The sequence below is a fragment of the Arachis ipaensis genome, chromosome B2, assembly GCF_059453495.1.
Source record: "Arachis ipaensis isolate K30076 ecotype BB chromosome B2, ASM5945349v1, whole genome shotgun sequence".
NCBI classification, from domain to species: domain Eukaryota; kingdom Viridiplantae; phylum Streptophyta; class Magnoliopsida; order Fabales; family Fabaceae; genus Arachis; species Arachis ipaensis.
The window spans coordinates 64,847,347-64,991,525 of NC_142437.1; the positions used below are offsets into that span (position 1 = coordinate 64,847,347).

The window sequence follows — 144,179 nt, forward strand, 5'->3', positions numbered from 1 at the left end:
CTTGTTCTTTTGTTTTTAGAACATTTTTCATTTAAGAAAGGTGATGGATTCATAGGACATTCATAGCTTTAAGGCATAGTTACTAGATACTAGTGATCATGTAGTAAAGACACGAACATAAATAAAACATAAGGCTCAAAAACCGAAAAACAGAAAAATTAAGAACAAGGAGATTAAGGGACGGGTCCACCTTAGTGAGGGTAGCATCTTCTTCCTCTTGAAGAACCAATGGTGTTCTTGAGCTCCTCTATGTCTCTTCCTTGCCTTTGTTGCTCCTCCCTCATAGCTCTTTGATCTTCTCTAATCTCATGGAGAATGATGGAGTGCTCTTGGTATTCCATCCTTAGTTGTCCCATGTTGGAACTTAATTCTCCTAGGGAGGTGTTGATTTACTCCCAATAGTTTTGTGGAGGAAAGTGCATCCCTTGAGGCAACTCAGAGATTTTATGATGAGGAATTTCCTCATGCTCTTGTTGAGGTCCATGAGTGGGCTCTCTTGTTTGCTCCATCATTTTCTTAGTGATGGGCTTGTCCTCATCAATGAAGATGTCTCCCTCTATGTCAATTCCAGCCGAATTGCAGAGGTGGCAAATGAGGTGAGGAAAGGCTAACCTTGCCAAAGTGGAGGACTTGTCAGCCACCTTGTAGAGTTCTTGAGGTATAATCTCATGAACTTCCACTTCCTCCCCAATCATGATACTATGGATCATGATGGCCCGGTCTACAGTAACTTCAGACCGGTTGCTAGTAGAAATAATTGAGCGTTGGATGAACTCCAACCATCCTCTAGCTACAGGCTTAAGGTCCGGTCTTCTCAATTGAACCGGCTTGCCTCTTGAGTCAACTTTCCATTGAGCTCCTTCCACACATATGTCCATGAGGACTTGGTCCAACCTTTGATCAAAGTTGACCCTTCCAGTGTAGGGGCGTGCGTTTTCTTGCATCATTGGCAAGTTGAACGCCAACCTTACATTTTTCGGACTGAAATCTAATTATTTCCCCCGAACCATTGTGAGCCAATTCTTTGGGTTTGGGTTCATACTTTGATCATGGTTCCTAGTGATCCATGCATTTGCATAGAACTCTTGAACCATTAAGATTTTGACTTGTTGAATAGGATTAGAGAGAACTTCACACTCTCTTCTTCTAATCTCTTGTCGGATCTCCAGATACTCGCTCTTTTTTAGCTTAAAAGGGACCTCAGGGATCACCTTTTTCTTGGCCACAACTTCATAGAAGTAGTCTTGATGGACCTTTGAGATGAATCTCTCCATCTCCCATGACTCAGAGGTGGAAGCAATTGCCTTCCCTTTCCTCTTTCTTGAGGTTTCTCTGGCCTTAGGTGCCATTAATGGTTATGGAAAAACAAAAAGCAATGCTTTTACCACACCAAACTTAAAAGGTTTGCTCGTCCTCGAGCAAAAGAAGAAAGAAAGTTGTAGAAGAATAAGAAAATGGAGGAGATGGAGGGAGAAGGTGTATTCGGCCAAGGGGGAGAAGTAGTGGTTGTAATGTGTGAAGATGGAGTAGTGTTGAGGAGTTTATATAGGGGTGGGGGAAAGGTAGGTTTTGGCCATTAGGGTTGGGTTTGGGAGGGAAAAAAATTTGAATTTGGAGGTAGTGGGGTTTTTGGGGAAGAGTGGATGGATGTGAGTGGTGAAGGGTATTTGGGGAAGAGATATGGAGGTTATTGGTGAAGGGTATTTGGGAAAGAGTGTTATGAAAAGGTGTGAAGAGGAGAGAAGATGAGGTGGGGTAGGTGGGGATCCTGTAGGGTCCACAGATCCTGAGGGGTCAAGGACTTAGCATCCCTACTCCATTTAGGCGTGCAAAACGCTCTTAGAATGCATGTCTGGCATTAAACGCCAGCTTGCTGCTTGTTTCTGGCATTTAACGCCAGTTTTTCTCCCATTCTTGGCGTTAAACGCCAATTCCATGCTCTGTTCTGGCGTTAAACGCCAGTCTGGTGCCTGTTTCTGGCGTTAAACGCCCAGAATGGTGCCAGACTGGGCGTTTAACACCCATTCTGCTACTCTTACTGGCGTTTAAACGCCAGTAAGCTCTTCCTCCAGGGTGAGCTATTTTTCATGTTATTTTTCATTCTGTTTTTGATTTTTCAGTTGTTTTTGTGACTTCCCATGATCATCAACCTAAAGAAAACATAAAATAGCAATGGAAAATAAATAGATATACTTAAATAACGTTGGGTTGCCTCCCAATAAGCGCTTCTTTAATGTCAATAGCTTGACAGTGAGCTCTCATGGAGCCTCACAGATAATCAGAGCAATGTTGGGGCCTCTCAACACCAAACTTAGAGTTTGGTTGTGGCCTCCCAACACCAAACTTAGAGTTTGAATGTGGGGGGTTTTGTTTGACTCTGTATTGAGAGAAGCTTTTCATGCTTCCTCTCCATGGTTACAGAAGGAGACCCTTGAGTCTTAAATCCAAGGTGGTCCTCGTTCAACTGAAGGACCAATTCTCCTCTGTCAACATCAATCATAGCTTTTGCTGTGGCTAGGAAGGATCTGCCAAGGATGATGGATTCATCCTCATCCTTCCCAGTGTCTATGATTATGAAATCAGCAGGGATGTAAAGGCCTTCAACCTTTACTAGCACGTCCTCTATTAGTCTATAAGCCTGTTTCATTGACTTGTCCACCATCTCTAATGAGATTCTTGCAGCTTGTACCTCAAAGATTCTCAGTTTCTCCATTACAGAGAGGGGCATGAGGTTTATACCTAACCCCAGGTCACATAGAGCCTTCTCAAAGGTCATGGTGCCTATGGTACAAGGTATGAAGAATTTTTCGAGATCCAGTTTCTTCTGAGGCAATGTCTGCCTCATTAGTGCACTCAGTTCATTGGTGAACAAGGGGGGTTCATCCTCCCAAGTCTCATTACCAAATAAACTGGCATTCAACTTCATGATGGCTCCTAGATATTTAGCAACCTGCTCTTCAATGATGTCTTCATCCTCTTCAGAGGAAGAATATTCATCAGAGCTCATGAATGGCAGAAGAAAGTTCAATGGAATCTCTATGGTCTCTGTATGAGCCTCAGATTCCTTTGGTTTCTCAAAGGGAAACTCTTTTCTGTCCAGAGGACGTCCTATGAGGCTTTTCTCACTAGGACTCACGTCCTCCTCACTCTCTCCAGATTCGGCCATGTTGATCATGGTTATGGCCTTGCACTCTCTCTTAGGATTTTTTTCTGTATTGCTTGGGAGAGTACTGGGAGGAGTTTCAGTAATCTTCTTACTCAGCTGACCCACCTGTGCCTCCAATTTTCTAATGGAGGACCGTGCCTCATTCATGAAACTTAGTGTGGTCTTGGATAGATCCGAGACTATGGTTGCCAGGCCAGAATGGCTCTGTTCAAAATTCTCTGTCTGTTGCTGAGAAGATGATGGAAAAAGCTTGCTATTGCTAAACCTATTTCTTCCACCATTATTATTGAAGCCTTGTTGGGGCTTCTGTTGGTCCTTCCATGAGAAATTTGGATGATTTCTCCATGAAGGATTATAGGTGTTTCCATAGGGTTCTCCCATGTAATTCACCTCTGCTATTGCAGGGTTCTCAAGATCATAAGCTTCTTCTTCAGAAGATGCTTCTTTAGTACTGTTGGATGCAGCTTGCAATCCATTCAGACTCTGAGAAATCATATTGACTTGCTGAGTCAATATTTTATTCTGAGCCAATATGGCATTCAGAGTATCAATTTCAAGAACTCCCTTCTTCTGAGGCGTCCCATTGTTCACAGAATTCCTCTCAGAGGTGTACATGAACTGGTTATTTGCAACTATTTCAATGAGTTTTTGAGCTTCTGTAGGGGTTTTCACATGAAAAGATCCTCCTGCAGAATGGTCCAATGACATTTTTGACAACTCAGACAGACCATCATAGAATATACTTATGATGCTCCATTTTGGAAGCATGTCAGTAGGATATCTTTTGATCAGTTGCTTGTATCTTTCCCAAGCTTCATAGAGGGATTCTCCTTCCTTCTGTCTGAAGGTTTGGATTTCCACTCTAAGCTTGCTCATCTTTTGAGGTGGAAAGAATTTCGCCAGGAAAGCACTGACTAGCTTATCCCAAGAGTTCAGGCTATCCTTAGGTTGTGAATCTAACCATGTTCTAGCTTTTCCTCTCACAGCAAAAAGGAAAAGCATAAGCCTGTAGACCTCGGGATCAACTTCATTGGTCTTGACAGTGTCACAGATTTGCAAGAATTCAGCCAAAAACTAATGAGGATCTTCCATTGGAAGTCTATGAAACTTGCAATTCTGCTGCATTAGAGAAACTAATTGAGGCTTAAGCTCAAAGTTGTTTGCTCCAATTACAGGAATTGAGATGCTTCTTCCATAGAAGTTAGAAGAGGGTGCAATAAAGTCACCAAGCATCTTCCTTGCATCTCCACCATTGTTGTTGGGTTCGGCCATGTCTCCTTCTTTTTCGAAAATTTCAGTTAGGTCCTCTCCAGAGAGTTGTACTTTAGCTTCCCTTAGCTTCCTCTTTAGAGTCCTTTCAGGTTCAGGATCTACTTCAACAAGAATGTTCTTATCCCTGTTCCTGCTCATATGAAAAAGAAGAAAATAGAGAAAATATGGAATCCTCTATGTTACAGTACAGAGATTCAATTATGTGAGTAGAAGAAGAGAAGAATAGAAGAAAGAGAAGAGAGAGATTCGAACACAGAGAAGAAGTTTGGGTTCAAATTTTGAGTGGGAGAGGAGTGTTAGTAGATAAATAAATAACAGAAGGAGATAAGAGAGGGGGAAGAATTCGAAAATTAAATAAAATAAAATAAAAATATTTTTGTTTTTATTTTAAAATGTTAATTAAAATTCGAAAATAAAAAAGAGAAGAAATAAAATTAAAATTAAAATGTTAAAATAATTATTTAATTAAAACGAATTTTGAAAAATAAATGATTTTCGAAAATAAGAGAGAGAAAAGTAGTTAGGTGGTTTTGAAAAAGATAAGAATTTTAAAAATAAAAAAAAAGTTAAGTAGTTAATTGAAAAAGATTTGAAAATCAAATTTTGAAAAGATAATAAGTTAGAAAAGATTTTGAAATCAAATTTTGAAAAAGATATGATTGAAATTTATTTTGAAAAAGATTTGGAAAAGAAATTTAAAAAGATTTGATTTTGAAAATTAAAGTTGATTACTTGACTAACAAGAACTAAAAGATAAGATTTTTAAATTGAAAATTTGACTTGACTCATAAGAAACAACTAAATTTTAAAATTTTTTGAATAAGTCAACTCAAATTTTCGAAATTTATGAACAAAATAAGGAAAATATATTTTTTTATTTTTTTTACTTTTTAATGAGGAGAGAGAAAAAAGGAAAGATATCATTTTTATGTTTTTCTCTTTTTCTATTAAACAACAAAAATGAAACACACATAAAAATTTAAGATCAAAATAAAAATGCATGCAAGAACACTTTGAATGTCAAGATGAACACCAAGAACACTTTGAAGGTCAAGATGAATATCAAGAACATGTTTTTGAAAATTTTTAAGAAAAGAAACACATGCAAGACTGACGTTAAGATTTTTGCCAGTAAAGAATGTGATAAAAACAGTCGCGTTGTAGATATAGTCTCTAAACCGACAAAAATCCCTTCGTACAAACGTTTTGGGTGTCACAAGTAACAAACCCCTTTAGAAATTGTTAACCGAGTATTCAAACCTCGGGTCGTCTTCTCAAGGAACTGCGAGGCAGTATGTTCTTATTATTGGCTATAAAGGTTGTAATCGGGGTTTAGAAAATGAGAAGCAAGTAATTTAAATGACAAGTAAAGTAAATGGCAATTAAAATAAATAAATACTGTAAAGCAGACTTTTGGCAAGGTAAGAGAAGTCGGAGGTCCAACGTAGTTATCTCTCTCAACTATAATAAAAGTTGAATCTAAACTCCACTTGATCAACCTGTACTAGGGCAAGGGAAAGTCAAGGGACTAATTAAATTGACCTTTGAATCCTATTTATTTCCTAAGAAAAGGTAGGGATTACTTAAGTTCAGCTCAATTAGCAAGATAACGATTATCAATTATGTTGAGTTTAATAATTGTTGAGTTACTGAATTCTTAACCAGAACCAAAAGGGAAAAAAGTAAAATTGCTGGAATAATAAAAATATCCTTAGATGGGAAGCAATGGTAACTTAAATCAAAGAGAACAATCATAAACTGAAAATACCTCAATTATCATTAATTCAAAGAACAATCTGTGACATGGAATAATTCATAAATCAAATTATAATAATCAATTCAAATGTTGGAATAAATAAATAAAAGTAAAACTAAAATAAAAGAACATTAAACCTGGGATCCAGAGTTACTCTTAAAACAAGAAGAAATCCTAAATCCTAAAAGAGAGAGAGAAGATCTCCCTCTCAACTAAATCTAAATCATTGAAAAGTAAAATATGCGAGCTCCCTTTGAATGGGTGCATTCCCACACTTTATAGCCTCTGGTCTATGCTGTCTGTACTTGGATCTGGGCTAAAAAGGGCTTCAGAATTCGCTGGGGGCGTATTCTGTAAATTCTGGTGCGTGGCCTCTGTCACGCGTTCGCGTAGGTCATGCGGTCGCGTCATTTGGAGCTTTTCCTCGCCACGCGGTCAGGTCAGTCATGCGACCGCGTCATATGCGTTCTGCTTAGGTCGCGCGGTCGCGTCAGTCATGCGGCCACGTCGCTGCTGATTCATGCTTGGCACGCGATCACGTCATCCATGCGATCGCGTGGATACTAGTTTCCTTAAAGCTCCGTTTTGCTTTCTCCTTCCATTTTATATGTTTCCTTTTCCGTCCTTTAAGTCATTCTGCCTTAGAAAATCTGAAACTACTCAACACACTAATCACGGCATCGAATGGAAATAAAGGTAATTAAATTAATTAATTTTAAAGCTTAGGAAACATGTTTTTCATTTACATCACATAATAAGGAAGGGAAAGTAAAATCATGTAATTAATGTGAATAAGTGGGTGAAGGATTGTATAAATCACTCAAATTAAGCACAAAAGAACTCATAAAATATGGGTTTATCAACCTCCCCACACTTAAACACTAGCATGTCCTCATGCTAAATCCAAGGTAAATAATTAAGGTTAAAGTGATGGAATGTCATGCAATGCAACCTAATTTAAATGCAACTACCTAAATGAATGATGCATCATGCAACTCTAATTTATTTACTCATATATAAAGCTTACATGTAGCCAAGTTAATTCACATTCTCAAGGAGTTGTGTATATATATATATAGCCAACTCTTAAATAATAAAGAAATTTAGCAAATGAGATGGAAAAGAAAACATTGTACAAACTTGCAAAACAATTAGTAAATATAAGCACAGATATATGTTGATGAGTTATAGAACCCTCACTGGATTTTGTGTTTACTCTCTAGTCACTCAGTGTTTATTGGGTTTATTCACTCTATTTTTCTTTTTATTCTTAATTTCTATAGCTTTGTTCTTCATCTAACCAATCAACAATTATAGAATATAGTCATACCAAAAAGTCATGAGGTCTTTAATTGAGGTTGTAATGGGGTCAAGGTAAGGGTAAGGATTTTATGTATAGGGTCAAGTGAGCTAATAAGTGAATCCTTAATTAGACTAAGATCTCACCTAACATACATATTTAGTAAAACAAAAATTTCTTTACCTATTTTTCCATATTATCCCACTTATTGTTACATACTCATGTTTCACTTTTTGCTTTTTCTATTCCATGTGCATTGCTTTTATTTTGCATTGGGGAATTTCTTTCGTATCCCCTTTTAATAAATGCTGAAAAATAACCCTTTCTTTCTCTTTTTTTTTTAGGGCACATGGCAATTAAAGCACTTTGATTTTCTCATGAACATGCTTCCCAAATTTATTTTATTTCTTTTAACTTCTCTACCTTTTTGTTTCTATCATCCATGTTCCCAAAAGGTTTCCCACATTTAACTCTATTCATGATTTTCTATCTTAAGCTAACCAAGGATTCACTTGGGATTTTCTTTTGTTTTTCTGCTTAAGGCTAGTAATTTGGCTAAATAGAATAAAGGGGTTTTAAAAGGCTCAAGGGGGCTAACAAGGGTGATGTAAAAGGTAGGCTAATTTGGGGTGAGTGAGCTAAAATCAAATGATGGCCTCAATTATTCTCTTGGTATGTATCTATTCTATATTCTATAATTGGACATATAGATTAAAGCAAAGAAAAGAACATCAGAATAAAAAGAAATGAAACACACAGAAATGAAATTATGGTTTGAATGAAACTATACAATTTAAGCTCAAGACTCACAGGCTGTGTGTTCTCTAACTCAAGCATCATATATCATTTATATATTGTATGCAGGTTTAGTTAAAAATTCCCATTATTATCATAAAAAAATTATTTAGGGTGGCTTTTAAAGTTTTAATGTTCCTCCTTGATGAAATTTTGTCAGCTTAACTACATCATGTAATGCTATATATAAGGTTTGTGGATTTAAATCTGATATGTTCAATTTCCTAGCTTACTTCCTTTTTATATTTTTCAATTTAAACTATACTATCTTATGCTAAAAAGGGTAAACTATACTAATTAATCCACTAATAAATCAGAATTGCAAACTAAACTAAATAACTAAAATAAACTAAATGGCTAAAATATGAACTAAAGATGCAAAATGCAGAGAATAGAGTAAAAATACATAAAAGCAATGTATAAGTACTCAGAAAATAACAGTAAAAGGAAAAATACAAAAAAATATCCAAAATAAAAGAAAAAGTATGTAGTGGTTCACCAAAATAAACGCCAGAGATGGCAACCTCCCCACACTTAAAAGGAAGCATCGTCCCCGATGCTCAATCAAGTCGGGTGTGAAGGAGTGTCATCACTGGGAGGGATGGTAGCTGGAGTCTTAGTGGTGGTGGGCTAAGGGTCTGGCTGCTGTGGAGGAGGTGCTGATTGGATCGGGATCTCAAGATCCGCAGCCTCAATCTGATGTGGGACCGCTGCCTGTGGTGCGGCAGGTGCTGCCTCCTGGGGATGGGTCTCTGCCTCGGGTGCATCCGCCTCCTCCTCAGATGCCTCGGATGGTGTGTCGGGCTCGGAGGGGATGTCGCCAGATCATATCATCAGCTTTAGGTGCTCATAGCGCCGCTTGTTGCGACGCTCCATCTGGTCAAGTCGTCGGAACAAGCGGTGCACCAGATGATAGACGGGCTCTGTGGCAGGTGGAGGTGCAGTGGTGGTAGCAGGGGTAGGTGGTGCAGCAGTGGAGGAAGAGGGTCCAGCAGACGGTGGGGCTGACTCATCAGTAGCAGTGAATGGTGGTGGTCTGTGGCCCAAGGCTAAGAAGTTCCGGCTGTGCGGAATGATCTTCCTGCAATCCGCCGCTGGTGGTCTCTCATCGGCAGCCTCCCATGGCACGTCAGCTCGACGGCCAAGCTGAGTAACTAGATATGAAAAGGGGAGGGTGCCTCGGACGTGGACCCTGGCCATATAGTGCCGAATGAAACGTGGCAGATAAAGGTCCTTACCCTCTAGCACACACCAAAGGAGGGTGATCATAGCAGCCGGGATCTCCGTCTCGTGAGTACTCGGCATCACATAATTACTCAAGATCTGATGCCATAGCCGAGCCTCATCGTTTAAGTATGCTCTCTTGATCCCTCTAGGCATGGTAGTGTCCTGACCCATCTCCCAAGGGACTGTCGGGTCGAGAGCTATCCGTGCCTTTACAGCATCCCAATCAAACTGCATCTGACGCATGTCCTCCTCAGCCTTTGAATAACCATCAGGCTGATCGGACTTGGCTGGGAGCCGGAGAATGTCCTCTAAGGCCTCTTCAGTGACCAGAATTTGTTTTCCTCTCAGGTTCATTGCATCTAGGGTAGTGAGATAGTAGTTGCAGTAGAATTCCCATACCCAAGATGAATTGACCTCTGTCAGTGTTCTTTCTAGAAAGAACCAGCCCCTTTTCTTGATTTGCTCAGTGGTGTACTGCTGGAGGGCTTCTGGAATCTTCAGAGTTCGTTCCAGATATAGATTTCTGGAGTTTGCAAAAGCTGGGTACTTCAGCTCACAGTACCGGTTTGCAAATTTTATAGGATCATTCGCAGGGAGCAACTGGTCAGCATTTTCCTGCTATGTGAAGTTCTTCTCCCGCCATGAAGAATCGTGCATTAGAGCAATGATGGACTGGGAGGAATCTCCTCTCTTGCGCTTGCCAGTAGCCTTGCCTTTTCCTTTCCTTTGTGAGGCAGACATCCTGAAAAATAGAAAATTAGGATATGTATAAAAATAGGAAAGTAATTAGGCGATTAAACAAAGGAAACTCAAAGCGGCAAAGGAGAAGTAAAATAAGGAAAATGAGTATATGAAATATGATTGAATTTATGTTAAATGGAAAAATAATCAATATGCCATGGTTAGAAAGTTAGAGGAAAGTGAAAATAATCAGAAAAGAGATTAAAAGGGTTAATATGGTTAGAATAAAAAGAAATTAGTAAATTAAAATTAGTGAGTGAGTAAAGTGCGGGTTAAGGTAAGTGGCACAGAAAAATTTCATATAACAAGGATTCATAGGGAAGAATAGAAGTACTCATAATCGAACAAGGAAAACAGGGTGATGCTGATTCGAATAGAAATAAAGAAAGCAAAAATTTGAATCAGTGAATCACAAATGCAGTTTATGAACCAGGAAATTAAAGAGGATAAGAATTTCTGCCATAGCATTCATGAAATGGTTTGAGTAAAGTAGAGTAAAACAGAGTTCAGAAATGCCAAACCAAAACATGAATGAAAAAAAATTTTTAAAAAAATTTGGGCAGCATTTCGGCTAAAATTGGATTATCCCGGAAAATAAACAGCAATAATAGCAGTTCATATGAAATAAAAACTAGCTGCAGTTACCAGTAATGAATAGAAACAGGAAAATTTAGAGTAACAAGCAGCAATTGCAAGAAATCACAACATATGAACGAGGTCACAGGAACAGCAAAATTGCAGTTATGATAAAACATAAACAGGAACAGTGCAAGTAAACAGACCTAGATCCACTAACCAGAGCCTAAGCTACCTAACAACCTAAAAATCTACTACAGCATGCATATCTATCTATCCTAATGATGAACAGAAATGGAAAAAAGTACAGAAAAAACGACGAACGGATAAAAGGGGGTTGCGTTTTGCGGAACCTGGTAGGCGGGAGGGGTGGAACGGGGAAGAAGGTGGCTGCGGCGGCGTCCGGCTTGGTGGCGGGGCACGGTGTCGCGGTGGCGGTTGATGGGGGCAGTGGCGGCGAGGGTTTTGGGTTAGTGATAGAAGAAGGGGGGTGCGGGTGGGTGGCGGAGAGATGGGGGAAATCGCGGCTGGGTGGCCGGCGGTGGAGGGGGCTGTGGTCGCGGAGACAGTGGTGGAGAGGGGAGGAGAGGGGAAGAAGGGAGAAGAAGGGAGGGGAGGGGGTTGCGGCGGTGGCGTCCGGGGTGGCGGCGAAGTCTGGGTGGCCGACGGTGGCGGCTGGGTGGTGCTGGGTGGTGGTTGGAGGGAGAGGGAGCAGAGAGGGAGGAAAGGGTTGGGGGTGGGGGGCTTCGCGACTGATAGGGTTCGCGGGCTGGGGGTTATATTTTCGAATCCACGCGGCCGTGTGGGGCACGCAGTCGCGTGGTTCGGACGAAAATGGGAGTGACGCGATCGCATGGGGTGCGCAATCGCATGAGAGGGGGGAAAAGAAGGGTGACGCGATCGCGTGGGTCACGCGATCGCGTCGCTGGAATTTGTGCTAAACGCACGACTCCAGCGCCGTTTTAGCGCAACTCTCTGTCTCCTTTTGGGGTGATGTGCAATCCATGCGACGCGATCGCGTCACTCACGCGGTCGCGTGGGATTGGTATTGTGCAAGTGACGCGATCGCATGGGGCATGCGATCGCGTGGACCAATTTGTGCGAAACGCACAAGGGCCGCACGATTCCAGCCCAACTTTCTGTTCGTTGGATCCTTACGCCGATATATATATCACGCGGCCGCGGGGGTCACGCGGCCGCGTGGGTCACGCGGCTGCGGGGGTCACGCGGCCGCGTGGGTCACGCGGTCGCGCGGGTGGTGTTTTTCGCAATATGACGCGATCGCATGGGGCATGCGGTCGCGTCGTGCACCCCTTTTTTTTATATGCATGAAAAATACAGAATGCAATGATTAACATGAATGCTATGCATGATTCTAGGTTTAATAAATTAAAATGAAAAAGGAAAAATGAAAGCATTTAACAAGAAATAAATTGAAAAAGAAGCGACCATACCATAGTGGGTTGTCTCCCACCTAGCACTTTTAGTTAAAGTCCTTAAGTTGGACATTGGAGGAGTATCCTGTTATGGTGGCTTATGTTTAAATTCGTCCAAAAATTTTCACCAGTGCTTGGAATGCCAATAGCCTCCGGGGTCCCAAACTAGGCATGCAAAGCTTTCGAACAGCTTTAAACAGATTTTCAGGCTCCCGGGACTACGAATGTCAGGATAGAGTCCAGGATTCCAAGCCTTGCTTTTAAATCCGCCTCCGTCTTGATCTACATGTCTCCATTCGGGTGGGTTAAAAAGTAGAATCTCACCTTGGTGAACAAACGTTTTCCGTGATCCATGTGATTGAGCATGATACCAATCCGTGTACTTCGAAGTGAAGCATGGAACCTTATTGAACCTTGTGCACCAGCTCTGAGTACGAGCCATTTCCCTCTTACTCTTAAAGCCGCAGAGAGCTCTAAGCTGACCATCTGTTTCAAGCAAACCATATTCAAGTGAATAAGTAAAGTTATAAGTTAAGGATTGTACCCACTTGAAGCTTGTATTAGGTGGTAATGGCCTTGGGATAGGTGTTTTTGGTGGTTCTGCAAGTTCTATTTCCTTGTGCTCTTCTGTGAATTCCTCCACTTCTTTGCAAAGATCTTCAATTGTATCTGTGTCCTGGTCAAAGTTTTCTATGTCTTCCTCATCACTTGAGTCATAGATTGGAGGTTGAGAGAAATCTACCTCTGCATCATCTTCATATTCACTTGGGGAAGATTCTTCGATCTCAGAGAATTCACTTGCGGATGCGAGTTCATCACCAAGAAAGCTAGACTTATGACTATCATCATCAAGGGAATTTGCTTCTTGGATTATTCCGTCTGATTCTTCGTAAACGACTTGCCTTGGATATTGTACAGTATCCTCCTTAGCATCAACTGTAGCATCTTGGATGGAGTTTTCCTCAATTCTGGATTTCCATGGAAGTTCAGCGTCTCCTAGATCTTCAACCAACTCATCTTCTTGAACAAAGACAGCTTCTTCTAATTGTTCTAGTACAAATTCATTCTCTGTCTTGTCTACTGGAGTTTCTGGCATCTCCTTTATGCTACGCTCTTCATTGGGCTGTCCACATGGAGCTGTGGTTGATCCTTGTATATTTGAGCGCCTAGAAGCCCATTGAATCATCGCTTGCTCCAGTTGTTTAATGGTTGTTTGAAATTTAATTACTGTTTCCCTTAGGCGATCCTCTGCTTCTTGGGTTACTGGACTTGGACATGATACAAAGGAAAGTGGTGGTGATTGGGAGCGATTTGATTGGTATTGGGGTAAGGAAGGATCATATGGTGGCGAATGGTAAAGAGAAGCTTGTGAGTGTGGTGGTTCGAGGTTATGTTGAAAGGATGGTTTATATGCACGGGGTGGGGCTTGTTGGTAGTTACAAGGTTGTCCATCATGTCTTTCAGCTGGGTATGCACTGTAGAATGGTCTTTGTCCAGGATATCTCGGAGGGTGTTGCTGCCAAAAGGGTTGATTAGATCCTCTTGGTTCCATCCATCCTTGATTGGTCTGACCTTGGTACACATTCCTGCTGTAACTTCTATTTCCCTTAGCAACATTAGAACCAAACTCAAAGCGAGAGGGGTGAGAGTTCATAGTAGCAAATAAAGATAAAAAGGAAAAACAAAAATAAATAAGCAAGCAAAAGAAAAATATTTACAATAACCAATAATAAGGCACACGTTAGCAGTTCCCCGGCAACGGCGCCATTTTGACGTTAAGATTTTTGCCAGTAAAGAATGTCATAAAAACAGTCGCGTTGTAGATATAGTCTCTAAACCGACAAAAATCCCTTCGTACAAACGTTTTGGGTGTCACAAGTAACAAACCCCTTTAGAAATTGTTAACCGAGTATTCAAACCTCGGGTCGTCTTCTCAAGGAACTGCGAGGCAGTATGTTCTTATTATTGGCTATAAAGGTTGTAATCGAGGTTTAGAAGATGAGAAGCAAGTAATTTAAATGACAAGTAAAGTAAATGGCAATTAAAATAAATAAATACTGTAAAGCAGACTTTTGGCAAGGTAAGAGAAGTCGGAGGTCCAACGTAGTTATCTCTCTCAACTATAATGAAAGTTGAATCTAAACTCCACTTGATCAACCTGTACTAGGGCAAGGGAAAGTCAAAGGACTAATTAAATTGACCTTTGAATCCTATTTATTTCCTAAGAAAAGGTAGGGATTACTTAAGTTCAGCTCAATTAGCAAGATAACAATTATCAATTATGTTGAGTTTAATAATTGTTGAGTTACTGAATTCTTAACCAGAACCAAAAGGGGAAAAAGTAAAATTGCTGGAATAATAAAAATATCCTTAGATGGGAAGCAATGGTAACTTAAATCAAAGAGAACAATCATAAACTGAAAATACCTCAATTATCATTAATTCAAAGAACAATCTGTGACATGGAATAATTCATAAATCAAATTATAATAATCAATTCAAATGTTGGAATAAATAAATAAAAGTAAAACTAAAATAAAAGAACATTAAACCTGGGATCCAGAGTTACTCTTAAAACAAGAAGAAATCCTAAATCCTAAAAGAGAGAGAAGATCTCCCTCTCAACTAAATCTAAATCATTGAAAAGTAAAATATGCGAGCTCCCTTTGAATGGGTGTATTCCCACACTTTATAGCCTCTGGTCTATGTTGTCTGTACTTGGATCTGGGCCAAAAAGGGCTTCAGAATTCGCTGGGGGTGTATTCTGTAAATTCTGGTGCGTGGCCTCTGTCACGCGTCCGCGTGGGTCACGCGGTCGCGTCATTTGGAGCTTTTCCTTGCCACGCGGTCACGTCAGTCATGCGACCGCGTCATATGCGTTCTGCTTAGGTCGCGCGGTCGCGTCAGTCATGCGGCCGCGTCGCTGCTGATTCATGCTTGGCACGCGATCGCGTCATCCATGCGATCGCGTGGATACCAGTTTCCTTAAAGCTCCGTTTTGCTTTCTCCTTCCATTTTATATGTTTCCTTTTCCGTCCTTTAAGTCATTCTGCCTTAGAAAATCTGAAACTACTCAACACACTAATCACGGCATCGAATGGAAATAAAGGTAATTAAATTAATTAATTTTAAAGCTTAGGAAACATGTTTTTCATTTACATCACATAATAAGGAAGGGAAAGTAAAATCATGTAATTAATGTGAATAAGTGGGTGAAGGATTGTATAAATCACTCAAATTAAGCACAAAAGAACTCATGAAATATGGGTTTATCAAAGACACCAAACTTAGAAATTTTCAATAATTAGACACTAACAAATTGAAAATGCATATGAAAAACAAGAAAAGACACAAAGCAAGAAAAATTAAAGATCAAACAAAGAAAATCCTCAAGAACAACTTGAAGATCATGAAGAACACCATGCATGAGTTTTTCAAAAATTTAGAGAAAAGTTAAAAAGATGCAATTGACACCAAAATTAAAATTTGACACAAGACTCAAACAAAAACCCAAAATTTTTGGTTTTTTTAATGATTTTATTAAATTTTTTTTGGTATTTTTCGAAAATATTTTGGGAAAAAGAAAAATAAGGATTTCAAAATTTTTAATAAGAATTCCAGGAATCATGCAACGTTAGTCTAAAACTCCGGTCCAGGAATTAGATATGGCTTACTAGCCAGCCAAGCTCTCAATGAAAGCTTCGGTCCAAAACACCAGACATGGCCAATGGCCAGCCAAGCTTTAGCATATAAATAAGGCATACAATAGCTGAATTGATGAGAATCAAAAAGCTCTTGTGATGATGAGTTGAAACCTCGGTCCAAAAGATTATACGTGGCTTCACAGCCAGCCAGACTTCAACAGATCATCATGAAACTCTAGAATTCATTCTTAAAAATTTTGAAGCCATAGAATAATTTTTTTTGAATTATTTTTCGAAAATAAAAGGCTTAAAAATAAAATGAAATTACCTAATCTGAGCAACAAGATGAACCGTCAGTTGTCTAAACTTAAACAATCCCCGGCAACGGCGCCAAAAACTTGGTGCACGAAATTGTGATCTCTGGCAATGGCGTCAAAAAACTCAATACGCCCGTTCATAATCTCAATTCTTTTGTCACAACTTCGCACAACTAACCAGCAAGTGCACTGGGTCGTCCAAGTAATAAACCTTACGTGAGTAAGGGTCGATCCCACGGAGATTGTCGGCTTGAAGTAGGCTATGGTCATCTTGCAAATCTTAGTCAGGCAGATTCAAATGGTTATGTGATTTTGCTAATTAAAATATAAATAAAATATAAAATAGGATAGAGATACTTATGTAATTCATTGGTAGGAATTTCAGATAAGTGTATAGAGATACTTATTGCTTCTGAACCTCTGCTTTCCTATTGCTCTCATCCAACCATTCATACTCCTTTCCATGGCAAGCTGTATGTTGGGCATCACCGTTGTCAATGGCTACTTCCCGTCCTCTCAGTGAAAATGGTCCAAATGCACTGTCACCGCACGGCTAATCATCTGTCGGTTCTCACTCATGTTAGAATGGGATCCATTGATCCTTTTGCGTCTGTCACTATGCCCAGCACTCGCGAGTTTGAAGCTCGTCACACTCATCCCATCCCAGATCCTACTCGGAATACCACAGATAAGGTTTAGACTTTTCAAATCTCAAGAGTGACCGCCAATTGATTCTAGCTTATACCACGAAGACTCTGGTCTGGAGGCTAAGAGATATACGCTCAATCTAAGGTAGAACGGAGGTGGTTGTCTGACACGCGTTCATAGGTTGAGAATAGTGATGAGTGTCACGGATCATCACATTCATCATGTTGAAGTGCAAGCGAGTATCTTGGAATAAGAATAAGCTTGAATTGAATAGAAAAACAATAGTACTTTGCATTAATACTCGAAGAACAGCAGAGCTCCACATCTTAATCTATGGGATGTAGAAACTCCACCGTTGAAAATACATAAGTGAAAGTGGTCCAGGCATGGCCGTGAGGCCAGCCTCCAAACGTGATCAATGATCAAAAGTGATACAAAGATAGTCTCGAAATTGATCCAAAGATATGAAATAAATCACTAAAAATAGTTTTTATACTAAACTAGTAGCTAGGGTTACAGAAAATGAGTAATTGGTGCAGAAATCCACTTCCGGGCCCACTTGGTGTGTGCTTGGGTTGAGCATTGAAGCTTTCATGTGTAGAGGCTTCTTTTGGAGTTAAACGCCAGGTTGTAGCCTGTTTCTGGCGTTTAACTCTGAATTGCAACCTGTTTTTGGCGTTTAACTCCAGAATAGGGCAAGAAATTGGCGTTTGAAACGCCAGTTTGCGTCGTCAAAACTCGGGCAAAGTATGGATTATTATATATTGCTGGAAAGCCCGGGATGTCTACTTTCCAACGCAATTGAAAGCGCACGATTTGGATTTCTGTAGCTTTAGAAAATCCATTTCGAGTGCAGGGAGGTCAGAATCCAACAGCATCTGCAGTCCTTCTTCAGCCTCTGAATCAGATTTTTGCTCAAGTCCCTCAATTTCAGCCAGAAAATACCTGAAATCATAGAAAAACACACAGACTCATAGTAAAGTCCAGAAATATGATTTTTATTTAAAAACTAATAAAAATATACTAAAAACTAACTAAATCATACTAAAAATATACTAAAAACAATGCCAAAAAGCGTATAAATTATCCGCTCATCACTTCTGTAGGGTTTTCTTCAGATGAAGAGATCCACTAGCAAAGTGGTCCAATGACATCTTGGACAGTTCAGACAGACCATCATAGAATATACATAAGATCCTCCATTCTGAAAGCATGTCAGAAGGACACCTTCTGATCAATTGCTTGTATCTTTTCCAAGCTTCATAGAGGGACTCACCTTCCTTCTGTCTGAAGGTTTAGACTTCCACTTTAAGCTTGCTCATCTTTTGAGGTGCAAAGAATTTGGCCAAGAAAGCATTGACCAACTTTTTCCAAGAGTTCAGGCTTTCTTTAGGTTGTGAGTCCAATCATATCATAGCTTTGTCTCTTACAGCAAAGTGGAAAAGCATAAGTCTGTAGACCTCAGGATTAACTCCATTGGTCTTAACAATGTCACGGATTTGCAAGAATTCAGCTAAGAACTGATGAGGATCTTCCAAGGGAAGTCCATGAAACTTGCAATTCTGCTGCATTAGAGAAACTAATTGAGGCTTAAGCTCAAAGTTGTTTGCTCCAATTGCAGGAATTGAGATGCTTCTTCCATAGAAGTCGGAAGTTGGTGCAGTAAAGTCACCAAGCATCTTCCTTGCATCTCCACCATTGTTGTTGGGTTCGGCTGCCATGTCTGCTTCTTTTTCGAAATTTTCTGTAAGGTCCTCTCCGGAGTGTTGTACTTTAGCTTCTCTTAGCTTCCTCTTTAGAGTCCTTTCAGGTTTAGGATCAGCTTCAACAAGAATGTCCTTATCCTTGTTCCTACTCATATGAAAAAGAAGAGAACAAAGAGAGAATGGGAATCCTCTATGTCACAGTATAGAGATTCCTTTATATGAGTATAAGAATAGAAGAATATGGGAATGAGAAGAGAGAGGAGATAAGTAATTCGAACAGAGAGGAGAGAGAAGGGTTCGAATTATGAGTAGAAGAGAAGTAGTGTTAGCAATTAAATAAATAAATAGAAAGAGATGAGAGGGAGAGTATTCGAATTTTAAGAAGAGGGAAAAGAAAATATTTTTATTTTTATTTAATTAATTAAGTTAGAATTCGAAATTTAAGAAAAGAAATAAAAGCAAATTGAAAACTAAATACATTAATTAATTAAAAAGATTTTTGAAAAATTTGTTAGTTAGTTTTTGAAATTAATGAGAGAGAAAAGTAGTTAGGTAGTTTTGAAAAAGATAAGAAATAGTAAACTTTTTTAAAATTAAAACAAACAAGTCAAGTAGTTAGTTGAAAAAGATTTGAAAATAAATTTTGAAAAGATAAGAATTTAGAAAAAAATTTTGAAATTAAAATTTTAAAAAGATATGATTGAAATTTATTTTGAAAAATAATTGAAGAACAAAATTAAAAAGATTTGATTTTTAAAATTAAAGTTGATGACTTGACTAACAAGAAACTAAAAGATATGATTCTAGAATTTAAAGATTGAACCTTTCTTAACAGGAAAGTAACAAACTTGAAATTTTTTAATCAAAACATTAATTGTTAGTAAAGTTTTCGAAAATGTGAAATAAAATAAGAAAAAGATTTTGTAAAATTTTAAGAATGAAATTTGAAAATCATAAAAAATGAAAAAGTATTGATTTTGAGAGAGATTTGAAAAGATAACGTTTTTAATTTGAAATTTTGACTTGACTAACAAGAAACAACTAAATTTTAAAAATTTTTGACCAAGTCAACTCAAAATTTTGAAAATTATGAGAAGAATAAGAAAAAGATTTTTTTTTTTACTTTTGAATTTTTAATAAGGAGAGAGAAAAACAACAAAATGAAACAAAACATAAAAATTTAAGATCAAAACAAATAATGTATGCAAGAATACTTTGAATGTCAAGATGAATACCAAGAACACTTTGAAGATCATGATGAACATCAAGAACATGTTTTTGAAAATTTTTAAGAAAAGAAAGACATGCAAGACACCAAACTTAAGAACTTTTGTACTAGGGACACTAAAAATTTGAAAATGCATATGAAAAACAAGAAAAGACACAAAACAAGAAAATGTAAAGATCAAACAAAGAAAATCATCAAGAACAACTTGAAGATCATGAAGGACATAATGCATGAATTTTCGAAAGTTTTAAGAAAATTAAAAAATTGCAATTGACACCAAACTTAAAATTTGACACAAGACTCAAACAAGAAATACAAAAAATTTTTGGTTTTTTATGATTTTATTAATTTTTTTTTATTTTTTTCGAAATTATTTTGGAAAAAGAAAATAAAAAAATTCAAAATTTTTAATAAGAATTCCAGGATTCATGCAATGTTAGTCTAAAGTTTCGGTCCAAAAGAATTAGACATGACCAAATGGCATGCCAAGCTTTAGTACAGAATTATAAATGAGAATCCAAAGGCTCCTCCAATAGCTGCAATAAATTCTGAAGAACATTTTTTTTTTCGAAAACTTTTTTTTGAAATATTTTTAAAAACTTTTTGAAAAGAAAATAAAGGTTGAAACAAGAAAGAAGGTTACCTAATCTAAGCAACAAGATGAACCGTCAGTTGTCCAAACTCGAACAATCAATGGCAACAGCGCCAAAAACTTGGTGCACGAAATTGTGATCACACTTTTCACAACTCCGCACAACTAACCAGCAAGTGCACTGGGTCGTCCAAGTAATACCTTACGTGAGTAAGGGTCGATCCCACGGAGATTGCCAGCTTGAAGCAAGCTATGGTCATCTTGTAAATCTTAGTCAAGCGGATTCAATTAGTTATGAGTTTTGATAATTAAAAGACAAATAAAACGTAAATTAAAATAAAGATACTTATGTAATTCATTGGTGGGAATTTCGGATAAGTGTTTGGAGATGCTTTGTTGCCTCTGAACCTCTATTTTTCTATTGTCTTCATCCAATCATGCGTGCTCCCTTCCATGGCAAGCTGTATGATCCTCTTAGTGAAAATGGTCCAAGTACGGTTTCTGCACGGTTAATCAACTGTCGAATTTCTCGTCTCGGATGAAAAATACCAGGTACAGCTACCGCACGGCTAATCAACATTCGTGAGTTTGAAGCTCGTCACAGTCATCCCGTCCCAGATCCTACTCGGAATACCACAGACAAGGTTTAGACTTTCTGGATCTCAGGAATGCTGCCAATTGGTTCTAGCCTCTACCACGAAGGTTCTAATCTCACAGACTTGGTCCGTGGATTAGAAACCCAAGAGATTATACTCCGGCTGTCGTTCAATGACTACGTTGAACATCATGTAGACCACTTGTGGTTGTCAGGCACGCGGATCTTGGCTAAGCGAGTAACGAAGATAGTGGGTGATTGTCACGGGTCATCCCTTCATTCTGACTTAACTGAATTAAGTACAAGAGTATATCTTGGAGAAGAAGTAGGCATGAATTGAAAGAGAAACAACAGTACTTGCATTAATTCATGAAGAACACCAGAGCTCCACACCTTAATCTATGAGGTGTAGAAACTCCACCGTATGAAATACATAAGAGAAAAAGGTCTAGGCATGGCTGAATGGCCAGCCTCCCAAATGTAACATAAAAGTCCAAAGTTGATAAAAAGATGTTAAAGATACGAATACAATAGTTAAAAGTTCTATTTATACTAAAACTAGTTACTAAGGATTATAGAAAATAAGTAACTAAGTGCAGATAGTGCAGAAATCCACTTCCGGGGCCCACTTGGTGTGTGCTTGGGCTGAGCATTGAGCTTTACACGTGCATAGGCCTTTTCTAGAGTTAAACGCCAGCTTGGATGCCAGTTTGGGCGTTTAACTCCAGTTCTGGTGCCAGTTCTGGCGTTTTACGCTAGAAAAGGGTCTTTGGCTGGCGTTGAACGCCAGTTTGGGCCATCAAATCTCGAGCAAAGTATGGACTATTATATATTTCTAAAAAGCCCAAGATGTCTACTTTCCAATGCAATTAAGAGCGCGCCAATTGGGCTTCTGTACCTCCAGAAAATCCACTTCGTGTGCAGGAGGGTCAGAATCCAACAACATCTGTAGTCCTTTCTCAGCCTCTGAATCAGACTTTTGCTCAGGTCCCTCAATTTCAGCCAGAAAATACCTGAAATTATAGAAAAATACACAAACTCATAGTAAAATCCAGAAATGTGAATTTTGCATAAAAACTAATAAAAATATAATAAAAAGTAACTAAAACATGCTAAAAACTATGTAAAAACAATGCCAAAAAGCGTATAAATTATCCGCTCATCACTCCACCATGTCTGCCTCTGCCTCTTGCTCTTCCCTGTCCGCTACCTCTCCCTCTCCCAGTAGAAAGTCGCAACTCTGGGAGGTGACCATCTTCAGGCTGATGTAACTCTGGAGCAGGTGGATGGTACAGAGGCAGGTCCTCCGGCACTACCCGCGCCAACACTAGCTGTTGGTCGCCCTGACCAAACAACTCCGTGTGTGCCCACTGAAGGTACCACATCATATAGGGTAGTGAAGGACGCAGGTCTATATGATGATGGATATGCAGACGATGGTCGGCCCGATGATCCCATAAATCATGCCATCCCCCCAGCAACTGCGGGAACAACTCACCGCGTCCAAATCGACCATCCATATCGTGCATGCTGTCGATGTCTAATGGCCTGGTTGGGATGTGCTGCAAGCCACCGAACTGCCGCACGGCTTGGTCCACCTGATGCCACTCAACAATGGCAAAGCAGAGCAGCAGACAGACAACAGCCGCCGTGTGGTTAGCCTCAGCAATTGCATGCGGAACTAGACCCTTCAACTGCGGGTCTGCATATGGTGTCCACTCAACCTGTTTCCAAGACACAAGTTGGTGTTATTATTGAATTTTCATATGCAAAAAACATAACATAAATTGAACTGGGTATGCATAAATATTTATGACTTACGGCGAGCATGCCAATGCCGTTCAGGACACGCCAATAATGCCTAAGGCGACCCTCACCTCTGGTGTTGTCCGGTCTGTACTGAACCCACCTACAATTCTGAGGCAGAGGTAACATCATAACTCAGTTATATTATATTAAATACTTAATTTAGTAAATAAACAAAGGACTATTGCAGAAAATAAAAAAAATTATACCTCTCAACAAGCGGAAACCGACGGGCATCAAATCCATTCGGACGTAGCAGGGGAATACGGTGGTAGGCCCATGACAATAGCAGACTAACGCAACCACCCAGGTTGTGTGCACCATGCTCCGTGGTGCGGCACATCTGGCGGTACATCCAAGCCAATACAGCCGATCCCCATGACAACCTCCCACATGCATCGAGGTCCTCCAGCAGGGGGAGCCACCTAATGTGCACCCGAGAGTCAGATGCATCTGGGAATAGAATACCCCCTATCAGCTGCATAATGTAGCCTTTCGTGTACCTCAGGAGGCGCTCCTCAGTGGCGTCCTGCTCCAGCTCTCTGCAGACAGTGTTCAGGAACCAAGTCAGCTTGACAGTCCACTTTGTCTGTGACTGTCGGTCCTCTGCACCAGGCACAACACCCAGTAACTACTGACAAAAGTCCTCAATAGTCCGTCCCTGGTGGTTCTGCTCCCAACTATCTATGCACCCGCTCACAGGATCACCATCGATCCTGAGTCCCAGCTGATAAGCCACATCCTGTAGCGTGATGGTCATCTCCCTGCATGCTAGATGAAAGGTGTCGGACTCAGGCCTCTACCTTTCTATCAATGCCGAGATGAGTGGCCAGTCATGCTCGAACTCAACCATGCAGGCCACAAACTCAAACCCGGCTTGTCTGAGATATGGCCTAATCGCCTCCGGTGGCCTCGTCATCAAATTCTGCCTGGTGCGTAAGATCCGAGGCACCTACCAAACGAAACATAATATTAAAAACAAAACAAAAAAACAGCGTCAACTCTAAATAGCACAAGTTCACTGTTTTAAAATTAAAGACAGATAAATGACAAGGATATCATCATACTAATAAACCCCATTTTTAGGGTTTATCTTGTGCTTAATTTAGGGGATTTTATGACCTTTTACCCCACATTTATTCAATGAAATAGCATGGATTCATGATTGTCTCCTAATTTGTGCTTAAGTGTGAAAACATGCTTTTTAGGCCCTTAATTGCTAATTTTGATTCACCTTTGATTCCACTAAATGCCTTGATATGTTTGTTAGTGAATTCAGATTGGAAAGGCTAAGAATGGATCAAAGAGGTGGAGAGAAAAAGCATGCAAGTGGAGAACTCATGAAGAAACAAGGATTTGGGATGCTGAGATCGACGCGCACGCGTGAAACGATGAGGTCGCATGGCGACGCGTACGCATACATGACGCGTACTCGTGGATAGAAATTCATCAAGCGACGTGTACGTGTGACCCACGCGCACGTGTCGGAGCTCGCACGTGACCCACTTAAAGTGAATCCGCTCGGGGCGATTTCTGGGCTTCCCAGGCACAAATCCAGCTCATCTCTGATGCTATTTAACCCAAGGATTGAAGATGAATCAACACACATTAGACATTATATCACATTAGTTTAATTTAGTTTAGTTTTGGAGGGAAAGTTAGTTTCTAGAGAGAGAAGCTCTCTCTTCTCTCTAGAATTAGGATTAGGTTTAGGTTAATTCCTTAGATCTAGATCTACTTCTTCTCTTGCTTCAATTTTCCTTTTGCTTTATGAATTCTTATGTAGATCTCTATTTCTCTTTCAATGCAATTTATGATTTTCATGTCTTTTCATGTTGATTTGGTTTTCTATTATTGATCTCTTGCCATTGTAGTTAGATCTCTCTTTAATTCTTGCAATTCATGTTGTTTACCTTTATTGCCTTCTATGTGTTTGTTGAAATGCCTCTTTTAGTTATAAGTTAGATTTTGTTCCTCTTAGCCTAGGTAGAGTAATTGGTGACTCTTGAGTTATCAAACTCCTTTGTTGATTGATAATTAGAAGTTGCTAATTAACTTGAATGCCACTAAAGCTAGTCTTTCATTATGATTAGGCTAGGACTTCTGGAATCAAGTTAATTCATTCACTTGACTTTCCTTCATAGTTAGAGGTTAACTAAGTGGGAGCAATGGACAATTCTCATCACAATTAAGGAGGATAATGAGGATAGGACTTCTAATTCTCATACCTTGCCAAGAGCTTCCTTAAATGTTAGTTTATTTCTTTTGCCATTTATATTTCTTGTTTCTTATCTCAAAAACCCCAAAAGATACTTCATAGCCAATAATTGAACACTTCATTGCAATTCCTAGGGAGAACGACCCAAGGTTTGAATACTTCGGTTATTTTTATAGGGGTTTGTACTTGTGACAACCAAATGTTTGATGTGAGGAATTGTTTGTTGGTTTAGAACTATGCTTACAACGAGATTTCTTTAAGAAATTCTTGACCAACGACAATTTCTCATTCATCAAATTGGCGCCGTTGCCGGGAAGTTGCAATGGTGTTATGTTATTGGTTATTGTATATATGTGAATATTGTGAATAGCTTGATTTTTGGATTGCTTGTTAGTTTTTGCTAGTTTTAGGACTTTGTTTCATTATTTCTTATTAGCTTTTGTTTCTATTTTCTCTTGCTACTATGAATTCTCACCTTGGCTATGAGTTTGGTTCTAACTATATTGTAGAAAATGGAAGCTTCAATGAGAACGTGCATCAAGGATGGGACAATCAAAGGTGGGAGGAGCCATATGCATATGATCAATCCTATTGGAAACAACCCCCACCAATGCACTATGAAGAAGAGCCATTCTATGATGTATATCAATCTAATGGTTATGGTGAATCTCCTTGTGACTTTCAAGAACCACCACCATATGCCTATGAGCTATATCCTCAACATAGCCCTCAACTATAGTCACAAGCCCTTTTCCACCAAACACTTCCATATGATCCTAACCCATATACACCATACCAACCACCTTTCGAGCCATATGAGCCACATATAGAACCACCACCATTCCAACCTCAATACTTCCAAGAATCGCCTCTTCTATACCATGACCAAGATGAGCCACCTCCAATGTAAACAAATTTTCAACCTCAAGATGAATTCTATCTCCTACCACAACCCTCCATGGAAGAATATCAATGTCTATCTCTCAAGGAAACCATGGATCGGCTTCAAGCAACCGTCCGTCAAAAGTTAGATGCATGGGACTCATACCACATGTCCATGGATGATTGCGAGAGAGCAATCGAAGAGGGTAGTTTGAAGGAGATTGTAGAATCTCAACTTGAGAATAATAGATTGGAGTGTGTTGAGCAACAAGAAAAATAAATGGAGAACATGTAACCACCACATCCTTACTATGATGAACCACCTTCCTATTATGAACCCTTCCTCTAAGATAATGAGCTCTCTCATCCACCCCAACCTCCAATAGATGACATCCTTGGTGTTCTTCTTCAAAGGCAAGATGAGATGAAAAGGGATGCACAACAATTCACGGCCGCCTTGGACGAGGTGGTAAATCGGTTAGCATCCCAATGCTTGGGAACCCAAAGTACTCCCATGGCTACATGTGAAGAATCCAAGGAAGAGCATAGCATGAAGGAGAGATTGAAAACTCCGGTGGGAATGAGGGAAGTTGCTTTGTGTTGGAACAATTGGAGGAAGCTATAATTGTTGAAGAAAAGGAAGAAGTGGTTGAAGACTTAGGAGATGCGGAACCTCATGGGAACCTAGAGTTGAAGAAAATCCCTCCAAGATGATTGAATTAGATGCTAAGGGGGAATGTGCACAACCTCCAAGGCATATTCCATATGAATAATTGGACGGGATAGAGCAAGAATTGAGTTCCCTTGGTGATGAAGATCAAGCATCAAGTCTTAGTGATGAAGAATCCTTTGAGCATGAAGAACCTTCTCCCGGTGAGATTGAAAGTGTTGTGGAGGTAAACTTATCTCATCCTCCCAATTATGATTTGAGTAAGAGAAAATGCTTAGATAAAATTGTTGAACAAAGGATTACATTTGAGGAATCTTGTGAAGAGGTGGAAGTCCTTAGAAGAAGAAGGACGGGAATTGGATACGCTTTGTCAAGATCCTTGGAAGCCTCTTTACCTAGGTTGTCATCTGCTCCTTCACTTGAGTGGGTAAAATTCATCTTTATTAGCTTTATTGTCCCACTTGAGTATGGCTTGCTTGAAACGGATGGTCAACTTAGGATGCTTTGCGGGATGAAGCGTAAGAGAAAGATGTTTCGTGGTTGGCGTTGTAAATCAAGGCTCATTATGGTTGATACATCAAAAATGAAATATAAAGGTTGGAATAGTGCTCAACTAGATGGGTCTAGGAGGATTGTTGTGCACTTCATTGAGAATTCATCTTGCTTGCCACCCGGATGGACTAATAATGATCAACTTCAAGACGGGTGTCAAAATAAAGTATGGGATCCTGGATCGCACAAGGAGAATCAAATTTGGGAGCCCATGATTTGTGAAGAATTCCATCAAAGCTTGAAGGCATTAATTTTGAAGAATGGAGCTTATTGGAGATTCAAGCATTGGTGGATGTTCAAGGATAGCTTCAAGCACAAGCCACCTTGATGAGGAGCTCCCTATAAGTCCAACTTAAGGACAATAAACAAAAGTGCTAGGTGGGAGACACCCCACCATGGTAAAATCTTTTCATTTTCTCTTTTGTACATATTAGTAGAATTAGTTTAAATTTCATGTTTGATTAGTTTGTTGAGTTTATTTGGTAGTTTAGTATGTTGAATAAGGTTTTAAGGTGTTTTGGTAGCTGTTTGGAGGTTTGGAATGCTTGGCTTGGTGCAAAAACATGAAAAATTTTGAAAAACAGAGCATCAACCCACGCGCATGCGTCACCCACGCGTACGCGTGGATGCAAAAATTTCACCTCCAAGCCATTTTCCCGAGAGTTGTGCCTGCATCGCGCGAACATTGTGCCTGAGGCACAAAGTCAACCCACGCGTGTGCGTACCTCACATGTACGCGTCGTCTCTCTGGTTTGCTATGCACTCGTACGTGTAACCCACGCGTACGCGTCGCGTCCATTTCACCTCAATCCACGTGCACGCATGACAGACGCGTACGCGTGGATGCCCTTCCTTCACTAAACTTATTTTTTCATCCTCTTCTCATTCCTTTCCTTCTTCTTTCTTCTTCCCTTCTCCTATCCCTCATCTAACACTTCCAAACACCATTTGTAACCACTTCTTTTAGTTAGTTAGTTAACTAGTTGTTTAATTAGTTAAATTTTCATTTTATTTTCTCTTTTTTATACTAAGTGTTAGATTATTAATCTTGTTTACTGTTCATTGCTGCTAATCATTGATAAGATGTTATTTTAATATCATTGTTGTTTATCATCTTTGTTGGACTCCTTGATTAAGGTTATATTTTGCTACTTGATTTTGAGTTCTTCATGCTTAATTTTGTAAATACCAAGTGAATGAGAATTGCCCTCAAGCACTCTAAGTCTTTTTTTGAATTACATGATTTGGCCACCATGTGATTTGAATTCTTTTCTTTGATTAGGCAATTTCTTGATATTTGATGTTGTGCATTTACCTTAATGCATTGTGCTTCTTGATCATATGCATCCATATGTTATATATTTGGCTTGAATGCTTTCATGCTTCTTTATTGCCTGCTTGGTTGTTTTAGCCTACAAGTTTAGAGTATTTCAAGCACACTAGAATGAGTGAAGTGTATGCTTCTTTGTGTAAATTGTGGCAAGGCTTTTTATGCTAGTGTGCGTGTGTTCTAAACCGCGCAATTTAAGACCCACACACTTATTTTCCATTAATATCACATTAATTCACTCGCCCCATTCTAGTGATTTACCTCATTCCAACAATTTACACTTCCTTGCTTTTGTATTCTCTTATCTTATGGTGTTATATTTTGTTTTTCATGACTCTTGCACCACAAGCAAAAATGGAAGCGGAAGAAAGAACACGCAGCAACCGGTTGATCCACCAGCTGGAAGTGGCAATTCGAAGAGTCGCCGTACCCCCTTGCTCATCTTTGAGTGCATCGAGGACGGTGCAAACTTTTAAGTGTGGAGAGGTCGTCCGACCAGTCGGCGTTTTTGGGTGACAAGTTTCTATTCCCAACACTTTTGCATTTCATTTTTAGGTCTTTTAGAATTTTTAGTTTTATTTTCTAAATTTTGCATATGTATACATAATAAGTTTAGTCAAAATAATAAAATTTTTCAAGAAAATTATCTATAGGGCATTGACATTCCAATTGATTTGAGTGAAAACTTTTCATTGAACTTGCTTGAATTATATATATATTGGAACATGTTTTGAGCTAAGAACACATAACCTTGTGAGATTTGAGCCTTAATTGCGTGGTTACATCTTATAACCACTTATTTTCCTTCTTGTGTGCATTGTTCTCTTTCTATGATTGTAATCTTTGATTTGTTTGATTCTATATGTCCATTATTCCATGTATACATGCATTTACAAGATTGAGGACATCATTTCATTAGCTCACTCACCCAAATAGCCTACCTTTTATCTTCCATTGTTAGCCAATTTGAGCCTATGATTAACCCACTTGTTCATAATTTTAGCACATTACAAGCCTTAAAGCGAAAAATAATAAATGTCCTTAATTTGGATCTTTGATTAGCTTACGCTAGTATGTGTGTGTCATTCAAGTGTGGGAAAACATGGGACATTAGTTGAGAGAAAAGGGTGTTTTTGTTTTGTATTTCTATATTTGGGAATTAGGTACATACTCATGTGTTAATTAAATGTAAAACCATATGCATTGATGCTCTTGTATATATTTTAGTTTGAAAAAAAAAAAGAAAAAAATGAATGATAAAGAAAAAGAAAATATATATATATATATATATATATATATATATATATATATGAAAAACAAAAGAAAAGAAAAAAATAGAAAGAAAAGAGAAAGAAAAAAAGAAAGAAATAAAAAGGGGACAAAATGCCCCAAAGTGAAGCAATAACAATCAATGCATATGAGTTGTGATCAAGAAAAGAATGCATGAGTCTGTGAAAAGTGAAGAATGGGTAGTTAGGTTAGCTTTGAAATTGTATAGGATGTCATAGGTTAGGTAGGAAGTCTAAGCTTATCAAGGATTCAAATTTCAAGTCCACTTGACCAAATATGCATCCTACTTTGACCCTAGCCCCATTACAACCTATGAAAAGACCTTATGATAATTGTATGCATGCACGAAATATTTGTTGATTGTTAGAAGAAGAACAAATCTTGGAAAGCATGATTAGGGGAGAATTGAGAGAATCAACCCTAAACACTTGAGTGACTAGAGCGGATACACATCCGGTGAGGGTTCGATTGCTCAATTACATGTTTTCACCTATGATCATCTCTTCTTGCAAGTTTATAAAAATATTTAATAACTCAATTCAATTGTGGATTAGATTTGCTATTGCCTTAGCTCTTGTGCCTATATAAGTTCTCTTGGGAATTGATTTATTTTGACTAAGTAGTTGCATTCATTTAGATAGTTGCATATGGATAGGTTGCATTCAGTAGTTGTTACATTGAATAAATGTTGATACCCTTTGTTTCCTTCTTGATTTAGCATGAGGACATGCTATGGTTTAAGTGTGGGGAGGTTGATAAACTCCATTTTTAAGGTTTATCTTGTGTTTAATTTAGGGGATTTTATGACCTTTTACCCACATTTATTTAATGAAATAGCATGTTTCATGATTGTCTCCTAATTTGTGCTTAAGTGTGAAAACATGTCTTTTAGGCCCTTAATTGCTAATTTTGATTCACCTTTGATTCCACTAGATACCTTGATATGTTTGTTAGTGAATTCAGATTGGAAAGGCTAGGAATGGATCAAAGGGGTGGAGAGGAAAAGCATGCAAGTGGAGAACTCATGAAGAAACAAGAATTTGGGATGCTAATATCGACGCGCACGTGCAGCAGACGCGCACGCGTGAAATGATGAGGTCGCATGGCGACGCATACGCGTACATGACGCGTACGCGTGGATAGCAATTCGTCAAGCGACGCGCATGTGTGACCCACGCGCACGCGTCGGAGCTTGCACGTGACCCACTTAAAGTGAATCCGCTGGGGGCGATTTATGGGCTTCCTAATCCCAAATCCAGCTCATCTCTGATGCTATTCAACCCAAGGATTGAAGGGGAATCAACACACATTAGACATTACATCACATTATTTTAGTTTAGTTTAGTTTTGGAGGAAAAGTTAGTTTCTAGAGAGAGAAGCTCTCTCTTCTCTCTAGAATTAGGATTAGGTTTAGGTTAATTCCTTAGATCTAGATCTACTTCTTCTCTTGCTTCAATTTTTATTTTGCTTTATGAATTCTTATGTAGATCTCTATTTCTCTTTCAATGCAATTTATGATTTCCATGTCTTTTCATGTTGATTTGGTTTTCTATTATTAATCTCTTGCCATTGTAGTTAGATCTCTCTTTAATTCTTGCAATTCATGTTGTTTACCTTTATTGCCTTCTATGTGTTTGTTGAAATGCCGCTTTTAGTTATGAGTTAGATTTTGTTCCTCTTGGCCTAGGTAGAGTAATTGGTGACTCTTGAGTTATCAAACTCCTTTGTTGATTGATAATTAGAAGTTTCTAATTAACTTGAATGCCACTAAAGCTAGTCTTTCATTATGATTAGGCTAGGACTTGTGGAATCAAGTTAATTCATCCACTTGACTTTCCTTCATAGTTAGAGGTTAACTAAGTGGGAGTAATGGACAATTCTCATCACAATTGAGGAGGATAATGAGGATAGGACTTCTAATTCTCATACCTTGCTAAGAGCTTCCTTAATTGTTAGCTTATTTCTTTTGCAATTTATATTTCTTATTTATTATCTCAAAAACCCCAAAAGTTACTTCATAGCTAATAATTGAACACTTCATTGCAATTCCTAGGGAGAACGACCCGAGGTTTGAATACTTCGGTTATTTTTATAGGGGTTTGTACTTGTGACAACCAAATGTTTGATGTGAGAAATTTTTTGTTGGTTTAGAACTATGCTTACACCGAGATTTCTTTAAGAAATTCTTTACCAACGACAATTTCTCATTCATCACATACCACTCGATCAAGTCTGCTAGCAATGTGTGTAAAAGCCACACTTAATCAACCAGTTAATTAAGTGATTATATTGTCCAAATTAGATTCTGAAAAGTTATAGCGAGAATTTGAGGATTTAAATGTGATTTTTGGACTCAGTAGGTCTTTCCGAGTCAGAAAATGTATTTTCTGCAAAAAACTGTGAAAAACTGTGAATCGGCAGTTGAACCGGTTCAAGTTTGCCCGATGCTATGCGAGAAAAAGTGGAAACAGTCAAAAACTTTAGAAAAATATTAGAAGTTGAAAACTGGGCGTTAATTTTAAAGGTTTGGCCCGAAGTTAGGCCAAACGGGCTAAAAATGCTAACGGGTTGGACCGGGTTCATGTTGGGCCCAAGCTCAACATATAAAAGGTTCATTTAGTTAACCAAACCAGCCACAACACCATTAAACACACATACATCAGAAATTGGAAGGGGAGAAGAGGAAGAAGCTATTCATATATCTCTTCTTTTCGCGATATCTCGAGCTACGGTACTCCAATTTGCGTGCCGTCAGCGGTTACGTGTTCCTTGTGAAGAGCTCTACAAAACTCATATAAGAAACTGGTATGGAAAGCTCGAAATACTCTCAGTTCTTCTCTCCAAAATTTCGAGTTTTTAGGGCTTTGGGTTAAATGAGTTTTTATGATTTTGGATGTTTAGGTTTGCTCTAATCCTTGCTTAGCATTTGATTTTTGCTATCAAATCTGTTGAAAAAGGTAAAAGACATTAAACCCTTGTGATTTTATGTTTAAATGAAACCCTAGGTTGATTTGTGATGGTTTATGCATATATAGTTTGATTATTGTGACTTGGGAAGCTATTGGAACTTATTTGTGCTTATTGGAGTGGAATTGAAAGCTTGGATTGTGGTTGGGAGCTTGATTGTGCTAAATTAGAATTTTTGGTTCATATAGGAAATCGGCAAAGTTTTGGTTTCCTCTATGTAGTATATAATATTCATGGACACTTAGGCAAGTGACCCATAGGATAGGTTTGAATTTAAATGGATGTTGAGTTGTTAAATGATGGTATGTGGTGATTTATGATGAATTAATGATTGTTGAGTTTGATTATGATGAATGATGATAATATGATAATGATGATTGATTGTGTAAATTGAAAAGGCATGGTGATGATATAGGTGATGTTGAAATTGATGATTTGGTAGTGTGGTTGTAAAAATGTGATATATTGATGTTGATGTTGAAGATGATGAGATGTGAATGGAAATATGGTAAGTTTGGTGTAATGTGATATAAAGGGTGATATTTAGTAAAAATTAGAGTTTGGGATGGTTTGGTATTGTTTTGGTTGGTTTGAGATATGAAAGTTGGAAAATTTGGTAATTTGGGAACATTTGGTAAAAGTGAATTTTTGGTGAACTTTGTCTGATCATAACTTTTGCCTCGGTTTTCAAAATCTGATGAAACTTATCTAGAATTAAAGATCTTTGCAAATCCCTTTAATCGATATAAAGTTTGTGAAATTTAGAATTTTGTAGAGGAAGTTATGATCATTCAAAGATGGTGTTGAAAATCTGAAATTCTGCAAAGTTGCAGAATTTCAGGATTTCTGATATGTGCGCACGCACAGCCTTGTGCGCACGCACAACCCTACGAAAATCTTATTCTGTGCGGACGCACAGACCTGTGCGTACGCACAGGCAGGAAAGGGCTCTCTGCTTGCAGCGTTAGCACAACTTGTGCGCGCGCACATCAATGAAGAATTGCGACCTGTGCGTACGCACAGCCCTGTGCGCACGCACAAGTTGGGAAGGGTCGTCTGTTGGGGACGCTAGCACACCCTGTGCGAGTGAACAGACTTTACAAATTTTAGTACCTGTGCACACGCACACCCCTGTGCGTGCGCACACTTTCAAAATCTTCCTGGGCATCGCACACCCCGGTGCATATGCACACGCCCTGTTTCTCAAATTTTTCTTTGTTTTCAACTATTCTACCTTCCCAACAAGGTTGTAAGCTTCTCTAACACCATTTTTGGTCTCTTGGGCCTAGTTTTGGATACTTAACACATGGGAAAGAATTTAATGGCTTTAAATGATATTATTTGAAAAACTTAGAAGATGGAGGCCTAGGTTTCGGGTGTACTGGAGATGGTTTGATGTTATGTGACGAATGATTGATGTATGAGATGAGAATTGAGGAATTGTTGAGTTCAAAATGGAAATGTGAATTGACAGTAGTTGAGATGAGTCGAAGACTCGAAAGGGTGATGAGGAATCACTGTTATATTGAAAATGTTTTTTGAAAAACCACTGAACTACTATTTTATATTGAGATTATGAGACACTATGCGCTCGGCAGGGACATGTGGTTGGATCCCGCCTGTCGAGCTAGCGGCGGCAGCGTAAGGGCGGTGGTTCGTCCCGCTTGCGCTGAGATGCGAGGTCAGTGGCAAGAGTATCCCGCTCGCATCCCTTCGGATCAATAGAGTGTGCAGGCGCAAAATCCTGGACAGTGATCCGAGCACTATATCTCGGGGGTTCCATTGATGATTCCGAAGGGCGACATCTCTATGGAGATGTGTCGGGTTGGCAGTTGAACTGATAATGTGATATCACAGCCAGTAGGACAGATATTCATCATATGCATTTTCTATCTGTTTGTATGGTTTGACTACTTGTAATAGTTTGCCTAATTGTATAACATGCCTATCTGCTGTTTGAATTAATTGCCTTACATGCCAATACTTGTGTTTTACTTGCATTGTATATTATCTGTGTTTTCTATTAGGATTGAGGAGGTTCGGAAGGAGGTGGTGATGGAATCGCATGGAAGATCGGTTGGTGAAGGCTGTGGGACAGCAGTGTTTGATTAGAATAGAAATTCCTTAAGATAGAATACCCTGTTTAGTTATGCTAAGGTTTATATAATTATGCTTATCTGTTATAGTATGCCTTAAGAATGAATCTTGTGATGGATATGAAGTCTAGGATTGCCTTCGGCGTCCCGGGGTCTTATATCCTACATCACTGGGCACTGTTACCATACTGAGAACCTCCGATTCTCATATCATATTTATGTTGTGTTTTTCAAATGCAGGTCGCAACCCACCTCAGTGAGTTGTCTAGTTGGTGACAGAAGTGGAGGATCCGGATATTTTTTTGAATCTTTTTGACTTATTTTGTATATGTCTCTCACTTTTGTATTTTGTTTTGCCTAGAGGCTTGCATTTGAGAGGACAAAACTTGTATAAACTGTTTTTACTGTTTGGATTCATATATGGGTTGTATATGACTAGTCGGCTCAAACTTCGCCAGCCGTGGCTAGTTTCTTATGATATTATATACTTATCTTTTATTACCTTATACCTGTTTCTTGTGCCTTAAGTTAGACGTTTCGTTAGTACGTTTTGCGCTTTTGAAATCCTATTTTTGAGCTATATCCTTCATCGGCCTTCTAGATTATATTATTCTTTCTATATATATTATATGTATGAGTTTAGAACTGTCGTAATCTCTGATTAACCTTGCTTTACGATGCGAGGTAAAACTTAGGCTAATTAGGGTGTTACAATGTGCTCAGCCTGATCTAATCTGTACAGGATCCCCTCATATCCCAATAACTGCTGCTCCATCTAACCACAACGAATTTAAACAAAATAACATGTACTTATCAGCATTTGTTTTACAATAACAGAATTTGTAAGCAAACGTATTTGATAAATATTACTTATCTACCTCACTTTCCCTAGGCAAACATACCCTATTGCTCACTTAATCCCACATTCTAACTTAATTTTATTAAGATTTGACTAACAACGTAAACCAATTTTTCTTACTAAACTAACTAAGAAATAGACTACCAGCTTATACTAATTCACATGTTAAAAACATTCAACAACCACCAAATAACATGAAATAAGTAAACAGTAACTCTAACTATAACTAGCATGCAACCACTAACTAAGAAATAATAGGTAACTCTAACTAATCTGAGAAAAATAACTCAAACTAACATTTTAATTACTAACCTTAAACTGCTGATGCTGTTAATAACGAATTTCTCGAATGCCAGAATACAGAAAGTTCCAACAGAATAAAAATTGGGAGAAGATTTGGAAAGAAAATGACAGGGAAAAGAAAAGGACAGGGGACAATGGTCCCACTTCGAATTTATAATACACCGAATTTTACATAGAGTTCGCTGAGGATGCGGCGAACTCTATAATATATATAGAGTTCACTGGGGGTACGGCGAACTTGTCCTAATTACTAAAAAAAAAAACAGACATTCCTGTAAATAAAGATCAATACTGGGTTTTCAAAAAATAATTATTTTTAATAATTTATATAGAAAAAAAATCCTAGCAGATACCTAATGTCTAGACAGCAACACAGACATGCAGCTGAAGGACGTAAAACCATACCATTTTCTTTATGTGAAGAAACTACTTTATTTCATCACCAGAACATAATCCTTATTGTGAAAAATAAACATTATATCTAACATGTTTATGTCATAAAATTTTATTCAAATAATTTATAAGATACAAAAGTTTTAATCTATCACTATATTTTTATAGAGATTTTGTAGTTATATATGGAGACTTGAATCATTATTAAGAATATTCTAACTCTAGAAATAGTGGCGGCTGGGCAGAAACGTTCAGGGACGGTGGCTGCGTAGAAACGTGCGGAGACCGTCTCCCTCTTCCGAAAATGACGGACCGCTAACATAGCATTCAGTCACTATAAAATGGTATTAATGCTATCCAATTTTCCAACAGAACAAATTCAGAAGCTACTTAAAGTGTTCACTATAATTAAGTATTCCGTCGCTACATTGTACAATAAAACTTTAGTTTTCCCTGCATTTCAATATTTCAATATGGCGAACAAACTGAGCGCTGTTATTATCATGGGGTTTGCCATCTTTAGCCTTGTTTCGGTGACATCCGCTTTTTCGGGAACAGCAACTTACTATACAGTTTACACTCGTGAGTATTTTTATTTTTCTTATTAAAAAAGGGGCATAAATCCTACTTGGAAAAATATCATGAAATGTACTATTTTATCTAAGCCATTGTGTCAATTTTTTTATTTATTTCTGAATCAATTTTTTATTTAGAATTTAAAATACTTATTATCTTGACTAATTTCACGTTTAATAAATGAAAGAGTATTGAATTAATTAATGCATATATTAATTCACTATACAATGGATCGTATATATAAGACTGATTCATAAACAATATCCTTTTTGTGTAAACTCTTGAAATGGCGCTTTGTATTTGTATTCTTTTAGCAACTGCTTTCTAATTAAGAAAAATATTATATTAAAAAAATTAAGAAAAACTACCAAATACTTGACCAAAAAACATTTCCCTCCCTTTTTTATTAATAAAATTTGAATAATTTTAGAAAATTTAATTTTAATGCACTAATAATATAATTTTACACTTATAATTGCATATATTCATTTTTTTGAATTATTATTCATGTGGTCAATTTAAATAATATTACTTTTGATGATGTGTACGTAATTAAATATATATATAAATTTTTTTTATTAATATTATATTAAAATTAAATTCTAATTTTGGATTGGTAAAAGATATTCTTATTATTTGTGTAAGTACTAACAAGATAAGATAGGCGACTTAACAAGCCTGTTAGTTCCCTTTAAACCACTTAATAAGTAACCGACGTGACGACGTCTATGTTACTTAACTATCTCATGCTTAACAAGCCTGTTAGTGCAGCTTTATTTCTTTTCTTCTCAATAAAGAAGTTAAACGAATAAAAAAAATTAATCAAAATAAAAATATTAAAATAATATACCTTTATATTATTTTCTTAATTTAACTTATTTAATAAAACATATCAAATAAGTTAGTTTTACCTATGTATTACATATTAAATATTAATCTAATTTTTTCTACGTTTCTTTTTCGATTCTTATTTTTTAAATATTCTTTTTTATACATTAAAGAGGAACATTAGAAAGTTATTTCTTTTTTTTCGTCAATGTCAATTAAATTTATAAAAATTATTTTATTATTTTAAATTTTAGATCTTAAATAATAAATTTTTAATTTTAAACTCTAAATTATAAATTTTAAAATAAAATTAATTATTATTAACTAACTAAAAGTTAGTTTTATATATTTTCTCTATATTAAATTTTTTTCTGTATTTTTGGAATTTGAACCTTTTATGTAAGGCCACACTAGTTAGATAGGAGACCAAAGTTTTCCTTTTGGGGCCTTAGAGCCCCTTTGTTAACCAAAAAAAAAAAGTTTTTCTTTTGGATATGTATATATAACATGAAGATAATGATGTGCTCTGATATGCTACTTGGAAAATCATCAGCATCCGCATGCTACGGGTACGAGGACGAAGGAACGATGATTGCAGCTGCAAGCGAGGGAATATACAACAATGGAGGTGCATGTGGCAAAATGTATAAGATCACATGCACAGGTGCGACCAACGCCGGCGTCACTCAACCGTGCACCGGCGCCAGTGTTACCGTCAAGGTTGTCGATCTTTGTCCCTCTCCAGGCTGCCAGGGAACATTTGATCTCTCTCAAGAAGCTTTCTCTCAGATAGCTAACACCAATGCTGGAAAAGTTTATATTGACTATACCCCGTAAGTCCATTTCATCATTTCAATTTCTAACTGCTTGTATTAGCTAGCTTTATTCTTGTCTTGTTTTTTGGGGACTACTTAATTTTAAGGAAATAAAATTGCACAAAAAATTGTAATTAAATTTTGGATAAAGTATATTTTTTATTTTTAAATTTTTTAAAAATTTTAAAAATACTTTAACGTTTAATTTATTTTATTTTTTTTAACGATTTAAATATATTTTAATTATATTTAAAAGTTAACACCGTTAATAAGGATGCTGACATGATAATTATAGAATTTAGAGTTTAAAATTTTTTATATTTTACGATCTTATGATGTGAATTTATCGAATGTTTCTATTTTATTTTATTATTTTTCCTTTTTAAAAATATATTTTAATAGGGATAATATAAATAACGCTCTTATTATAAATTTTTACCGTCTGAATTAGTTTAGTCTACTAGAAATGTGAAATAATAATAATAAATATAGCAAGGATTAGTCATAATATATAATGAGATTATTTTTCTTAATAAATATATCATTGGATTCAAGTTTAATAATAAAAAAATTTTCCTACAACATTTTCAGACTGAGACAACATTTAAAAAATATTGTCTAAAAATTGATAAAAAATTACTTTTAATCTATAACAACACTTTTAAACTTAAAGCAACATTTTTGGACCCTTTACAGATACAATCGTTGTCTTAGATCAAAGCAACGTTTTTTTCCTTCAAAAGCAATGCTTTTGTAAGCAACTCTTTGAAAACGTTGTCTATTCTAAAGCAAAAACAACGCTTTTGGTCAGACCATAATGCAACACTTATTAAGCGTTGTCGTTTTTAATAATTTTACAATTAGTAGAAATCGTTGCCTATTCTATTAGTATAGCAACCCTAAGCAATGTTGCATATTACATTGAACTCTGGCATCACTTTATTAGAAGCACTGCCACTTCTTGTATTACTAAGGCATTAATTTAAAGGCGTTGGCTCTTCTTTAAAACCGTTTTCTCTTGTGATAGTACTAGGTACATTTTGCCACTATTTATTAGCTATGTACAATAATTTAAGCATTTCATTAAAATTTGATGCAATAAAATTAAAAATATGATAGAAGAAACAAAATCTCAACTTATTCTACTTGAATATATATTATTAAGTTAAAATATATTATTATAACTCTTTAATTCACATAACAAAATATGGCAAATTAATTAAATAAAAGACCCTTAACAAAATACATATACTTAAAAGGGAAAAAAAAGCTAAATACGATGAGCATCTTTGGAACCATTTTCATCCTTAGAACCATTCTCCTGAGGATCTTTATCAAATTGATCCTGAATAAGTTTTACCTTATGACCCAAACTTTCTTTCCAATTGATGAGAGATCATAGCACAGTTCTAATGTTTTGTTAGCACTTGAAGGCTTTAGGATCATCATCAACTTCACTTTCTTACTCTTCTCTTTCAACACATCATATCTTTCTACATCATCTTACCGTTCGTCTTTCCACCAGTTGTTTATGCCCATTGATTCTTATTTTTGTAAAGAAACCTACAGAAGAAGATAGTTTACTGAGATGCTAACACAATCATCAACCTAGTACATGTTCTCATGCATTGTGATCACTGTTATTTGAACCAATATAGAATAGGCACTACCACTGAATACAAAACATTTTTCATTAGAAGTACAAGATCAGTAAGAAAATTGAAAGTGGTTCCTTTCATTTTTTTTTCCCAAATAAGTTCAAACTCACTGTAACCCATATGATAGTGAGAAATAATAACTCACACACAGTATAGAGTGGAGCACTAGGATACATCAATCGCCAAAATAACAATAAAAAAAAGCACTTAATATTACAATAACTTCCACACAGAGCTAGAGTTAGAACAATGAATATTCTTAATTAACTACCTTATTTTTTTACATTTGCACAAAAAAATTTCATCAACTAACTAGAAAATGTTACCTGTGTCCCAAATAGTAAGCTTCACTCTTTTGCCATCAATTGTAAAATGTTTAATCTTGAAGTCCATATCTGTCTCAATAATTTAATAAATAAATATTAAAAATTACACTGCACAATTTCTTTTTTAGTGAAGCCAAAAACTAAGTGAAAATCTTCAAAGCTAGCTGTATATATATCACCAAATTCCAACAAACTACTATCACATATAAGTAACTATGAACAAATTAAAGGTAATCAACCAACATAATTTCTAATTACTATAATGATATTAGCCTAGTGAACTCGATATAAAGTTGATGAGAGTTGGCTACTAAATTTGCATACCTTGTTACTTGTTAGGCCTATTTTGCTTCAATGAAGAGTCCAGCCAACGCTCAGGCCGTTCAATCTCATTAAAATTTAAGTTATCAATTCTTCTCCGAGGAGATTTCTAGATACATGAAATTAGAATATAATTAAGTAAGAACGGACAGAACTTATTTAGTCAGTTACAATCTTATTTACAACCCAAGCAAATTACATACTACATCTTCAAATCAATTTCATGCCAAGCAAGTTAAACTTCAAATCAATCCTTATTCGATTAATGTTTATAGGAATATGATTCAAGCAAAATAAAGAATTAACTACAATAACAATTAATTATAGGGAAGCCACCTGTGGGGATTAGATTTGCAATTTTCCACACAATCGAAAAGAATCTGTAATCCCAATTCATTGGCAATTTACAAGTATGGTTCATTATACACTGTCCCTTCTTCTTCTTGTCAAATTTAGTCAACAAGTCATCAAAATCTTCTACTCCATCATATAATCATAATCATCAATGCCTACGGAAACACAAAGAAAGCATCACGAACTTTGGGAATGAGGCAGAGTCATCATTGCAAATAGAAAAGGAAAAAAAAAGAGGCAGAATTGTCAGTACCTTCAAAAGAGTGACCGATTGTGATGGCCGTATAGATGAATGTGAAAAGAGAGGAACACAATTTTTGCCATCTCCAGACCAAAGCATTAAGAAGAAAACAACGGAGTTTTTAATAGTATGAACTCTTTAACTAGCTTATATGTGACAAAAATAAGGGACAAAAAAGAAAAATAGAAAATCAGCAACTCAGGGTGGAGAACTATCTTTAGAGTCTATCTAGAGGAAATTAGAAAAATAGAATAACTGAGTACCTTCGGCTTCACATGAATAATTCACATGTTGTCCTATAAGGAAAGTGCTTAGGAAGCTTAATATTCAAAATCAGCACTACACATATACTTTATATATTTATATCTACAGAGTACATAGAATGAAAACAAGTTAATACTCAAAATCAGCACCGCACACACTAAAACAATAAATTTACACAACAATGTTCAATTTTAAATTCTACAGAGAGATTTCAGTCTAAATACACAGTCTCAGAGTTTAATCTGAAAATGTTGTCTCAGTCTTTTGGAGCAGCTAGATTTTTTAGCCAAAAGACAAGAAGGAATAGTCAACATAAATTCTAAGGAAGCTTAATATTTAAAATAAAATAAAAAATAGTTTCATTTATTTTGCCTAAAAATTCTTCTCCCTCAAAATCTCAACCTGCACTAGAGCTGAAATTCTGAATTAGCAAAATCAATAGGTCTATTGTTATTTGACACACAAAAATGAGAACACACTAGAGCTTGCATGGCTTGTTAGTGGTATTATACTACCTTGCTATGCTACTATGTGCTTTGATCTCCCAATTTCTCAAGTAGCAATCATCATTTCTGCCAAGAGAAACCCAACGTCTTGACAATACAAGAAGCCATAAAGCAAAATTATAAGCTTAGATTTTAACAGCAATTGGTAACAACAAAGTGATCAACATAAATGCAATCAATTAATGGCAATGGCGGCGCCATGGCATTATGGCATGGTGGATTTTGGCCTCGCCACCATAAGGAGGTCGCCGCGTTGTGGTTTCCACGGCGGGTGAAAAGGCGGCCGCAATTGCGGTGGCGCCATGGCAGAACGCCATACATATGGCGGAAATATCGGGTTTTTACATATTTTAAAAAAAAAATTCTGAGGGTAATTGGGTAAATTACGAAATCCTAAGTGATACCACTAATCCTAATTATTCAAAAACTCCCTCTCTGTTCTCTGCGCCTCTTCTTCATGTGAAAACTCCTCTCCCTCTCTGCTCTTTGTGCATCTTGTCGCCACCAATTGTCACTGCCGCCCGTCGCTAGGCGCCACTAATTGTCGCTGCCTGTCGCCGTTGGTCGTTGCCGCCCTCATCACCACAGTCGTTCCTTACTGCTGCTGCGAACCACCGTTCCACTTTCTCTGGTTCGTAGTTTCTTGCATATTATTTTTTTTCGTTCAGTTCACTATCTCTTTTCTTCCCTGAACCCTAATAAACCTCTCTTCATCCAAATATTTTTTCCATTCAGTTCACTATGTCTATTTCCAGACAAGTCCCTGATTCTAACCCCCTTGCCCCTGCCCCTGCCCCTGATTCTAATGAGACAATGGCTTTGGTTTTTTTTTTAAGTTTTTAGTTTTTATGTTCTATGTCTTATGTTTGTTTGCTAAATTTGCTACTATATTTGATCACTTTTGTTGTATTAATTGGATGTCTTATGACTAAAAAAATGATTATATAGATTAGATTTTATAGTTTATTATATTTGCAATTTTTTTTGCATGTTTTTTGTACACATATAAGCATTTTTAGGTAATCCGCCATTACCACCATTTCTTGCAATGCCATCCGCCATAATTTTTTGGCGAATTTTGGCTCACCTCCATGAGCCGCCATCTGCAATAAAAAACTATGATTATAGATATAAAAGCACACATGTAAAAGAACATGCCACATCAACCACTTTTATTTTATTTCAGTAGTGAGTATAAACAAAAGGTTGTAAGCTTATTATGCTAATTAATCTTTTTTCAATATATTAATACCACTACTCCACTCTTATTACTATCCATCACACTTCATTCTTCGTCATACCACTTTTTAACCATTACATTCGCTTGAAATCTGATTTCCAAACTAAAAACTATATTATTATGTTGGTGACAAGAGTAGATTCATCACTACCTAACTCACACTCATCCTAATTAATTCCTTAGCTAACTTACTGAAAGTGGAAAAACAACCTAAGAAAGAAAGTAAGCTTTAATTATGTTTACAACTTAGCTATTTAAGAATGAATAAATTTTAACATTAAATTTGGTGTTAATAGTGTACCTCTATTATCTAAAAATCAACTAAGGCATAGTATGCATCAACTGTAAATCAGTCCTCATAGGATCATAGCATCAACATGCAGGACATGATATCACAGCTAATTCTGAAGAAATAGTAAGGATACATGCTCACAAGTTTAAAATTAATGCGCATAGCAACAAGTTTAACTAAAAATTAGGATTCAAAACACAAAATGGTGCTAAAGTAAAACAAAAAGAGAACGGTAGAATCATCAGTACCTGCAGAAGAACGCCAGAAACGAGAATGTCACCAAAAACATGAGCAGTGATAATCGAATAGTGACCGGCGGTGATGAACGCGAGTAAAGAGGATCGAAGCTCAACAAGAAGAGGAGCAGAGGATCGAAGCTCAACAAGAAGAGGATCGAAGCTCATTCGCGAGCAGAGAAGATCAAAGCTCATTCGCGAGCAGAGATTGAGATCGAAGCTCAATAAAGGAACGCACGTCATCATCGAATGGATTGAAGAACCAGAGAAAAACGAAACATTTGGATTGGATTAGGGTTATGGATGTTAGGGTTGGGGTTTTGTTAGGAAGGAGAGACTCTTCTTTCTTCTTCTCCCCTTTTTCTCTCCACAATAATTAGTCTTGCCATTTGGGTTATTTTTGTTTTTTAAGAAATTAAAAATTTTAGACAATACTTGAAAGGCTCAAGAATTTGAATATGGTTTGCAAGGTGGTGTTTTGGTTGTTTATGGAGGAAAAATGTGTTTTACGTCTAGGTGGATGTCTGTGGTCCAAGGCCAACACGCAGGGGGTGTGGTGCCTACTACACGTGGAGGGCATGAAGATGACGGGGAAGCATGTGGTTGGACGAAGAGAGAATCACGCAGGGGGCGTGATGACGTCAGCACGCTGGGGGCGTGATGACGTGGCTGAAGATGGTTGGCTGGCTGGAGCAGCACGTGGGGGGGCGTGCTGACTCAACAAGTGGGGGGCGTGCTGACGTGTTTGTATCATGTGGGGGACGTGATGAGTCAGCACGCGGGGCGTTTTGACACGTGGCAAGCTGTGATTGGCTGAGACAATCAGCACGTGGGGGCGTGGTGAAAGCTCTCCTCTATATAAGGCAGTGCTCGGGTTCATTTTCATTCTGAGTAAGAGTGTATGAGTGTTCTTTGGGTGTGTTTGAAGCGTAATGGAGGGTACCGCAAACTTGGTTGTGTATCGCGACGGTGAGATAATACGTAATACTCATGAGGGAGTGAGGTTTGTGTGTCAGAATCCGTTTTCGTTTGTGGTTCCATGCACCATGATGTTAATGGAGCTTCAGAATGGTCTCTGTCAAAGCATGGAGAACAGTACGTTAATGAGAGTGAGCAGAATTCTGTACCAGAATCTGGTTGTAGTTTTTGGTGGTCTAATACAGTTTGATACCATGCCAATCACAGACGAAGTGAGTATGCAGAATATGTTTCAAATTCACCGGCAGACTCAGATGCGACAGCCACAGATTGAGCTGTATGTTGAGTTTGAAACCGTAGAGGCGGAAGGGACTCAAAATGATTTAGAGGTGGCAGATGATAGAGCTGCAGTGTACGAGGGAATGAATAGTGACAGTGAAGAGGACTTCGAAGCCACTTATGAAGCCGGAGACGAAGATGAGGATGGTGATGTTGGAGTTGAGACAGCAGCGGAGAATGTAGTGGTTCATCCCTCGATTAGTCAACCGATGAACGTGCCACCTTTTATGCGTGAGGTGGATCTCGACGCCATGCATGCACCGAAGTTTCCGGAATATTCAAACATAGGTGCGTGATGACTAAATAATACGTTGTTGTTAATTTATGCATTGGATTGATTAGTAAACGATGATTTCTACTTTCTGTAGGCGTTGCTAATCCTAAGGACGGAGAGTTCCGGATTGGAATGGAATACAGTTCTAGAAAGACGGTCGTGGCATGGCAGCAATTAGAAGTTACACTATCGCTAGAGGAGTTGACTACGACGTGTATGAGTCTGAGCCACAGACGTTCTATGCAAAATGCAAGATGTATGAGCGTGGGTGCGACTGGCTTATCCGAGCCAGCTTGATAAGGAAAAAAGGTTGTTGGGAGATACGCAGATACAACGGTAGGCACACGTGCTCAATAGGAGTGATTTAACAGGATCATTCGAAGTTGGACTCGGATACAATTGCTGAGGCTATAAAGCCATTGGTCAAGACTGACCCGTCCATCAAGGCGATATTTTTTTCTTCGTGCGTAAAAAATATATATTTTTCTAATATTTAATAACAATGCATATCTAATATTTATTTATTTATTATTCTAACATTTATTTATTAAAATTTTGAATATTATGCAACATACAAATTTATTTACAGATTATATATTTATTTTACTATATTATTTTTATATTTTATGGTAGAAAAAATATATTTTATTATAGAATTTTTATTATATCATATAATATACATTTTATTATAGTATTTTTATAACATAACATTAATCTAAAATTAACAGAAAAATAAAATTATATTTTAATATGTTAAATAATAAAAAAAAATAACAGAAATTTAACACACAATAAAAATATAAATTACCAACTTACATAAATTGGATGATCCAAATAATTTACAATATGTTCTTTCGGAGCACAATAATTACGAACCATTTTTTAAAATAAATACAAACTATTTTTTTTCTTCTATTTCCCAATCTTTCTCTTTTTTCTACGGCAACCTCCTTCCCCTCTTTGTTGATCCGGAAATCACCCTGGTAGTGAAACACACTTCTTTCTTCTACTCTCCCTAACACCTCTACTCTCCCTATCACAACACACTACTACTGCTTGTATAAATGACTAGGGGAAGGCTGAGACTCTTTATAAAGAGCTTGCTTGCTGTTTATCGGGGAGGAAGACTATTCCCTGCATGGCAGCAGTCAACACCCCTCCGGTGATGCAGAGCATTGAAACTCCGCGATGCCACGTCCTCCACGCCCCCCCTCCCCCGCGTGGTGCTTGACTCCCTCCATCGCCCGGTAAATCATCCCACTCCCCTATAACCTGCAAAAATACCAACACATTTTTCATAACAAAAATAATTTCCGTACTTAAAAAGTAAAGGTTAACTAATTTAAAAATAACTCTTAAAAAGAGTAGTATATTACTTTTATAATAATTATTTTTACATATTTGATAGAGCAATACTTGATAAGTGTTTTTTAATAGTAGTATATTATTTTTATAATAGTGTTTTTTAATTTATCAACGGTATCATTTATAGTGTGCTGATTAAAAATTTGTTGTTATAATTGTATTTTATTGTTGCTCATATAAAAGGTTGCCTGTATATATTAGGCTATTTGTTTTTAAGTGTTATCTTGAATATATATTGTAATAGCCAAAAAATATTACGGTGTTTGTTTACCAAATCTTTCGTCCTAAATCTTTTATACATATATAATAGACATACTAACCTAGGTACTAACTTTTCTCTTTTATTATTTATTTTTTCGGAATAATGATTTGTCTGCTACATTGTTTTTTCAGGGTTTGAAGCTCGGAGAAGAGAATAGCCTATCTTTAGCTGGAGAATAAATAAAGACGAAATAAAGATAAATCAGAATATGTGAAAAAAACAAATCATATGTAAGAATAATGTATTGCACTATTGCTTGGAATGGAAAATGGAACTTTTTCCATGAACCCCTAATAATTGTATCGATAATTGATAAAGTACATTGATACTTTAGCAATAAATAATTTGAATATCCACTTCAGTTAATTTTGCATTTAAAATTTTTGAAGTAGCTATTTTTCTTTAAAAATATTTAAGAGATAATAGAAATTAGTCCAAAGTAATCCAAATTTATTTTATTTCATATTCATTAACACTAAAATAAATGAATAATATTAAATGTAATAAATATAAAATTATATGTAACCATCTCATCACTACTAAAATATCATGCTTTCGGTTATGCCATTCTAAAAATTAGAATATTACAGTAACTCGTTTATATATAATTATAATATGTATAAGACTCTTTAAATAAAACGAAACTTAAAATAGAAGGTTTTTTTTTTCAAGGATCATACAAAAATTCAACCACATTATATAAAATTAAGTTAAATTATAATTAATAAATTAGTTATAAACAAAGAAGGTTAAGAAATTAGAATTTATATTTTAGGAAGAAAAAATAATTATGATACGAATTAAAACACTTATTCTAAAAATTTTGACCCAAAATTAGGACAAAAGGCTAAAAAAATGAAATTGGGCTACACCGAGCCCAAACTCACATATATAAATCCACACAGCTTTATTTTAGCATCATTCTTTTCCATTTGTATATGAGACACGGATTGAAGAGAAAAGAGAAAAAAAAGAAAAAAAAATCCTAGCCCCATTATCTTTATTTGGACATAACTTTTATTCTGGAGTTTCGATTGACGAGCCGTTTATAGTCACGCATTTATCTCGGATTCCTCTCCAATTCTATATAAGTATTGTGCTAAGAAATCTTGAATTTCTTGTCCATTTTTCTATTTCCTTTCAATTCGCACTTTTGGGTTGAGTTGTTGAGGAATTTCAGTTTTTCAATGTTTAGAGAAGGTTCAACCCTGAGTTTTGATGGAGTTTTAGCCTAAGAATACGTGAGATACGGTTTAAAACCTCAAACCCTTCAGTATCCACGATTTTAAGTAGTGCTCCTATATGAATGTTGAGTTATTATTGTGATTAGATTGTGTGGATTATCTTGGCTCGTTTGGAATTGGCTTTGGCATTGATTTACTGCGGAGTTAAGTTGTGGATCGAAGTGGTAAAAATCAGTGGAGATTGGTATTGCCAGAGAAGAGTTTTCTGGAGGTTGAAACCGCCACCAATGAAGGTATGGGTCTTAATTTCGGATAGGCACCATGTAACGCTATGTGAAAACCTAGGTTAATTGTCCCTAGGATAGGATTTGATTGAAATTAGGGATGACGAAATTCCCCGAGACGCCGAGATCCCTGCGGGGACTGCCCGGAACGGGGATCCGATTGTGGGGAATTTTTTCTGCGGGGATGGGGATCGGGGACAAAATTCTCCCGAAGCAGGTGCGAGGACCCGAGCAAGGATCCCCGCCCCGTCCCCGCTATTCCCCGAAATTTATGAATTCCTTGAATTATCCTTAATAGTTTATTTCTCATATATATTTTTTAGTCATTTCTCACACACACATATATATAGAAACCCAAAACTCCTAATCTTTATTTGCATAACCCTTCTTCAATTTAGAGATCCCTAAGGCTGTCCATACTCCATCCAACCTCTCTGCAGCCACCCCTTCGTCACCCTTCTCACCGCATCGTCACACCTCACCGTGCCATCACCCTTACCGCGTCGTAATTTCTATTTACGGAGTTCCTTTTCGTAACTCTGTCGTCGTGTCCATTCTCTTCTCTGTTGCCGCGTCTCCCACCTCGTCCACTGCTTTGTCCTTTGGCTCATCGTTGTGTTCCCCCATTGCATTATTTCGAAAGAAGTCACCATTGTGTCATTTAGACTTTTTGTATAAAATCTTGCAGTTTTTGTATAAGATAGATACTTATAGCTCTATTCATATGGAAATTAATAATTAGTTAGAACTATTATGTAGATGGGGAATGGGGTTCCCGCCCCATGAGGAATGGGGTCCCCACGGGGAATGGGACTCTGTGGAGAATGGGGATGGGGAACAATATTCCCCCACGGCGGAAAATGGGGGCGGGGATGAGGAGCAAATCTAAGGGCGGAGATGGGGAGCAGGGAGGCATCCCCCGCCCTGCCCCATTGACATCCCTAATTGAAATTGATTGTTGTTGTGATTAGTTAAATTCATTGTGATGGTTTAAATTATTGCCTGTTGAGGCGTTGGTATGGAAATTGGTTCAGAGGCTGTGATAAAGAGAGAAAATCTTCTACTTGGTAAGTTGAGGTAAGTGATAGTGTGGTTATGTTATGATTGATGAATTGATGATGTTGAGTTGGATAATTGATCTAATTTGGTGTGAATTGTTGCTATGTTGTAATTGGTTGAAGTAATGATTAAATTTAGTTTGGTTGTGAATGTTAGATATGAGAGTGTTATGTATTATTGTTGAGAAAGGATATATATGATGTGATGTGTTAAATGAGTTATAATTAGGTTGATTAAGTTTGGAATGGATAGGAGTTGATAAGTGAGTGTTTGAAGTGTTTAGAAATGGTATTAAAGTGAATTGTTGATTTGAATCATGAGGAGTTGGTTATATGATGAATTATCAATTTGATTATTGATATAAAACTTATGAAGTTAGACTGATTATGTTGAAACTTACTTGATTGGGTGTTTGAATTGATACAAGATGATGAATGAGTGTTGAGATGCACAGAAGTAGTTTTGGAATGGGTTGAAAATGGATTGAATTGAGTTTTGGTAAAAATTGGCTATTTGGTGAAATTGGTAAAAACAGAATTTTGACCAACTTTAGTGTGCTATAACTTGGTGCTCGAAGTTTGGATTTATGTAAAACTTATCTTAAATCGAAACTAGTTAAAAGATGAGTGAACTACCAACCTAGCCCCTATCCATTTTTCAGAATGACAACGCGATCCCTTAAAATAAAAACGATCCACTTCAGTCCTTATCTTCTACTTCCGTGACACAATGCGGTCTCTGTGGGTTTTTCTTCGTCAACTCTGAATGAAAAATGCTGACTTGTCAAGTTCAAAAATGAACAGGAGCCTAATTGTCTCCAAATTCAAATTGATTAGAGATTTATTTGTCATATTCTTTAAATAATATCTTTTTTAAATTTTTTATACATTTTATTAATATTTTTTTCAATAAATTATTAAATAATTATGGTATAATAAGTACAAACTAATTAATAAATTATTTAAATTTAAAAAATCATTTATTATGAAACTAAATAAATAATTCTCAAATATAATTTGTAAATATATATAAATAATAAATATTAAAATTTGACTAATACATTAATCATAATATTCCTATGATATATTATTAGTATTATGATCTAGATAATTTTCATAATAAAATAAAAACTAATAAACATATTATTTGATACATAGTAAAATTTTTTTAATAATAACAAATTTAATTTTTTTTATCTCTTTAAACTAAATTAATAATTCTATTTGATATCTTTGCACTAAAATACACTATGAATAGGCTATTAATACTAAATAAAATAAAACATAATATATATATATATATATATATATATATATATATATATATATATATTATCGAGACCATTTGTAAACTCAGCAAACTCAAAGCATCAATAATATTATTAATCTATTAATAATATTTTGAGTAAAATATATGTAAATTTAATTAAATTTTATTATACATAAAATTTTAGTTAATCTACATTATTCTTATAGTGATAAATCTTCATTAATTTGTACCTTATGAGAATATGTATTATTAATATATTAATAAGAAAAATTTTAATAGCATTGGTGATAGGTGGAAGGGTAGAGAATTTTGTAAGAAGAAATGAAGTTATATGCTTTTTCTTATATTTTTGTGCTCATAGTAATTGTTACGGTGGGTAACCGGAGATTAATGGGCTGGACGGTGTTGGTTGGCCCAAACGTGTGAAGGAGATAACTTTCGGATGGATCAACAACTCGGTGCCCTATGTCCGACTTGTGCGTGTGGAGGAATGGGGGGTGGTACCTGCAAAGACACTCCGATGCCTAAGTTAGCAAGGGTGTGAACAGGTTTAGAGAGTATTGGGACTTAAAGATACCTGAGGAGTGTCAGTGTATTTATAGTGGTGAACCAATAACCACCGTTGGAGTAGTGCCACTTTTTTAGGGTGTTAACCGTCCCTTTATCTTAGGGAAGTTAAGATATGGCTCGTGAAGTGGTTAGAGAGATTCTAGGGGCAGTTACTCATTCAAATGAGTGCTTATCTGCCAATTAATCCTCGTTCCCGACTTCTTTAGAGCAAGTCGTGACTAGTTCCGACTTCGTAGCGGCTAATCTGGTGAAAGGTGAGGCCAACCCTTTGGGTTGGGCCTTTTTATTTGGATCCTGGGCCTTATTCGTTGGGCCAGGGTATGAACAGTGCCCCTACTCGAGCCCAATTTCTCTTTAAGATTTGGGTTCGAGTATACTACTCGGGGTTGTAACCGACTTGTTGGGGGACCGACGTGATGTTCCGAAACCGACGTGACTTTTGTGACCTTTTGGTTCTGACAATTACGTCTAATCAAGCGTCGTGTCCGTTAGGGATGTGCATAGGGATTGATGGTCTTGGTAACGGTGCAATTTCATTAATGACTGCCCCGTTTTTACCATTGTGCCCCTAACGTACTTATAAATACTTTCCCTCTCTTTCATTGTTTCGTTTCTGCGATTTTTCAAATTTTCCCTTCATTTGTTCGTGCTTCATTGTTGCATCTTCGAAGGCTTTTCGTTTCCTTCAACCTTCATTTTCGGATAAAGGTTAGTGCCTTTTTATTTGTATGCCCTCATTTTGTAGATAGGTTGGTTTGTAGACTTCAGTTCCGTACTTCCTCCTTTAGGGACCGTGTTTTTTATTTTTCTTTTCTTTTTTCCCTTGTAGGTTTTTTGCTACCTTTTTAAGAAAAAGAAATGGCTTCCATAGATATCCTTTCTCAATGGGTTGATGTCACGGTCCTAGGGGAGGAACCCTCGGTCGATACTGAGTTTATTACCAACCTTCGCACTCATCACAGAATTTGTACTTCTGAGGATGGCGAGCCAAAATATGAATTGGTAGTCCCGGGTCCTGAAGACCGGGTTTGCTTTGGAAGAGTCAATGAGGCGGCCCCTCATTTTTTCTTTATGTATGAGTGCATGATCACCCGTTTGGGTGTTTTTCTTCCTTTTTCAAGCTTTGAGATATCTGTTTTGCATCACTGCCGAGATGCCCCTACCCAGCTTCACCCCAACTCTTGGGATTTTTTGAAAATTTATCAATTTATCAGCCAGGCTCTGGAGTTTCCAACTTCTTTAAAGATTTTTTTCTATCTTTTTCATATGACCAAACCCTTTAGTGGGCTAAACAATAAGCAACAGTGGGTGTCCTTCCGAGCCATACAAGGTCGGAGGGTTTTTACCCTTTTTGACGAGTCCTTCCATGACTTCAAAAATTATTTTTTCAAAGTACAAGCTGTAGAGGGTCACCACCCCTTTTTCCTGGATGATAATTCTTCTCCTCGCTTTCCTCTATACTGGCTGGAGGCCTCCCCCTGCGAGAAATATGGTCTGGATGACCTGGATGAAGTAGAAGCAGCCATTGTGGGGTTCCTCCGAGAAGTGTGGGGGAGGGCCCCATATTTGGACACAAAAAAGTTTCTCCAGGGGTCTCCGACCTTTGTCCAGGCACAGCTAGGTAGCTTTTATTTGTTTGTTAGATTTCCGACTTGTCTGACTGACTTTTCTGACTTGTCTGATCTATATGTTATTGTCCTTTCAGAGATGGCAAAGGCAAACGCCCAGGAGTCTTATCAAAGGGTCCAGGAGGCTAAAGCAAGATCTCGCGCCAGGACTGGTGGCGCCAGGGCGGTTGTCTCCCCTCCTCCTCCTCCTCAGAACGTTGGGACTCCCTCTCAACCCATTGTGATTTCTTCTCAGCCACCCCCCTCTGCTCGACCTTCTCCTGAGCCAGAGAATAAGAAGCGCAAGACCTTAGAGTCTAGCTCTTCTGGTGAGGTGAAGGCGGATGCTCTTGCATTCGTCCGAAAGAACATCTATCCCTATGCTCGTATAAGCATGGATGATGCTTCTGTTCGGCGCCACCTTACCACTCTGGTTGAGGAGAGCCTCAAGGCGGCGGGGGTTTGTGGCAAACTCTTAGATATCTTTGAGAAGGCTCCTCTTAGCTCTTTGGGGATGACCTCGAGGGTCGAAGAGCTGGAAGGAAGGCTTCTCATATATCAGGAGCATGAGGGGAAGTTGAAGGAGGAAGTCGCCAAGCTGAGGGAGGAGAGGGATAACCTCCGAGAGAGGGAGAGGAAGTTGCAAGCCCAATGCAACATGGAGGTCGGTTTGAGGAAGACAGCACAGGATAGCTATCAAAGTTTGTTTAATGATCTTGTGTCTGTGAAAAATGATCTGCTGAATTCTCGGAAGGCATACGCCGAGTTGGAGGACTCTATTGCTGATGGCGCTGAGGAGTCTTGGACAATCTTTAAGGAGCAGGTCGGAGTCATTGCTCCTGACTTGGACCTCTCTCCTTTAGATCCCGATAAGGTTGTAATTGATGGTGCCATTGTGGATCCCCCTGTCCCCGAGGTTATTTCCGAGTCAGATTTGAAGACTCGGGGGCAAAGGATTATGGAGTCTCCTCCTCGCCCTAAGGATGCCCCGAGTTCCTCCACAGTTCCTCTGACTTCCTCTTCGTCTCCTATGGATGCCTTTCTTCCTGGTCCTGGTGCTCCTCCTGGCTCTAGTGGTGGTGATCCGTCTACTCTCCTTCCTAAAAAATAATTTTGTTGGCTATATGGGGGCCCGGCCTGTGGGTCCCCTTTTTTTTTTTTTTACTCTTTATTTTATTATGGTGGTGCGTGAACAATTTTTTGGCCTTTTAAGGCCGTAAACAAAACACTTTTTACTACCCTTTTTTAATAAGGGTTTAAGTTAAAAAATAAATACCCTTTTTTGGATAAGGGTTCAAGTTACCTTATGCGTGCATGTTTTCTGATTTCGAATTTCCCTTTGATCTTTTCTGAAAAAACCTTTTCTTTGGCTTTGTCTGCCTTTCTGAACCTTTTTATTTTAAGGATCTTTAGGACAGCCTTTTAATCTTTTTTTTGGGTTTTTTCCTATCTCTCTTTGGTTATTCCTAGTACTCAATTTCGTTTCATTGAGTTTTTATGACTTAGGCTACTTTCGTGATTCATTTTTGTTTTACTCGGTTTCACATTTCGACTTATGAGTCGGATTGCTTCCGAGTTTATCATGATCACCTTCTATAACCTCTTTACACCGACTTGTACCTCGTCATTTTATCCTGACGACCATCTAGGTCGGTTCATGGGATTTTCACGTTTTGTCGAGCTTAAGTCGGCGCGTTTCGTAGAAAGAAAAAATAAAAAGGGAATTTATAAGAGATATTAAAAAGATCTTTATTAAAGGAGGAGGTACCTTATTGCTACTAAGGGTTTTTGATAATCTATTTCCCTTAGCCCCTACTATGATGCCTCGTTAAAAACCCTTCTCCAGAAAAAATCCTTTGATTTTGGGAAAAAATCATGAAGCTGGGAAAAGAGTACATCAGGGAGTAGAGTTTGCTTTTAACTGTAGTACCTTTTCATATTACAAGCATGCCACGACCTTGGTAACTCGGTGCCGTCTAAGTCGGTTACCTTATAATAGCCCTTTCCTAAGACCTCATTGATCTTGTATGGTCCTTTCCAATTAGCAGCGAGCTTTCCTTCCCCAGATTTGTTGACTCCAATGTCGTTTCTGATTAAGACCAGGTCGTCTGGGGTGAAACTCCTTCGAATGACTTTTTTGTTGTACCTTGTAGTCATCCTTTGCTTCAACGCTGCTTCTCTTATCTGGGCTTCTTCTCGGACTTCGGGGAGCAAGTCGAGTTCTTCCTTGTGCCCTTGTACGTTTCCAATCTCGTCGTGGAGAGTCACTCTTGGGCTTTGCTCATTGACCTCTATTGGGATCATGGCTTCTACGCCATAAACTAGTCGGAAGGGTGTTTCTCCAGTGGCGGATTGGGGGGTTGTTCTGTAAGCCCATAGCACTTGTGGGAGCTCTTCAGCCCAGGCTCCCTTTGCGTCTTGTAATCTTTTCTTCAGCCCTGCCAGTATGACTTTGTTGGCTGCCTCGGCTTGCCCATTGGCTTGCGGGTGTTCCACTGAGGTGAACTGGTGTTTGATTTTTATACTGGCTACCAGGCTTCTAAAGGTGGAGTCAGTGAACTGGGTCCCATTATCTGTAGTGATGGAATAGGGTATCCCATACCTTGTGATGATATTTTTGTAGAGGAACCTCCGACTTCTTTGTGCAGTGATGGTGGCCAGTGGTTCTGCTTCTATCCACTTTGTGAAATAACCTATTCCCACGATTAGGTACCTGACTTGGCCTGGCACCTGAGGAAAAGGACCTAACAAATCCATCCCCCATTTTGCAAAAGGCCATGGAGAAGTGATACTAATGAGCTCCTCTGGGGGAGCCACGTGGAAATTTGCATGCATCTGACATGGTTGGCATTTTTTCACAAATTCTGTGGCATCTTTCTACAAGGTGGGCCAGTAGAATCCAGCTCGGATCACTTTCCTGGCTAATGACCTGGCTCCGAGATGGTTTCCACAGATCCCATTATGCACTTCCTCTAATACCTCAGTGGTTCTTGAGGTCGGTACGCACTTTAACAATGGTGTTGATATCCCCCTTCTATAGAGAATATTTTTTACCAAGGTATAGTGTTGAGCTTCCCTTCGAATTTTCTTTGCCTCTTTCTCCTCTTTGGGGAGGATGTCGAATTTCAGAAATTCCACTAAGGGGTTCATCCATCCGTGGTTCAATCCGACCACTTCGAAGACTTCTTGTTTGTCTTCTGTTTTTACCACTGAAGGTTCTTGGAGAGTTTTTTGGATCAGGCTTCTGTTATTCCCTCCTGGCTTGGTACTTGCTAACTTGGATAGGGCGTCTGCCCTGCTATTTAGATCCCGAGTTATGTGTTTGACCTCGGTTTTTGCAAAGCGCCCAAGGTGTTCCAGAGTTTTTTCCAAGTATCTCTTCATGTTGGGGTCTTTTGCCTGATATTCTCCACTTATTTGGGAAGTCACCACTTGAGAGTCGCTGTATATCATCACCTTCGTAGCACCGACTTCTTCTGCCAGCTTCAATCCTGCAATCAAGGCTTCATACTCTGCCTGATTATTTGAAGCTGGGAATTCAAATTTGAGGGAAACCTCTATCTGGGTTCCCCTTTCGTCTACCAATAATATGCCTGCACCGCTTCTTGTTTTGTTGGAGGATCCATCTACATAGAGTTCCCATGTAGTTGGTTTATCCTCTTGATCTCCTGCGTATTCTGCAATGAAGTCGGCAAGGCACTGGGCTTTAATCGCCGTCCGGGTTTCGTACTTCAAGTCGAACTCGGAGAGCTCTATTGCCCATTGAACCATTCTTCCTGCAACATCCGTCTTTTGGAGGATTTGCTTCATGGGTTGGTTCGTGCGGACTCTTATTGTGTGAGCTTGAAAGTAAGGCCGTAGCCTTCGTGAGGCTACTACTAAGGAGTAGGAAAACTTCTCTAGTTTGTGGTATCTTAGCTCAGGGCCTTGTAGAACTTTACTGATGAAGTATACTGGGTGTTGACCGGCCTCGTCCTCTCTTATCAGGGCCGATGAGATGGCCTTGTCTGCTACAGATAAGTATAGTACGAGGTCTTCTCCAGCTATAGGTCGGGTCAAAATAGGAGGTTGGCTCAAAAACTTTTTGAACTCCTGGAACGCCTCCTCACATTCAGGAGTCCATTCAAACTGGTGTCCCTTTCTTAGTAAGGAGAACAGTGGAAGGGATCTTAGTGCTGATCCTGCCAAAAATCTGGAGAGAGCTGCTAGCCGGCCATTCAGTTGTTGGACCTCTCTTAAACAAGTCGGGCTTTTCATCTCCAGGATAGCTCTACACTTGTCGGGATTGGCTTCGATCCCTCTTTGTGTTAGCATGAATCCTAAAAATTTTCCTGCCTCCACCGCGAAGGCGCACTTTGCAGGATTTAGTCTCATCCCGTGCAACCTTATGGTGTCAAAGACTTGTGAAAGGTCAGACAAGAGGTCGACTTCTTTCTTGGTCTTTACCAGCATATCGTCGACGTACACTTCCATTAAGCTCCCTAGGTGAGAGGCAAACACCTTATTCATCAGCCTCTGATATGTGGCCCCTGCATTTTTCAATCCAAATGGCATGACCACGTAGCAAAAATTAGCTCTGGGGGTGATGAATGATGTTTTTTCCTGGTCTGGCTCATACATCGGGATTTGGTTATACCCTGAGTAGGCGTCCATGAACGATAAGTATTGATATCCCGAGCTGGAGTCCACTAGGGTGTCAATACTTGGCAGTGGGTAAGGGTCCTTGGGACATGCCTTATTTAGGTCGGTGTAATCGACACACATTCTCCATTTACCATTTTGTTTTTTGACTAGCACTACATTGGCTAGCCATGTTGGGTACTTGACTTCTCTGATGAAACTGGCTTCTAGGAGCGCTTGTACTTGCTCCTCTACTATTAGGGCTCGCTCTGGGCCGAGCTTGCGTCTTCTTTGTTGTACAGGTCGTGACCCCAGGTAAACCGAGAGCTTATGGGACATGAGTTCGGGGTCTATCCCAGGCATGTCGGAGGCCTTCCAGGCGAAGAGATCGGAGTTATCTCTTAGGAGCTTAATCAACCCTTGTTTTAGGGTTTCCCCTAGGTTGGCCCCTATGTGAGTATTTTTTCCCTCCTCTTCACCGACCTGTATCTCCTCGGTTTTTCCCCCCCGGTTGTGGACGCAGTTCCTCTCTAGCCCTTGCGCCTCCGAGCTCTACTGTGTGGACTTCTCGGCTTTTTCCTCTCAGGTTTAGGCTTTCATTGTAGCATTTTCTCGCCAATTTCTGATCACCCCTTACCGTAGCTATCCCCGCTGAAGTCGGGAATTTCATACAAAGGTGAGGAGTGGATACCACCGCTCCGAGTCGATTAAGGGTAGTTCTGCCAATTAAAGCATTATACGCTGACCCTACATCGATGACTATGAAGTCTATGCTCAGAGTTTTTGATTTTTCCCCTTTTCCAAAAGTGGTATGGAGGGGCAAAAATCCTAGTGGCTTTATTGGCGTGTCGCCTAGTCCATATAAGGTGTCGGGGTAGGCTCTTAATTCTTTTTCATCCAACCCTAGTTTGTCAAATGCGGGCTTAAAAAGAATGTCTGCTGAGCTTCCTTGGTCTACTAGGGTTCTGTGGAGATGAGCATTTGCTAGGATCATAGTTATTACCACTGGATCGTCGTGTCCAGGGATTATTCCTTGCCCATCTTCCTTTGTGAATGAAATGGTGGGGAGGTCGGATGATTCTCCTCCGACCTAGTAGACTCTCTTGAGATGTCTTTTGCAAGAGGATTTGGTGAGTCCCCCTCCCGCGAGCCCTCCTGAGATCATATGGATATGTCTCTCCGGAGTCTGCGGTGGTGGGTCTCTTCTATCCATATCGTCTCTCTTTCTCTTCCCATGACTGTCCGACCTTTCTATGAGATATCTGTCGAGCCGACCTTTCCTAGCCAGCCTTTCTATCACATTTTTAAGGTCGTAGCAGTCGTTTGTGGAGTGACCATATATTTTATGGTACTCACAGTAGTCGCTGCGGCTCCCCCCTTTTTTATTTTTAATGGGTCTGGGGGGTGGTAGCCTTTCAGTATTACAAATCTCTCTGTATACGTCCACTATAGAGACCTTTAGAGGAGTATAAGAGTGATATTTTCTTGGTCCATCGAGGCCGAGTTCTTCTTTCTTTTTGGTCTCCCTCTCTCTTTCTTTTGTTGAGGGAGGGTGACCAGGTCACCAACTTAGGTCTCTCAGCTTAGCGTTCTCCTCCATGTTGATGTACTTTTCAGCTCTCTGCTGTACATCACTTAAGGAGGTGGGGTGTCTTTTGGATATGGATTGTGAGAATGGACCTTCTCTAAGTCCATTGACTAACCCCATTATGACCGCTTCTGTGGGCAAGTCTTGGATCTCTAAACATGCTTTGTTGAACCTTTCCATATAGGCTCTTAAGGATTCTCCGGCCTCCTGTTTTATTCCCAGGAGGCTTGGTGCATGCTTTACTTTGTCTTTCTGGATAGAGAACCTCATCAAGAACTTCCTTGAGAGGTCTTCAAAACTGGTGACAGATCTTGGGGGAGGCTGTCGAACCACTTCATTGCTGCTTTTGACAAAGTCGTCGGAAAAGCTTTGCATCGCGTAGCATCAGAAGCATCAGCCAGATACATCCGACTTTTAAAATTGCTCAGATGATGCTTCGGATCAGTGGTTCCGTCGTAGAGGTCCATATCGGGGCTTCTAAAGTTTCTCAGAACTTTTGCCCTCATTATGTCCTCACTAAAAGGATCTTCCCCCCTAGGGGCGACTCTTCTCTACCGTCATGGGAGTTCTGACCTTTGAGGGAGGATTCTAACTTTAAGAGTTTTCTTTCTAACTCTTTTCGTCATTCCATCTCCTCTTTTAGGTTCTTTTCGGTTTCCTTTTGTCGCTCCCTTTCCTGCTCTAGCTGCTCGAGGCGACTGTGGACTAATCCCATGAGCTCCGTTGTATGGGATGGTCCTTCCTTTTCTGATTCGCGCCCCTCAGAAGAATTTACCTTCGGATTTTTTATTCCGGAGGTGCCTTCCCTGTGTTGGTCATTGGCTTCCTGGTGAAGGGTCTGGTCTGCTTCATTGTTTCCAGTGTTCAGATTCTCTTGTTCGGAATCTGTCTCCACATGACCCTCTTCAGGGGATCTATCCGCCATCACTGGTTGATCTCTCGGGTCCCCGGCAACGGCGCCAATGTTACGGTGGGTAACCGGAGATTAATGGGCTAGACGGTGTTGGTTGGCCCAAACGTGTGAAGGAGATAACTTTCGGATGGATCAACAACTCGGTGCCCTATGTCCGACTTGTGCGTGTGGAGGAATGTGGGGTGGTACCTGCAAAGACACTCCGATGCCTAAGTTAGCAAGGGTGTGAACAGGTTTAGAGAGTATTGGGACTTAAAGATACCTGAGGAGTGTCAGTGTATTTATAGTGGTGAACCAATAACCACCGTTGGAGTAGTGCCACTTTTCTAGGGTGTTAATCGTCCCTTTATCTTAGGGAAGTTAAGATATGGCTCGTGAAGTGGTTAGAGAGATTCTAAGGGCAGTTACTCATTCAAATGAGTGCTTATCTGCCAGTTAATCCTCGTTCCCGACTTCTTTAGAGCAAGTCGTGACTAGTTCCGACTTCGTAGCGGCTAATCTGGTGAAAGGTGAGGCCAACCCTTTGGGTTGGGCCTTTTTATTTGGATCTTGGGCCTTATTCGTTGGGCCAGGGTATGAACAGTAATTATATTTTTGTTGTAGGAATTAGATCAAGAGAGTGAGATTCTCTTACCAAAAGAGTTAGGAAGTAGGTCTTCTGGAGTGAACAATAAAAAAACATGACCTTGCATGATAAAGATTTTATGTATTAAGGATTATATGTTAAGACGTATTATTGAAAAATATTACTTTGATACTTTATTTTTGGATTATGACTTTTCAATTATGACTTTTGGATCATGTATGAATTAAAAATCATCTTATGATGTTTGATTTATGGCTATGCCTTTTGGTTATTACGAATTTTAAAATTCGCGTTCCGAAAAAATCACTTCAAATAGGTGGTTTCAATCTTATTTTAAAAAGCATTAAATTGTCATCATAATTAGCTACAAACAGCGGTTAAAAACTATCATTTTAAACGAAAACGATGCTATTATACCCTTACAAGAAATAAGGGGTTTAGCCACACAAAAAATCGTGGCTAAACTCTAAGATAACCGTAGCAACCATACATTGGGCACGAAAGAATATTTGTGGCTAATCGGGGGGTTGCATTTTCAATTTGCCACGATTTTAACGTTATTAGCCACAGTTTTAAACATCGTAAAGACCTTTAAAGAGCCACAATTTGTATATCATTATCCACGTATAATGCCGTGGCTAAATACTTTGTGCAGGCCGGATTTTTCAGCTACAATTTTTTTTGTGGCTAACGCTGGATTATTTAATCACACTATTTTCGTGGCTAACTCACTCTATTTTTCACATATAATCCGTGGCTAATTTGTGTTAGTTTGCTCTAATTGAAAAATTTTATTAAATTAAAATTATATTTATATATATAACATTAATAACAAAAATCAAACTTTTTAAATATATAATATCTAACATTTTTTCATAAAATAATAATAATAATAATAATAATAATAATAATAATAATAATAATAATAATAATAATAATAATAATACAAGTCTAAACTTATATATAATAAGAAATAAAAAATTTTTTAACATAAATAAAATAAATTATAATCCCTTCTAGGATAAATATATTTAAAATTTCAACTATTACTTATTAAATACACAAATTAAATGTCTGGCATATCACTGGATAAATTAGACACTTTATCACTGTATTTTGATAACAAAAATTTATATAGAGCTGCTAACTGAATCTTGCATTGGTTTCTTCGTATCCATAGCTTTTTCTCTAAAGTTTCAACTAATTTCTCTAAATTTATCACACGTCCTACATTTTCAGCACCAAAGACTTTTCCAATTTACAGCATTGCTCAGCCATTACACCCAAAAACCATACGAATAAATTTGCATCGTTATCTCGACTTTGTCCATGCCCATCAAGTTCCATAATGTCTTTTTTATCATTTTTCAAATGCCAAATTTAAATTGTTGTCCTTTTGCCAGTTGTGATTTCTCCCGTAGAAGTATCTACAACTGAATACAAAATTGAATATAAAAGAAATAAATTAAATATTAGAACTCAAAAAATCACGTAAAAAAATTGAAATTTCATATACCTTTGACATTCACGATTAAAGGGTCATTCTAATCTTTTTTTATAGGTACAGGTGCTTGAAACTTATTTGGTCCAAATCTTCTGCAAATTCTTCATTGTTGACATTCTGTGGTTATAGTAGTTCTGTTAAACGGGCCTCTCCTAAATTATTATGTTTTTGCTCCACGAAAAAATCTGCTAAAAGAAACCAACAAATAACACCAAATTTAAGAAAGAAAAAAAATCGGTATTTTGAGTTTGGAGGATACCCTATCATATGATAGGGTTCATATAATGTGGTTAAAGAAAATGCTTTCAGGTGCGGCACAAAATTAGGAGTTAAGAGACAACGTGAATGATGGGAAGTTATATTGGAATTTGTCTGTGATTACTTTAACTTTCTGTCAAAAACTACCTTAAGTTAAGCGCACATTAAAATTTTAAATCTTAAAAATTCAACTTGGTCTTTAGATCATCTTTTAACTTTCTTTAATCTTAAAAATATTTCTTTCTATTCTACTGTTTATTATCTACTAAATATACTTTAAATTATTTTATTTTTAATACAATAGTTATTTATTTATTTATTTTTTAATGGTTAAATATGATTAAAAATTTAAATTTAAATTTAAATTTTGAGTCTGTAATATTTTTATCTTTAATTTTTATTATAATAACAATAAATAACCAAAAAACTACTTTAATAAATACATGACTCTCACAATCTCTCATTTCATGCCGTTGATAGTTAACGATTCAAACAATGCACTATTATTTAATTATTTACCTATTATACACCAAACAATATAATAAGAGTTATATATTAAGTAAGTTTTGCAAATATTTTTACCTAAAAAATTTAATGTTTAATAAATTTTAATTACTAAATTAGTTACTAAAATTTTATTACATTAGACAAATTAATTATCACATAAAATTGTTATAAGAAATTTTACAAATTAATTTCTTTGTTACTAAATAAAATTGCAAACTTTTATACAAGTGACTCATAAATTAATTATATTAATTTTTGTATAACTAAAAATAATTATAAAATAATTAATTAATGGAATATACCAATTAAATAATAGTATAAATAAAAAATTTAATTCATAATTTCATAAAATAATTTTAAAAGATAATTATGCATATAATAAGAGTACAGTACTCACAAAAATATATAGTGAGTACTAAACTACGTAAATAAAAACTAATTTTTTTTAATTTATCCTCATTTTTTTAAATTTAAAAAATGATAAAATAATTATTTTTAATAAAAACTAAATTTTTTGTTATACTTGAAAATTATTGAACTTTTGATTATCTATTCAAATTATATTATTTTAGCTAAATAAATTTTATCTTTATAATTAACTCAAATATTAGAATATTATCTTTATTTTTATAATTTTTTGTTTTATCTAAATTTATTTTTTATATTTTTAAATTTAATTTCATAAATATGTATTAATGCCAGAATATTTAAAAAATGATACTATACATTAATAAACTTATTTAAAAAATTAATTTATTCAAAACAGGATAGTCATGCCACGTTAATGTAAGCAGGAAGTACAGCTACAAAAAATATTATTTGTGACAAAGGGTTAAATTTTAGCCACTGTAATAATGTTTCGTGATGAATAGAAGACACGCTCATTTATTTTTATCATGATTTAATGTTCGTAGTTAAAATTTGGTGGCTAAACCCCGTTTTTGTGGTAATTGGTAAAAATGGTGGATAGAAACTGCCATATTAAATGAAAACGATGCCAATATATCCTGGTAAAATATGGCGAACCACCATTATAAATAGATATGATGCCACTATATCCTAATAAAAACGGCGGTTATTTAAGTAATTTAAAAACGGTCATTTTACGTGGAAATAATGGCAACCGGAAAAAAATCACCGTATTATTCATAAGTAATTGCGGCGTTTTTTAAAAAATCGCCATAATAATTAAAATGGCGCCCAAAATATTGACTTTTTTTGGAGGCGCTGTTTTTGTTAATAATATCAGTTGGAATCGCCGTAATTTTCAAAAAAAAAAACTGCCATTTTAACTTTTTTTTTAATAGTAATTTTACTTGAAGTATTTTTAGGATATATATATATAATTCAATTATTTTAGTTGAATTATAGTTAAATTAATTGTACTATTTAACCTATAAATGAATAACTAGAACAGGTGAATGACCAACTCCGTTTTCCAATGTTGATAAAATGTAAAGAAGAAGACAAGTACACAAAATTTCATGTTAAAGTACATTATTATGTACGTATCTGTACTAAATCTAGTCACATTCGAATATCTCTCGATTCTGAGTATTCATATATCAAGTATCTCAAAACCACCATACCAAAACAAAAACCATGTCTATCGTTTCAAGCTGATTTAGACGAATTTTGTCTCTTACCTGTGTCTCCATATGTTAAAGTATAATAAGTTAATAACATAAAAAATGGTACCATATGCACATATCTCAACAGAAAAACTAACACGGCAGAACATGAAAGCTGCTGTCTTGTTTAAAAATTGTATAATTAATCTTATTGAAGAAACAAGACCAGATGCATATATATATATATATATATAAATTCCTATAGTAACCGGAATTAATGAATGAAATGTGTTTTATATTATTGTTCCAATACAATTTGACGCCCTATAGTAACCAGAATTAATGAATGAAATATGTGTTTTATATTATTGTCCCAGTACATTGTTCCAGTACAATTTGACGTCCTATAGTAACCGGAATTAATGAATGAAATATGTGTTTTATATTATTGTTTCAGTACAATTTGACGCTTTTAAATTTTGCAATCATATACGGCAGTCCCAATTCAAAGCATTAATTAGTAATGTAATAACTTAGCTACCAAGTACTATGGCTATAAAAGCATAAATTCTGTTGCACATTATATTCATCATGATTTTGAACTTGAATAAACATACAAATCCATAAGAAGAAAAAAATGGATCATGATAAGAAGGACAAATCAAGGTCATTATTCTCAACAGGAAATAGTGCTCAAGAGATGGGTTTCACTTATGTTCCACAACGTTACGTGATTCCAACTTTGCAAAGGCCCAGTTTGGCACCAAAATATGCTAACGTTGCTGTTATTGACATAGCTGCGCTCAGGAATAATAGCTTGTCAACAGGAAATAGGTTTCGTGTAATTCAAGAAATTAGCGATGCCTGTCGTAGTTTGGGCTTCTTTCAAGTAAGTTAGTTAATTTCGTAAATGTTGAATTAATCTAGATTTTGTCCCATCGGTTTCATTCAAATTTCGAACTCAAAATATAACTTTTAAAAATTTCATGTATATACTAAATATTAATTATTAAATCAGTTATTATATATTTATGTATAATTTAATTTATTTTTAATATATTTATATTTTAATATGTATTTTAAGTTAATATTTAATTTGGTTTTTAAATTGATATGTGAGTACTCTCAATTTAGTATTTGAAATTTTAATTATTTTTATTTAGTCAATTTCAAAATTTTATAAACATGACTTATATTAGTTTTTGAGATAATTTTCGGCATATAAATATTAATAGAGTACTAACATTAAACAGTCAAATGATATGCTAAAATTTGTAAGACCAAGTCATTTTGAATCTGACGCTCAAATAATTTAAAAAGAAGGTCGGATTATTTACTTTGAGAAGAAAAGTTTTAATAAATATTACTTGAAATGTTTTTGTGCTGTTTGAGTGTTAAACAAATACGATGTGACTTTACAGAGTCCAACAAGACATTTGGTTATTCACATTAACATTTCGTTAATATCTAAAATTATCTTAGAAACTAATATAAATCGCATCGCAAAATTTAAAAATTAAATAGAAACAACTAAAATTTTAAAGATTAGATTAAATTTTACATACAAAGACTAAATTAAATATTATTTTTATATATTTTTAAAGATTAGATTAAATATTATTTAAATACATCAAACTGAGTTAATATATTTAACCAATAGTATTGATGCCGGTCAATTTTGTTTTTTTGAAAAAGATATCCAACGTCTTCATGATTCGGTTTTGGTTTTTCATGAATCTAATTAGAAGTTAACTGTTTTCAGCCAATTTTTTTAATTCTAAATTTAAATTTATATTTTAAATATTAACACTAAATTTTATATTTTTTAAAAATAAATATTAAAATTATAATTTTATAATAACAAATTTAATTAATATTAACTACTTAAAATATTTCAGTATAGAATTTTCGTAAGCAACAAATTTATTGGTTCTCAAAAAAATTTTTCATTCGATTTATTTTGGTTCAACTATTTAATAAATTAAATAGGATAATAATAACAAATTTGAAAAAGAAGTCATGACTTCAACTCTTGGAGTTAATAAAATAAATTTTTATAATTATATAGGGTGAAGGATATTTTGAAAAACAATTGCATACTTAATCTTTTTATTATTTATATTATATATACTAGTATATTAATAAATATATTACTTCATATTAATCTATCTTTTCAAATATGTATAATAATAGAAAATATCAAGTTAGTTAAGATGGTAAATACTTAATATTTATTTAACGAAACGGTTTTAGAAATATATTTTTCATATATATATTAAAAGATATTTTAGAAAAGAAAAATAGTACACCATTTCTCTGTTCTATAATAATAATAATAATAATAATAATAATAATAATAATAATAATGACCTAAATCAATATTGACCTAAATCCCAACAAAACATCACAAAATTGAAAATTATCATTATTATCATTAATTTGGAAAAAAGATTAATTTTTTTTCTCTAGGTTTAGTTTCATAATTAATAACTTTAATTTGTTGTAATAGTAGATTTGCTTACACGGTTGAGTTTGGAAACTGATTCAGATTGTAAACCACGGAATAAGTGAGTCAGTGTTGGAGGGAGCAATATCCGTAGCATCGAAGTTTTTCGATTTGCCGACAAAGGAAAAGTTGAAATTGGGTTCAAGTGATGTGCGCAAGCCAGTGAGGTACGCAACAAGCTTGAAAGATGGGGTTGATAAGCATCAATTTTGGAGGGTTTTTCTAAAACACTATGCTCACCCCTTGAACGATTGGATTCACATGTGGCCTGATAATCCACCAGACTACAGGTATTTTCGTTAAAAAAACATCCATTTCTATGTGATGCTTTGATATTATTTATGCACATCTTTTCTTAAAAAAAAAAATTAAAGTTAGAAATTTCAACTAAAAATACCGGAAATTGAAATAAAACTACTGAAAACTTTAATTTGGCGTCAAAATTTCATTTAATGGATTCGTGTAATTCTGGTCCCTTTTAAATTTATTCAAATAAAAAAGTCTTAAATATACGTACCTTTTTAACCATACATAATTATCTTCATTCCTATTATTTTATTCATTTGTGGCATTCATCCAACTTCAACGGTGGTGTGTATATATCACCCGACATACGCTGTGTGATCTAAACTAGTCATTGCAACTATATGACATCTCTTAACTTTTTCTTTTTGTATTTTTTTAAGTCATGAGTTGGAGTTGCTTCAATGTTCCTCTCTCATTCTTCTGTCGGTTCGGTTCCATGCATGTCTCAACATCAACAATGCATGTGCATGCACGATAAGTTTTATCATCTTAGCTAATAAAAAAATCATTTAAACTTAATACCAATATTAATTTTATTCATTCTTTACTATATTGCTAGTGCAGTTAGGAAATTTATAAGGAAAAACTAATAATACTTAATTATCAAATAGCATAAATTTTAGCTGTGTAATTTTAAATTTTGAATATTTAATTTTTCAATTTTCGAATGTCCAAACTTTTTGTTATTTTCCTAAAATAATTTTACATGTATATATATATATATATATATATATATATAAAACAAGCAAGTTTAATATTTAAAAGCGAAATTAATTTTTCTCATAGTATTTCTTAAATATATTTTTATTTTATGTTTTACTTTTATTACAAAATATTATTGAAAAGTATTTTACTCACGGAGAACAATCAATTTGTTTGTAAACAAAAATTGGTCGACAAAAAAAGAAAAAATTCGTGGATAAATTTATTGGTAATTTGTTATTTTTATAGTAGTGAGTAATTATTTTATTGTCGGACAATAAACAATCTACGTAATTGGATCTAGTTTATATATATATATATATATATATTAGAAGAATAAAACTTAGATATGTTTATTAACCTTGCAGAAAAGCTACGTTGATTTTAATATAGTAAAATTAGAAATATTTAATTTAATTTTTATTATTAATTAATTCTATTGTGTAATGACATAATAAGGTAAAATATTTGTATGTAAGGAATTCAAATTAGTATTTTATAGTTAGAATTTGATTTGTAAAAAATAAAAGTTTGGAGATTATTTTAGGGAAAAGATGGGGAGATATTGTGAAGAAATAAAGAAAGTGAGCCTAGAGGTGATGGAAGCAATCCTAGAAAGTCTGAAATTGAAGGCATCAACAACACCGGCTCTAACAAAAAAACTTGAAGATGGGATGCAAGTGATGGCAGTGAACTGCTACCCACCATGTCCAGAGCCAGCTATGGCCTTAGGCCTTCCACCACACTCTGACTACAGCTGCCTCACCATCGCGTACCAAAACTGCCAAGGCCTTGAGATAATGGATTCTACCGCGTGTTCTTGGAAGTTAGTTCCACATGTTCCTTATGCACTTCAGGTTCATATCGGTGATCACTTTGAGGTGCTAAGCAATGGTTTGTTCAAGAGTGTTGTCCATAGAGCTACTCTTCACAGGGACAGGACAAGGTTCTCCATTGTTAGCTTGTTTAGTTTGGGAATGGATGATAAGATGGGGGTTGCTGCAGACCTTATTGATGATGATGATGAGCATCCAAAGAAGTACAGGGAAAGCAGCTTCAGAGATTTTCTTGATTTTCTTGCATCTAATGACATTGCTCAAGGGAAGAACTTCATTGATACGCTGAAGATCCAAAAGAATAATTAGCTGCTGGGGTTGTTGGTGAGCCTGGGTTAAGGAGGAATAGAAAGGGAACCCAAAAATTTTGCGCTACAATTCGATTTGTGTTCAAGACTCAATTGGATTTGTGTTTCATTTCTATCTACTTGTTGTCTTAGCTAATATGAGAAGATTGATCTATTGTTGGTTCGTTTAGCTTGTCTCAAATTTGGAAACAGAGTATTTGTAGTTGGTCCTATTAATAAACACAATAGATTAGATGTGCTGAAGTCTTACTTTACTTTGAGTAAGTGATCATAATCCATTGAGAATCTCTTTTTTATTCTTTTAAAGCATTCTTTACAAAACTCAACCCATGATAAGGAGAAAAAAGAGATATTTTCATAGACTATTAATCCATCTTCTTTTACATTGCATAATCATAGATTAATAGTGAGATTCAACAACTACGGCGGAGCTTATAAAGCACGAGCACTTCGCTGAGTTGTCATATTTGCGTGTTGGATACAATACGCATCGATACTTATTCGACACGCGTATTTATTATGTCTAACCGTGTCTTAATTTAAAAAAATAAAAAATAAAGAATTCTTCTCCTGACATACTTAGACGCACCTAAATACCATCACGTATCAGCATGTTCAGTCTTATTCTTAATATGTATTATATATTATTATTTATGAAAATAAAAAATATTTTAAATACTTTATATAATTAAAATAAAATATTAAAAATAATTAAAAACTAATTTATATTTTAATATTAATAAAATATAAAAATATCGTTACGATTTATCTAAAAATACTTTATATTTTATATATATGTGTATCTTATAAAATTTTAAAATTTGTGTGTTAACATGTTCCGTATGGTATCGTGTCCGGTGTCCGTATTAGTGTATATGTATCATAGCGGGCGGAGCTTTATTTTGGCCATAAACCCAAGGTTCTAAAAATCGGTTTGAACCGGTCGAACTGTGAACCGTTAAAGTTTCCGATTCGGACAGAAGTCATAACCGCCCTTTTTAAAAACCGTTATCGAACCGTCGAACCGGCTGGGAACGGCCAATCGAACCGAACCGGGACCCGGCCAATTTTCAGATTTTCCGTCAAAACCTAATCCTCTTCTCCCGTCCTTGAGCACTCACTCACTCACACTACCCGCAGCAAAATCTGGCCTTCGAGCTCCTCCATGACTCTGTCACTTGCTCTATCCAGCCACTGCCGTGCCACCCCGCTGTAACAACTGTCATCTCCAGCCACTCTCCCCCAAGCCATTCCCCCAATCCTCAGTCCTTCCTCTCTCAACTCTCAACCTTAGGTTACAATCTCCCCCACCGCCGCAAGGCTCGACTCAGCGTTAAACAATCGGTGCGTCCGCCTGTATATTCTCCTGGTAGCCCGTCGTCCGTCGTACGTCGTGGGTCGTCGTGCTCATTGCCTAGTTGACCGTCGCCCTCACCTTCTCATCACTAGCGTTCTTGCTCCTTCTCCCTTATACTCTGCTCATTGCTCACTTCTCAGAGTCTCATACTGAAAGTAATAATTATTTTCTTGCCTTTTTTTTGTTCATTTGTGGTTCAGATTCAGAGATGTCCCTTTCCTCCTTTGCTTGATTAGATTAGTATGATTTAGTTTATTCATTCTAGATCTTGCTTAGGTTTTTTTTAATGCTTAATCACTTAGAGGATTTAGAAGATTTAGAGTTATTTTTTATTGAATTTCTGGATTTGAATTTTGAATTTGTGCTTGATCTGCAATTTCTGTTTGATTCTTCTTACTGTTGTTGTGGTTGAAATTCAAAATTGAAATCTGATTCTTCTTCTTCGTCAATTTCATATTCTGGACTTGTTGATTTGTGAACTGATCTTGTGAAATTGAATTTGTGATCTGCTGTTGGATTTGTTGCTAAATTGCTTGTTGAATCTGAATTTGTATCGATTTCAGCCTCTCTTTTTTCTTGAATTTCTGTTGATGCTACTGCGAGTCTTGTTCTGTTGATAGCTGAGATTTGGTTGCTTCTTGATCGATTTGTGGTGGTTTCTGTTGTTGCTTTAGTCTAGCTTTAATCTCTTCCCACTCAATTTTCCATTCTGCAATTTCATTCCAGCAAATTTCTGGCAAGCTTGGACGCATATCCGGTTAGTAGCGATGATAGAACGCAATTTTGAATGTTTCCAAATTGGCAAATGGATTGAGCGCCTTCCATAACTGAACCATCTTAGAGCTTTTCCTTTCAAACCTCTTTCTACCTCTATGAATCTCTGCTCCTCAGGTGTCCATCCATAACCATCTTTTCCATCCAATATTGAAAATGTATCTTCAGATTGTCGAGTTATTTTTTTTCCTTGAAAAATGGAAGAAACCTCTAAACGAGAGCACGAATATTAGAACTCCCTCTTTGAGTTAGGGAGAAAAACTCCAAATTGAACCAAGTTCAATATCAACTCATTAATTTCTTTAATACATTGATAAAAGTCTCTTATCTATATTCTTAAAACCCTAAGTAATTCTAATGGGCATAACTAGTACTCTTCCTAATATTAAATCGTAACATGTAGTGGCCATTGTTTATGAATATCAGAAGTATGCAAAATCAGCAGAGGATGCTGTTGCTAATGTTCTCAGAGCAGGTGTTTTATTTGCCATTTTCATTTGAAGTGGATAAATGGTTTCACTGAATTCAATTTTTGTGATAAAATTGTGAATATGAATAAATATGATTGATGACAAATTTGGATGTTGGCATTTTATGTTTAGTTGGTTGTTTTTGTTATTTGACTTGAGTTTGTATTTGAATGAGATCATAATATTCTGGTTTATATAGTACTTTTAATTTGGATGATATTTTAAAGTTTATATTAAACTATAATTATGTTTTAATGTGTTTATTTATATTTTATTTATTATTTTATTATAAAACGATTTTTTTGGTTCAATTACAGTCGAACCGATTAAACTTATGAACCATTAACTAATAACTAGAGCGGTTCGATAATCGGTTCGATTTTCAGAACCTTGGATAAACCATGGCCCCCCAAAATATTTTATAACAAAATTAGTAATAATATTGTATATGGTATTCTTTGTCCAATAATTTAGTTAGTCATTTTTATTTTTCCAAGTCAACTGCATGAACATCTGAGTTCGAATCTTTGTTCTTTTCTCATTGTATATACTTATATACTAGACGCGCTTATGCAGTTATGAATCTCTCCAAAGTTCAAAGTGCTTTCATTCTTTATCAAATGGAGAATTGAAGATTGACTTAACATTATGGAGTTAATGGATTTTTTTTATTAGAGTTTAAGGGTTTATCCATATCATGGTGCACTTTATTTTTGAAAAAATACTTTTAAAAAATTAAAATAATATTTAAATATTTACAAAATACGTTAATAATTTAAATTCTTTTATCAAAATATAGTAATAATAAATTTAGAATTAATCAACTTAATAAATAAAAAATATTTTATTTTATAAATTATACATAATAAAAAGCATTTTAAAAAAATAATTTAGATATTAAACTATTCTCATATTTTTTTATATAATAAAAAATAAAAGATATATAAAAAATCATTTTAAAATATATGTTAGACACTAAATTATTCTCAAGTATGAACTGAATAAATAAAAACATAATTTTTTTAATTTTCTTGCCTACTTTATTAATGATAATGAGTGAGATCAACCTCTTTTTTGGTTTAGTAATTTTTTTCTGGAAAAAACAACCATTTGTACCCATGAACTTTACGAATGTTGACAAAAGTACCTATTAAAGAAGGAAACTAACGTTGTATCTATCAAAGATGAATTCCGTATGATAAAAGTACCCAAATCCTAAATTTATATTGACTTTTTAATAAAATTCCAGAATTACCCCATCCTTTATCTTCAACTCCTTCTCTTTTCTTTCCCAAATCTCAAACACCTCCATTGCCACTACCTTAACCACCTTCTATTCTCTACTACTCTACTAACCACCACTGCCGCCATCTTTCCACGCTAACAATGACAAAGACGACAACAAGCAATCAGGCAATCCATCCGTTCCCACACAACGCTAGATGGAAAAGCTCCGGAAGTGAGACTGAACCGAGATCCAGCGTGCAAGGTCCTGTGGTGCGATTCAACTTCTCCTAGGTCCACTTCAAGCTCATGGACTCCATGAAAAAAGGTCCTATATTTACAATAGTATAAATTACAAATTCATTATATAATTAACGAAGTTGAACTTTCTCACTCTCCCAAATCACCACCATTATGTGCAAGATTCTTGTGTTACTCACATGCAACTCCACCAAAGTGATCTTGCTAAAGTTTTAATTTTTAGCATCCAAAGGTGCTTCTCCTTCTGATATTGTATTGAAAGTGATGGAGGAAGGGTAGTGATGGTAATGGCGGTAATGGAGTGTTGATAGAATTTGAGATTGGAGAAGTGATGATGAGAAGTAAAATTAAAAGTTAGAGTGAAGTTGTTGTTTATGGCTGTGACAGTGGAGAAGGAGGAAGATGAGGCTGATGGTTGGTGACGGTGGCAGTGATGATGGTGTTGGTGAAGGAGGTGGTAAAATTGATGAAAAGAATAAAGAGATGGTTGAAATTTGTTGAAAGGAGTATTGAGATTAGGGTTAGAAAAATGATAATTTGGAGTTTTTAGGTATTGAGATTAGGTTTTTAGGCAATGGAGGTATTTGAGATTTGAAAAAGAAGAGAGGAGTGGTTGAAGATAATGGTGGGGATAATTCTGAAATTTTATTAAAAAGTCAACATAAATTTAGGATTTGGCTACTTTTGTCATACGGAATCCATCTTTAATGGATACAACATTAGTTTCCTTCTTTAATGGGTACTTTTGTCGGCGTTCGTAAAGCTTATGGGTACAAATAGTTATTTTTCTTTTTTTTTCTGTACAACTGAAACACTAACGCTTTAAGCTTGTAGTAATTTTTATTTCTTTTTTTCTTATATATTTAATTTAACATTATTTTATTTTTTATAAGTCTTTTGATTGAAATTTTTTTAGATAAATATATTTAAACATTCAATAATTATTGTAATTTTTAATATTTATTATTTGAACAATAATTTTTCCATTCAATTCATATATTTTAATTTTTCTATAACTATAATAACGAAAAATAAGAAAATGCAATTTTAAGAAAAAAGTTAATTTTTTTTGGTAGCTTAAAAAATATTAATATTTAAAAACAATTAAATATAATTTCAACAATAGTTATATTTACAATCTTTTATCGATAAAATTATTCATTTATTGTCATATTTGTAGTAAATTTTAGAAATATTTATATTTTTAAATTTTGTTTTAATATAAATGCTATGTAATTTTTCAGGTAAACCCTCCTCCCCCTCCCCCTCCCCCACTTCCCTTTTTCTTTTCAAACTTCGTCAATGTCAACAAGCAAGGCACAACAAAGTTATGAGCTAACAACTCAAACACTACTTTTGCATCTTTCATGATATACGACATACCTCTAAAATATAAATAGAGGTGCACCTTCACCCATAATAAGGGGATCCACTCTCATGTCCACTGCCCCCATATTCCTGTTTAAGTCCGCGTGCCTTCTTAATCCATACTTCGTTCAAGAAGTTTACCTTCCATCAAGGGAGAAAAAATTTCAAAAAGTTTCCACCACACCTTCCATCAAGGGAGAAAAAATTTCAAAAAGTTTACACACGGGTGGCAAATGAAAATGTCTGCTATGTCTCACCTGTTATTTGGTGGGCTAGCTGAGAGAGTTCAAAAACAAAAATAACACAAATATCTAATATAAAAATAATCTTTATAGTAATACAAATGTAGAGTTCATATACTGACGTGGCGTTCATATGTTGAGTGAGTCTTGAGAGTTTATTTACTTAGGCGTTATCATTAGAAATTTTTAGATTTATATTTATAAATTATAAATGATTATTTGTTTAGGTTGTTATTTTCAAATTTTAAATTATTTGTTTAGGTTATTATACTTAAGTTGTTATTTTTTAAATTTAAATGATTTTATTTAGGTTATTTTTTAAATCTTAGATTGTTGTACTTAGGTTGTTACTTTTTAAATTTTAAATTGTTTTACTTATGTTGTTATTTTTTAAATTTTAACATTTTTTTTAAAAATTTGTTGATTCTTTTTAGCACTATTTTTTAAATTTTGTATATTTTTTTTCAAAAATTGCAGCTACATACATAAATTTAAATATATTTACATTAATTTAGAATTTTAAAAATTGTTAATATATTTATTTATTTTATCTGTAAATTTAATTCAAATTTAAATTAAAGTCAATCAAATTTAAAAAATTTTAACTATGAGTCAACTATAAGAGTATAAGTTATGAAATATGTATAGCACCACAATTCAAAGTATATCAAACCCTTTCTTTACAGGCCATGGATTCCTTGCTCCTACATTTTTGTAGGTTTATCATTAACCATCATAAAAATAATTACAAAATGTACCCCATTTTTTTTTGAAAAATTTATTAAATAGATTTTGATCCTTTTAACTTTTGTTATTTATACTTTTTCCCTTTATCTTTTAGTTTCAGATTCAAAGAAGAAGAGAGGTCTGCTAGGGTTTATAGATTCAATTTCAATCAACGCCATTTTCTCATCTTCTTCCTCTGTTGTATCTCTAGTTCGCCTATTCTCGCCGCCACAACACGCATCAGACGCCGCCGCTCCCTGCGTCTGCCGCCGCTCCTCACAGACTCGGAGGAACGAATTATCAGTATCACCACCCTGTTAAATTTCGCAGAGAATAAACGAGAACCAGAGCGACCCTTGATGATACTGAAATAGGACAACTTTTCTCAACCCCACTTCTTGTTGAGGACGACAAACCCAGCAAGGTATACTTTTTCCTCTGCCTTCTTTTCAGTTCGGTTTGATTCTTTTAGAATAGTCAAGATGATGAATTTTGAATCCTTAGGGTAGCTTTTCAGGCAATGATTTTTGCCCTGCTTCGAGTTTCCTTGGTGTTTTGATTTGAATTTGATATGCTTTAGTTATTTATTTTCATGTCTGCTTAGGAAGTAGAGGAAAGTGTAAAAGTGCTAAAAGATGTAGCTAAGACGAGAAAGGTAGCAGCAGAGAAGGTTCTGTCTGTACTTTCTGTCATTGAGAAAGCGAAAATTGATCCTTCTGGCTTTCTTGAAACCCTCGGTGGCAATGAATCCCCTGGGAGGACATGAATGCTAATTTTCACCGCTGAGGTGAACATATTTGTATTACTTTGTGGTTTGCTCATTCTTTGGCTATAATCTGTTTCTCCCTTTGCATGCTTATACTTGGCAATTTATACTTACCATACTTTTGTGCGGCGTTTCAGAAACAATTCTGGTGATGATGAAAGTGTAGGTACGAATAGAAGAAAGAAAGACTCAGCAAAGAAAAGAAAGTTTGCTGATTTCCAAAAGGTTTGCCCATTTCTTGTTCGGTAATATCTATTTCTAACCGTAATAGCTTTTAGTCAGAAGTCAGTTTCAATTTTTTTATGGTAATTTGTAGGAAGAACATGAAGCAAGAAATAAGGTTCCAAATTCTGATAAACTAAGTTTGAAGCGAATAGACAGCGCGATATTTGAAGTAAGTACTTTAGGTTGTCTTATTTGGTATCTGGATGATATCTATCTGCAATCTATGCAAAAAGAGAAAAACACAACTATAACTAAATGAGATGGTGTTTATGTGGTGGTTTTTTAAATTTCATACTACCCTCTGATTGAAAATATTCATGCACCTTCTAGGTTCATGTAAAGCAAAGGCGGAGCAAGGAAGAAAGGTCTGCATTGGCTAAAGTAGGAAGGGAGGATAGAGGAAAATACCTTCCTAGAAAAGCCGCAAATCAGAAAAAGGTATGTTAGCAGTTCATTCTTGTAAATTTTTTTTGGACTTTTGAAATGCAATGAATTTTAACCAAATATGCATATCTTAAACTTGGTAGTTGATTCCATAACTTTTTTTTAAAGAAAGAATAAACTATCCAGGTTATGTGTAAATTTGGAAAGTTTAAAAGGGAAAAATTGATGTTAAATGATTTTGATTGCATTCAACTAAGTTTCTTCCCCACTGTGGTTCACTTTTTGATTGGTTAGGACTTAATTAAATTGCATGAATTAATTTGATAGAATCACAGCTTATAGCTTTGCTGTGTAAATAGATTGTGTTTGTTGTTTATATATTGAATTAGTAGATTACTGCTAGAGTAGGAAGGGATTTGAGCTAATTTAACACGCCTAAGAATCTTAACAAGTCCTTATCTTCAAAATCTTCGTTGAAAATTGCTATGGGCTTGTTCTGTAATCTTTCTGTAAATCTCTATAGAAAAGATAGAAAATGAGAGAAGATTCTAGTAATTTTGTTTGGAGGGAAATCTAGACCCTTCTAATCTGATAAGTTTGAGTGTGTGATGTTTAATGCTGCATACTATTTGATGCCGCGCAAGACGAGAAACTGAGAGAGATTAGATTTCTTGGAGAGCATAATTTCTCATTTGGCTGGTCATGACAGATAGTCACCTCATGATATAAATAATCAACGCCCAGGAATGGTACGTTAATTTGTAGGACTGACTGCTTTTCCTTTAGCCTCCATAATCTTGAGACTAAATTGTCCACCCTTTCCATCTTATTATTGTGTTATTATTATATGTAAATCTGTCTCTCCAAGTAAGATTAACTACTTATATTAGATAACGTTATCTTCCATGTGAAAATTTTGGTATATCTAGATTAATGCATCTTGGTACACATTTTATCGTTTTGATTAGATTTCTTGGTGTTGTGGTTTGATGATTGATGCGCTTTCTCCGCTTTTTGGCGTTCGATTAGGAATTCATTTTTTTCTCAATAGTCAAGAAATTTAATTATGCTTGCAATAAAAACTTAGAGATCTATTCAGTATTTTCATTGAAAATAATTTTATTTGTATATGTTATTGCTTCAATTGATCAAATGCACCAGCTCTGAATGTATCTGCACATACAAGTGCTGGCTTCTAGCCCTTCTTCTGATGATAATATACATACTTTGTACAAATTGTGGTTTTTCCAGATCCTGAATTCATTTAAGAATCATACAGGTATTAGTGCCATATTGCTTAGGAGTTAGGAATATGCGTAAACCAAATGTGTAAGGATGGCTAATTCACCTCCCAGGTTCCTAGTACCATTTGTGCCAAGTTGAACATAAAAACACATCATAAATAGTCAGAATTTTTAGCTTATTTAATAAGTTTTTCTTTGATATATTTTAAGTCTCTTCTGCCTTATGAGTTTTTCATATTAGAATAAATAGTGGGAGAAGAAAAACTGGTAAGAAAAAACAAATAAAGAATTGGTTATTTAACTGTAAATTTTTATAGTTATGTTTTCTGTGCTCCTATGAATGCACTTCATGCTCAATTTTATATTGGCAGCAGGGTCATTTTTATTGTTATATTTTAATCTCTCTTGTCTATTCTCTCATTTCTGGATTCTTTTTCTTGTAATGTTTCATGTATTCAGTCTTAATTGGAGCTTGATCATTATTTGTATCCCGGATAAAGGTGATGAATCAGGGCCAATCATACTTCATCTGGATTCTTTGAGTCTTCACTCTAGCAGATCACTATTTGATAACATCAAAAGGTTAGGATGAAGTAGCACTTGATTTATTGTATACCATATAGGTGACATATCTAGTTCATTTCTGCTCTGGTTATTAGTTCTTAAACATATCACAGCTTCCATATCTTGTGACTTCACTACCATCCTATGTTACAAGTAGGTGTTTTAAGGAAGTTCTTTTTTATAGACTAAACTATGCTATGTACTCACACGAGTAAAGTGTATAATTAAATTATCAATTCAAAAATAGCTGTTAAATTGAAGACATATTTTCATTTAACAATTTTTTTTTGTATGCAACGATATGCTTTAAGCGACAAATACACACCAGCTGAGGTTATCTCTGATTTCCTTGGAGCATATATTTCACTGAAAATTAGCCACGTCGCTAGGGTACAAGTGACCAATTTATTTCCCATTAATATACTGTTAATTTTTTTTAGTGTTTATAATGATTTAAGGTTTTTTGCAGGTTTTTATCCCTGTCTGTGAAGAACTACATTGGTATCTGGTTATTGTTGACTTTACGAGTCGTCATCTAATCATATTGGATTCACTGCCTTGTGTCGAAAAACATCAACAACGCAAAAGGAACGAAATTAAAGTGGTAATTATTTGTTCTAAATCAGTACTCAATCATCTATAAACACTTAACAATTTAAATAACCATTTGTTGTAACTATTACTCTTAGTCAATTTAAATCATTTACAATTCACAGTTTTTTTTTGTCATGAATTCACTCTTGTAAAGGCAACTTATTTAGAAGCGATGTTAGATGATCATATTTTTGATGATGATAAGTCTAAAGTTGTAGATTGCTCCACTTTTTGGCCTATGACACCTTTTGGCCTACCCACTCAAAAAAATAGATCGTAAGTCTAATATTAAATTTTTTTTTAAAATATCATAACTCGTTCAATAGATTATATCTTATATGTATATAATAACTATTTGTTGAATGCTTTTTATCATAGGAATGATAGCGGAGTTTGGGTGACCAGTTAGATGAGAGAATGTACTTTACAAGATGACTTCAATATTCAGGTCATATTTATAAGAAAGTATTTTTAACATAATTTTTTCAACACACTTCCAAAACGAATGAGACTTGCCGTAGATCTGGTTTTAGAGGAGTACAACAATTTGTGCCTCGTAATACAAGAAAATGCTTGGCAATATAGGACCAAGGTAGAAACAGAGCATGAAGACATTTGGGAATAAGGAATTATCTTTTTAGATATTTTTAATAGTTTCTTTGAAAGACAAAGTACTAAGCTATGTTTCATTTATTTTTACACTAATTTATCCTTTTATATATTACAATTCTATATTACTAATTTTCTTTACTTTATCGGTTAATATAAATTATTCATAACCTATATATTTCCGTAAATAACGATGAAACCAGTCACATGACCCAGGAGACTTCGGTTTTGAACATTATGGTAGCCTTATGTATTGGAATTATTATTTGTGCAACAATGAAAAACTTATATTTAGCTTCTTCTAATGAGTAAAGGAAAATACATGTCAAAATATCAACAACAGTACATAACAAGGAGAAGAAAACAAATAAGAAGATTTCTTTATCAAACTTGCATGAGATAACGTTAACAACACCGAAATCTTATCTCACTAGGTAAGAACTGTATAAATTAAATTACATAAAACAATGGTACATCAACATCAATGGAACCCAAACACCATGATCTAGCCCCCTCCTTCTGTCTTCTTCCACCGCGCTGAAGCCGAATTTTTGAAGTAGATCTCTTACCTTCCTTGCAAGTTGCGGAGCTCCTGGTACTGAATACTTAATTTATATGCCAACAGAAGATTAAGATCAATTCATGGCCAACCAAGAACGATGGCAAAAAATTGTTCTACTTTGTAGTATCTTTCAAAAGGAGCCAAATACATAACATGGTTAAGATTAAGAACTAAGATTCCCCATCACAATAAGATACCAAATTTTCAATCATTTCTGAAAAAAGAACAAATGAGTTTGGCTGGTTATATAAGATAAAATAGAAAGTGAAAAATTACATACTCCATTAACCTTCATAGTTTGTCTATCAACATCTGCAAAGAAGCTTTAAAGGGAAGGGAAGAATGGGTCCAAAGCGTGGTCAGAAGGTGGTGATCAAATCCACTAGGAAAGTTGTGCAAGAAAGTGTTCAAGTTTCGATTGTGGGCAGCAGTAGCAAAAGAACAAGAAGGAACAACAAAGATATTCAGACAGGTAACGAGGTTGTGGGAGAAGAAAATGTGAGGATTATTCCAGTTCAAGAAGTGACTCCTCAACCCAAAGAAAATGAAATTAGTAACTCTGCTCATCAAGAAACCTCCACGCTATACACACTACCAATCGAAAATGCAACTTTACATCATAAGTACTATAAAATTTGAAAACAAGTGAAGGAAATCCAATCACTCAAAATCAAAACCGATATTTACTTTATTTATTTCATAAATATGGCCCTCAAAAAATTGCCATCAACTGTTCCATTGTTGCACTTAACAAGTTGACATAAATACAGGTAATCACATCAAGAAGCAAAAGGACGGAGAAGGACATCAACTTAAAATTCAGGTACCTGGAAATCTCCAGGAAATAAAAACTTGTGCAGATTCTGTAAATTTGGCTATATGTAACCCCTTTTTAATGTCTAAACTATAGTATGGAATAAGCACGAATTACTTCAACAACTGGTGCTTGACACATTGGACACTTCCTTCCACTTCGGTGCAAATCATTAGCACAGTTAGAACATGTGCACATGTGCCCACATCTGCAAGGAAAAAACCAAAAAACAAAATGCTTGTTAAGAGATTAAACTCGAGAGCGAAATTGGCTGCTGATGTATCAAAATGATACTGAATAGTTTACCTGTACAAGAGAGAATCAATATTGCTTTCGCAGCAAATGCAGCAAACCCCTTTCCTCACGCATTCCCATTTGGATTTATCATCTGGTGAATCATGGTCACGTGTTCCTGTGATTAAATCAATTCAACTTGGTCTTAGAGCTAATGAATTAATGAATGATACGGGTAGAAAGACAAAATTTACGGCTAGAAAAATGTATACCTGATGAACCAGTTGAGCGATTTAGGGCCGCAGAAACCTCTTGTCTTATTGAGCGTGGGAGGCGTGGGGAGGCATGGCGCGGTGGCGGAAGCAGGGCGAGGCGGAAGCAGGGCGCCGCGGCGGCGGAGGCGTGGCGCGTCGGCGGAAGCAGGTCGCAGAAATTTGCAGCAGAGAAAGGGGATGAGAATGGCAGGGATTGCAGTTGGATGAAAACCCTAACTGCTTCTCTTCTCTGAAAGCCCCTGAATCTGAAATCAAAAAGAAAGGGGATGACAGAGTTAGGATTTTCCAAGAACTCTAAGGAGAGGGGAGAGTGAGGGCAGAGTTAGGGAAGGAAAAAAAGGCTTCAACCTGGTTTATGCTCTCCAAGAATCAGTAATCTCTCTCAGTTTCTCGTACCACAAAAAGGGAAAGGAAGAAAAGTTAAAAACTAATAATTTGAGGGGTCAAAATGTAATTAATAAATTTTTCAAAAAAAAAAGGGGTACATTTTGTAATTATTTTGATGTAGGTTAATCATACTCCTACAAAAATGTGGGAGCAAGGAATCCATAGCCTTCTTTACATACATCCAAAATCTAAAATTTCTCAATTTATTCCAATGGCTAGTATTCACAAAATCGCAAAAATCAATCCTACAATCAACAATTTGTGTGTACGTATACGAGTGATACGGTTATGGACACTATCAAGTTACGTAAATTCTTCATTGCCATACTCAATTGAGATGGTTTGGCTCGATGAAGATGAGTTTTCTACTAATATTTTTTATTTTATTTTAAATTTATATTATTTATATTTTAAATTTGTTTATTTATCCCATCTAATTGTTCTTTGATTTTTGTTTATCAATTTTTGGGAGAAAAAAATACACACCTCGATTAAAAGGGTTCTTGTGCCTCGATTTGTGAATTTGCTAAAGGAAAGAACAGCATTCTTAAAATTTTATCAAGGCAAAATCATTGAGCAGTTAAAAGAATTAGATACGGTAATTTTCTTTTCTGTAAAAAAGTTGAAGAAAAAATTAATTTAAATCTGTTGTATATTGATTATTTTTGTTTATTCATCTTATTTATTTAGATATACCTTTTAGATTTAAAAACTCACCAAATTCAGGGAATTTAAATCATTAAGTTTTTTTTTTTCAGAATGTTGTTTGTATTGTCTTGACTACTATAAGTCATATTATAGATACTCTAGACTGGTCGTACGGCCAATGTGAATGCTACAGATCCACATATGCTTTTACAAAAATTTAATGTGTACTTATTTTAAAAAAATTTAATTATAATTTTTAATTAAAGTATTATATTTAAAATTTTAAATTTAAATTCAAATATACTTTTTTTTGAATTTTTAAGTAAGCAATTAGGTTTGAGAATATTTTTTAAAACTTTATATAATTTATAAGCTACTATGCTAATTACAAAAGATGATATTAAAGTAAATAAAATTACCAGTCTTATTAAAATGTGAGGTTATTTATACTATTTAAAAGAAAATTTTAATTTGACATTCTTCTATACTTAATTCTGTTTCTAATGTTGTTCCGACAAAATTGAATTAATTTAAGAAATTTTATTTAAAAATTTAAAATTTGTACTAGCTAATTAGAAAACTCTATTTAAAAATTTAAAATTTAAAATTCTAATACTAATTCCTAATTGACTTCTTAATAGTTTCTATTTTTAAATTTAATTTTTTTTACTTGCCACATTTATAAATTTTCTCTTTACTCAATTTACATTATTATCTTTTAGATTGTTTCTGTAAAACTGGTGCACAAAATTGTGATCTCTGGTAATGGTTCCAAAAGCTTGGTGCTCTAATCTCAATTCATAATTTGTCACAACTTCGATACAACTAACCAGCAAGTGCACTGGGTTGTCAAAGTAATACCTTACGTGAGTAAGGGTCGAATCCCACGGAGATTGTTGGTATGAAGCAAGCTATGGTCACCTTGTAAATCTCAGTCAGGCGGATATAAAATAGTTATGCAGTTTTCGAAATTTAGTAATAAAAGAAGGATAGAAATACTTATGTAAATCATTGGTGAGAATTTCAGATAAGCGTATGGAGATGCATTCATTCCTCTGAACCTCTGCTTTCCTACTGTCTTCATCCAATCAGTCTTACTCCTTTCTATGGCTGGCTTTATGTAAGGATGTCACCGGTGCCAATGGCTACTTTCAATCCTCTCGAAAAAATGGTCCAAATGCTCTGTCACAGCACGGCTAATCGTCTGGAGGCATCACCCTTGTCGATGGTTGCATCCTATTCCTCTCTGTGAAAATGGTCCGATGCGCTGTCACTGCATGGCTAATCATCTTGGAAGTTCTCGATCATACTGGAATAGAATTTACTATCCTTTTGCGTCTGTCACTACGCCCAGCACTCGCGAGTTTGGAGTTCGTCACAGTCATTCAATCCCAGAGTCCTACTCGGAATACCACGGACAAGGTTTAGACTTTTCGGACTCTCATGAATGCCGCCATCAATCTAGCTTATACCACGAAGATCCTAATTAAGAGATCCAAGAGATAATCATTCAATTTAAGGTAGAACGGAAGTGGTTGTCAGGCACGCGTTCATAGGGAATGATGATGATTGTCACGTTCATCACATTCAGGTTGAAGTGCGAACGAATATCTTAGAAGCGAAATAGGATGAATTGAATAGAAAAATAGTAGTACTTTGCATTAATCTTTGAGGAACAGCAGAGCTCCACACCTTAATCTATGGAGTGTAGAAACTCTACCGTTAAAAATACATAAGTGAAAGGTCCAGGCATGGCCGAATGGCCAGCCCCCAAAACGTGATCACAGGATCAGAATACAATCCAGGATGTCTAATACAATAGTAAAAAGTCCTATTTATAATAAACTAGCTACTAGGGTTTACAGAAGTAAGTAATTGATGCATAAATCCACTTCTGAGGCCCACTTGGTGTGTGCTTGGGCTGAGCTTGAATGTTACACGTGCAGAAGTCATTCTTGGAGTTGAACGCCAGCTTTTGTGCCATTTTGGGCGTTGAACTCCACTTTGCAACTTGTTTCTGGCGCTGGACGCCAGAATTAAGCAAAGAGCTGGCGTTGAACGCCAGTTTGCGTCATCTAAACTTGGGCAAAGTATGAACTATTATATATTGCTGGAAAGCCCTGGATGTCTACTTTCCAACGCAATTAGAAGCGCGCCATTTTGAGTTCTGTAGCTCCAGAAAATCCATTTTGAGTGCAGGGAGGTCAGAATCCAACAGCATCAGCAGTCCTTCTTCAACCTCTGAATCTGATTTTTGCTCAAGTCCCTCAATTTCAGCCAGAAAATACCTGAAATCACAGAAAAACACACAAACTCATAGTAAAATCCAGAAATGTGAATTTAACATAAAAAACTAATGAAAACATCCCTAAAAGTAACTAGATCCTACTAAAAACATACTAAAAATAATGCCAAAAAGCGTATAAATTATCCGCTCATCACAACACCAAACTTAAATTGTTGCTTGTCCCCAAGCAACTGAAAATCAAATAGGATATAAAGAAGAGAATATACTATAAATTCCAAACTATCAATGAAACATAGCTCCAATCAGATGAGCGGGACTTGTAGCTTTTTGCCTCTTGAATAGTTTTGGCATCTCACTTTATCCATTGAGGTTCAGAATGATTGGCATCTATAGGAACTCAGAGTTCAGATAGTGTTATTGACTCTCCTAGTTCTGTATGATGATTCTTGAACACAGCTTCTTTATGAGTCTTGGCCGTGGCCCTAAGCACTTTGTTTTCCAGTATTACCACCGGATACATAAATGCCACAGACACATAATTGGGTGAACATTTTCAGATTGTGACTCAGCTTTGCTAAAGTCCCCAACTAGAGGTGTCCAGGGTTCTTAAGCACACTCTTTTTTTTGCTTTGGACCTTGACTTTAACCGCTCAGTCTCAAGTTTTCACTTGACACCTACACGCCACAAGCACATAGTTAGGGACAGCTTGGTTTAGCCGCTTAGGCCAGAATTTTATTCCCTTAGGCCCTCCTATCCACTGATGCTCAAAGCCTTGGAATCCTTTTTATTTGCCCTTGCCTTTTGATTTTAAGGGTTATTGGCTTTTTGCTCTTGCCTCTTGGTTTTAAGAGCTTTTGGCTTTTTCTGCTTGCTTTTTCTTTCTATTTTTTTTCGCCTATAATTTTTTTTTTCTGCAAGGTTTGTTCTTTGCTGCTTTTTCTTGCTTCAAGAATCATTTTTATGATTTTTCAGATTATCAAATAACATGTCTCCTTGTCATCATTCTTTCAAGAGCCAACATATTCAACATTCTTAAACAACAACTTCAAAAGACATATGCACTGTTCAAGCATTCATTCAGAAAACAACAAGCATTGTCACCACATCAATATAGTTAAACTAAGTTCAAGGGTAAATTCGAAACTCATGTACTTCTTGTTCTTTTGAATTAAAACATTTTTCATTTAAGAGAGGTGATGGATTCATAGGACATTCATAACTTTAAGACAAAGTTACTAACTACTAATGATCATGTAATGAAGACACAAACACAGATAAGCACTTAACATAGAAAACGAAAAACAGAGAATGTAAGAACACGGAATGAGTCCACCTTAGTGATGGTGGCGTTTCCTTCTTGAGGAACCAATGATGTCCTTGAGCTCTTCTATGTCTCTTCCTTGTCTTTGTTGCTCCTCCCTCATTGCTTTTTGATCTTCTCTAATTTCATGAAGGATGATGGAGTGCTCTTGATGTTCCACCCTTAGTTGTCCCATGTTGGAACTTAATTCTTCTAGGGAGGTGTTGATTTGCTCCCAATAGTTTTGTGGAGGAAAATGCATTTGAGGCATCTCCGGGATCTCATGGTGATGAGATTCATACGCCTCTTGAGCTCTATGAATGGGCTCTCTTGCTTGCTCCATCTTTTTCTTAGTGATGGGCTTCTCTTCCTCAATGTGAATGTCTCCTTCTATGAAAGCTCCAACTGAGTAACATAGATGGCAAATAAGATGAGGAAAAGCTAGCCTTGTCCCAGGAGAGGGCTTTTCGGCTATTTTGTAGAGTTCAAGGGAGATGACTTCATGAACTTCTACTTCTTCTCCAATCATGATGCTATGGATCATGATGGCCCGATCCACAGTAACTTCAGATCGGTTGTTAGTGGGGATGATGGAGCGTTGGATGAACTCCAACCATCCTCTAGCCACAGGCTTGAGGTCCAGTCTTCTTAGTTGAACCGGCTTGCCTTTGGAGTCAATCTTCCATTGAGCTCCTTCCACACATATGTCCATGAGGACTTGGTCCAGCCTTTGGTTTAAGTTGACCCTTCTAGTGTAGGGGCGTTCATCTCCTTGCATCATAGGCAAGTTAAACGCCAACCTCACATTTTCCGGACTAAAATCTAAGTATTTCCCCCGAACCATTGTAATATAGTTCTTTGGATCCGGGTTCTTACTTTAATCATGGTTCTTGGTGATCCATGCATTGGCATAGAACTTTTGAACTATTAGGATGCCGACTTGTTGGATGGGATTTGTTGGAACTTCCCAACCTCTTCTTTGAATTTCATGTCGGATCTCCGGATACTCATTTCTTTTGAGTTTGAAAGGGACCTCGGGAATCACCTTCTTCTTGGCCACAACATCATAGAAGTGGTCTTGATGGGCTTTGGAGATGAACCTTTCCATCTCCTATGACTCGGAGGTGGAAGTTTTTGTCTTCCCTTTCCCTTTTCTAGAGGATTCTCCAGTCTTAGGTGCCATCAATGGTAATGGAAAAATAAAAAGCTTATGCTTTTACCACACCAAACTTAGAATTTTGCTCGCCCTCGAGCAAAAGAAGAAAGAATAGATGAAGAAGAATAAGAAAATATGGAGAAGAGGGGGGAGGTGTGTTTCGGCCAAGAAGGGAAAGAGAGTGTTGTGTTGTGTGAAAATGAAGAAGAATGGAAGGCTTTATATAGGGAAGGGAGGGGGGTTAAGGTTCGGCCATATGGGTGGGTTTGGGTGGGAAATTGATTTTGAATTTTGAAGGTAGGTGGAGTTTATTGGGTAGGTTTATGGTGAAGAGTGTTTATTGGGAATAGAGGATGATTGAGAAGAGAGAAGAGAGTGAGTGGAGGTAGGTGGGGATCCTGTGGAGTCCACAGATCCTGAGATGATCCTGTGGGGTCCACAGATCCAGAGGTGTTCAAGGATTTACAACCTTGCACCAAATTAGGCATGTAAAATGCCCTTGCACACAACTATGGGCGTTCAGCGCCAGGTTGGTGCCCATTTTGGGCGTTCAACGCCCATTTGTTGCCCATTTCTGGCGTTGAACGCCAGAACCATGCTTGTTCTGGGCGTTCAGCGCCAGCTCTTCTCCAGGGTGCAATTCTGGCGTTCAGCGCTCAGATGCTGTCCATTTTGGGCGTTCAGTGCCCAGATACTGCCCGTTTTGGGCGTTCAGCGCCAGAACCATGCTCTGTTCTGGCGTTGAACGCCAGACAGGTGCTTCCTCCAGGGTGTGATTTTTCTTCTGCTGTTTTTGATTCTGTTTTCAATTTTTATATTTATTTTGTGACTCCACATGATCATGAACCTATAAAGACATATAACTAAGAAAATTATAGTTAGATAAATAAAAATTGGGTTGCCTCCCAACAAGCGCTTCTTTAATGTCAATAGCTTGACAGTGGGCTCTCATGGAGCCTCACAGATATTCAGAGCATTGTTGAGACTCTCCAACACCAAACTTAGAGTTTGACTGTGGGGGCTCTGGTTGACTCTGTTTTGAGAGAAGCTTTTTATGCTTCCTCTCCATGTTTACAGAAGGATGACCTTGAATTGTAAACACAAGGGAGTCCCCATTCAATTGAAGGACTAATTCACCTCTGTCAACATCAATCACAGCTCTTGCTGTGGCTAGGAAAGGTCTTCCTAGGATGATGGATTCATCCTCTTCCTTTCCAGTATCCAAGACTATGAAATCAGTAGGGATGTAAAGGCCTTCAACCTTCACTAACACGTCCTCTACTTGTCCATAAGCCTGTTTTCTTGAATTGTCTGCCATCTCTAGTGAGATTTTAGCAGCTTGCACCCCATAGATTCCCAGTTTCTCTATTACAGAGAGGGGCATGAGGTTTATCCCTGAACCTAGGTCACACAGAGCCTTAAAGATCATGGTGCCTATGGTACAAGGGATTATGAACTTTCCAGGATCCTATCTCTTCTGAGGCAATGTCAGTTGGTCCAGATCACTTAGTTCATTGGTGAACAAAGGAGGTTCATCTTCCCAAGTTTCAATGCCAAATAATTTGGCATTCAGCTTCATGATTGCACCAAGGAACTTGGCAGCTTGCTCTTCAGTGACATCCTCATTCTTTTCAGAAGAGGAATACTCATCAGAGCTCATGAAGGGCATAAGGAGGTTCAATGGAATCTCTATGGTCTCTAGATGAGCCTCAGATTCCTTTGGTTCCTCAGAGGGAAACTCCTTATTGATCACTGGACGTCCCAAGATGTCTTCCTCACTGGGATTCACGTCCTCCTCTCCCTCTTTGGGTTCGGCCATTTTGGTAATATCAATGGCCTTGAACTCTCTCTTTGGATTTTCTTCTGTATTTCTTGGGAGAGTACTGGGAGGGATTTCAGTGATCTTCTTACTCAGCTGGCCCACTTGTGCCTCCAAATTTCTAATGGAGGACCTTGTTTCATTCATGAAACTCACAGTGGCCTTAGATAGATCAGAGACTAAGTTTGCTAAGCTAGATGGATTCTGCTCAGAATTCTCTGTCTGTTGCTGAGTGGATGATGGAAAGGGTTTACTATTGTTAAACCTATTTCTTCCACCATTATTAAAGCCTTGTTGAGGCTTTTGATCCTTCCATGAGAAATTTGGATGATTTCTCCATGATGAGTTATAGGTGTTTCCATAAGGTTCACCTAAGTAATTCACCTCTGCTATTGCAGGGTTTTCAGGATCATAAGCTTCTTCTTCAGAAGATGCCTCTTGAGTACTGTTGGATGCAGCTTGCATTCTATTCAGACTCTGAGAGATCATATTGACTTGCTGAGTCAATATTTTGTTCTGAGCCAGTATGGCATTCAGAGTATCAATTTCAAGAACTCCCTTCTTCATAGGCGTCCCATTACTCACAGGATTCCTCTCAGAAGTGTACATGAACTGGTTATTCGCAACCATGTCAATGAGTTCTTGAGCTTCTGAAGGTGTTTTCTTTAGGTGAATGGATCCACCTGCAGAAGTATCCAATGACATCTTTGATAACTCAGATAAACCATCATAGAATATATCTAGGATGGTCCATTCTGAAAGCATGTCAGAAGGACACTTTTTTGTCAGTTGCTTGTATCTCTCCCAAGCTTCATAGAGGGATTCACCTTCTTTCTGTCTGAAGGTTTGAACATCCACTCTAAGCATGCTCAGCTTTTGAGGAGGAAAGAACTTGGCTAAGAAAGCCTTGACCAGCTTATCCCAAGAGTTCAGACTATCTTTAGGTTGAGAGTCCAACCATATTCTAGCTCTGTCTCTTACAGCAAATGGGAAAAGCATGAGCCTATAGACTTCAGGATTTACTCCATTAGTCTTAACAGTATCACAAATCTGCAAGAATTTAGTTAAGAACTGAAAAGGATCTTCAGATGGAAGTCCATGAAACTTGCAGTTCTGCTGCATCAGAGAAACTAGCTGAGGTTTCATCTCAAAATTGTTTGCTCCAATGGTAGGAATGGAGATGCTCCTTCCATGTAAATTGGAATTAGGTGCAGTAAAGTCACCAAGCATTCTCCTTGCATTATTGTTGTTGGGTTCGGCTGCCATCTCCTTTACTTGTTCGAAATTTTCAATAAGGTTGCCTCTGGATTGTTGTAATTTAGCTTCTCTTAGTTTCCTCTTCAGAGTCCTTTCAGGTTCTGGATCAGCTTCAACAAGAATGCCTTTTTCTTTGTCCCTGCTCATAAGAAAGAGAAGAGAAAAAGAAAAGAAGAGGAATCCTCTATGTCACAGTAAAGAGGTTCCTTATTGTTACTTTGTTAGTAGAAGAAGAAAAGAAGAAAAAATTCGAACACAGATAGAGGAGGGGGTTCGAATTTGGTGAGTGATGTGAGGAAGAGATGTTAGTAGATGAATAAATAAATAGAATAAGATGAGAGAGGGAGGGGATTTTCGAAAATAATTTTTGAAAAAGAGTTAGTAATTTTCGAAAAATAATTTTTTTTGAAAAAGGTTAGTAATTTTTTTGAAAAGTTTAAAATCAAAAGTTAAAATAATTAATTAATTAAAAAAGATTTTTGAAAAAGAGGGAGATATTTTCGAAAATTAGAGAGAGAGAGTTAGTTAGGTGGTTTTGAAAAAGATAAGAAATAAACAAAAAGTTAGTTAGTTAGTTGAAACAAATTTTGAAAATCAATTTTGAAAAGATAAGAAGATAAGAAGTTAGAGAAGATATTTTAAAATCAAATTTTTGAAAAAGATAAGATAAGAAGATATTTTTGAAAAAAAAAATATGATTGAAATTAGTTTTGAAAAAGATTTGATTTTTAAAATCACAATTAATGACTTGATTCACAAGAAATCACAAGATATGATTCTAGAACTTAAAGTTTGAATCTTTCTTAACAAGCAAGTAACAAACTTTAAATTTTTGAATCAAAACATTAATTGATGATGTTATTTTCGAAAATTATGAAGTAAAGATAAGAAAAAGATTTTTTGAAAAATATTTTTGGAATTTTCGAAAATAACTAAGAAAAGTGAACAAGATTTGATTTTTGAAAAAGATAGGATTTTTAAAATGAAAATTTGATTTGACTCATAAAAACAACTAGATTTTAAAAATTTTTGAAAAAGTCAAATCTAATTTTCGAAATTTTAAGAGAGAAAAAGGAAAAGATATTTTTTTTATTTTTGAATTTTTAATGATGAGAGAAAAAAACATGAAAAAGACTCAATGCATGAAAATTTTGGATCAAAACCATGAATGCATGCAAGAATGCTATGAATGTCAAGATGAACATCAAGAACACTATGAAGATCATGATGAACATCAAGAACATATTTTTGAAAAATTTTAATACAAAGAAAATATGCAAGACACCAAACTTAGAATTCTTTAATGCCTAGACACTAAGAATTCAAGAATGCATATGAAAAACAAGAAAAGACACAAAACATGCAAATGCAAAGATCAAACAAGAACCAAGAACAACTTGAAGATCATGAAGAACACTATGAATGCATGAATTTTCGAAAAATGCAAGATGAGTATGCAATTGACACCAAACTTATAACATGACTCAAGACTCAAACAAGAAACACAAAATATTTTTTATTTTTATGATTTTTTTTTGTATTTTCTAATTAATTTTTTTTTCAAAAATCATCTTGAAAAAAAAAAGAAAAATAACGATTCAAAATTTTTAATATGAATTCTAGGAATCTTATGCTCTAAAGCTCCAATCAAAGGGTCAGGCATGGCTTATATAGCCAGCCAAGCTTTAGTATGTAACTCAGACATGATACGCCTGACATTCCCTACAGTCAGCCAGGCTTCAACATGCTTCATGAAACACTAGAATTCATTCTTAAAAATTTTGAAGAAAAATATATTTTTGAAAACATTTTTTTTTTCGAAAACAACGGAGAAAATTTTTGAAAATTTTTTTTTTTGAAAATAAAACAAAAAGAAAATTACCTAATCTGAGCAACAGGATGAACCGTCAGTTGTCCAAACTCGAACAATCCCCGGAAACAGCGCCAAAAACTTGGTGCACGAAATTGTGATCTCTGGTAATGGCTCCAAAAGCTTGGTGCTCTAATCTCAATTCATAATTTGTCACAACTTCGATACAACTAACCAACAAGTGCACTGGGTCGTCCAAGTAATACCTTACGTGAGTAAGGGTCGAATCCCACGGAGATTGTTGGTATGAAGCAAGCTATGGTCACCTTGTAAATCTCAGTTAGGCAGATATAAAATAGTTATGTAGTTTTCGAAATTTAGTAATAAAAGAAGGATAGAAATACTTATGTAAATCATTGGTGAGAATTTCAGATAAGCGTATGGAGATGCATTCGTTCCTCTGAACCTCTGCTTTCCTGCTGTCTTCATCCAATCAGTCTTACTCCTTTCTATGGCTGGCTTTATGTAAGGATGTCACCGGTGCCAATGGCTACTTTCAATCCTCTCGGAAAAATGGTCCAAATGCTCTGTCACAGCACGGCTAATCGTCTGGAGGCATCACCCTTGTCGATGGTTGTATCCTATTCCTCTCTGTGAAAATGGTCCGATGCGCTGTCACTGCATGGCTAATCATCTTGGAGGTTCTCGATCATACTGGAATAGAATTTACTATCCTTTTGCGTCTGTCACTACACCCAACACTCGCGAGTTTGGAGTTCGTCACAGTCATTCAATCCCAGAGTCCTACTTGGAATACCACGGACAAGGTTTAGACTTTTCGGACTCTCATGAATGCCGCCATCAATCTAGCTTATACCACGAAGATCCTGATTAAGAGATCCAAGAGATAATCATTCAATCTAAGGTAGAACGGAAGTGGTTGTCAGGCACGCGTTCATAGGGAATGATGATGATTGTCACGTTCATCACATTCAGGTTGAAGTGCGAACGAATATCTTAGAAGCGAAATAGGATGAATTGAATAGAAAAACAGTAGTACTTTGCATTAATCTTTGAGGAACAGCAGAGCTCCACACCTTAATCTATGGAGTGTATAAACTCTACCGTTAAAAATACATAAGTGAAAGGTCCAGGCATGGCCAAATGGCCAGCCCCCAAAACGTGATCACAGGATCAGAATACAATCCAGGATGTCTAATACAATAGTAAAAAGTCCTATTTATAATAAACTAGCTACTAGGGTTTACAGAAGTAAGTAATTGATGCATAAATCCACTTCCGGGGCCCACTTGGTGTGTGCTTGGGCTGAGCTTGAATGTTACACGTGTAGAGGTCATTCTTGGAGTTGAACGCCAGCTTTTGTGCCATTTTGGGCGTTGAACTCCACTTTGCAACTTGTTTCTGGCGCTGGACGCCAGAATTGGGCAGAGAGCTGGCGTTGAACGCCAGTTTGTGTCGTCTAAACTTGGGCAAAGTATGGACTATTATATATTGCTGGAAATCCCTGGAAGTCTACTTTCCAACGAAATTAGAAGCGCGCCATTTTGAGTTCTGTAGCTCCAGAAAATCTATTTTGAGTGTAGGGAGGTCAGAATCCAACAGCATCAGCAGTCCTTCTTCAACCTCTGAATCTGATTTTTGCTCAAGTCCCTCAATTTCAGCCAGAAAATACCTGAAATCACAGAAAAACACACAAACTCATAGTAAAGTCCAGAAATGTGAATTTAACATAAAAACTAATGAAAATATCCCTAAAAGTAACTAGATCCTACTAAAAACATACTAAAAACAATGCCAAAAAGCGTATAAATTATCCGCTCATCAAAAACATGTCAGATTACAAGTATTTTCCTAGTAGAGCAATTTTTGCACCCATGCTTGAGAGTGTCGAGAAGGTAAACGATTTTGTCTTGACAATCTTTCTAGGGATGGAAAAGGAGTATTTGAGTTCTGACACAACATGTCAAGCTGATGAGAATGAAGATGTACAACAAGAATGGTTCACACCAGAGTTCCTAAATGACATCAAATGTTCGGGACTACCCAATCACAAGTTGACTTTGAAGTCAGGAGTCGCTATAATGCTACTGTGAAACATAGACCAGACTTCAGATTTATGCAACGGGACAAGATTAATAGTTAACGAACTTGGTAGCAACATAATTGGAGCGACGGTAGTGACCGGTAAAAATATTGGAGATAAGTGTACATTCTAAGAATGAACTTGATCCCTTCAGATTCATGAGTGCTATTTAAGTTCCAACGGAGACAATTTTCATTAACAGTATGCTTTGCAATGACCACTAACAAGAGTCAGGGTCAATCATTATCACATGTAGGACTTTACTTGCCAAAATCAGTGTTCATCCATGGACAACTTTATGTTGCTTTGTCAAGAGTTAAGAGTCGCAGTGGCCTCAGGTTTTTAATTATAGATGAAGACAGCAATCCAAAAGTCATCAACAACAAATGTCGTGTTCAAAGAAGTTTTTAATAATATTTAGGTAAGAATAATATTATTTTCATTTTAATAGCATGTTATGATTTACACTTTTGTATAAATATTTACTGTAGATATAACTAATTTATCTATAACTTTGTTTTCAGATTTGAGATGAAATGTGTAACAAGGAGCACAACATCATATGCCAATTGCTTTTCTAATGAAGTTAGTAAGATACTAGGTTGTCGATAAATTTTTATTAGCCTTTTGATATAAAATTTAGTGTAAAATTGAGGGTAAAAAACAAAAATAAGCCAAGAGAGAAAATAATTTACGTGAATAAGCCAAAACAAAAATTGCTTCATGAATCCACCAATGCACGTTTATATGTAGTTCGAACCAGCTTAGTTCGAACTCCATTTCTACATAATTCGAACCAGCTTGGTTCGAATTATACACAAACACATGCACACACATAATTCGAACCAGCTTGGTTTGAATTACACACAAACACACGCACACACTAATTCGAACCAGTTTGGTTCGAATTACACACACAATAATTCATGGTATAATTCGAATTATGCTGTTAAAAAATTAATAATTTATTTAAAAAATTTATTAAAAAAATTAATAATTTAAAAATTAAAAAAAAATATATTTTATTTCATACGTTAAAAAAAAGCTAACAAAATATTTAATTACGAGACTTTTTTAAAATATTAATGAGCTATCAATTCGAATTCCATACAATACTTTTCTGTCCATTTTTAATAGTTCATGAATATTTTTTAATAAATTTTTTTAATAAATTTTTTTAAATTATACTACAAAAAATATTTTATCCTATGCAAAACAATTTAAAAAAATGGCTTAAAAAATGTTAGGAGTATTATAAAAATTTGTAATGTTATAATAACTTAGGTAAATACATGCATGTACTCAAATTTTAAATAAAATATTCTACATAGTCAATAATAATTTAGAAATGAAAGAAAATATTTTATTCCATACAAAATAATTAAAAAATATATTTTATTCTATACAAAATAATTTTAAAAAATGGCTTAAAAGATGTTATGAGTACTATAAAAGTTTGTAATATTCTAATGATTTAGGTAAATACATGATAAAAATATTTTTCTTTAATTTCTAAATTATTAGTGACTATGTGGAGTATTTCTTTAATGTCTTAAGTCATTAGGACATTACAAATTTTTATAGTACTTCTAACATCTTTTAAGCCATTTTTTAAATTATTTTGCATAGAATAAAATATTTTTTTATGGTATAATTTAAATAAATTTATTAAAAAATATTCATGATAATTTTTTAATAAAATTATTTAAATTATATGGTGAGATATTACATGATTCGAATTACGCATAGGGAAGTTCGAATTACTCTGATTCAAATTATATGGTGAGCAATTCGAATTCTATACAATACTCTTCTGCCCATTCTTGATAGCTCATGAATATTTTTTAATAAATTTATTTAAATTATACCACAAAAAAATATTTTATTCTATGCAAAATAATTTAAAAATGGCTTAAAAGATGTTAGAAGTACTATAAAAATTTGTAATGTCCTAATGACTTAAGACATTAAAGAAATACTCCACATAGTCACTAATAATTTAGAAATTAAAGAAAAAATATTTTTATCATGTATTTACCTAAATCACTAGAATATTACAAACTTTTATAGTACTCATAACATCTTTTAAGCCATTTTTTAAAATTATTTTGTATAGAATAAAATATATTTTTTAATTATTTTGTATGGAATAAAATATTTTTTTATTTCTAAATTATTATTGACTATGTAGAGTATTTTATTTAAAATTTGAGTACATGCATGTATTTACCTAAGTTATTATAACATTACAAATTTTTATAGTACTCCTAACATTTTTTAAACCATTTTTTTAAATTGTTTTGCATAGGATAAAATATTTTTTGTAGTATAATTTAAAAAAATTTATTAAAAAAATTTATTAAAAAATATTCATGAACTATTAAAAATGGACAGAAAAGTATTGTATGGAATTCGAATTGATAGCTCATTAATATTTTAAAGAAGTCTCGTAATTAAATATTTTGTTAGTTTTTTTTAACGTATGAAATAAAAATATATATTTTTTTAATTTTTAAATTATTAATTTTTTTAATAATTTTTTTAATAAATTATTAATTTTTTAACAGCATAATTCGAATTATACCATGAATTACTGTGTGTAATTCGAACCAAGCTGGTTCGAATTATGTGTGTGCGTGTGTTTGTATGTAATTCGAACCAAGCTGGTTCGAATTATGTAGAAATGGAGTTCGAACCAAGCTGGTTCGAACTACATATAAACGTGCGTTGGTAGATTCATGAAGCAGTTTTCGTTTTGGCTTATTCACGTAAATTATTTTCTCCCTTGGCTTATTTCTGTTTTTTGCCCTAAAATTGACATGCTATTATTACAGTTATATATGTTCTTCTTTTTTTCATGTCTCCCTCTTTATGGTTCAAGAATATTATAGACTTTAAAATCTTCTATTTGCTTTTTACTTTGAATAAAGATAAAACAGCATATTCAGTACGTTTATTATATAATGACGATAATCGTGTTATATTAAACTAAAAAAAATTTATGATTATAAAATATTTTTTTTAATTTAATATGTCAAATTTAAATATAAGCCCGTGTATCGCATGGGTTTAACACTAGTATAAAAACACTCACAACACAATATGACAGCAATTATGAACAAGCAAATATAGCAAGTAAAGCAATAATAAGAATATATTGAGATTTTAACATAAAAAAACCTTTTCAATGTGAGAGGTAAAACCACAAGTCATCCAGACGAATAAAATGGTTCCACCATAATCAAATGAGATATAAGAGAGTCTCAAACAAAGCACAAATCGTGCATATAACCAGCTAAAACATCAAAACACCAAAGCTTACAAATGAGAAGAAATTAGAAGATAAAAAACCGTCCAGAATGACGAACTAAGATGAGACGAATCTATAGTTCAAATTTTACGTCGCTCCAACAGTAAATGAATGAGAAACTGCTGTTCAAAGATTGTTGCTCTGTATAAAAATTGAAAATCTATTTTCTCTCTTGCGAAGCCAATTTCTCCCATAATGATTGTTACTCAACTTTGTTCATGCTTAATTTGCTTGCTAATTTTTGTGCATCCTCTGCCAGCTTGAATTGGGTTTTTATTCTTTTTATTTATGCATACTTTTTCTGTTTTTAATGTCAATTTCAATAATATTTAAAAAGTTTAGCATGATAAATCTTGTATCTATCAAGATTTTATGATTTTGATTTTAAAAAAGAGCTAATTAACAACTTTGATTTGTTGTTTTCTACGATTAAAGAATCTTCACCGAGAGAATGTTAACTACTAAAAAAATAAAAATAGCTAACAACTTTGAGTATGTTTTATTTTTGTACTTCTTGGACACTAACAAATTTTATGATATTTGCTGTAGTGAAAATCTAAGAATAATAGTTTAAAACTGTTCGTATTTTACAGTATCATCACTCATCACCGAATCTCAATATCATAAAACCCATGAGATTTCACTAGTAAAACAACCATCTTACAAATTCTAAATATTTATTATTTTTTGGCATTGATTTAAAGCCTGTAGCTTGTGCTTTTCATACTCATTTTTTCTTCTTTCTTTTCTTAACTACTTTCATAAACGTATAATGAATACAATGTGATCAATTAGCATACCAATAATAAAGGAAGATCAAGCAAAACAGGCACATGCCGGTAACTATTTTTTATGTGTACTTTTTGCAAGCTTTAGAGAACTATAAAACAACCATAAATTGATGTTTATTATTCTTACAAAGAAACATTCAAATAATAAAGACACAATTGTTTCATCTTAAAATAAAAATTAATTAGTAAATTTTCATCTTCTTTATATATTATTGATCAGTTGCATGAGCATAAGGAAAAGCCTCATACCTGCAACAGCTCTTTCTCTCTAGAAACCTTCCATTGTCGAAACTGCTCTAGAAGCCTTCCATTGTCAGTGATTTAGTGTGTTCTTTACTTGTAGAAACTTTTATAGGCAATAAATAACAAATAATTAACAGGAATTGAAGAAGTGGTGCGTGTGGTCCTTATACAATCTCAAGAGTTGTGAACTTCTTCGTGAATTATTTAAGTTTGTTAACTTTTGATTGTATCCTTTGTATGGCTTCTTTTTAGGAAAATGAGAGTCAGTAACAAGCTACACGCACACATACTTTAGTAAAGATTACGGCATAATCATGCATTCTTATGAAGAAAGGAGTAAAAAGGTATTTATGACTGGAATTTTGTTACTAAAACACCTAGCGTTGTATTATGTGATTGTTTGATGTAATTGAGTTTTGTTTTTGACTATGAATTATAATTGTCTTTGATATTATTGTGATTATGGTTTAATGGTTGAATTTACTTTGATTATGTCTGTGTTGCGTTTATTGTTTTAGTTGAATTGAGTGCTTGTAAATAAATCATGTTGCTACTTTCTTGTTAGAATTGGTAAACCAGAAACTAAAAAAAAATTATTGAGTTAAAATGATATTTAATCTCTTTCAAACTTTTATAAACCTCATAGAGTTGAATTAGAACGTGATTTAAGAATTGAAATCAATTGGGAGTGAGATTAGTCACTTAGGATACATAGTCTTTTCAACAACAGTTTGATAAGAATCTTTACCTAAACTTGATTTAGTAACTATATTAATCCCATGATAGAAAAGAGTAACCATGATATAAAAGATTTTAATTTCAAAGAGAGAAAATTATTAGACTTGTTACTGTTGCATACATTTTTATTATTTTCCTTTTAACTCTTATTATCTGTGTGGATATTTATATTAAGAATCATGATTGATTCATTTTCAAAATCAAATTGAAGTACTCCTTTCACAACTGTAATGATTTAATTTTGTCAGTATTTTTCTCTTCCTCAATACAAACGTACAAATTAGGAAGAGAGCATTCAAAGTTTTTCACTAACTTCATTACTTATCTATAATTTTATCTTACTCAGTCTATTTATTTAGTGAATATATAATACAGTCTATTTATCACTGCTATCATTTTTTTTTTAAATAAAGATTTGGTTTTAGATATATATTTCAGTTGATTGTTCATATATATAGCTACCAGCTAACTAGCTTCACAATGATAGTATTGTAGTATTAGTACAAAATATAGTAGGCTACTAATTTTTTTAATGACAAGCTCACGTAATAGTACAAGGGTCTTAACTCTAAATTAAGTAATAATCTATGATTTTACATTAACCAGGTCATGGATAACCATATATTCATTCACATGAGATAGTAATAATGTCTTTAACTAGTACCTAGCTACTAGTAAGTAGTAACATGAAGAAGTGATAATTAATTAATAGTATTTTCTGTTTTCACCTTTCACATAATCTATTCCTTTTACACATATAGTATTATCCTAGTTATGAATGATTCAAAATATTCATGTGTACATATATATTAGTAGTTTAGTACTAAAGTACAGTAGCAATTTAATTTACATCTTAATTGGTTATTTTGGTAGCTAAAATTTATTTTACATTGTTATTATTTTAATTCTTTCGATGATGTACATGTTACTGAAATTTAAATGCAATGTATTACCAATTTTATAAATATTTGTTGTTTTAGATGTCAGGTTCTAAAAAAATAAAAAATACTTGTCAATTAAAGTGCAAAAATCTATTAATAAGTAGGTGATTAGTGCACACAAAACTAAGCTTTCACACACTAAACCTACAAAATTACGAGCTCCAGTTCTTTCACATGTATCTAAAAAGCCTTCATCATTACCACCCTCTTCTTCACAGCCACCACAAAAATTTAAGAAAATGCTATTATCCTATGCTGATCATACACCATCACCATCACCATCACCATCACCAGTTGAATCACCATACTTTTTAACTACCCAACCTCAATCATTTGATAATGTTCCTAATAATGAACGAAATTTACATCATGCTCACTCATCAGATGAAAATCATCAAGATGAATCTCTTACTCAAGAAGGTGAACATGTCACTCAAGAAAGGCTCTTGAAAATAGTGCCTTTTGAAATGAGTAAGTACAACAATTATTTTTGTGTTTTAATGTCTTCTCTATATTGCTTTTGTTGTGAATTCATGTGTAATTACTCATTATTTGACCTGCTTGTAGATTTAATCCTTGTACTGCTGTTCGTCATGTAATAACGGCCATTAAAAGTAAATTTTCAGAATTTTGCCCTACATGGGGACATGCCAGTAATCAAATGCGAGATTTGTGGTTTACTGAATTTAAGGTTAATATTTATTATCTTTTTTTTTTATTTTGATATTATACATAGTGAGTAATTCATTGTATATATTTGTTTTCTTTTATAGAAGTATTGTATGTGGGATCCTCAACACAATGCAAGAATTCGTCAAATTTTTGAGATTAAAAGGAGTGCTCGATCAAGAGGGTTGATGAATCAAGAGAGAGTCAATTATTAAAAAGACTCCAACTATGTACCAAAATATATTCCTACACCAGTTTGGCGTCAACTATTGCATTATTGGACTATAGATCCGCATTTTAAGAATTGCTCAGCAGCAAATACTATGAATCGAGCATCAAATATTGGAAGTTCTATGCACACTGGTGGTTCCATATCTATGGGTGAACATGCACGTAGAATGGTAAGATAAAAATAGTTTAATTTAGTCTTGTTCTTACTATGTGCAATGTTTTCTTATTCTTTTTTCTTTCTTGTGGATTAAAACTATAATATTATAGGAGAAAGCTACGGAAGTAAAATCTTCTCTAGAGGAGGTTTATACTAAATGCCACACCAAAAAGGACAAAAGTTGGATTGATGAAAAATCTGAGAAAGTCATTGTATGTGATGCTAGTTTGTTTTTTTTCTTTTGTCCTTTTCAAAAATAATTTTCACTATATGTTAGTACTAGTTCATGGCATATTTAGTTGTGATTAAAATAAATTGATTTTGTAGGATGAATTCAAAAAGTGAAAGACAGAACTTTCTCAAGTAGCTTTATCATTAGATAATGAGGGAGATGTTGAGGCATCTAAGAAAGGCCTAGATATACCAAATAATTACACTATTTTGAATAAAGTTGTGACAAAGGAAAAAAAGAAAGCTACTTTTGGTTTAGGTTCTTTTGGTTTATATTTTTCTTCAAAGTTGGATTTTAAAAATTGCTCAGAGACCTCAAAAGACAATCTAAATATTGAGCAAGAACTTCACATGTGGAAAGAAAAGGCAAAGGAGTAAGAAATGATCAATGAAAAGCAAAAGGTTAAGTTGAATGATGCTGAGCACAAGTTAAAAGATCAAGGACATCAACTAAAAGTTCAACAGAAAAGAATTGGTTTTACTAAAAAGACACTTCATGCTTTGTATAAAAAATTGAATCTCCCACTTCCTTTAATCTTGTCTGTTCCTGCGAAAGATGAGCTTGGGATAGGCTCAAGTGATGATGAGGATGATAACATGAGTGATTGATGTCTGGAGTATATGTTTTTTCTGATTTAGATTAAGGAATTTTTAGGTGAATTAGTTAGTACATTTTATATTATTCATGATATTTGACCTTTTTAAAGGCTTTTTTTGTTTTAGTTTAAATATTTTTTTATTTTAGTTTGATTATATTTATGGACAAAGTATTTTAATAATAAATATTTTTTTAATTCTTTTATGGTAATTACCTTTTTCATGACTTTATTATGTGTTTATAATTTCAATGATGTAATATGAAAAAAATAATTATGATGGTCTTAATATAGAAAGCAGATCGAATACAATTTATTTTCTAAAATATTTATATATTAAATAGCAAATTATTTTGTATGAAAATTATTTGAAATATTATATTAAATTTGTAGAAAATTTGTGCAAAAATAATTTTTTGTTTTGTATGAGATTTCTTTCAAATACATAAATTATTTTAAATTAAATTTGTTTGAAATTTAATTGAAAAAAAATATTTTATTTGTCTAAAATTTGTTCGAAAAAAAATGTTATATTTGACTATATTTGTAAATCCCGCTAAAATCGGTAAATAATTAGTCAATAAATCGAATTTTAATCAGAAAAATTAAAAATGCAAATCTAACATCAAAATAGGATAGAGCTCGTCAAAACGAGAATTTTGATACTAATTTCAAAAAATTTGGCCCAAAATTAGACCGAATAGGCCGAACCGGTTGAACTGGAGCCCAAACCGGACCCGTAGGTCCAACCGGACCCATACTTAAAAAGGGGACAGAATCATCTTCTTCCCCATTATCATCATAAATGCTGAACAGCATTGGGGAGGAAGAAGAACTTCCCTAACCCTCATCAATCTTCCAACTACCATAACTCTTCCGTCCAAGCTCCGATCGCCGCACCGTTCGCGGCCACGCGTCCAGCGCGTTGAGCTCTATATTTCTGTCAGATCAATTTTATCAGTAAGCTTCATTTTCGTTTCAGAATCTCTACCCCCTTTCTTATGGTGAAATTGAACCCCTGTGATGAAATCTTGCCCAATTTGGTATTTTAGGTTCGATTTAGCTTCCGGAGCTTATTGAGCTTGAGTTATTATGCGTATGGGTACGGTAAGAACAACCTAAATCCTAGTCAATTTTGATTTTATTATGAAGAAGCTGAATTTAAAACATATATGTGTATTAGGTGTGAATTAAGTTTATATATAAGCATTGGAACTGAAAAGTGAGTATTTGGAAGTTTGGTGGTGATTCAGGCTAAGCTTGTGGCTAGTTTTTCTGAGCTTGAGGGGCTGTGTTGTGACCTTGAGGGGCTGCCTTGGATTAAATAAAGTGATCGGCCAAGGTATGGTTTAGGTTTCGCACGTTTAACATATAAGATTTTGTGAAAACTTAGGCTAGAGAACCATAGGTCAAGTTGAAATGGCTAAATGTGTTAAATGATTAGCTTTGTGATGATGTTGGATAAATTAATGATTGAGCTTGTGTTGGAATTTATGAGCATGAGTTGTTGGTGTTGTTGAATATGTGTTCTTAAAATTATTAATGAAGGGTTGATGATGATGTTGATATATGTTAATGGAATTTGGTAATTATGACTTGTTGATTAAGTCAATGATGATTTATGAGTTGTCATTAATGAATTAAAGGAGTAAATTAAGAATGTTTAAAGATTTAAGCTTGTGGTTAAAATGGTGAATATTGGGATTATTGTGTGAATTTTATGGAATGGTATGGCCATTGACATGCTAGTGGTTGGTGATAATGGAATAAGGTTTGGTATGTTACAAATATGCAGGTTTTGTGAGTGATGATAAGTAAGTTTGGTAAAAATGGGATTTGGCATGATTTTGGTAAACTCTGATTTTTTATGAACTTTGGTAGTCCATAACTCACTCCTCAGATTTTGAACGCAAATGAAGTTTCTTTTAAATTAAAGAAGGTTTTAAAAGCTTGAGATTGATATAAGGTTTGTGAAAACCGAATTTTGTAGAGGAAGTTATGGACGCCAGAAAATCGGTGCGAAAAACTGAAATTTTGAACATTATAGCAGAATCAGGTTTTTCTGATGTGTGCCCATGCACACAGCTGTGCGTATGCACCCAATAGAAGCAAAAAGTTTACTTGTGCGTACGCACGCTTTGTGCGCACACACACACCAAGATAGGCCTTTTGTTGGTGGCGCTAGCACAGGTGAGGCGCATGCACACCAAGTGATGTGTGCGCACGCATACATTCGAGCGCACGCACACGTCCTGATATTTTGCTGAGCTGTGCGCAGCACAGGTGTGTGCGTACGCACACGCCCTGTTTTTCAGCACCTGAGTTTTAAGACTTAAACTTGGTTTTGAACTCCTAAACCCCTATTTTTGCCCTGTTAACCTCAGATTTTATCAGTAAGCTTAGTAATTAGTGGAAGGTAGGAATTTGGGGTAACTTAGGAGTGAAGTAAGAGGTAAATGATGAGTTATATGAAGGAGATGAGAAAGTTAAATGAAGTATTATGCCATGGCTTTGCTAAATGACTATATTATGATTATGAAAATGTAATGGCTTATGAATGATGATATCTGAGATACGAGTTTCTCTGGGTAAGAACCGTGGCTTGCCACCACGTGTTCCAGGTTGAATTTCGATACTCTGTTGACCCTACGTCGTAAGGGTGACCGGGCACGTATAAATTCTCGGGTATGGATAGCCCCCATTAAGTGATTTGAATGATGAATGAATGTGAAATCTATGCATAGACTCATGGAGATGCGCGACAGGGGACATTCTAAGGTTTTCAGACTTGTCGGGTTGGCTGGATAACTGACAGATGAGCCTCATCAGCCATAAGACATGCATGCATCATGTGCATTTGTTTGTTTTGGTTGTTATGCACTACTTGGGATTGCCTAACTGAACATATGTACCCTGCTACTTGTATACTTACTACTTGCACTATCTGTTTCTTACTGTGTGTAAATCTGTTTAGTTGTTTGTCTCTGCTGAATTATGGATGACTGAGGGACGGAGGAATGGTGAATTGGTTAAGTGTTAGGTGTTAGGTTTAAGGCAAGTGAGTATAGTATACTTAGATTACCTACCCCTATTTATGGCTTTTACTTAGCAATTAAGTTCTGTAATTGTATGACAAAGTTCTAGGATTGTCTCTGGAATTTCCAGGACCTTATTTATTATACGTGTGGCACCTTTACCATGCTGAGAACCTCCGGTTCTCACCCCGTACTGTATTGTTATTTTCAGATGTAGGTCGAGAGGCTCCTCGCTAGGCGTCTGGATTCTGGAAGCGGAGTAGTCCTGGGTGTATTTTAGGCTTTATGTTTGTATATATATGACTCATGTACTTAGCTTGCTCTCCAAGAATCTTGTTTATTTTGTTCCTCATAGAGGCTATAGGAGAGTTAGGGGCTTGATTCTGTATTTTAGGTGTTGGGATACTTATATATATATATATATATATATATATATATATATCCGGTCAGTCTTGGCTTCACAGGCTGAGTCAGGAGCTAGTTCCTCTGTATTATTGGCACTCTTATGACTCTTTACTTATTCCTATTCTTAACTTTTTGGTTGCTTAGCACGTAAGTAATTCTTTCTCTTGAGCGTTGCGCTTTTTATTTTGCGATTTTGTTTTACCCGTTTTTCAAGCCTCCTAGTATATTATCTCTTTTCACTATTATATGTATAGTATAACTGGTTAGAGGTCCGTAGCACCACACTACCTCTGTTCTACGACTTAAGCGTAAAACTCTGTGTAGTAGGGCGTTACAATATTCGTTAGAAATTTGTCTAAAATGAAGTATATTTTTTGTTTGAAATTTGACTAAAATAAAATATTTTTACGTTTGAAATTTGTCTGAAGTACATTATTTTTATGCTGGCTAATCTGTCTAAAATTTGTTTAAAATACATCATAATAGTTAGAAATTTAGCAGATAAATGCCTATTCAAAATTTGTCACAAAATCGTCTGAAAAAAATTTCGAACGAATTTCAGACAAAATGTAAATTAGCAACAAGGATTTTTGGGACAAAAAAAATCGTCTCAGTTTTGTTCGGAAAAAAAATTTGTCTCTAATTTGTTCGACATTTATCTCAATTTCGTCTCAAAATTCGTCCGAAAAAATCCTATTTCTAGTACTCAAGAGTTGTATATAAAGGCAGATTGAGGACTTGGTTAAGGACTTTTTACTTCTCTAATTACTTCTTCTTTTCCATTTTCTTCTTGATTTTTGGAATTCTGTTTTTGTTATCCTTAGCTATGAGTCACTAAACTCTCTCTTCATTAGGAAGAGGAGCTCCGTTGGATTGTAATGAATTGATGTTCATTTTCTTCTCTTCTTAATACAAGCTTTGTTTATCCAAGAGAGAATTTTTACACTTCATAGATTCAATCTTAACAAAATTCATTCATCATCATCCATTCATCCTTACAATCGATTATCACATTCATCTTCATCGTACATCATCTTATAATTTGTTCCTCTCATTCAATTCACTCACTCATCTCATCAATTCTCACTTGTAACTCCTCTTTCCTTAATTATTTCGGCTCTATACTCTTATCGGAGTTTATAATAATTTAGAAGGCTAAAAGAATGATTTAAGGACTTAAAAGCACATTTTTTCAAATTCTGAAGGTTGTGCGTACGCATGCATAAACTCACGTATGCAAGGGCTAAAAATTTGGGTGTCGTGTATGCGAGCCCTTGTTCGCGTACACGAGAGTTGAAAACAGTAGCCTTACCTCGCGTCGCGTACTACGACCGCGTACGCGAGTTTGAAAATTTGACACTTCCGTGTACGCTTGCCTCCCTCCGCGTACGCGATATTGCTGGGCAGTGCCCAACATCCGCGCCGCATGGCACCTCTGCATACGCATGATGTTGCAAAATTGCAAAAAGCTGATAAGTGAAAAATTCAGTTTTTGAACCTAATTTTCTAACCTTCATATCTTTTTGTACAAAATTCATTTTTCAACCATTCTTGAACCGTTGGAAATATCGATAAATGAATTTTCATGAAAATCCAATTTTAAAAGTTTTTCAACTCCGAGGACCGAGTTACGGCCTGCCAAAGTTGGTCAAAAATCTATTTTTACCGAAAAGTAGAATTTACCAATTTTCCAAAGATTCATAAGCCTCAACCATTTTCAATCAACAAAATGAACCCAAACCATATCAATCCACATATTCACACTCAGCCAAATCCAATCCTACTTCATCTACACATTCCAACTAAAATACATTAATTCAACATTTCAAAACCTCATTTCCACTATTCCATCAATCATTTCAATTTTTACGCATTCTATACAAATTCTCCATTCAATCTCATGCATTATCACACAATTTAATAATCACTTAACGTTTTTACCTTTTTTCTGGCCTGTGACCCAAATTCACCAATTCAATACATAATCAACAAACATATCATCATTACCGAAATCATCAAATTCTACAATACACCAACTATGCAAAATCACACAATTCTCATCCCAATCATTAATTACCACAAAATATCATCTATACATATTAATACCAACCAAATACACAATCCAAACCTAATCCTAGGGGCATCTAGCTTAGGATTTTATCCTACATTATATGATATTTAAATGAAACTAAAACCGTACTTTTTGAAAATCAAAGTCAAGCCTCCACTTGTGAAACCTTAGCTCCAAGTTTCACTAATGAGCAATTTAATACATCAAACACTATTCTACACTATTTTCATACAATATACACATCACTCAATACATTAGGATTTTCAAAAGTCATTATAAACACAAGAAAAGTGGTTCTTCCTTTTTACCCACTAAAATGTATAATAAAATCTAGCTAGAACACGTTTCTAGAGTACCCCTAAACCATCAAAATCACAAGATCTTTAATTCTCAAAACTCAACCCAAAACATGAAATTGAAAGGGAGTAAAAATTTGGGCATGAGTTTCGAGATTTCTTACCACAATACTTAGATAGAATTGAAGAGCTCGATGAAAGTGACGCATAGCCACAAACAGCTTGTCTATTGGAGCTTCGGAGAGGAAGTTATGGTGATTTTAGTGTCTATGGAGCTTAGAATTTCTCTCTTCACCTTTCTTCTTTCATTTCAGAATCAACACAACAAATGAGGGTTGTGATTGCTGAATAACTTTAAGTGTAAGGTATATATATGTTGGGTTTGGACCTAATTTAAACTCAGTTCACATATATAACCCGTTTGGCTCAATTTTAGAGCTTTAAAATTAGTGTTTTAATGTACATTTTAAATATTTTTACATTTTCAATTCATAATTTCTATTTTATTAGCCTTTTTTATTTATAATTAGTTATCTCAACCGGTATTGCCGTCAAATTACCGATGCGTATTTTTATGTAAAAAACTATATTTTTTGACTTAAAAAAATTCATTAAATCTAAAAATCATATTTAAATTGTCTAATTATGATTACTAAATTTTTCAACTAACGGTTTGACCGAATTTTACAATATTGTTTATTCACTCATTTATTATTATTTTAGTTAAATTCCGTATTTTATGCTAAGTGTTTCTAAAATCTTAAATTTTTAATTGTTAGACTAAAATAATCAATTAATTATTCTTTGTTTAATTCGTTAATGTTTGTGTGAACAATAACTCACTCTCATAATATTATTTGAGATAATTGGATGCACTTACTAATACTAATAGTTTATGATTTATAAAATTCTGCATCAATCCGATCCATACTACCAAGCCCGCTAAATAGACCATTAACAACCGACCACAAAAGTAATCTCAATAATTAAAACTAATCATTCTCCGAAACAAAAATGGAGAAGGGGGTGCTCCATACACGCGTCTTCATCTCAGCACAAAATGCTAGCACATCATGGCATGTATGTTTTCTGTGTCAGTATTATAAATTTTTTTATAAAATATAAAAATCTAATTACAAGTTTGATAAAACTATAAGTGTGAACAAAATAATTAAACATATATAACTACTTCGCTAGAGGCTAGTTAGTTTTCACAAAAGCAAGGACCAAATAGTACCAAATCGAAATCGTTTTTCTGAACTCTATTTCCGAATCATTTATACTTTTACTGATTTAGATTACCCATTTTTAACATATTTATAGCTTTATTCTTCACCTGGTTACAATTGGGTAGCATGACCAGATCAATGAAAAATGACCAAAGGACAATAACTGTGCGACACATTTTTGTGCCATACCAATAGAGTGAAATGAGACACAAACCCAATTTAATGAAACTGGACCTTCCAATGGAAGGAAAATTGACTATAATGCCGTAATATCAGGAATGCTACAAGTCCCTTTCAAGCAGGGAATCCAAAGTTGGCGACCCCTAAAACCATCATTAATTTTTCTTTTATTTTTATTCTTTTATTTATTTATTTATTTTTGGTACCATCAGGATAATAATGTCCTATGCGAAAATACACATACAACATCACGCATAGAAATGTTATTTTATTGAACAGTAAAGGAATTAATTAATAGCCAATTACAAAAGGTATAGGTGACAAAATTCAAAATATATTGTAATATATGGGTTTGAGTCTTTCATGCCATTATAAGAACTGTTTTTGATATATGGCACGTATTCTTACATACATTTAGTTTTAGTGTAGAAATATATTCTAATTTTGGTATGTTTGTTAGTGTCAAATCTTTCTAATATTTTCTTGTATTTTTCATAATTAAAAAATAAAGTAGTAATTAAAAATTGGAAAAGATAAAAATTACAAATTAAAAAATAGGATGCCATCTCAACATATACCCGCTAGCTTTAGGATGATATAATAAGTTTGAGAATATTGTCACACTCTCAGAATGTGCTCTTGTTGTAGCCTAATAATCTAGTTGGTATGGACCATAAAGTGTTTTTAGCAAACCACTACAAAACACGTATTAGATAGAGGTAAGACAACTTGACAGTTGTTCCAATGAACATTATTTTCATAGTTTAATTTAATACTTTAATTAATGTTTCTTTTTTCCATACCACTCCTAAAATGTGTGTGGGGTTCAAGTGCAACTCATGTGACCACTTATGGGACATGGCTTATTCTATTGTTCCTCCAAAAAACCTTTTTTTTCCCCTTAAACTAAGTATGCATGAGATTTTTATTTTATTTCTGTAAAAATTGTCACATAGGACTAATTAACCACAAATGATGACCGCTATTTCATCCCTTAATTTTCAATGGAAAATATTTAGGGACTGATAATAAAATAAAGTATCCAATGAATATATTAGCCATACACCAGATTATGTGTATATAAATTAAATTAAAAACCATATCAATGATTAACTAAACTTGTTTGTGGGGCCTCGTTAGTTGATGACAAGTTTTTCACTTGATTTTCTTGGGTATACCATTACTGATTTTTCAATTAACTTAGGGCCCAAGTTATGTGGTTTAATTTGAATTAATTTGTTTTCAGTAAACATCACGAGAATTAAATTTATGTACCATCAATGCGTGACGGAATACTGTGCGGGGATGCTTGATATACACTATTTTTTCCCCCTTATTTCTTTGGAAAAATTATAAGAGTAGGACCAAATTAGTAGAAGTCAATAAAATTGTCAAATAATTGGAGGGGCCATAATAAATCTACCCCACGCTCCCATGAAATATTTGCATGTGAATGAGCATTTCCCAATTTATATTAGCATCCGGATCATGTGGTCTCCATATGTCTAGTCTAGAGCAAAATCCTACTTAGAAAGTGCCATTCACGAGCCTTATTTCACTACATCCCTCCATTATTGAATCATAAGCAAAACTACGACCCTTATCTTTAATTTGTTCACAAAATACCCTAAAATTGTTTACCAAAAAAAAAATCCTTGGTTTAATGGTTATATATTCCTTTCAATGTTAGTGTGAAAATTCTTGCATATACCTTTTAGAGTCATTTCATATTCAATAATATTTATACCTGCTATTATTTTATTTTTCATACAAGTTTTTTAAAAATATGATAAATTTTTCAAAATGACAAAATGTGTCACATGTCACTCCCCCGTTACAATTGAAATCAAATCTTTCCCTCCAAAATTAAAGAACTCTCCCTCTTCTTTCTTTCTTTCTCTATTTCTCTAATTCCTTCACTCGCTCTATCTCTCTTATATATCATTATCAATGACTAATTACGAATTTGACAATCAAAATATATAACATAACATTCTCTAATTGTATTTAAATTAAATTAAAATTAAAATTAAAATACTAAAATTGAAATATAGCTATATTATATTTATATATATATTACTAACTAATTTAATAACTAAAATGTGTCACATGACATACTCTTATTAGAATTTAGAGAAAATATTATCCTAAAAAATTAGTAAACATCCTTCTTATATTTTCTTATCTACCTCTCTCTTTTTTTCTATTTCTCTCTATCCTTCCCACTCTATATATAATTTATAATTCATATTTTATATTAGTAATTTGACAAATCAAAATGTGTCACCAAATATTTTCATTATAATTAAAATAAAAAATTTTCTTAGCTTCCAAAATTAACAAACTCCCTCTCTCGTTCTTCTTCTTTATCTTTCTCTCTTTTTTCTCTCATTCTCTATTTTTCTCTACCTTTATGTTTTACAAAAAATAAAATTAACAACATAATATAATTTAAATAAAAAATATTATTATATACATATTTTTTATTTAATTTTAAATTTTTATTGCTTATCTTTTTAATATATATTTTCACTTCTTTTCTTTTAAATATTTATTACATATAGTTTAAAAAAAAATACTAATGTTGTGATTAGAAGTTAGAATCAAGATTCAATTGTTTAAAAAAAATAAATTAATTTTATAATTATCAATATAAATATTTTTATGTTAATATCTAATTATATTTTTATATATATAAAAAAAATATTATTTTTAAATAGCAGGTATAAAAATTAATTATTTCTATTTGTGCAACAAAGTTAATACCTAATCAAATATAAAAATATACATGTTAAATTCTTTTAAATTTTAGATAACGAATATTAAAATTAAGTAAAAAAATTAAACTCTTTCATTAAAAAATAATAACTAAAAAATTTATTATTTAATTTTGTTTAAGACTCTGGTCTTCTTATCCGACGAAAACTTTTGTCCGTTGCGACCATTTTATAAAAATAGTTTAATGCTATAAATTTTTTGTGTCATAATCTATAATACCAGGATCGACATAATTTTAAAAGATTTATATTCCCGTAATAGTATCACAGGTAAAATACTAGTATTCTTCTAATTAATTGTATTTTTATTTACTAAAATAAGAAATGCGTTTCAATTTAAAATGTCTTATCATCTTCTATGGAAGATGAATACACCACAATGATCTTTAACAACAAATTTAATATCTTATTATATTTTTATTTATTTTATATATTTAATTTTTTGGTGTGATATATATCTGAATTTATATATACCAGTACCATAGAAGATTTAAGATTTTTTTTCTTTGAATTCTTATCTGGCTGGAAAATTGAAAGAACTACTACAGTATTAAGGGACCTTCTAAGTTCTAACAAATTTAAGCTTTTAATGATTATAAATATAAAAGTAAATAATTAGACAATATTTTTAAACCATACAATGAATATATTCAAAGTTCTAACTTCTAAGAACGTAATACTGGAATAGTATTCCACGTCAGACGAGAGAAGTCTAGCTTGCACTCTCTATGTTATATGCCATCCCCACCATCATTATTATCTCTCTTCTCTCTTACACACACACACACACACACATAAACATAGACTATAAGAACAACACCAATTATTATGAGCAGTCGAGCACCGTCAAATGATAGCTTAATTATTGTTGGTAACATTACATAAAGTCACACTCAAATCAGTCATCAGCATCAAATTGAGATGGGTGGCAGTGTTAGTAAGAGTACTAGGAAGAGGAGATTCTCAGAAAAATATGTAACGAATTTGAAGGAGAAAGTGATGGTTCTCCAAGAAGAGATAAAGGACGTGATGTATGAGAGGGAGAAGGAGAGTAGGAGCTACGAGAGAGAGATAATGGTGTTCACTTTCAAGGAGGCAGATTGGAAGCAAGAAGGGAAAAGAATGAGGGAGGAAGTGAAGATGCTAAGGAAGATGGTTGAGGAGAAAGAAGAGAGGATAAGAGATTTGGAAGAGAAGAAGATGGGTGGTGAGAAAGAGTGGGAGCAAATGGGGACAAAGCTATTAGTTGAACAGATGAAAGAAGAGAGAGCAAGAAGAGATGAAGCTGTTGAGAAGTGGAAGCATCTCTATCTTGCTATCAAGGCTGAGCTTGATGACCTCATTCACAGGACATATCATGGTATAATCTCCCTTCCCCTCTCACTCCATTTTCTTCACTCAATTATTTACCAAAATAATATTTATTTTCTATCTTCCTTTTTACAGTACTCACTTGTTTCTCAATTCCGAACGTTGATAATCACGAATAATTTTTCCATTTTAATTTGAAATTATTTATTTTATTACCTGAATAAAAAATTTAGTCCATCTCATTTTATAATTACTTACTTATCACTTTTCTGATGTTCTCATTTACCTTTTTCGTAAATAGTTTTAATAATAATCACGTTTGATGTAACCACAAGTGTAATATATATATATATATATATACAAAAGAATTATATATGTATTTATAAAATACATAATGGATAAGTTAGTGAATGATTTTTAGTGTTTATTTGTTTTAATAATAAATCTGTGTGAAAAAATCACTCTTGTTGCATGATATATATAAAAGCTTCTCTAATTTTTGTTATGTTCACATATTATATATTTGTTATCATCAGATTTAAACTTTATGAACATTATCAGACGACGAGTAAAAGAACATAAAAAGAAACTTTTCTTTTTTTTTTTTAAGAAAAAATGCAAAAATTGTAGGGCTCTAGCTCTTTAGTATATCCTCAGAAAAGTTGTCGCGGGTAGTAGTTTGGTGTTTGATTTTTACCTTTCTATATTAAAAATGAGTATGGTGCTATATTAATTATAAAAGCTCGAGTTAAAATTCAGGTTGTGTTTTATTTTGTTATTATTTGGTTGAGCCTATTAATTAAATTTTGTTGCCTAATTGTGTGCAGGGGACGGTCTATATTGGAAGGCAGAGGAAAAGGAGATCCAAATGGAAACTATGAGGAAAGAACTTCAAGACAAGGAAGAAACAATCAAAGCATTAAAATCTCATCTCGATTCGTTGGAGCAAGAGAAGTACAAAAAGGAGAGGGAATTTGACTTGTTAAGGCAAAGCTTGAGGATCATGAATGGCAAGAAGTGTTCAGTTCATAAGAAAGAGAAGATCAAGAAAAGTAGATTGGGAACATGAAATTCAACTATATGGACCACAGGCTTACATGGACCACAAGGGTTATATCCAAAATTTAGGAGGTGGAGTACGCATGTAACTATATGGGGTTGGTTTGTATCTTGCATATGCCATTTTTTTTTTTTGGGGGTAAATTATCATTTTAGCACTCGAAATATTTTAATTTTAATAACATAATTCTGAGTAACAGACAAATATTAGTAGATCCTAAAGGTTTGACAAAATTTACCAATTATGCAAAGTTTGTCAAATTTTTTCTGTTTTCTTCTGAAAAATGGGATAATTTTGTTAAACAATTGTCAAACTTTTATAATTTGTAAAATGCTAATGCCAATTTTATTTAGAAACTATTTTATCGAAATTAAAATTCTTTGACTGTCAAAATAGTGATTTCTTATTTTATTTTTTTTAAGAGATAAATGATAAGAAGTCAATATTTCACATAAACAAAAGAAGCTAGGTTTTTTCATAAACATTATTGAAATAGAACAAAGAAATTGAAGATAATCAATTTAGACATTTGGACTTGCTGAATGTGCCAAGTCTGGATTAGCTAGCAAGTGGAAAAGGAATAAATTTGTCATTTATTTTTTGTTTCTCAAACAAATTTCATTTCTAAAAGTTTTGTTCTACTTCTACTGCTACTTTTATTTAGTCTCGAATCGCACGACTCCAAATTAACATGATTTGATACGAGTCATTACGTCTGCAATTTGACTCGATAATTTAAATTTGATGATTGAGTTAATAAATTAGATATAGCAAATTGTGCGTCAAAAACGATTCAAAAAAAGAAAAGACCCGACTCGAGAAAAAAGACCTCTAAAAGAAGATTATGGAGAAGCTAGGAAGCACCGATACGACACGCGATACGGACACGACACGACACGGATACGCCGACACGTTCTTTTTATAAAAAATTGGATACGACACGTTTAGAATACGTTGTGAATTAAAATTTAAATAATATATTAAATTAATAAAATATCATATTGTAAATATAAGAGGAAATATAGTTGTATAAAAAAGTCTAAAAATTATGCAATTATTAAAAAAAATAAAAAATTTTAATCTACTCTTACCATCTCGCTAACAGAAAATGTATCAATTTCTTCTCCTCCAAGTCCATCATCCACAAATATCACAGCTTCTATGTTTGGTTCATCTAAAGATAAATACGAAACCTCACTCAGATGTGGACTGTTGTTAACTTGTTATCAACTTTGCTTCTATTAATTATTTTACTTTTAAATTTAAATTTTGATTTGTTTTGATTTAAAAATAAAAAAATCGGTTAATTGGGCCATAAAACCACAAAATCGGGTCGGACTCGTTCGGATTCGTGACAGCTTCACCAAAATTCTGCACCGCAAAAAGACACGCCACCGATACGCTCGTATGAAGTATCCATCGAATGTCGGTGTCGGATTCGTGTCCGACACGGATAAGTTAGCACCATAGAAAAATCCGTGCTTCATAGTGGAGAAGATGTTATACATGAATTTTGGGGGGAAAAAAATACAATAAATATTGCATTTTATTAAAGATTTTGAAAATAAATATTAAAAACTATTGCGCTAAATGACGTGTTTCATATGGCGGAGGAATCTAATCTAATCTAATACTATTCTTCTAATAGAGAGTTTTAAGTGAGTGGAATTCTAGCGTGTCAAACTTTTTAGATATGGAAGTACTGTTCATGACATGTATATCATTCACCGCATGCCATGTAATGATTTATACATATATTTTCATTGGCTTATTGGATTATGCCATCCATTACATGCTATATTTGAATTCATTCCTATACTTATTGACTTTACCTTTCACAGTTGAGTTCCACTAACAGTGTGAAATTTTAAAATTTGAATTCAAAATTAAAATTGAAAACAGAAAGGGATTTACGTTATTTTTCTTCTGTCATTTGGTGATGCCGTGCCAAGAGCATGGTAGTCACCAATGTCGTGGTGGTGGATACAGAGGAAGAACCGGTGAAAAAGAGTAGATCGATGGAAAGAACTGAGCGGTTGCCACAGAAAGCACATGCAGCGAGACTAGGCAAGCGGGGAGCACAGCAGCGGCGGCGACAAGAATAGATCGGTGAGATCTATTTATTTCCTGTCACCGTGAAAGGGACAACAGCAGTGGTGGTAGGGTTACGGCAGTTGAAGAGGTTGCGGCGGTAACTATGGTGGACGAGGAGTCTAAGGTAGCGGTGGGCCCAGTGGTCACGGTGGAGTTCGTGGTGATAGTTGACATGGTGATGGTGGATAAAGTGGAGGATGCGATGACGGTCGTGCATGCTACAGCCATGGTGGTCTGGGTCAAGGATTGCAACCGGGGAGGAGGCGGATTCCTAGGTAGGTACGGCAGCATTTGTGGCGGCGGAAGCTGCTACAACTATGGGAATTTTCTGGGCATTTTGCAACAAACTGCCCAACAAGCCCTCTGAGAAAATAAAGGTATAAAATTTTAATATCTCTGCACATAGCTTTTTATTTTTTACTTTTTAATATGATCTTTTTTATTTAAACTGTATCTTCGTAGCAGGCAACAGCACCTGATCACTCTTAAGAGGCACGCTCCCACCTCGGGTGATTTCTTCTTTTTCCTTTTTTCTTTTTCCAATGACAGATTGGTGATGGTTTGCGATGAAGAGTTGTTTGTGTTCCTTACTATTTGATCTCATGTATATATTTGTAATGTTGTTGTTGTTGTTGGTGTCTTTATCTGGTATGGAGCCGTTGATGCAGAAAATCCAGAACCACACTATTGTTGCCAGGATTCTAATTGCCCTTTGCCAAAAGGTCTTAATCTAATTCCCTCTTATCTTTAATTTTGTATCCAATAAAACCAAAGGAGATTTCTAAGTAATGGAACATGAATTGTTGCAACATAGAAAATGAATACCATATTGGAATCTTTGATTGCTGTTTATCTTCGAACTTCATTTAAAGTTTCAATTTTTTTTATCTGAGTCATAGATTTTTTTTTTTTGAAATAATTGGTTTGGGGTGCAGGGTGTTACATGAATCCAATGACATACTGATTTCAAAATATCAACATAATCAAGAACTTGGAAATGAACAGATGAGGTTGCAATTCAATGTTCTTCTTTTTGTTATTAAAGTAGTAATATTTAATTTTTGGCATTCAAGCTTCTCTTTCCATTTTTTGCTTAGATTTGGTTGCAATTCAAGCTTTTTTTTCTTGTCCAATTGTTTGTTCAGGTTAATTTATTTTTATATATTTATGTTGAGCCAGTAGCTTCTCTTAATGATTCCCACTAAATTTTAAATTTGGAACAACTTTTTCTGTTGACTAGGTTTTATTTCTTTATTTTTTTTATTTTTCTTTTTTTTTTTTTAAAAATTATTTTCATTTTAGTCAAGTAACTAGGTATGTAAAACTGTTGTTGGATCTGAATAGGCATGCTCATGTTTAATTGATTTATGAAAACATTCAAACAAATTTATTTATCAAAATATCATATGTTAAAATCATGTCTAGCGTCCAATGTCTCTAGAACGATGAAGTTCACACTTAGTTACTGCCCATAGAAACCTTTGGTTCTATTCAATTAATTACTCTCCATTCTATTTTCATATTGACTTAATTAATCATCGCAAAAGCCTTTTTATTTATCAATCACTTTTTTCTGTCATTGGTGATAGTTAATTAAATCTATGTTGAGTTTTAGTTTTTAATTTTCTGGTTCGATTTAGTTTTGAAACTGCCTTTTTGATGAGAGGAAAACTTGATATTATGGGATTTCAAATTCGGAGGACTTTTAGTTAATCATGTTTTAATAATTTCTTTTGCTTTTCAGGTAAAAGGTGATTTTGTTAGCTACCTTAGGTTCAAATCCAATGCTTATGAGATAGTATTTAATTTCTTGCTCCCATCATTTACTTTTGTTTTATCATCTGTGTTAGCAAAAGTAGCAGTAAGAATATGAGAGTGGAATTTTTTTTTTTGAAAATTTATATAATTATTTGCAAAATTAGTTGGTGAGTTGGTGATATCTCTGCCATAAGTATCATCGATATAATGCTGACTTAGCTACTTAATTAATTATCTATCGATGATTTGGTAAGTAGTTGGATAGAAGGTACAAGCACTACTTTAATCAGATGAAAGGAGTGGTGGTATCATTTGAGGTCGTGACTGGGGAGGGGCTGTCACTCTACCAATGGTTAGAGCACTTCTAACTTGGTACTTGAATGTACCCGCACTAGCTATTGCTGAATAGTGAATATGAATATTATTAGTTTCTGGTTTATAATTTTACTATATTATTCTATATGATTTTTAGTTGAATTTGAGAATAGTACTATTAGTAGAACTAATACTATGATTGATTAATTCACTTGACCGATAGAGTATTCTGGTATTTTTCACCTTGCACACTACAACAGGAGAGAAATTCAGATTCTTAAAGATGTTAGTGGAATAATAAAACCATCAAGATAAAATGATTTTCATTTATATTCAGTTTTATTTAATGTGTACAATGAGGAGAATTTAACATTTACTTTATGAAGCCTTTTTTTTGAAATAAAAATATTTGAATACCTATACATTTCTTTTTTACTGGTGTGAAATCTCAGGATGACATTCCTGCTAAGTCCTCTGGGTGCTGAGAAAACTACATTGCTTCTAGCACTTGCAAGAAAATTCGACCATAACTTTTAGAGTTTGTTCTTATTTCATTATGCTTTCTTTTTTTTTTTTCAACTATATAATTAGTTACTACCTCCATTTCCAAAAAGATGTCCATATGAGCAGTTTAACGGTATTTATTTGTTTTAAAATATTTTGTATGAGAATTGTTCAGTTTAAAATCATTTATAAGGGATTTACTAGTAACTTCTGGTTGAATTCTAAGTAGTCGTATTTAAGAATCATCACAATTGTTTTCATTTCTTTTCATTTATTTTTACGTTTTATGAATGATTGATTATGTTTCATTGGGCACTGCATTTGTATTTTAGAATTCAAAGAGGTCCTTTGCTAATTTGAATTGTTCATTCTTCAGATTTCTCTCTCTTGACTTTTCGAGCATTTTTGTCACTTGAAATAATAATATACTGCTTTGCTTTGCTTCCCTTCACAAGTTCGGTTCTAAGTTAATCTAAATTAAACATGTGTAATAATAATTTTTTTTATATTTCTTAATTATCTCCTACTTCAACTAATAGCATGATGTGTAGTATATGTAGCTAGGTAGATCAGAGAATAATATTGCATGCCTGTTTAAATATGATGTAAAATTGATTTTTATGAAGAATTAATGTAAAAGTACAAGATTGCTATCTTCTTATGTGAATTGACGTTTTGCTATCTTCTTATGTGAATTGACTGTTTCGCTACCATTTTTATTGGCAGTTTTGCTATCTTCTTATGTGAATTGACTCATAACTTGCACTGGGTTGATTTTTCCATTGTGCTTCTTAATGAATATGTTAGTTAATTTTTGAGTGTTATATCTCTCTGATATGAATGAATGAATGGAACCCCTATTATGCTTTGCAAGGAATCATTCAAATGGAAGCATTTTTTTTTCTGATCTGTGTAAACTATGTTTTCATACAGAAAATTTTAAGTTAAACTATGTAGTAATTCTGTAAAATTATTTACTGGTATATAATGTATAATGCATGTTATTTTTTGAATATGAAATTGTGCTAAATTAGACATTCTATAATATTTGCTGATAATTTATTATTTGTTTCCTTTCAAGTATTACTTAATCCTGCATATATTTTTTAATTTTATGTATGATAGTTCATTCAATTGAGCAATTGTCATATTATCATGTAGCAGGGTTCTTTTTACCTTCGCACGGGTTTCTTCAATTGTGGAATCTATGACTTCACAAATATTACTACTATGTTTCTTCTTATTGAACTTGAAGATTAACTTATTTCCTATGCATAATGATTTTTCATGTGCATTATATATCTAATAGTTTGTGTCTTTATGTTCTTATTATACAAAACTTTTTAATGTTTATGTTAATCAAATAAATATTTCATCTTTTAGTTATTTCCAATGGCACTCAAATAATAATTAAGCTAATTCTCTTTCGCAAGAGTTATACAAAAATTTAATTTTGTTGTTACATTTGCTCTGTCCAAAATCAAATTCAAGAAAAGACTGCCTAGAGAGTAATATTATACTTTGTTATCTTCAGGGAGGTTTTTAATCATGTTTTATGATTCTATGTTCTTTATGTTTTAATGGTGAATGTAATTCTTGCAATATATAATTCAGTGATCGTTATGCCATGAAATGCAATTTTTTTGTTTAAAGCTACATCATTTATATTCATTAATTAACTTTGCATAGAGAATAATTGTTTGTGTTTATTTTGTTCATGCCCGTGCGTAGCACGGGTCCCTGCTCTAGTAAAACACTAAAAGGCACCAATAGTGCGTCTCATGATTTCTTCTTATATGCATTTTAACTTCCCTTATCTATTCTTAGACTTTCATTTACCTCCTCCTTTTCTTCTTCAAATCCATCAAACATTTCATTATCTTCACGTATATTTGACTATGACAGTGAACTATGTTGATAGTTTGTTAATTTTTGCTCTAAAATATTATTTTATTAATGATATGATATATATTATACTATTTAATTATGTTTTATATATGAATATTATGATTCCATATGATTTACAATTTATGATTTAAAATTTGACTTATCGATTTTGTTTTTAAATTGTGATTCAACTACTTTATGTTTTTAAATTTGGGTTTTAAACTGAAAAAATAGTTAGTGAGCCTTAACAATCTCCTATTTGCGGGCCAAAAGGGCCATTGTTTGGTGGGTTTTTAATATTAGGGTCAATATGTTAGAACTTACCAAAATTAAAATTAGTCCAATTAGAAAATAATACCACTCTAGGATATATTAACAATAATAATAAGTGGAGGGAAAAAAATTAGAATAATAATGTGAACAGAGGGTAAGATATTGTTTAGACAAAGCATTATTACGGTTTTCACTTTGCTCCCGCATTGAATTTAATTTGCTAGGTAGAAGTCAGGCTCGTGAGATAGAACGACGGAGGAGTTTAGATTGTTGCTAGAGTGCATGAATAATCCAGTTCGCAACTTATCCTATATTTTAAGTATGTTATTATTGTAAAGATGTTGTTGCAATGAAATCTGTGTATGCATGTTATTGTGATTGTGTTTTTGTTTGTTGAATTATGTTTCTGTAGAATATGTGAGATTGTGTGAGTATTTGTTCATTTCAAAAATTTTGTTGGTTTTGAGCACAACATGTTTTTCAAATACTTGAGAAATTGAATTTGGTTTGATATGTGTTAGAAAAGTGTGTTAATTATGGCCTAATTTTGTGTATCATTGTTATGCTTATTTTAATTTGCACAACAGACTAAAATGAGCATTTTGTGATGTTGTTACTGACTGAGTTGGGAATGAATTATATACATATGCAAGGTTGTGTGAAAGAGGGAACTAATGGGGTTTTGGGGGATGGCGTCCATGCTGATAGCATTGAGTTGTGTGAGGATGACACACCTGATTACTGTTAGATGTGGCTTTGGAGAATTTGTTAGAGGTTATATTCAATAAGAAGTCATCGATGGTTGTCACTAACAGATGTAATTCGATGAAAGCAGCAATTAAGTCAGTATTTTTGGAGTGGACGCATAGATTTAGTGCATAGCACACGGAGAAAAATATTACTTCTAACGTCAAACAGGAAGAGTTGCATGGTCTCTTCAACAAGTGGTTGTATGCAGACATCGACATCAAACAATTTGAGGTCGAGTGAAGCGATGCTATGATTGAGTATGACATGGAAGATAATTTTTGGGCTAAAGAAACATATGACAAGAGAACCATGTGGGCTAATAAATATCTTCGAGGAAAATTTTGTGCCAGATTTTGGACCACATCCAAATGTGAAGGCATTAATTCCCACGTGAAGAAGCTTTTGAGGTCTAAGCATAGTAAGTTGGACATGGTCAAGAATCTTGAGTTGCTTGTTTGATATTACAGAAATAGCGAGTTAGTTGCTCAATTTAACTCAGCACATGGCCTTATAGTCATAACTACCTCCTTGAACCCTCTTGATATGTCAACTGCAATGGTATACACAAGAGAAATTTATGCAGACACAAAGAAGAGATTGAAGCTGTTGTTGCAGTTAAGTTTGTGCGGAAGATTCGCCATTGTACACCGATGGTGTATACTTTAGAGGAGTACAACGGTCTAGGAAGACACAGTGTAGTCTTATACGACAGAGTTCAAAACAAAGTTGAATGTCCTTACCAATTTTGGAAAAGGAAGGGATACCCATGTCGACTCATGTTTTTCGTAATGAAGCATGAACATTTGAAGGAGATTCCAGAATGGTTGGTGTTGAAGAGATAGGAGAAGGATGCAAAATGACTAGACTCTTACATCGAGACAACAAATGCGACTTCGGAAAGGTCTTTTGAGGCATGCTGCACTTCAAGAAGCCTCACAGTTTTTTCCATTTATTAGCGTAAAAAGGCGTTATCTCTGTTTTGGAAATCAATGATTGTAATATAATCGATATGGCATGAACTTGAGGAAGATTGCAGGGATGAAGAACTGGCAAACAAAGAGTTTTCTGGGGTGGATATTCGGGATCCTATGAAGGTTAAGACAAAGAGAGCTCCCTGAACGAAGAAACAAAAAGGTCGAAAGAGGCGCTATACCAAGTGCAGAAGGTCCGGCCACACAAAAAGGCATTGCATGAACGATAGAGCGCCACATGACTCTATTAAGGAAGGATTGAAAATCGAAGTATGCACAACTTGTGTCTAAGTCTTCAAGTTCAATAAGACCGGTGAGTCCCTGAATTTCATTTGGGTTGTGTTGCTTAAGTTGTTTAAATTGTTGTTTCACTAAAAGTGTGCAAAATTAGTTACTCTTTGCATTAATCAGGAGACTAAAATAGAATTTTCTCCTAAAGGACACCTAATTGGTTACAGTTATGCTCAAATAGTGAAGGAGTGGATAGAACTCCAGCTGAACTTATAACAACTTAGTTCTACTGTATACTATCCCTTTATATGGAGTACTGTAAAGCAAGCACTTCAGTGCGCTAACTTGCGCCTAGTGCTACAGAAAATTGACTTTTCAGGCCTTATGCACCGAGATTTCGGGAAATCTTAATGAAACGGTTAGACTTCGCTTGACAAGCTGGACCCGAATCTTAAGATAATAATAATAATAATAATAATAATAATAATAATAATAATAATAATAATAATAATAATGATAACAATATTTTGTTATTATTTTGTCAAACCAAGCACCACAACAGTCAAACTTGAGGTAAGTTAATAATATAATAATCGGACCCAAATTTAACCGATAAAAGTTAATGCTGGCACTCTCTGATAAACTCAATGGTGCTATAATATTTTAGAGGATCTTTAATAGTGGAAATAATTATATATTACCAGTGTCATATATACTAGTAGTTTATATGTTTGCACTGATAAAGTAAAAATATGTGATAAAAAATATTTAATTTTGATAATTATCTTTCAAATGATATTTTAACATTAAACACCTTCCTTATCTCTCAAACATAATGCCATGGCCTCCCTATTTTCTCACTTCCTACTTCACTTTTTCTTTTCTTTTCCACAAAAATTCAAGAGAGAGTGAAGAGAATTCAAAACACACACCTCTATTTTCAAAGCTTTTAAGTTCAGTGGTGCACGGAAATTAACTCCGCACAACTGAACCGACAAGTGTACTGGGTCATCCAAGTAATACCTGAGGTGAGTCAGGGTTGATCCCAAGCTATGGACACTAGGATTGGATTAGTTAGGACTTTCCAATCTCTCCTCCAGATTTCTCTTTGGATCTCCGGGTACTCATTCTTTTTTAGCTTAAAGGGGGCTTCAGGAATCACCTTTTTCTTTGCTACTACTTCATAGAAGTGGTCTTGATGAGTTTTAGTGATGAATCTCTCCATCTCCCAAGCTTCAGAGGTGGAAGCCACTGCTTTCCCTTCCCTCTTCCTAGAGGATTCTCCAACCTTAGGTGCCATAGGCATGAGTGGAAAGCAAAAAGCAAGGCTTTTCCAACACCAAACTTAAAAGTTTTGCTCATCCTCAAGCAAATAAAAAGAAAAGAGTAAAAGAAGAAGGGAATAGAGGAGATGGAGGGAGATAGTGGGTTCGGCCAAGTGAGGCTAGTAGTGTATGAATGGTGTGTGTCGGAGAGGTGGTATGAGGGGTTATTTATAGAGAATGGGATAGGGTAAGGTTCGGTTATTGGAACGGAATTGGGTGGGAAATTTTGAATTTGAAGTGGGTGGGGGTTGATGGGAGTTATGATGGTTTTGGAAAGTAATGTGGATGTGATTGGGTTAGGGTTTATAGAAAAGAGTGTGTGGGGAAGAAAGTAAGAGAGAGAAAAAGTGGGTAGGTGAGGAATCTATGGGACCCACTGATCCGAGGGGTTAGGGAATTCGAGTTCCTTGCCCCTTGTGGGCGTTGAATGCCCAGCTGCTGCTCTTGGCTGGCGTTCAACACCAGCTATTTACTTCTTATTGGGTGTTGAACGCCCAGGGTCTCCCCCTGCCTGGCGTTCAATGCTAGGTATATGCCTCTGTTGGGCGTTGAACGCCCAAGGTCTGCCCCCTGGCTGGCGTTCAACGGCAGCACTATGCTCTCTGGCTGGCATTCAATGCCAGCAATGAGCTCTTCATGGGGATTGAACGCCCACTCTGACCTCCCTGGCTGGCGTTCAACGCCAGCAAGGTCTCTGCTCCAAGGTGTTCTGTTTTCAACTCTGACTGTTTCTATTTCTGTTCTAACTACTACACATGATCATAAACTCAAAGAAAACATGAAACTTAACTGAAATAGCTTAAATATAAATAATAAAACATTAATTATTGATGGGTTGCCTCCCAACAAGCGCTTCTTTAACGTCACTAGCTTGACGGTTAGCTCCTTACGGAGATGGATAGGGGCTCAGAATTTTGCCACTTACAGTGAATTTCTTGCCTATGCTCTCATGGATAAGTTTCACATGTTCCAGAGACAGGATTCTGCACATAGTGTGTGGGATGACTGGGTTATCTGTGAAGACAACTCTCATACCAGGTGAGAGGCCTTCAGTGGGGATCTTCTTATCCCTCTAGCCTTTAGGTACTTTCTTCTTAATACCTTTGTTTCCAGTGATTGATAATGGCTGCCCAACACTAAACTTAGAATTGGTGTCTGGGGCCTCTGCATAGCTCTGCACTGAGAGAGAAGGATGAAGCACTTCATGTTTATAAATGGTGCTTCCTTCAGCTGAGGTAGAATGAGGTTTTCGAACCTTGAATACAAGACAGTCCTCATTTAATTGCAGGACTAGTTCTCTTTTGTCTACATCAATCACAGCCTTGGCTGTAGCTAGGAAGGGTCTTCTCAGGATGATGGATTCATCCTCTTCCTCTCCAGTATCCAAGATTATGAAGTCAGCAGGGAGGTAAAGGTCTTCAACCTTCACTAAGACATCCTCTACTAGTCCATAAGCCTTTTTCATGAACTTGTCTGCCATCTCTAGAGAGATTCTTGCAGCTTGTACCTAAAATATTTTCAGCATCTCCCTTACAGAGAGAAGCATGAGGTTTAAGCTTAACCCTAGGTCACATAGAGCCTTATCAAAAGTCATTGTACCTATGGTGCAAGGGATTAAGAAGCGTCCAGGATCCGGCTTCTTCTGAGGTAACTTATGCTGAACTAAGGCATTGAGCTCTTTGGTTAGCACTGTAGGTTCTTCTTCTAATGGCTCTGTACCAAATAACTTGGCATTCAGCTTCATCATAATTCCTAGGTATCGAACAACTTGCTCTTTCCTAGTTTCCTCTTCCTCATCAGAGGAGGAGTACTCCCCAGATTCTATGATCTTCAACCAAGCATTCAAGGGAACTTCAATGGGCTCCTCTTGAACCTTGGGTTCTAACAGTTCTTCAATAGGGAAGTTCTCAGTAGGCCGAGGGTTGCCAACTATCCCTATTGTGGCATTCAATGCCAGAACTTGTGTTTCTTTGGGCATTGAACGCCCAGCTTGAATACCTTTACTGGCGTTCAACGCTAGTTGTTTTGCCTTTGTGGGTATTGAATGCCCAGTAAGGACTTCCTTACTGGCATTCAACTCCAGAATTGGGGGATCATTAGGTGTTGAACGCCTAGCTACTGCCCCATAGCTGGCATTCAACGCTAGCTACTCTGCCACTTTGGGCATTGAACACCCAGTAGGGGCTTCCTTACTGGCGTTCAACACCATCTTAGGTGCCAATTTGGGCGTTGAACGCCCAGTAAGGTCTTCCTTATTGGCGTTCAACGCCAACTCATCCTCTTTAGATTTGGCCTCAGCCTCTGTGATGATGGCCTTGCACTCTTCTTTTGGGTTTACTTCAGTATTACTAGGAAGAGTGTTAGGAGAAGTCTCAGGGATTCTCTTGCTCAGTTGACCAACTTGTACCTCCATATTTCTAATGGAGGACCTTGTTTCGGTTATGAAACTATGAGTGGTCTTAAAGAGGTTGGAGACTATTGTGACTAATTCAGAAAGGCTCTGCCTAGGAGTTTTCAAGTGTTCCTGAGAAGATGGAAACAGTGGTCTGTTGTTGAACCTATTATGGGTTCTTCCACCTTGATTATTGTTGAAGCCTTGCTGAGGCTTCTGTTGGTCCTTCAATTAAAGGTTAGGATGATTCCTCCAGGAAGGGTTGTAGGTGTTTCCATAGGATTCTCCTATGTAATTCACCTCCTCCCGTGAAGGTTGATATGGATCATAAGCTTCTCCTTCATAGGAGGCTTCTAGAGTGCTGCCAGTTGCAGCTTGTGATCCAGTTAAATGCTGAGAGATCATATTGACCTGTTGGGTCAAGATCTTATTCTGAGCCAGTATGACATTTAGAGTATCAACTTTCAGAACTCTTTTCTTCTGAGCTACCCCATTATTCACAGGGTTTCTGTCAGAAATGTACATAAATTGGTTGTTTGCAACCATTTCAATGAGCTCCCGTGCCTCTACAAGCATTTTCTTCAAGTGGAGTGATCCACCAGCAGAATGATCTAAGGACATCTTGGATATCTTAGATAGGCCATCATAGAAGATTCCTAGGATAGACCATTTTGAGAGCATGTCAAGAGGACACCTCCTGATCAGTTGCTTGTATTTTACTCAAGCTTCATAGAGGGATTCACCCTCTTTTTGTTTGAAGGTTTGAACTTCCACCCTGAGTTTGTTCATCTTTTGGGGTGGAAAGAACTTGGCCAAGAAAGCATTGACCAACTTTTTCCAAGAGTCCAAGCTTTCCTTAGGTTGAGAATCCAACCATATCTTAGCTCTGTCTCTAACAGCAAAAGGAAAAAGCATAAATCTGTAGACCTCAGGATCCACTCCATTGGTTTTAATAGTATCACAGTTCTGTAAAAATTCAGATAAGAACTGATGTGGATCTTCCAGTGAAAGTCCATGAAATTTGCAATTCTGTTGCAAGAGAGAAACTAACTGAGGCTTTAGCTCAAAGTTATTAGCTCTAATGGTAGGTATAGAGATACTTCTGCCATAGAAGTCAGTAGTGGGTGTTGTGAAATCACCCAGAATCTTTCTTGCATCTGCTTCATTATTCGGTTTAGCTACCATGTCTGTACTTTTAGTTTCTTGTTCGAAAAGTTTTGTAAGATCTCTTCCAGAGTGTTGTACTTTAACTTGTTGCAAATGCTTCCGAAGAGTCCTCTCAGGTTCAGGATCAAGATCTAAGAGAGGTTCTTTATCCCTGTTTCTGCTCATAAACAAGAAAAGGAAAACAAGAAGGAAGAAGAATGTGAGCTCTATATTCAAGAACAGAGGACTCCATGTAAGATGTGAAGAAGAAAGAAGAATGAAGATAGAGGAAGGAGATGAAGAATTCGAATAAAAGGAAAGAAGAATTTGAAAATTAGAAGTAAAAAGAGAAACTAGAATTAAAATATTTTTGTTTTTATTTTATTTATTAATTGAATTCAAAAATTATAAGCTAATTAACTAAAAAAATTTGAAAATTAAATGATGAATTTCGAAAAAGAAGATAGGGAATTAGAAGAGGAGTTTTCAAAAATAGGAGAGAGAAGAATTAGTTACGAAGTTTTGAAAAAGAAGAAAGAGAAAACAAGTAACTAATTAAGATAGATTTGAAAACAAGATAAGATAAAAGATTTGAAAAAGATTTAATTTTGAAATTTGAATTTGAATTATGATAAAATAAGATTTTGAAAATTGAATTTTGAATTTTGAATTTGAAACAAGATAAGATAAAGATTTGAAAAAGATTTGATTTTTTTTTTGAAAAGATTTGAAATTTAAAACAAAGATAAGATAATGATTTGAAATTTAATAAAAAGATAAGATAAGAAAAGATAAAGATTCGAAGAAGTTTTGAATTTTAAATTTTAAAAGAAAGATAAGATAAGATAGAATCACAATTTAAAAGAAAAGATTTGAAAAGATTTAAAAAGATAAGATTTGAAAGTTGATTTTTGAAATTAAGATAAGATAAGATAATAATTTGAAATTAAAATTTGAACATTTTATTGAAATTTTCGATAAAAGATTTGAAATAAAGATAAGAAAGATATTTTTTTTGATTTTTTGAATTACTGAAGAAAGAGAAAAACAACCAAAAGACACCAAACTTAAAATTTTTAGATCTAAAACACAAAATTTTTGAAAATTTGAAAAAGAAAAATACCAAAAGACACCAAACTTAAAAATTTTAAGATCAAAACAAGAAAAGAAACAAGAACAACTTGAATACCAAGAAAGAACACAAAGAACACTTTCGAAAATTCAAAGCAAATAAAGAACAACTAAAGGACACCAAACTTAAAAACTTTGAAAATCAAAGACACTGATTTTAGAAAAGAAAAGAAAAGAAAATAGGAGATCGGGAATTAGAAGAGGAGTTTTCGAAAATAGGAGAGAGAATAATTAGTTAGGAAGTTTTGAAAAAGAAGAAAGAGAAAACAAGTAACTAATTAAGGTTGATTTGACAAACAAGATAAGATAAAAGATTTGAAAAAGATTTAATTTTGAAATTTGAAATTTGAATTTGAATTATGATAAGATAAGATTTTAAAAATTGAATTTTGAATTTTGAATTTGAAACAAGATAAGATAAAGATTTGAAAAAGATTTGAAATTTAAAACTAAGATAAGATAAGATAAGATAATGATTTGAAATTTAATAAAAAGATAAGATAAGAAAAGATAAAGATTCGCAAAAGTTTTGAATTTTAAAGATAAGATCGATAAGATAGAATCACAATTTAAAAGAAAAGATTTGAAAAGATTTAAAAAGATAAGATTTGAAATTTGATTTTTGAAATTAAGATAAGATAAGATAATAATTTGAAATTAGAATTTGAAATTTTTATTGAAATTTTCGAAAAAGGATTTGAAATAAAGATAAGAAAGATATTTTTTGATTTTTTGAATTACTGAAGAAAGAGAAAAACAACCAAAAGACACCAAACTTAAAATTTTTAGATCTAAAACACAAAGTTTTCGAAAATTTGAAAAAGAAAAACACCAAAAGACACCAAATTTAAAAATTTTAAGATTAAAACAAGAAAAGAAACAAGAACAACTTGAATGCCAAGAAAGAACACAAAGACCACTTTCGAAAATTCAAAGCAAATAAAGAACAACTAAAGGACACCAAACTTAAAAACTTTGAAAATCAAAGACACTAATTTTAGAAAAAAAAGAAAAGAAACTTAATGACTCAAGATGAATAAAAAAGACACCAAACTTAAAGATTGATACAAGACTCAAACAACAGTTACTATTTTTGAAAATTTTTTGAAAAAGAAAGCAATAAAGTTCGAAATTTAATAAGAACAAGAACAAAGACTCAAACAAAAAGATAAAGATAAAAAAGAAAAACAAATATTTTTGAAATTTTTTTTATTTTTTCGAAAAAGAAAATAAAAGACTCAAACAAAATTAAAAACAATACCTAATCTAAGCAACAAGATAATCCTTTAGTTTGTGAAATCTGAACAATGCATGGCAACAGCGCCAAAAAACTTGGTGCACAGAAATTAACTCCGCACAATTGAACCAGCAAGTGCACTGGGTCGTCCAAGTAATATCTGAGGTGAGTCAGGATCGATCCCACAGATATTTTTGTTTTGAACCAAGCTATGGACACCTTGTAGATCTTAGTCAGGCGATTAAAAAAGATAGTTTGTTGAGATAAATGCATAAAACAGGAATAGGGATGAAATTACTTAATTTGAGTAAAACCAGTGATAAGAGAACGGTTGAGGCATCGAAGATGCTTCATTCTTCTAGATCAACCTTTCCTACTGTCTTTCTCCAACTGTGAGTGATTCCTTCCATGGCAGGCTGTAAATGATCAACGCTAGTTTAATGGCCGCCAATCTTCCTCCCTCCGGCCGAACGCCAGGTTTAGTGTGCACCCAACCTGAATGAGGGTGAAGCTCTTGCAGTTTATCCCCTTGATGATCCTACTCAAAACGCCATAGATAAGGTCGAATCTTCCAGATCAGAGAATGCTGCGCCATTGGTTCTCGCCTCTACCACAAAGACCCTAATCTCCCCATACCTCAGCTGAACTGGTGTCTCGAGAAATCCCCAACGAAGTCGTGGATTAGCCGTCTAAAAGATGTATAATCAAGCTAGTGGTTCAGTGATCTCCTGTTACAGACTCACACTGAACCCATGTAGAATGAAGATGAGTGTCACGGATCATCCCATTCATAAGGTTGAACAACGAAGATACATCTTAGAATAGAGTCACACAAGAATTGAATAGAAGTACTTTTATTAATCCATGAAAATCAGTAGAGCTTCTAACCTTAACCTTAGGAGGTTAGTGACTCATACTGTACATAATAGTGTTAAAAAATAATGGGGGAGGAAGAAGATCCTAAACATGGTTGATCTTCTCCTATATATACTAAGCTGCTAACTAAGGATTACATAAATAAGATAAACTAAGTTGATGGTGTAAAAATCCACTTCTGGGGTCCACTTGGTGAGTGTTTAGATTGAGCAAAGAGTGTCTCCACGTGCTATGACTCCGTAGTGGTGTTGAACGCTGGCTAGGGGTCCCCTTTTTGGCGTTGGACGCCTGCCACCCCCTTGTGGGCGCTGGACGCCAGGACTGGGGCTGGTGGCTGGCGTTGAACGCCAGTTTTGGGCCTTCAATTTCGAAACAAAGTATGGACTATTATATATTTCTAGAAAGACTTAGACGTTAGATTTCCATAGCCATTGAGAGCGCGCCATTTGGACCTCTGTAGCTCCAGAAACGCTCCTTGGAGTGCACGGAGGTCAAATCCTAACAGCATCTGCAGTCCTTTCTCTGCTTCTGAATCAGACTTCTGCTCAAACTCCTCAATTTCAGTCAGAAAATTTCTAAAATCACCATAAAACACATAAACTCATAGTAGAATCCAAAAATATGAATTTTGCACTAAAACCTATGAAAATATAATAAAACTTAAACAAGACATAATAAAAACTATATGAAAACAATGCCAAAAAACGTATAAAATATCCGCTCATCATTCAGCTAGGCCAATAAGAAAGGCTTTTCTCCAAAAACTAAACTGATTAAAGTGTTCTCCTTGACTTTATCTATATCTTCATACCAATTTTCTTGAGGTAAATTGAAGTATAGCTCTCTTTTTTGTCTCTTGAAGTTTTGGCCTTACTATGTCATGGAAGGACTTCATGTTCTTGATGTTTTTACCTAGGAAATCATACTTATGAGTCTTGTGAAGCGACAAACTAACCATTTCTAGATTAAAAGGTGAGGAAATCTCTTTTTCTAGTTTAAAGAAGGTTCAGTTTGATGGTGCATCAAAGGAGCAATCTTGTTTTGTTCTATTGGTGGCTTAGTACACTCGCAGGTTTGAGGATTTATGCCGCTTTTGTAAAATATGTCAAGGAGACCCAATAGAGTTTGAAGAATGGAAATGTCTGAAGTTTGAAGGGGAACTTCGGAAAGATTTTATGAACGCTGTGTTTCTGTTGGAGATACGAAATTTTTCAAAATTAGTGAATAAGAGTCAGTTGGTGGAAGAGTGTGGCAAGAAAGTAGCGATGGCTCGGATAAATTACCGAGAGGTACCACCAATAAGTTTTATTCTATACGGCCCCTTGAGGAAGAAACTTCAAGACAAATGGGCCACCTCAACATTGGAATCAACAAGGTGAAAACTTTCCCGCTCGTTCTAAAAGCAGAAATAGAAGTAATCAGCAACAGGATATTGGCAAGCTGCCATAGCTAGCTCAGTCAAGTCCTATTTGTAGTCAGTGTGGAAAGAATTATGGCAACAAGCTTTGTTAGTTTGGATCCAATGTTTGGTATTACTGCAGTGTACATATGCACTTGGTTAAGAATTATGTAAAAATGATTGCTCTAGAATTGGCCAGACCCCAAGAACAAGGACGGGTTTTTGCTGTGACCGCTAATGACGCTACTCGTTCTGAATCCCTAAAAATCCAAGGTAAGTGCTATGTCAAGACTCAACTCCTAACTGTACTATATGACTCAGGTTCATCATATTCTTGTATATCCACCACTATTGCGCATAAGTTGGGATCAGACTTTTCTAAGTTGGAGTATGATCTAATTATTCACACCCCACATCTCATAATGCTTTAACCAACTTGGTGTGTCGACAAGTGTCTTTTGATATTAACGGTAGATCTTTTGTGCATAATTTGATTTGCTTACTTCTGCATGAATTTGATATCATATTAGGGTTAAATTGAATTTCTACACATCATGTTCTTCTTGATTGTTTTGAGAGAACTACTATTATTCTATCTGATGATATGATTGATGAACCAATTATATCCATGGTTATTATTTAAATTATGTGAAAGTTACATGTAGTGGGGATGAATGTGAGGAGTATGCTCTCTTAGTAGCTAGCTCAAACGATAGTGAACAGATCTAGAACAAATTTGGGTGATGAAGAATTTCTTGAATTGTTTCCAAAAGATATACCTAAGTTTTTCCTTTAGTAAGAAATAGAGTTCACTATAAACTTAGTTCTAGGAGTTGGGCCAATATCTATAGCACCTTACAGGATGTTACCATTGGAACTTGCAGAGTTGAAGAAATAATTAGAGAAACTATTAGGAAAGAAGTTTATCTATCCAAGTATATCATCATGGACCCAATACTGCTCACGAAGAAGAATGATGGTAGTATGAAGTTATGTGTAGATTATCGGCAACTGAAAAAGATTACTATCAAGAATCAGTATTCGCTCCTTTGGATTGATGACTTGATGGATCAATTAACGGGAGCCATTATTTTCTCAAAGCTAACTTTGCGATCGGGTTACCATCAAATTCGAGTACAAAAATCCAATTTACCTAAGACTACTTTTAGGACTAGGTACGGTCATTATGAGTATACAGTTATTTTCTTTGGACTAACTAAAGCTCCTGCTATATTCATGGATTATATGAATCGAATCTTCTGCCTGTATCTAGACTAGTTTGTGGTAGTTTTTATAGATGATATTCTCATTTATTCCAAGATGAAAAAGGAGCATGAGGAACACCTAAGAATCATACTACAGATACTGAACAAGAGGAAGTAGTTATATGAAAAATTGTCGAAGTGTGAATTTTGATTCTTCCTCTTCAAAATTGTGGCATCCCCAACGCCCTCTTCCTCATCAAAATGTGGTGCCTCCAACGCTATTCCTTCTTCAAGATGGTGACGTCTCCATCGCCAATTACCCCCTCAAGAGTATGGCGTCTCCAATGCCCCTTCCCTCCTACAAAGTTGGCATCTCAAATGCCACTCCTCCCCCCTATAGAATGGCATCTCCATCGGCAATGAAACTCACCTCCAGGGCCACAAAAATTTCTCACTCTTCTTGGATGGAGGCGGCGTCTCCAATGCCACAAGGGAGACAAAAATGAGAAGCATTGCCCTTGGGAGATGCCTTCAAAGGTGTATGGTCAAACAAGACTTGAGTTGGTGTCCTCTAAGCCATGTATGAAGCCTTCTATTCTAACTTAAGCCACACTTTCTTAGACCACGCTTTTGAGCTTCATTTTGTTCCATAGTTAAGCTTATAACACGCTACATATTGATGCTTAAAGTGAGATATCATTTGCTACATCTAATGCTCATCAAGCCCAACCAATGAAGCTCACAAACAATTCACAAGAATTAGGATCCAATTGAAGCAAGGAAGACCAAGAGTGAAGCTAGTTAGAAAGTTGGTTTTGTTTGTAATTTGATTTTCATTTTGAACTTGAATTTAGGATAGTTAGACTAGAGTATACAAGCCCTAATTGTTTCTTTGTTTAGTGTAACAGCCCAACTCCTAGCATGTCATGATCATACTAGGAGTTGAACATTACCAACTTGTTTTTCCATACGTAATATTAATTAGTAAGTATGAGCCTGTTCATTGTTAACACCTTGTGAATTTACGAGTAATTTTTTTTTAAAACAATAGCAGTTAATACAAGGAAACATAAGCACACACATTCAAAGAATAGCAGAAGGCAATATGAATAAAACAACTCACTGTAATATACATCATGATACAAAAGTAGCTCAGTCATACAAGTACAGAACTATGATACATCATTTCTCAGTTAGTGACTGATATAATATTTACATATATATATACATAAGACGTCCCACGGCCTGACCTGCCCTGTCCAAAAAGTCCCTAAGCTGGCACCCAGGCTAGCCTAACTCTATGAAATGCCTATTCCCTATGAGCATACTACCAAAAGTAAGGGAAATACTTTAGCATACAAAAGTTAGACTGGACGTCCTAAAAGGTCTCCTCGTCTCTTATCTGCAAGCCCCTCATAGAAAACCATTGGGTAGGTGGCGATGCCTGCCCGCTAGTGCCTCATCTGGCTCATCACTGTCAAAAGAGATAACTACAATGTCAGAGTCCTCCTCAGGATCTTTTTCCTGTTCCATGTCCTCCTCAACTCATGAGGTGGTAGCTGATGAACTACTGTTGGAAACTGAAACTACAGAAGGGTAACTGCCATACAGAATATAGTTAGGAGAAGGGGGTGGAGCCTCCATAATCTGATCGTGCCCATGTCCCTGCTGCTCATTAAGAGCATGTGACTCGATCGGCTTAGGTGGGGGATCAAGCTCAGGTGGTAACATAGGAATACCCCACTCATTAAGAACAAAAGGTGCAGGAGGTGCTTCATGAATAGGCTGTGCTGGTATAGGCTCATCAGGCAGAGGGGATTCAGGTGGTGGAGGATAATCAGGTGGAGAAGGTATTTGCAATCACATCCAATATGCAATCACACAATTATGCGCAAACAAGTATGATGCATGTCTAGTCCTACTGTAGGTAATGAGCTTATTTGTCGGTCTCGACCCACATCCGACATAATCTGACACCCTTGGTCAGATAAGGCTTTCCCAGAACTTAATCCCAAATTAAGTATAGGATACCCTCTACCAAGTAAGATCGACTTGCAGGGCTAATATTTGCACAGATCTCAAAATACCACAAGTATGCTTGTCAGGCCTCTACTAAGCATTCTCAACTTGCAGGGTTGATACATTCTCTACCGCAACCTGTTTGGAAAGCAGCAACACAATACGGGCGTTCCTGCACAATATTCTCAAGCATCACTCGAAAGCTCATAAATCACATATATCTATACTTTCCATCACTTAGCAATCGTCTTTACCATTTTTTCATAATCATAAATCAAATATCACAACATCACTGTGACCTTATTTTACAGTTCTCTACTTACTCTGTAAGACTAAACCCACTACTGTATAACTTTTAACTTCTTTTCTTACTAACATGTTTATGAGTTCCTGAATCCTATTTCATTACCTTACATACCTCTACACCTTCTCTTATACCTTCCTTTAGGTGTTTATTAAAGAGAATTAGAGAATTTTGGGTTTAAAACTATCTTCCTAAGGCTTTTAGGAAAAATAGATAGGAGCTTAATTGAAAACTCAGTTCTTAGGCTAACCCACATCTCAGGTTCATATTGTTTTCAGTGGCTTGAGGACAAGCAACAATTTAAGTTTGGTGCTGTGATGTGTGAGTATCTTTTCTACCTTTTCTTAATAATTTAGATGTGGATTTCTTGAGTTTTTATGAGTTTTTGGTGATTTAGCCCATCATGGATGCTACTTTGAGTTGCATTATAGTTTTGTTAATTTCGGGTAAAATTTGGGCGAGTTTGATATAGTTTGTGCAGAAGAAAAAAGAGAAAATTTGTTGCTGTCAAGCTGGTGCTAAATGCCATTATCCGGCGTATAGCGCCACAAGTCTCGTATTTTGTGCAAGCTCTCTGTGAAGCTAGAGCTAAACGCTATGACTCGGCGTTTAGCACCGGATACCTCGTAACTCGTGTCAGGATTCTGCGAAGGTGGCACTAAACGCCATTCCCTGGCGTTTAGCACCAGGTGTCCAGAAACATTGAAGATGCACTCTGTTTGGTGGCGCTAGACGCCACTGCTCAGTGTTTAACTCTAGGCCCGCGTCCATTAGTCTCTCAGGAAGCTTAAATTTAGGAAATATGATTTTTAGGATTTAGAATTTTTATTTCAAATCAATTAGGATTAGATATAAAAGGAGAAAAGATTCAGCCCGTCGGGCTATCTTCTCTTCTTTTTCCTCATTCCGCACTTTTAGACTTTGACTCTAGGTTTTTCTCTGAGCGATGAGCAACTAAATCTCTATTGTTAAGGTTAGGAGCTCTATTTATTTTAATGGATTAACACTATTGTCATTCTACTCTTAATCAATGCATTGTTTTTAAATTCAAGGATTGATTTTGTTCTTCACCCTAGGAATTAGAGTGTACTGGAAGATAACTCTTTTTCTATTTGAATTCTTATTGAATCTTGGAAAAGTTATATCACTAGAATTAAAACTTGGAATCAATTTCTCACAACTCTCTAATTATCTGGATTTAATGGGATACGTGACATATAAATATAATCTCCTTATTTTTGGGTACTTAGGGTTTGTGTGGCTCATAAACTAGAATTGGACTTAATCTTCTAATTTAAATTAAGTGACCAAGAAATTGGTAGTTGATTGAGTTAGATGAGATTAAATTACTAAGGAATTAGGGTTTAATCACTTAAGGTTTGCTATGAATTGAATCATTGTTTGGTTAAAGTAGTTGATAAGAATTGTTAATTCGAAAATCTAAATATCTCCAAAGCTTTAACTGTTTTCTCATACTATTTTCACCAACTATTCACTGTCTGCTTTCTTGCACTCTTTGATTTACTGTTTTATGCTATTCGAACTTGAAATCACTCATTTTAACTTGTCTAACTAGCCTAATTACTCGATTATTGTTGCTCAATCCATTAATTTTCGTGGGATCGACACTCACTTACCTGTGTTATTATTTGGTACGACCCGGTACAGTTACGAATTAGTTTGTGATATTCAAAAATCCGTATCACGAATCTCCAAATTAAGAACTTTAAATTTTTAACCTGAATCGAGCGATTATAAACACTCTTAACTCAAATTTAAATTATATAATTGGATAATAAATTGTTTGGATCTTACATGATGCGCTAAGAGTTGAGATATGGCAAATAATATAAGTAAAAAATATTTAAAAGATAATAAAAAACAACCCAAAACAATTTAAAATTACCTTATTCTTTATCATTTAATTAATGCTTAAAGCAATTGCAATGCTAGCTTTCAATTTGTAAAGGGATTTTGGTTAGTTTGACTAAAATTGATGCTGTTAGAGTAGTTAAACCATTATTGGAAGGTGGTTAGAGTAGTTCAAGAAGATAAGTTGCATTTGTTGGTTTGGCTAGTTCAAAGGAACACTAGCTACTAGTATAAATAAGTGTAAATTCAAGTTTTGAAGATAATTCATACTGCATACTTGATCATGTACAACTCTACCCCGTTCATTTTCTCGATCTTCTCTCTATTTTCCGTTTACCCAATTTCTCGTTGCACAAGCCACTTTCCATTCATATTTTAATTTTATTTTGGGTCTCATAAAATATCACGTCATCGTTTATAAAATTAGATCTCAAAAATAATAATTAAAACTAAATATAAAATTTGTTATTCTAATATTTAATCTTAATTTAGTTTAAATTTATTATTATTTTTAATTATTCCATCAAAATAATTATACGAAAAATAAAATTTATTGATTCTTTATCAGGATTTTCTTTTAAATAAATAAAATAAATATATTAATTACCGAAATATGTATTTACGAGTGTTTTTACCGTAAAACATTACCTCACTTATTTCGTTTACACTGTAAACAAGATAAGACTGAAGAAGACGTGGTCGTATCACGTTTATACACGCATTGTTTAATGGTCTTATCTCACTACAAAAAAATTTTAAAATAGCGAACGATTTTAACAACAAACAAAATCGGTTATATTAGCGATCGATTTTGTGACCAATCAAACTTTTTTTGGATTAAAAAAAAATTGGTTGCTAAATCGGTCGCTAAATTTCAATTAGCAACTGATTTAGTGACCACCTACTCTTAGTTGTTAAATTGGTCGCTAAAATAAAAATTAGTGACCGATTTAGCTACCGATAACAAAGCCAATATAGTCGGTCGCTATTTTTTTAACGTAGCGACCGAATTAGCAACCAAAACAAAAAAACAAGCATTTAGGGTATGTTGATGGCTAAATCAGTCGTTATTTTTAATTTAGCGACCGATTTTGCGACCAATATAAAAACAAGCTTAATGGTGGTTGGTCGCTAAATCGGCTACTAAGTGTTAAGATGGCGACCATTTAGCGACCAATTATAAAATGCTGGTTTTAAAGCATTCGGTCGCTAAATTGGTTCCTATTTTATAATTTTGCGGTCGAATTAGCAACCGACTTAAAGATATGTTGATAAAATAGTTGGTCGCTAATTCGGTCGCTAAAGTAGCGGACACTAAATTGATTGCTAAGGGTTAATATAGTGACCCATTTTAGCAATCAACTATAAAATCTTAGCATTAGAGCAGTTGGTCACTAAATCGGTCGCTATTTGCGACAGAATTTGCGACCAACTAAAAAATAAAAGTTACAAATTAATTAGTTGCTAAATCGGTCACTATTTTAAATAATAGGGATAAACTAGATTTCAAAATAAATTAAAAAAATCCATCACTTTTCAACCCTAACCCTGAGCTCTCTCCTCACACAGTGTCCCTCTCGTCGCCTCCCTCACTCTCTGGCGGAATGGAGAGAGAAGTCACTTTCCGTCGAGTCCTGGTTGGTGTCGTTCTCGTTGAAGCCATTTCCGTCAGTGCCATCTCTCCTCCTCGAGTATTTATCGCTGTCTGCCCCTCACCGTGTACTTCCTCTGCTCGTTCTGCCATTGTCGCAGATCATCGAATCCCTGTTTAAATCTGTCGTTGCTCGCATCACGTCGTTCTTTTCTCAGTGTCGCCTCCTGTGGTAACTTCTTCTCCAATAACAACAACAACAACTGTCTTCCGATTAGGCTGATTTTCTCCTTCAATCAAGGTACTTCAACTTCGTATCTCTGATTTTGATTTCTTACTATAATTCCAGAGAATGTCTCTGTATTTTGATTTTGATTTGGTTTTATCTATTAGGATATTAATTATTTTCATTAAATTAACACACAACACAAAACAGCTCAATAATAACTAAAATCTACTATCATAGTTTTTCAATGTCAGACATTTTGGCTGCAAACAACATACGAATGCTTTCCATTTTTCTTTATCCTTTTTGCACAAATGAAGTGAATGAATCATTTTTGGCACACAATTTCTTTCTTCATGAACAAGTGTGTTTTCAAGTATTAGCTAGGTTATATTTATATTTCTTCTCATCGGTTTATGAAGGGAAAAAATCCTTTTACAAGGAAGAAGACATTGCTATTCCAATAAATGTTTATGATAAAATTAAAGTCGCGATTGAGCAGTTCATTTCCGAAAATTACTCTCGAGTTATGCAATTTTGAGAAGCGGTATCATCTATGGACCACAAACAGTCTCACCTGTTCATCTCTTCCAATTCAGATGGATATGCAGTATGTGAACTTTGTATGTTATTAATTAATAGTTACTTGATGTTATTAATTAAATATATCTCTTGATGCAGTGGATGGATGGTGTCCTTGCTAAAGGAGAAGAAGTGAAGTTCTTTCACAATGAATTCCGTCCGATTTTTGTTAAGGATCTTGTAAATATGATACTAGCTTTAACAAGCTTATGGATATCAAGTAATAGGAGTTTTAGAACCAAAGCTTATATATTGATCAAAATGTTTTTTAAGTAAAAGAAGATCTGAAGGAGAGATTTAGTATGTCATCCTAAACATTATATTGGAGAAGGGTTACTTCCTATCTATGAAAATTATTCATATATTATAACTAAGTTACATATAAATACAGAATTTCATGTAAATATGATTTTCCTTGGCACTTTCATTTTCTTTTAGCCCTTTTCAAATTTTCTCCTTATTCTTTTTAAACTAATTTTGCAGCCATGATTTCTACTTTTTTTTTTATTTATTTTTTTTTACAGAGGATAAGCAAATAGAATTGCTACTCAATGTCGGTAGACCTGATAAGGTATTACGAGTTTAAATGACTGAGGTTGTTGCACAGTTTAAAGGCTATAACACCTCAAAAATCAAATAAGTGTCTATCTTGTTAGTATGTAATTCACTTCATTTTATAAACTAATATTATTTACTATCTAATTTTCGTATTTTTATATTAAATAAAAATCTTAATTCTCTAATATTTTCTATTAAATTAATGTGAAATACAAATATGTGTCTAGACAAAATTTTTACGCCGATAAATTAATCAGTTTATGATAATTGAAATTTTATAAATAATAGGCCAACACATTAAATTATTGATCCTTTTTATGTAATGTAGATAATATTTTTTTAATTGAACAAAAACTTATAATTAATTATGCAATTAAAATCAATTTTTGTATTGTATTCAAGACTAAAGCAAGAGGTGAGATTGAGATTGAAACACAGAAGATTTTGCATATCAAGAAGATGCCACAAATCAATCTAACAATCATATTTCAAATAATATTGACACTATTATTGATTTATTGGATACCGATAGTACAAGATATGAAGATGATGATGATGATGAGACATTTGAGAATGAGGACGAGGACCAGGATGAAGACGAAGATGATGACGAGAACAATGAAGACGAAGATCAAACTGAATAGTATGAAAAAATTCACTATAAAATGTATTCATTTGTATTTTCTTTTTTTAATTTTTAATATACCTTAATCTTATATGAAAAAGTATATGATTTTTTTATTTTACGTGATTTTTTTATTATTATTTATTATTTGTATTATTTTTTTAGAAGATCGAATATAATTTATTCTTAAGTTTTTATATATGTGATTTTTTTAGATACACTTTATCTTAAATTTATTACAAAATTAAAGTTTGAATTATTATAAAGTAAATAATTAAAAGAATAAATTAAAAAATAATAGACTAATTTAAAATATAAATAATATTTTTATACTAAATGTTAAAATTTTTCAATAAACATTTAAATTTCGTTTAAAAACTGATGCACTTTTAAACAGAATTTATAAATGATGTTATTTTTGTCCCAAATTTATGGGAAAAAATTTTAGCTACTTCGAAGGGTTAGCTATAGTAAAAGCATTTAAGACTAATTATAGACAAATTTGGGATAGAATTAACATTTTTCAAAATACGTCCCAAATCCGTCTGAAGTTATTGCGCATATTAGATAGAATACGGATAAATTATAGTTTTTGTCTAAAATGTGTTGCTAATCTGTATGAAAATTTTGGCGCCATCCAAAAAAAATTGGCGCCAAAATTTGGGACAAAATTTAGACAAATTTAAGATAGAATATATTATTCCAATGTCTCCACTCTCCACTAAAAATTGTTCAATATTTATCTCAAATTTGTCCGAAATAAAAAAGTCATTCAAACGGAATAAATTTTGTTTAAAATTTTCGTCCAAAAAAACCCTATTTCTAGTAGTACTCATTAATACTAACCATTACTCAAATTTTAGACCAATGTATTCTGATTTTGTTTCATGGACTGTGCTTACTTGTTTTCTATTTTCACTTTTTTCATCAAAATATCCTTATTTAAAAGGCTATTTTTTTTTTTTTTTGGCTTTGTCATGTGCAGGAAAAAGGCCAAGCAAGAAGCAACTATGGTTAATATAATTCACGTGGAGAACGTAGGTTTCAATAATCTTATACTTTTTTAGTAATTGTTTTATCTTTGTAAAGTAATGAATAGTAAACGGTGTAATATAATTTAGGTTCAATGATTGGTATGATAACTTGAAGTTATGAACAGTTTCTTGTGTAGAGCGTCAACTTATATTATATTCATATGCTAATAATATACTCTTACGAATCCGGTCTACGGATTTATGACCCGGGATTAAACCTAAATCCAGTTATCCGGATCCGACCCGCCTCGCCCTTTTAGAAGGTTCGAAGTCAGCCCTCTAGAACTCCTAACCAACTTTCGAATTCAAACGTCTCCCTTATCTTAGCCAAACAAGATAAGATAAGATAAGATAGCTACCATCACCTATAAATAGAGGACCCAGGTCCCTCCAGGTATTCATTCATTCCTCACACCTTATACCTCTCAGATCCATTCTGACTTGAGCGTCAGAGTGTCTTTGCAGGTACCTCCCCCAATTGCTCCAGTCAAATAGTCCGGCATCCGCCTTGACCCGCAGGCTCCCGATCCATCTCTCAACCCGTACCAGAAACATCTTGTACATTTGTGCCGTCTGTGGGGAGCAACGCCGGTTGAGTCGGAATGGCAGACGGATTTGAAGAGTATTCCATCAGCCACCAAGATGACTCCAGAACGCAAAACCCTACCCCTGAATACCAAGAAGCCTTACTCCACGGAAGGATAGCAAGCGCCATCCATAACAAAGGAGATGACACCGTCGTCACAAAAACGCGGCATCCCGAGAATCTGAAAGATAGGTCAGCCCAAATAATCCAGGAACTCTGCCACCGAGTACAGGAAC

At 35.0% G+C, this 144,179-nt stretch overlaps 5 protein-coding genes, 2 long non-coding RNA genes and 2 other non-coding genes across 19 annotated transcripts; 7 read left to right on the forward strand and 2 right to left on the reverse strand.

The window, feature by feature from the left end:
- The first annotated feature begins 3,928 nt into the window (after positions 1 to 3,928).
- Positions 3,929 to 4,036, forward strand: LOC148574174 (small nucleolar RNA R71). The gene has a single exon (XR_015906387.1). It is a non-coding gene; the product is annotated as a small nucleolar RNA R71 (small nucleolar RNA).
- A 32,702-nt stretch (positions 4,037 to 36,738) lies between these two features.
- LOC107625350 (EG45-like domain containing protein) lies at positions 36,739 to 47,546 on the forward strand. The gene is made up of 3 exons (XM_016327969.2): positions 36,739 to 36,947; positions 38,323 to 38,602; positions 47,312 to 47,546. The coding sequence occupies exons 1-3, from the start codon at positions 36,839 to 36,841 to the stop codon at positions 47,316 to 47,318; spliced, it is 396 nt and encodes a 131-aa protein (XP_016183455.1). The 5' UTR covers positions 36,739 to 36,838; the 3' UTR covers positions 47,319 to 47,546.
- LOC148574175 (uncharacterized) lies at positions 39,704 to 44,418 on the reverse strand. Of its 4 annotated transcripts, XR_015904743.1 has the most exons (5): positions 44,035 to 44,418; positions 41,497 to 42,341; positions 40,893 to 41,398; positions 40,569 to 40,637; positions 39,704 to 40,147 (listed from the first exon to the last, which is right to left on the reverse strand). It is a non-coding gene; the product is annotated as an uncharacterized LOC148574175 (long non-coding RNA). The 4 variants fall into 4 exon arrangements; XR_015904742.1 differs by lacking the exon at positions 44,035 to 44,418 and having other exon boundaries at positions 41,497 to 42,367; XR_015904741.1 differs by lacking the exon at positions 44,035 to 44,418 and having other exon boundaries at positions 40,893 to 40,998; positions 41,226 to 42,367.
- On the forward strand, positions 44,943 to 47,267 carry LOC148574176 (uncharacterized). Its single transcript, XM_088503434.1, has 2 exons — positions 44,943 to 45,567; positions 45,648 to 47,267. The coding sequence occupies exons 1-2, from the start codon at positions 44,955 to 44,957 to the stop codon at positions 45,848 to 45,850; spliced, it is 816 nt and encodes a 271-aa protein (XP_088359560.1). The 5' UTR covers positions 44,943 to 44,954; the 3' UTR covers positions 45,851 to 47,267.
- A 17,791-nt stretch (positions 47,547 to 65,337) lies between the features above and the next one.
- KUOX1 (KAR-UP oxidoreductase 1) lies at positions 65,338 to 69,558 on the forward strand. The gene is made up of 3 exons (XM_021115867.2): positions 65,338 to 65,589; positions 67,249 to 67,496; positions 68,762 to 69,558. The coding sequence occupies exons 1-3, from the start codon at positions 65,338 to 65,340 to the stop codon at positions 69,357 to 69,359; spliced, it is 1,098 nt and encodes a 365-aa protein (XP_020971526.1). The 3' UTR covers positions 69,360 to 69,558.
- Positions 69,559 to 81,599: 12,041 nt separating this feature from the next.
- Positions 81,600 to 82,568, reverse strand: LOC148574177 (uncharacterized). The gene is made up of 4 exons (XM_088505863.1): positions 82,537 to 82,568; positions 82,049 to 82,296; positions 81,849 to 81,954; positions 81,600 to 81,750 (listed from the first exon to the last, which is right to left on the reverse strand). The coding sequence occupies exons 1-4, from the start codon at positions 82,566 to 82,568 to the stop codon at positions 81,633 to 81,635; spliced, it is 504 nt and encodes a 167-aa protein (XP_088361989.1). The 3' UTR covers positions 81,600 to 81,632.
- A 7,801-nt stretch (positions 82,569 to 90,369) lies between these two features.
- Positions 90,370 to 90,477, forward strand: LOC148574178 (small nucleolar RNA R71). Its single transcript, XR_015906078.1, has one exon. It is a non-coding gene; the product is annotated as a small nucleolar RNA R71 (small nucleolar RNA).
- A 22,962-nt stretch (positions 90,478 to 113,439) lies between these two features.
- Positions 113,440 to 115,428, forward strand: LOC107625348 (uncharacterized). The gene is made up of 2 exons (XM_016327968.3): positions 113,440 to 114,041; positions 114,820 to 115,428. Exons 1-2 carry the CDS (start codon positions 113,603 to 113,605, stop codon positions 115,059 to 115,061), a joined length of 681 nt encoding a protein of 226 aa, XP_016183454.1. The 5' UTR covers positions 113,440 to 113,602; the 3' UTR covers positions 115,062 to 115,428.
- Positions 115,429 to 116,753: 1,325 nt separating this feature from the next.
- Positions 116,754 to 141,507, forward strand: LOC107625347 (uncharacterized). 8 transcript variants are annotated; one of them, XR_015905420.1, is made up of 5 exons: positions 116,754 to 117,523; positions 117,612 to 123,917; positions 140,311 to 140,633; positions 140,981 to 141,168; positions 141,240 to 141,507. It is a non-coding gene; the product is annotated as an uncharacterized LOC107625347 (long non-coding RNA). The 8 variants fall into 8 exon arrangements; XR_015905421.1 differs by lacking the exon at positions 140,981 to 141,168 and having other exon boundaries at positions 141,240 to 141,506; XR_015905423.1 differs by lacking the exon at positions 140,311 to 140,633 and having other exon boundaries at positions 141,240 to 141,506.
- Positions 141,508 to 144,179: the final 2,672 nt, after the last annotated feature.

Excerpts from the sequence above, each read along its gene's own strand:
- LOC107625350 (XM_016327969.2), top strand. The coding sequence starts at position 36,839 with ATGGCGAACAAACTGAGCGCTGTTATTATCATGGGGTTTGCCATCTTT. Across the intron at positions 36,948-38,322 it reads TTACTATACAGTTTACACTC|CATCCGCATGCTACGGGTAC; the intron begins GTGAGTATTTTT and ends GAAAATCATCAG.
- LOC148574176 (XM_088503434.1), top strand. The coding sequence starts at position 44,955 with ATGGAGGGTACCGCAAACTTGGTTGTGTATCGCGACGGTGAGATAATA. Across the intron at positions 45,568-45,647 it reads TCCGGAATATTCAAACATAG|GCGTTGCTAATCCTAAGGAC; the intron begins GTGCGTGATGAC and ends TACTTTCTGTAG.
- KUOX1 (XM_021115867.2), top strand. The coding sequence starts at position 65,338 with ATGGATCATGATAAGAAGGACAAATCAAGGTCATTATTCTCAACAGGA. Across the intron at positions 65,590-67,248 it reads GTAGTTTGGGCTTCTTTCAA|ATTGTAAACCACGGAATAAG; the intron begins GTAAGTTAGTTA and ends AAACTGATTCAG. Across the intron at positions 67,497-68,761 it reads GATAATCCACCAGACTACAG|GGAAAAGATGGGGAGATATT; the intron begins GTATTTTCGTTA and ends AGATTATTTTAG.
- LOC148574177 (XM_088505863.1), bottom strand. The coding sequence starts at position 82,568 with ATGATTAACCTACATCAAAATAATTACAAAAT. Across the intron at positions 81,955-82,048 it reads TCGCTCAACTGGTTCATCAG|GAACACGTGACCATGATTCA; the intron begins GTATACATTTTT and ends ATTTAATCACAG. Across the intron at positions 81,751-81,848 it reads ATTGATTCTCTCTTGTACAG|ATGTGGGCACATGTGCACAT; the intron begins GTAAACTATTCA and ends TTTTCCTTGCAG.
- LOC107625348 (XM_016327968.3), top strand. The coding sequence starts at position 113,603 with ATGGGTGGCAGTGTTAGTAAGAGTACTAGGAAGAGGAGATTCTCAGAA. Across the intron at positions 114,042-114,819 it reads CATTCACAGGACATATCATG|GGGACGGTCTATATTGGAAG; the intron begins GTATAATCTCCC and ends AATTGTGTGCAG.